This window comes from Amphiura filiformis, chromosome 17, assembly GCF_039555335.1.
Source record: "Amphiura filiformis chromosome 17, Afil_fr2py, whole genome shotgun sequence".
NCBI classification, from domain to species: Eukaryota; Metazoa; Echinodermata; class Ophiuroidea; order Amphilepidida; family Amphiuridae; genus Amphiura; species Amphiura filiformis.
Window position 1 is genome coordinate 17,877,066 of NC_092644.1, and position 104,019 is coordinate 17,981,084.

At 37.3% G+C, this 104,019-nt stretch overlaps 2 protein-coding genes across 2 annotated transcripts; both read left to right on the forward strand.

Annotated features, from left to right (window-relative positions):
- Positions 1-14,879: 14,879 nt before the first annotated feature.
- LOC140137398 (tyrosine-protein kinase ABL1-like) lies at positions 14,880-92,074 on the forward strand. The gene is made up of 9 exons (XM_072159041.1): positions 14,880-15,909; positions 56,025-56,210; positions 63,534-63,832; positions 85,977-86,249; positions 87,561-87,645; positions 88,493-88,670; positions 89,915-90,099; positions 90,889-91,233; positions 91,437-92,074. The coding sequence occupies exons 1-9, from the start codon at positions 15,444-15,446 to the stop codon at positions 92,072-92,074; spliced, it is 2,655 nt and encodes an 884-aa protein (XP_072015142.1). The 5' UTR covers positions 14,880-15,443.
- Positions 92,075-92,136: 62 nt separating this feature from the next.
- LOC140137399 (uncharacterized) lies at positions 92,137-93,285 on the forward strand. The gene has a single exon (XM_072159042.1). It carries the CDS (start codon positions 92,137-92,139, stop codon positions 92,806-92,808), a length of 672 nt encoding a protein of 223 aa, XP_072015143.1. The 3' UTR covers positions 92,809-93,285.
- The last annotated feature ends 10,734 nt before the right edge of the window (positions 93,286-104,019 follow it).

Below are 104,019 nucleotides of genomic sequence, written 5' to 3' on the forward strand. Positions count from 1 at the left end.
CTATTGATTGCTTCTTCCTAAAGCTTTCAGATCAATGGTATTTAAGTTTTTACTTCAAAATAATTACGTCTGAACCTAGCTCAGAATGGAATATTGCAGTTGAAATCCATGCCCCCCTCCCCTGTGGAAGACATGGCCTTAATCTCCCACACAGGGTTGGGGTTAGATTTCAAATGGAGTCATCCATTCAGGTAACCCCATCTGCATTCCTTGTGTGGGAGATTAAGGTCATGTCTTCCATAGGGGTGAATGGCTTTCAACTGGAATAGCCCTATGACTGCCATCACACCAAGGTTTAGGATTAGGGTAAGGAACAGTAGCATAGTCAGCATTTTTTTTTCAGAGGGAGTGAAGGGGAGAGGGCAAGGGGGGAGGCAAATTGACTTCCACGGCTCATATGTGGGTGGCTAGCTCCATCTAATGGGCAGAAATCAACCAGAATTGCACTTTGATTCTTTGTAGCCCGGCAAATGCCTTGATTTTGGGCTTAAGTAGTGTAAAATTGCAAATTGGACTTCACCCTAGGGTTTAGCTAAAATAGTGTTAAATGTTTTTGCTTGCTTTGCCTGCAATTGTCCCAGAAAAACTAACTTTTAACTTTGCACATTGTGACAACTGACCCTGATTTGTCGCTGCATATAAAGGAACGTTACTTGAAAAATTGAATGTTGATTTTGCTTAAACAACAAGACTGCTTTATCTTGTAATCTTAATCTCATTGTGGTGTATCATGGTCTATAAATGCAGCATCTAGAACTGATGACAGTTACGAAGTTATCGAAATGAAAATATTATTGTAGAAATGAAGATCATCCATGAGAAAGCCATGTTTTGTCTTGAACTCATGCTTGTGAACATGTGAACTATCAAAACAAACACTTCCCAATTGCAAGTTGGTATGCCAAATTATCGATTCGATATCGTTGTTGTGTCGTTCTATATCGGAAACAAAGTTAGCTGAGCAAATTAGCAGAATACCACTAGTTTCATTGATAAAAAAAGTGTTTACAATCAACAAATATTTTGTTTACTTCTATTGTTTACATTGAGGTAACAGAATGCAGGCCAATGTCACAGTCAAGGTCACATAAGTACGTCATACATGGTCAACACGTCATCCAGTAAAACTTTTTTTGTTAAAATAGGCAAACTATCATAAAAGAATCACAAACCATAACAAAGTCAACTCAAACATTTTGACATAAATGTTGATATTTGTTGCCATAGAAACGACTTCAGGATGCCTTTAATTGCTCTGAAGGTGGGAGAGAAGCAGAGCCCCTCCTTAAAGTGCAGCTGAGTGAAGCCAGAGAAGGGAGTTCTGCACGTATAGAATTCCCTGTAGTTTGAAGTAGAACGTTCCATGGTTTAGAGCACTTCCAGTCTGCGACTTAATCAGTTTGTTTGTTGGTAGTGTGGTGGAAGAGAGTTTGTTTCCCACCATAATAATATAAACTTTTAGTTTCAGTTTTAGCAACAAGTTTATCAACATAAAAATATGGAATATTAGTACGAGTGAGGGAGATAATGTCATGTGGAATCTAGCTGATACAAAGTGTGTGTGGAATGGAAATAAATAAAAGCTTATGTTACCGAGGATCTATTTACACAATCATGTGGCGATGACAAGAATGAAAAGGATGTGTGTTATTCTGTGTTGTTATTGCTAAGTGAAGTTAGGACACTGTGTTTGTCTTGAGGAGATTATATCGGGACGAACTTGCGACAACGAACGTCACATCTTTTAACTGGGGGATATATATATATATATATATTTATATTATATACGTTGAGAGTGGATAAAATTATCATCTGGATCAATCAGTTCTGGCACGATTAGCGTCGCTAATTTTACGTGTCATTTGGAATTAAAATGCCGGAGAAAATTGAATGTCTGCAGGTTCCTGTACGGGATAACACTAAGCTGATCCGGAAAGAGTACGCAAATCGAAGGCTTGGGTGTATATTTGCAGGTATGTGTCAAGTGATTAAGAGGAGTAATGAGGGTAGTGATGATGGTATCAACTATGTAGGAATGGCAGGTGGGTTATTTCTTGTTTGGTAGGGGATTTGTATCAAGCTTTTCAATTTTTAATTGTTCTTGGTAATTTATTTCATAAAAAATGTGACATCAGAAAGTTATTAGGATGCTCTTCAAAAGTAGTTAAAAATGTTTTGAAGAAAATGTTCATTACAGAATAATTAATCAGGCATGAGAATTTTCAGTTTTAAAACTGAATTTATTTTTTTTCAAGTCAAAATTTCCGCAATTTTATTCAATTTCAGCCATCTTTTGGTACTTTTTGCCCAATTTCACACACATTTTCTGTTTTTTTCCCAGTTTTTTTAGGAAAGTGCAATTTCATGCCTGAATTACTCAAGTACATGTAGGTGGGCAAAGGTGGCTTTATTTAAAATCATTTTTTTAAAATAAATTTTTGACGGATTTCTTTTAGAATATGCCACCACATATGTTTGTTCATTTGCGGTAGAAAAGTACAGAATAGAGCAGTGTGCATTGCACACCCCCATTAGACACACCCCCTCACATACACAAATAGATGTCACACATGAACTAAGAAACTCTGATTATACCATCTCAAACTTTGAGAGGGTGTTACATGTAGCATAATTCTCACATGGCAAAAAATTTATCAGATTCTTTTAGAATTTCGGAGATTTTGGATCAGCGAATGACTTGAAGTATTGCGAGTATAGCTTAATTTGTAAAAATAGGGTAGTGGGGATGCTAGAAAGGGTTAGATAAAGCTACAATAAGTGTAACTCTATAAATTGGTTGTGAAGGTTGGAGATAGCATCTCTGAATTGCGGCTCTGTGGTTTCTTTTTAGTATCAGAATAGTTCCTTTCGAAAGAATTGAAGTAATATGATGTGGTTTCCTCTGGAAGGAAATATTGTGATTTTTTAAAAGTAAGGAAACATTTTTAGTTCATAGACACATTGTGGCTGGCAAAATGAGCGTCACATGTTTAATGTGTGTGTGGCACATACCCCCACTTATAAAGACTGAAGTCTTAGCAACTTTTTCCTATCCAACTGGGGACCTTGCACACCTGGACCTAAGGCCTAAAAAAAGGTTTGTATTGCCATTAAAGCTCCAAAGTCAGGGTCAGTCAGACAGGAATTAAAAAAAAAGAGCAATGTGCAATTTTTTTAGGTCTAAACTTCAAACTAATTTACCTTATTATGCATTATTAAATTAATTGATTGCAAGAATTGAAGATGCTGGTAGGAAGAGGAAACACTGGACGTTTTCTATTGCGGGGTGTCTTCTGTTACTCCGCTATTTTTGGATGAGTGCCCTTATTTGCAGGTATTTATAAACACATACAAATACACCCCCACACAAACGCATTGACCACATAACATTGGTTTTGAGTGAATTCTTGACCAGAGCAGGAAATAGTTATGCCAGCTAGCCAAATTTGATCAGCAGCATCAACAACAACAATAACAACAAACAATAACAATAAACAACAAAACAGCTCAACAAGAAAGGTTGTGGTGTCTGTCACCCCTTGACAATGACTGGCTGACACGTGACGTCTACATGGCCTTGGCAATCTTATCTTACCGGTCAATGTGCAATAAGCGAGCTGTTGTCAGCATAATCATAGTTACAAAATGACCAATGATGACCGATCATAGCAAATGACAGATCATTTAATAGCAAATGACCAATCTGTGTTGTTTACCTTCCTGTTCTTGCGATTTCCTCTTTTCCTTTTAAAACAATTGGGCTATTCCACTTGAAACCCATACACCCCTGTGGAAAACTTGACCTTAATCTTTCAAATTCACACCCTCTGAGTGGGAGATTAAGATCATGTCATCCATAGGGGTATGGATTTCAACTGGAATAACCCATTCTTGCCAGCGCTCGCACATATGCACAGGGTTGCCAAAAGAGTTCAGCTCGAATCGCGGGTCAAATAATCGAAAAGTCGCCCAATTTTTCTCTTTACCATTGGTTTCTATGGGACAGGAAACTATCGGAAGTCGCTGGAGCCAATGTTGAAAAGTCGCCCAAATTTTTTCTTAAGTTTTGGTTTCTATGGAACAGGAAATTGTCAAAAGTCACAGGGAAAATCTTCAAAAGTGCCCAATTGGGCTACCAAATCGCGGGTTTGGCAACCCTGCATATGCAAGGTACTCGGTAGCTAGGACCTTAGATTAACCCTGACCCATTTTATTTTATTTAACGGACACAAGACAAGGACGTAGAGAACTATTCTTGGCTCAATATGTGACGTAGTGATATCCTATTTTGATCAATTTGACTACTTTGAATTACCTCCATGTGAGGGTATAAGATAACTTGCGTGGCAAATCAAGTCTGTCATATTTTTGGCTTTTCTTTTTTAATAGGCAAATGTTTTCTGTCATTCTGAAAAATATGGAAAGGGTCAATAAAAATGTGGAAAATGTGTGTTGTAGGTATTTGGGGAGAGTTATTTTTTATGTTATCTTATACAACATGTACTATACTCTGAGGGGTTGTTTAGGCATTTGTCACTCAAAACATTTATGTTGCTATTACAGCCTGTTTCTACTGAGCAAACTATTGCGGGCCAATTTTCGGTGATGCAAGGAATACACGGTAATGGCCCCAGCAGAAACATATCGGGTGAAGGTGAATGCGCGGTGATGCAAGTGAATCCGTCAAATATCTTTTAACGTTAAAAAGTGAGCTGTTGTAAACTGCTTATCCACAAAAATAGCCTGTTACGTAAAATTTCAAAGTTTTAGGGGCCTGAGCTTTTAAGGTGGTTAATACTCAAAAGTGGTGAATATGCCGTAACGTTTGCAGTAGAAACAGTTCGGGGGACAATTTTGCGGGTGATACCGGAAGTTAGCCTACTACAATACAGTGCGAGCATTCATGATCTGCCCTTGAAGGTCATGAAAACTATTTTCTGGACTTCCACCTTCCCCATTAAATATGTGGGTAGTGAATTGGTATCCTGCATTTACAAGGCAGTAGAAACGACCCGATGAAGGTGAGAGGATTAAAATGCGGGTGGAGGGGAAAGCGCGACAATGCAAGGTATAAACTCACTCTTAGGGAAGGGGTGCTATGGTACTAATATCTTACAACAGCAACACAGACATAGCTGGGAAAGCCCTATACCCCCAACATGTGTTTCCCACTAAGCATGAGTCACTGCAACAGTCTCTTTAATATATTTCACACATATTGTTGCTATAATACCGTATGTATACGTCATACTCATTGACGACGAATATGTTTTGTGGTCTGGTTGCTTGTCCGTAATATAAATCATACTTCAAAATAGCATTTATGGATTAATTAAGAAGCTGTGTGCTCTGACTCAAACAAATGTGCTGTGTTTGCAGGCACGGAGATGGTATTTATAAACAGTACTTCCGGCAACAACAAGCTGTTTGAATATATAATAGGCCTACAAGTATTATTTCTGTGTTTCCCTGTATAGTCCAATCCCAATCCTTTTCCTTTCTTCCTACAGTCTATTATGAAAAATATGCCACTCCACCCTCCTCCCAAAAAAACAACAGAGAGAAGATTTCATTAAAAGTGCAAAATGCCATTTTATCAGAAAAGTGCAACATAAAATTAGGTTCTTTTATTTTTTCTGATTTTTTTTCTCTCTCTGCTGAGTAGAATTTTTGTGTTATATGTTAACAGGAACTGGAAGGTTTTTGATTTAAAGGGAAGTAGTTAATCTTTATGGACACTTATTGAAAATGTATTTAATTAAATGTGTGATTTTGTATCATTGCATCTATGCATGCAGAACAAACATCGCCCATGTTAGACAAAGAATTCGCCAACAGGTTGTATTTCTGGGAAGCGGTCAAATACCCCATCAATTGTTTGCATTTACATAATAATGCTAATGGATATGAGCATTCCTCGTCAGTATTCATTAACTACATTAACAATTAATTAATCATGAGATATTACAGCAGAGACAATGCAATAGGCAGTGATGAGGCCTCTTGATTAACAGCTGCTAGTATCAGTGGTCAGTATTGGTCAGTATGGTCAAGGTATCGAAATGGCCTTTGGTTTGAAGAGTAAGTGGAAATATTTCAAAGGTAAGCGATATCATGGTGGTCAGCCATTTTTTGTTCAACCATTTTAGTACAAGGAGAGGATGTTTCACTACAACTAAAATATGACAATATTCAAAATTTGTTGACCATAATATATTGGCTCATTTCAAGTTCAGTAGATGTCAGTGCATTTTTGCAGTTGCGCCACAAGTGTGCCGACAAACTCCGGGACAAACTGCCCTGGTATGCGTGCGTGTACGCTCAGTGTGATTTCTTAATGCGCACAATTTGATACTACGACCAGCGAAATACGCTTAAATATTATCACATCCAGGCGGCGAGTGGCATGATGGTCGGAGAGAGCCGGCAAAACCGCTCGGCTGTATGGCATTTTCCATATACTCAGTTTTGTGGGGTTCATTATCAAACCCCAACAGTTTTAGGTTGTAGTTATATTATTTATTAACATAGGCCTATTTGTTTGTGTTATTTCAGGCATTTTAAAATTTCAGAATAATTCCATTCAATTACACGGTTGACGATGGAAATTTACTGAATTTAGAGAATGCACGGCGCATACCACCTGGTCACATCTGAACTTGAGGTGAATCAAATTATAAATGGATGAACTTCTAACTTGTCATGTTCCATGTTGAGCCAGTATTGTGATTATGATATTGTTCTCGGTTTAATACACGTCCATCACTCTGTTGATGGAGCAGTAATGGCATCTGCGGGAATGATTTGTTATCTTTTGTGGCTCATCTCTTTCCAATGATCTTTTTTTTTTTTTTTTTGTCATTATGTTTTTTTATTAAAGAAAAAAAAAAATAAAAAATAATCATAGAGAATTACAACAACAGCTGCAAAAGTATTAAAAAATACATATTATAAGATACTGCAGCATGCACATATAAACTAGAGCGATAACCGCACCATAGCTGAACCATGTGGCTTTGGCAGTATATTGTGGTAGGTCTATAGCACTGTCATCATTGCATTTAAATTTCAGTTCAATTGAAGCATTTTGAAAACTTGACATTTGACCCCTTTATTGCCCCTTAATGACCTTAAATGAATTTTAAAATGTTTTAAACATGTTTAGAATGTCATAAGGATCATTGAGTTTAAATTTCAGCTCAATTGGAGCATTTGGGAAAACTTGACCTTTGACCCCTTTATGACCCCTTAATGACCTTAAATGAATTTTAAAATATTTTTAAATGTTTACAATGTCATAAGGATCATTGCATTTAAATTTCAGATCAATTGGAGCATTTTGAAAACCTTGACCTTTGACCCCTTTATTTCCCTTAATGACCTTAAATAACTTTTTTAATGTTTTAAACATGTTTAGAATGTCTTAAGGATCATTGCATTTAAATTTGAGCTCAATCGGAGCATTTTCGGTTAAAATGACCTTTTTTGACCCCTGTGACCTCAGGATGACCTCTGATGTTTGGAAATATTTTTATTATATTCTTTATGTTTTCCTCTTTCATACGACACCACTCATGGGGTCATACCTTCGTGGCATTTAGAGATATGTCCATTTCAGACCAAATGGTTAGTCAGTAAGCTAGTAAGTAAGCTAGTAACATTCACACATATAGGCTGATACCATTTCATGGTTCAGCAAAAATAGATACAGAGTCTACAAGTAACAATATCATGAATATGGCATAACACTACATGTATAACAAAGTACATGTACCGGTACATTAAAATTCAAAGCACCACTTTTTAAAATGGTTACCTAATTTACCCTTTTTGTAAGCAATGTCATATTCCACTTTACGTTTCATCAAAAGGAAGTTTTTCAAAGCAGTAAAATTTGGGTTCACTTCCTGAAATCTACATCTGTAAATGTAGTATTTACTGCATAATATTAAAAAGGAAAGAAATTTGTCATTGGCAATACCAAACATAAGATCAAAACTATTAAATTGAATATCCAAATGAAGTTTGTCATTTATCAGGTTAAATAAATCATTGGTTCAAGTGATGGTCTGTGGCTAAGGATGAGAAGTGAGAGTGTCTATTGCCTATTTGGATATCTGCTAGAGTATCTGCATTATCAAGAAGGTTTTGGATTCACTGCGTTTGCATGGTTTGCTTCGTGACAAACTACATGGATGAATTGTTGTTAAACGGTGATGAACAACAGCGAAACATGATTGAATCCCTGTAAAGTCTGACCACAGACCTTCAAGAATCTGTGATTCCAGCAACTATGCTGAATCCAAATAGGGTACAATTTAGGGTCCAATTGCCATCATAGTCTCAATTCTACAATCATTTCTCAAATTTGACCTGAAGATTCAGAAAATGAAGAACTTTACAATCTTAAGAGATTTGAGTTGTTAGCATAGCCAGCCTTTTAGTGTGGGACGTGGGTGTGTGTGGGGAGGGGGGAAAAGCTAATGACTTTTCGTCCCCATCGTCAAGTTTTCATCCTGTTTTTAGTCATTTTAATGACATTTTACTCTTCGCCGTCACCATTTTATCCCTGACAATTTTCTGTTGGTCCCCCTGGCTACACCACTGATTTGATGAGTTTCAGTTCAGTTCAGTTTATTTCATCCATTCAAAATACATGTTAACATAATACAGAATAATATTTTCTTTTATAAAATAGTGTGGAACATTTTAAATTATATGACAAAAGTATGAGGAACAGAGGATGAGGATGCCACCAAACGCACAGCGTGATGTTGTGGCACCCTATACGTAATTTTACAATAAGCAAAACAAAATTTAATACATTAGGAAAAAAAAAACTAACAAAGACAAACAAGCCTTGTAAGTTTTAGGGTAGGGGTAGAGCATTTCCCAGTATTTAGATCAGGAGTTAACGCCTGGCACTTTTGTCAATTTTGTGTCTAAAAAAGGAGCACTGACATATTTTGGGTGAATTACTGTTCCTCTTCCTTCTTTGAAAACCATGAAAATGTTACACATTGACATAGAATATAGAATTATTTTTAAAAGCTAACAATATATAGCTTTGCTTGAATAGTGAATGCTCCATATTGTTCCGAGATGCATTCAGTTTACGTGCAATATTATTTCTCCCTGTCCTGTCCCCGAAATTAAAAACTTGCCATTAAACTTGGCGATGCCCAGGGTTTCCTGGCAAGCGTCAAAATGAGCAGGATTTGGCTCATATCAGAGGATACAGTGAAATCAAAGTAATTCTGTTATCATCATGATCATGTTATGTAATCCGGACTGGTGACTTTAAACACATACGCTTGTGTTAGCGGTTTTGAGACCTCGCCACCATAATGCAATGTGAAAATGTATTGTTGCAGCATGGAGAGGGGGCTTTCCAAATGTGGGGCTTTTAGGGGGAGCTGGCAGGTTTGAAATTTGGGAGTATGCAACCACTTGTCAAACTTTAAGCTTGATAGTAATGCCTAGATTTTGGTTTCTTTACCCACAATGCAATGTTTTCATGCAAAGTATATGCATATATGAGCCAAAAATGGTCTCATATCCAGAGGTGCAGTTCAGTGACTACAGTCAACATTCATTGCTCAACATTTGACCTCAAGTTGTTGTGTATGAGTTTTTGTACCCAATATATTCAGAGGTCATTTTATTGGTGTACAAGTATATTGGGGTTAATGAACTGTGTCCTGGAAGTTGTGATGTTGGAGGTCCTTATGATACAGTTTGTATCTAGCATAGGCCTATGTGTACATGTCTAAAACAAACATCCCAAAATTCTATAGATCAGTGAAGAATATCTTTCTAACTATGAAATGATTATAAAAACAAACAAAAAAACACAACAAAATAAAAAAGAATTCATTGAGAAAATTTTTTGGCAACGGCTCCTCAGTCGGGACTTGATCAAAGTACATGGAGGGAAATCCCATTCATCCTGTATGTAGCTACATATAGGTCCCTTTCTAATAATACAGGGCTCTTGACGTAGGTTTCAAATTAGCCCCTGTCCAGATCTGAGAAGTACTACTAACAGACAACAATCAGCGCTAATTTAGATAAGGGGCTAGTTACCATGCACAACCCTCAGCCCACGTCATTCCTCCCGGCGTTCACAAAATTGATATTTTGTGTGGCATTTTTATGTGTTTGTGAGCTTTGTAGGCTTGATTTGTAATGGAGATAGGGGTGTGTGTCCTAATATGGGATTTTGGTGTTACAGGGAGTGTGTCAAAACAGTGCAATTATGGGGAGGGGGTCTTTTGGGGTGTGACAAAATAGTGGAATTGAAGTCGGGCATAATATGCCCTAGTCAGGAAGTAAGGTGCGAAAACATTGTATAACTATGCTACTATTAAGCATACATTGTCTGAAGAACTTAAAGGTGTGTTGGAATAGTCAATGGTCATTCAACCCCCCCCCCCCCAATAAAAATGAAAAATTGCACCTTGAAGATTTGAATGGACATGCACTTTCAAAAATTGCTTAACCCTAACACTGAACCCTGCTTTTTGATATCGGAAGTCAAAGAAGATACGAAAAAGTCAAGAAGAAGAAGAATTTTTGACTTGGCACCCCCGGGATTCGAACCTTTGACCCCCTGCATGCCAACCACACGATCATGGACCGGTAGCTACACGGGTTATTGCTGGCCGGCCAGCAATTCCGTGAGCATATAACACTTAGGGTGATTGCGTCATCGCAGACCCTGGGATTCATGCATGCGCAGAATTTTTCATCATGGTATTTTGTGGTATTTTCGGGTGTTACTGTTAGGGTTAACATAGGCTCTAATCTGGAAAAATACATCTTAATTAACCCTTTCACTGAACCCTGCCTTTTGATATCGGAAGTCAAAGAAGATACAAAAAAGTAAAGAAGAAGAATTTTTGACTTGGCACCCCCGGGATTCGAACCTTTGACCCCCCGCATGCCAACCACACGATCACGGACCGGTAGCTACACAGGTTATTGCTGCCCGGCCAATTCCGTGAGCATAGAACACTAAGGGTGATTGCGTCATCGCAGACCCTGGGATTCATGCATGCGCAGAATTTTTCATTGTGGTATTTTGTGGTATTTTCGGTGTTAGGGTTAATGTATTGAGGTTCTTGTGACTTCTTGAGAAATGTGTTGGTTTATGAAGATACTTCGTTTCGATACTCTTTACATCACACCTAAAAAATTACAAAATTGTTATTGATATTTGAATTCTTCGTCAAACCTGCTTCAATATAACCATGTCACAGTTTTCGCCCAAAAATCATTACTATTCACAGGATAACAAGACATTAGCCAACTATTCTAACTGGCACGAAGTAATAATTTTGCCTCACTGCAGCCAAAATTTTTGAAATGGTCCCATAATTTTGGGGAAAAGTTGTAAAAACTACAACAATTTGTGTTAAATTTGGCCGAAAGTTTTGACATTTTGGTATATCGATGGGTCTAAATTTCGTGCAAAATTGGTATATTGATGGGTCCACTTTCAAATTCTCTGTGGCACACCTACCCCCCCCATTATGGGCAGGACTAGTTCTATGATGGACCTTTATACAGTATGGTAGTCCAGAGTCCACAAAAACATTTTAATTAAGCATGTCTAAATATGGTTAGGTTCATGATTATTTGTTTACATTTAATTGGGGCGCTCTATTGTTTTTGTGTACTTTCTGTGTGGGGTGCTTATCAGTAGCCAATGACATTATTCAATCAAAGATTAATTCTGTTATCTTGTACCTGTATTTGAATAAAACTGTAATCTATTCATATGTGACATTGTGCATGTAATTCAATTTTGTGAATAGATCCTCCCAAGAGACCAATTTTGACAAATTAAAAGAGTTTTGAGAAAACATTTTTGACTTGGGTGTGCTATTAGTACTTCAGTTGAAACTGATCCATGCTTTGGGCTCTACGCTGGGCTCTGAACAGTGCAATCAGGGAGCCACAACACGTTCTGTATCATAATCATATACATTTTTATGAAAAATCAACATTGATGTCCATTTTCTCATCATATTCTCAGTCAAAACCAAAACACCAAAACAATATGCAAAACAAAACTTCTGATGCATCAGATTATATCTATCCAGTTTTTTCTGAAGGGCTAAGGCTTATCATTCCCCATTTGTGGAAATCAACAATGTCTATTCTAGTTAGCTGAGCTCCCTTTTCAGTTTCCTTTCCTTCCCCTTTATCCCATCAGACAAAACATTAATATTAGTGGTTGGTTAAGGAATCCTGATGTTCAAATTTCTTAGGGCCTATAACAGGCTTATTTGATGCAGTATGATCTCCTGAGCATTTTGACACCATTTTCATCCAAATCGGCCAAAAAATGAGTTGGTGTCGGCCAAAACAAGTATTTGGACAGGGGGGGGGGGTCTGAAAATCAATATTGTTGACAATAATCATTATTATATGCCTAATTATGTTAAAGTTGGTGCTGATTTGTATGTAATTGATGTCTAGAATTCTATTTATGAAAGTTGCATAAAAATTGGAGTTGCCGTTTTCTTAAAATGGCTGTTTTACGTCCAAATATGGATGTGAGGGCGCTTTGCATGAAACATCACCCTTTTAGGCTGTTTAACCTACCCCTATTAATATCCCAAGTACAGCAAGAAGGTAACATTATTTTGTGACTGGCAAAGTTCTACAGCCAGCCCTCCGCACACTGTGGGCTAGACCCATAAGCCAATCATTTCCAGCAGGAAAGGGATAAGTGGGTCAAAATGAAGCGAATCAATTTGAAAATTAGAATTTTCCTGGTAGTGACTTGGTTCTTTCCGTTGGAACGTCCCCTTCTCTGGGTTGGTTGGGATCCGGGGATTGGGGGAAGGAAGGCGGTGAGGTGCCTACACTCAATGTGAAGCCTATACATGTAGTTGTATTGTATTATAATATTTTGAAATTCAATGTGGTTTCATAATCCCTGGTATGTTGAATTTCAAGACTCAAAAGCAGGGGGATTACCAGATTTTTGAAATTGTGGGCACTGGGTGGGGAGGGTGGGGGAAGCATTACATGACGTGGCGAAATGTGAACTTTCTGACCTTCAATGTAAAGAGTAAACAACTTCAGTGTGGTTTGTGTAGGTTGAATGTCAAAAGTAGGGGGATTACCAGATTTTTTGAACTTGTGGGTAGGGATAGGATGGAGGGGAATGCATTGCATGATGTGGCGAAATGTGATCCTTCTGACCTTGTATGTAAAGAGTAAACAAATATACCAGTTCATAGGGAGGGATGGGGGGCTTTAATTCTGGTTTGGTTCCTATGCTTGTAAATGACTAGTCAGTATTTATAAGCCTGCAAGTAGTTGGGAAACTTCGAGAAACACTTTCTTTTTTCCTTTTTTTCCAGGAAATAAGGGAGAGAAAACAGATTTTCAAATGCAGATATTTGAGGAAAAGAGGAGACACAACATTTTAGAGTGAATACAAGGAAAAGCAAAATTTCTTGTTGACAAACTTTTGAATTCCCCCTTCCTCCATGTTTTAATGTTGGTACCTACAATTGGTTTGGAAATAGAAAATGGATAGTGACCCTTTTATGATGGTTTATGCACCAATAGTGTGGTGACAATGGGTGACGAAAACAAAAAATGACAGTAAGAAAGAGATTGGTTTCTCTGATATCTTTTCTGTGGCTTTCACCTTGATTTTGATATCCCTGATAGGATTTCTGCTGTATGTACAGAAAATCTTATACCCTTTCTTACTTTTGGTGGTTCAATTGAGCACGGAATTTGATATTTTAGATTATAAACATGGTGACCTAATAATTTTGAAGTATAGGACTACATAGTTTGAAATAGTTTGTATTTTTTCCAAGACTGAAAAAAGTAAGTTTCTTACTTACACAAATGTATGGCTCTGCACTGCAGTGTTATCATCACCCCATGAAGCTGACATAGTGTGAAATAGTTATAGCACCCTCTATTTATGTTTCCAATGCATTGCTTGAATGATGATAGAGTGTTTGGCCTTCTGTCTTACAAAAATGAAGATGAATGTTGCCAAACTTGAAGAAAATGCTCTGATATTGTGTTGATTGAATTAATTGGAGCATGGTCAGATAATGCTGTTCCTTTATATTATAATTGATAGTTCAGAAATTGAAAACAATGTAGGTCCTTCTACTGCTACAATTGACAATTTTTTGCTTTGGGATACATGGGGGAAAAGTAAATTGTAAATAATAAACTTTAATGTTGAGCATGTGGGTTATTATTAATAAGGTAAGGCCAACAAAAATTATTGTTTTGGTTCTCATCTCCTCTCCTCAACTTCTGGAATTTGTTAAGATTTTTTTTAAATAGATTTTTAAACAAAGAACCAAAACACATTTTATACAGTCTAAGGCCTGAGACATTTTCATGAGTGTTAATAATAGCATTAAATAGTTCTGACTGTTCAAGTGATTAATTTTGTTGTTTTGAAATCGGGCTCACATGAGTTTCTTGTTTTATGAAATTCATGCTCATGTGATTTCCTGTCAAAGCAAAATTCACATTTGTACTTTTGAGTGACCAATATCTATTTACAAGACCAGTGACCAATATTATTAGTTATCAATTGATCGGTAAATTACCTAATCAATTACTATTTGCCTACTTCCCACCTATGTGTGACATCAGGACACTTCTTTGCAAACCTCATTATCTGATAAATTATCATAAACAACTTCCAATCCCCGCCCACAAGTGATGACATCACAGAGGATTGTGCACTCAATTGGGTGTCCATGGAGGCGGAGCTAATGAATGACAAAGGTGCCTTGGAAACCGGCAGCCAGCTGGAGGTCAGGACAAGGGTCAAACATCCTGCACACACATGCGTCAGACAAAGGGTACACAGTCAGTCACAACAACACAAGTGCTGCAGAAGTGCTTCAGCTGATTGCATTGCATTGCATTGTGTGGATAGCTCACTTCTCAGCTCCGATCCTGTATTCATATGTGTTGTTGGCAGAAAAAGTGTGTTTAAAGTGATCATGTGCAACAACAAGAGCCAGCTCGGCTGCAAGATTTATTAGTCACAGTGGGCTGGTAATGTTTCAATTCTCTGTGCTCCAATGCCTTTCAAAAGGGTGTTTGCAGTCATCGAAAAGCATTAGATAGGTTATCGTCCTGCTTATTTGTGTTTATTTGGATACACCGGAGGTGAAAAACAGGAAGTAACTCAACTTTTTTTCTTGGTTTTGCAAGGATATATACCTGCACCGTGGAATGATATATATAAAATACTTGAAGCATATCCTGCGTAGGAGATGGTGACAGAGGATCTATCTACCCACTTTGACAGCGAGCATCATGCATGTTGTGGTATGATAACATTGCATGCAACTTTGGATGTTTAGCAGTGTGATAGAGCTGCTATATAGTCCAAAAGCTTGCTAGATGTGTGTGTTTTTAATGGAAAGACTATGAAACAATCCGGAATCTCCGGTTCATCAGTGTGGCAATTACGGTGTGATAATAGTAGCGGTGGGAAACACCAACATCAACATCAGCAGCAGCAGCAACAGTTCATATTGAAAAGCCCCGGGCAAGCGACTTGCCCGAAATCGTTTGAGATGCCGTCTGGACCTGCAATGACCAGGCCCCATCTGATGACCGGGGCGATGATGCCCCCGCCCCATTTGACTGGGGCAATCCCCTCGTCGCACCATGGAGCTTTTGTAAATATCGTCTTGAAGCCTGCCGCCGCTATGACAACAAACAATGCAAGGCCTGATGTGATACCAGTATCAAGTCCGAGCCATCATAGTGGTGGTAGTAGCGGAAGTGGTAGCAGTAATAGTGGGGGACATAGTGGGGGATCAAGTGGAGGCGGTGGTGGTAGGAGGATAATGTGTGATTTGTGCAGGGAAGAGAGGAAAAGACGAAAAGGTGAGTAAGGTCAAAGAACTTGAGTTCAATTTTGGTGACCTAGCTATGTCCAAGCAAAGAAAAGAGTTAACAAGTTTAACTTGTTACTTTTCCTTTCATGTTTTGTGATGCTATTTTTAGAAACATTCAATGTTTTTTATGTAGCTAGGTCTGTCTACATGTAAAGTTTTTAAAAAATTGTGTTTTAGGAACAGAAAGTCTATTTCGCTGGGATATCGTGATTATCGCATAGCCTACATGTAGTCTATGGGCAAGATTATTTTGAATTGAAAAAAGAAGAAAATAATTTTTAAATCTTTACGGAAAACTTTTGCTAGCTTGAATATGTTGCAAAACATTAACCTTTTAAGAGAATCGTTGTTTAATCACATGGTTTTACACAAGCTAGCAGCAATCATGCTGTTCTAAAGAAGGTATCAAATTGTCTGATTTTTAAGTATGTGGAACCTTTTATTAATAGTATACTTGATTCATTGAAAATCATGAGCAGCTAAATTTAGATTATTCTAAATATAGTGTTTACTTGTGAAAATAAGACTATTAAGAGACTGGGGACAGACATGTTGGATGGGTGCGTAGGTCATAGGGTCAAGAAAACAGTATGCAGTGGCAGATGTGTACAAATGGTGCAAAGGAGCTATTCCATTTAAAATCCACACTACCCCTGTGGAAGATTTTGGAAGTATCTTCCACAGAGGGAGTATGTTATATGTAATCATGGTAATTACCGGTAATCAGGGTTAACCAATTTGAAATCCATACTCCCCATGTATTTATGGCTTTGCTTATATCTTACAACTGGAGTGAGTATTTCAAATGGAAGTTACCAAATTGTGTATTCTATTCAAAATTGATACTCCCTCTGTGGAAGACATTTGATAATTCTTCCACAGGGGTAGTGTGGATTTGAAATGGAATAGCCCAATTAATATGGTTTTGAACACGGGTGTTGAATTTTGAAATAAGAAAATAGTCTTTGTATAGGCCCATCTGATGAGAAATAATCAAGAGTGAAGTACAGAGAGGTGATTGTTTGTCCAGTCAAATTTTAAATGTTCAGGATCATTGGTTTTGGCTACTGTATAAGTGGTAATTTTCGCGAGGGTTTTATTTTCGTGAATTTCGCGATTAGAGCTCCAACCGCTGAAAATAACACCTCGCGAATGTATGCAATAATGTATTACAAGTATAGGGAAGGACTGGGCAATCGCGAAAATAACTTTCGCGAAAATGTGTCTCTCGCTCCAAATCGCGAAAATAACTGTACACGAAAATTACCACTTATACAGTATATTCTGTAACAAATTTATGATTTTGAATTTTGACATTAGAAAATAGTCATTTGGGATATCTGACAAAAATTCAAATGATAATTTATGTTTTTACAAATGTGGAATTTTGTTTGTCCCCTCAAATATGTTGAGGGTCATTGGTTTGGGCTAATTTTCTGATTTCCTGCAATGTAATCAGATTGATTTCATGCTAGAAGTGTACTTAACATGCTTTGCCTATAACTCAAAGTGGGTCCAAAGTTGGTTTGAATAGGACAGATCAACAAAATAAATAGGGCTTTGAAATAAATAAATGAGACATGCTTGCCCAGCCCTAAAGTTCAATAGGGTTTTGACATAAAGGTACATCCTTGGCTTGTGTAAATCAATTTGAAGAATTGTAAAAGGATTATAATATTTATAGGACCTAATAACCAAATCTGGATTAAAATGTGTTTTATCATCAGGATTTTCTCTGTTACTTTGGAATTTTGTATTGCAATTTTGTTTTTTTGTGTGTTAAAAGATTTGTAGAGCAAATAAAGATTTAGTTTCTTACAAATGTTACAATTGGTAAAGAAGTTTGCATAGAATGAATGATGGTAATAATATGACTATATTAGGATTTAGCATGTTTAGTCATGGTTTAGCATAGCAGCTGACCAAGTCAACAGTCAGCTGACAAAAAGTGTGTTTTAATACAATCCACTTCATCACATGAGAAGAAACACTATGGACCACAATAGCCTCATTCCAATGGCATAGTTTGATAACCTCAATTACACAATCATAGTGCAAAATTTGACCTCGAGTTGCAGAGTATGAGTTTTTGTACTCAAATTTTCAAAGGCCATTCAATGAATGTACAAATGTATTAGGGTTAAAGAACTGTGCCCTGATAGATGAGCATGTTGTAGCTCCTAGTGTCTGAGCAAAAATGCTGTCATATCCAACGGCACAGTTCATGAACCCTCATTCTAAACCATAGCTCACAAGTTGACCTCATGGGGTTAAAGATGAGATCTTGATCCCCATTACATTCAAATATCATTATATGAGTGTGCATGCATATGTGGATTAAAGAACTGTGTACGGAAGATGAGTTTGATGAAGACAAGAGAGCTGTAACCCATCTGTCCATTAGATTTAAGTTGTCAAAATTCTTCCGCAAAAATGGTCTGATCTGATGGTGGACAAAAAAAAGTATGATATTTATTTTTGCCTTAAAAATTGATCTAAACGGTGCCTGGAGGGTGAAAGATCAGCCCATTGTTTAATTTATTCCCCATCATAGGGATTTCCTATCCTGATCCTTCTCTGCTGTAATCTACCCTGTCTGATGACCACATCTGGTAGACATACAATGTAGGTCCCTTTCTCCTCTCCTCTCCTCTCCTCTGGTAGACAATCATACCATACTGCATCTTTTATTTAATACCAGCTTCAGCAAATCAACCCTGCGTCCTACTTTTAAACTTGGTGCTAAATAGGTGATCTGCTCAGTGTTTTGTTTTCGTAGGCGGTTTACATTACATTTCCTAAACATCATGTCGTATGGCCAAGTTTTTGCTACCATGCATTGCTTGTCAGAAGTCACCCAGTAATGACATCAGCATCAGGGTATCGTTCCTCAGGGTTGTACCGATGTTAAAGGCCTATCGGATTGCTACAAGAATTTAAGCCGCGAGCACCTTATTACAAGATCCCGAATAGCGATAGCTACTTTTAAACCTGAGCATGTAGTGACTAGATAAGATAGTTGTCATCGTTTAGGAATTGCAGTACGTCATCTTTCATTAGGCTTTTGAAAGATGGAAGGAGATGAAAATAGGATGACAGGGTGAGTTTTTGAGTTGTGATGAGAGGTTGCTCTCGTTGTGTTATGTAACAACTTCGGAATGTGTTGTTACTGACCCTACTTGACATAATTTTGAATGCGAAAAATTAAAAAAATAATTTCCAGACTTTTTAAAATGTTTAGTAACATTAAAACCGAAACTTCATGTAAGATCAACTGGTACTAGTACTAGTTAACTAGTATTATCTGTTCTAGTTTCAATGACACCTCTGCCACTACCAAAGAAGTATAGTGGTTTGATGAGACAGGTGCACTGTTCAATTCTTAGCAAATCAGGGCTTGCTCCATTATTTTACATAGTTGTAGAATTTATCAGAATTCGCCAGCAAAGTGTTACGTGTAATCAAATAATGTCAACTGGATCACGCTTTTGAGTTCTGCACCACGATCGATATGATCGCAACACAAAGTCTATGGCATGTACTAACAATTCCAAAAGGTGCGTGATCCAGTTACCAAGGAGTTATGTAATCACTTCTCTGGTGAATAGTTCTGTTGATGAACATTGTATATTGGAACACAACCTAAACTTGTTCAAGGCATGGTGATGTGATTGTCGCTTTAAACCTTTGCTTGTGCACCTTTTTTTTTTAAAAGACTTACAAATTAATGAAATAAGAGTCGTCTAAAACTTCTCAAAAGCAGACAAGTAGCGAAGTAGATTGAGCAGTACCATCCTTCACCAGGTGCAAGGTAGAAAATCGACTCCGACAACAAAATGTAACATATTACATGTGAAGGGTGCGACCTAGTTGTCAGGAGTTTGTAATGGCTTCAGATTCATGTCTTGACAGTGTTGATTAGTACTACAACTATCAAGTCTGGTTGAGTCTATCATGAAAACAGAAGGAGATGCATGTTTAAGGTTGGTGTAGTAAATCTTTTTGGATTGCAGATGGCACAATGTATAGCATCAACCATATACCTATACAGTATCCTGTGCATCAATACAGAGCATGAGAGGAAAAGGCACTGCGTAAACGTTTGCTAGGTTTTCATTTTCGAGCCTGTTGTGGTCATTTTCAGAATCCTAACGTAAAAAGTTTAAAATTTTAAATTAGTGGAAGTCAAAACAAGGGAAAACTTCAAAATTTATAAAGTGCAAACAAATTTAGTGACAAGATGACCACTTTATGTTTCGTGTCTGCATAAATTTGCATATTATTTTACATTGTATGTGACATGGCAAAATTGATGAAGTTCTGTCACAATTTTACATGTTTAAAGGGACAATCAGGTTTAATGAAAGAAAAAAAAAATGTCAAACCACTCCACCAAAATAAAATCGGTTGATTTGACCATTATTACTAAATGCTTTTTTTGTCATGCTTTATATATTACAAATAAGAACCTAGGCCCCTTAAGGTTTCTACTGGGGCCCTTCTTTTCTGCAAGTATTAATGACTATCCCAAGCTTTGCCTGCTCATTATTGTTTTGGTACTATGATGTTATTAACTTGATGATCAAATTTGACATGGCCTCACTTGCAAAAGACATCCTATAGGCCCCCTATGCATAACTTGACAACCATTTTGTAATTTTAGGTTTTCCAAAGCTCATTTTGATAGTCTGGGGGTGATCAGCGGATATATCCTTTTCCCATAACATGAAATAACCAAAACAGCACTATTTCAAAGGTATAGATTGACATTCTTGACAGATTACCTGTACCCTTCCCACTCAATGGTTACCCTTCAATACTATTGACACAAAGACACTTTGTATTTGCTCACTTGTCCAGACTGAAAGATGATATGACATTGAACTTGCCAACCCTTGAGACTCATGATTGCTCCACACAAATCATTTAAATGTTTATTTGCTCAAGTTGGCAAATAATGATGTGTGTAGTGAACTTGAAATATCAATGGATGGAAGGATATAAATTATTCAGACTGTCCAATGAAGCTGTGAATATGTTTTATTTTGATATGAATTAGGAACAATTATTTTTGGGTGTGAATTGCAACCACATAGTCCGAGATCAATTTTCTTTGGATTGAAGCGCATTTCAGAGAAACACAATATACCGTAGGTCTACTGAACTTGTATCCAAGAAGTTAAAGCAAGCAAAATGGACGAAATCTTTGAATGGTTTTTAAAACTAGTGTTGTTTGGTAGGCTTGAGAGTTGAGTCCTATGCTTTTTGACTTCCAGGATGCTAATAATTTGACACAGGATGACATTGCATTATTTTATGGACCCGCCAGGTGGGCAGGGGGAACCAGCGACGGGGAGGGGAGCAATAGTGGGAGAAGCAATTTGTGCGGGCTGTAGCAAGGTTAACAAATGTGAAACGGTTAAAAATCACAATATGTATTATACACCAAAATTGGAATAAAGCAATAAAGAAAAACATAAAATTTGTCAGAAAGTACAGCGGTTGTGGCCTCTCCAGCCATGCCAACTGAATTTTTAGCACACATGCATAGTATGCATATCATAGGGCACCTCCTGTGCTCCTATCACATGATTCAACAATTTAACATTTAAAATTTGGGTCCTTATCGTTGAAAAAAAAAAAAAAAAAGAGGAAGATTTTGTATAAATAGGTAATAAAGTTAATTTAGGATCAGGAAATTTGTAGCTCCTGATTTTATGTGAGATTGATTACATGCTCATCTGTAATTTGCATTAATTTTCAAAGACTCCGAGATTCAGTTTAATATTGCATACAGCTTCATTAATTAATAACATTGTAAGCTTTTTTTTTAAATAGGAGGGAAAAAGAGTTGGGAAGAAAGAACTATAAAAATTATGTTAAAAAAGTGAAAATCGGAAGTAGTAGTGCCTCTCCGATGGCACCAATCATGATGATAGCAAGTTTGATCATGTAGTGTTGAATTCTACTTGATCGCTACTTGACTCGAAAATGTCATTGCATTCTTGCATTAAAGAAATCATTACGATCTGAATGAAGCAAGCAATTAATTTGTTCTGCATCATCTCAAACAAATTCAGCTGCAAAGGTTATATTTGTACGCCAGCCAGCAGTGGCACGCACACGACATAAACCCCCCTATAATAACAACATCAATTATGATCCGAAAAATAGGTGTTAAATAGGGTGCAATTATGGTAAGCATTATTGTTAAACCAGCCAATTTTACTGCTGAGTTTTCGGTCATTGATCCGAGGTTAAGTAAGCACAATTTTGCCGCCAATAAAGCGATCAGAAAAGGTGGCAACCACACTCTAAATAGTAGATATTGAGGGGATAACTGCGGCATAAAGCAATTTATATTCAATTTTATGCTGCACCACTAAATAATTTGTATTCAGATTGCTCAGCGACTCGCGAACGAGGGATACTTTAGATGTTTTTCTTCGTTTACACCACAATATATCAAAAATATTGCCAGGCTCATTATGATATTTTGGCACACACAAATTGCTCCAACACTAAGGTATAAATATATTTGTTTGGTGTAATGGATGAAAAATATGAGGGTAAATTACATTTTTTTATTGTCTTGTTCCTTAAAGGGGCATTTCGTGATCCATAGCCTCATCCCCCCACTTTTCTCAAAAAAAGTTGAGATTTTTATATCACTGGAAACCTCTGGCTACATAATGTTTAGGTACAAAATATTTCTTGCAGATTAATTCGTTTTGCAAAGATATCGTGAAATTTGAATTTCGTTCTGGTGCACCAGAACGAAATTACAACGCATTGTCTATGGAGCAGTGTAATACACATAATCATGCATAACTCGCAAACGCAAAATCGGAATCAACTGAAATTTTGGGAATAGGCTTTTTTCGTGGATATGTACTGAAAATGTCATAAAAAGAGGATGCTAGGATCACGAAATACTCCTTTAAATGAAATAAAAAAGTTATAAAACAGTTTTTGCTATTGGACACTTCAGTGAAGAAAGTACATGTAGCCAAAATTTCTTTAGTGTGTACAAAATTGAAGTCTGGTGGAAAGAATATCCCCTCTCCCTGATGAAATTGAAAAAAAAAAAAAAAAAATTACTGTGTCAGCATATTTTTGTGATGGTTGGGTTATTGTAAACAAACATGTCTGTTATACAGTGTACATGTATGCTTAATCAGAGTCGTTGTCGTCGGATTTCGCGAGCCTGAAAACGACAACAGATGTTGTGTTGCGTAGTAATTCTCTTAAAGTCGTTGCCTCGCTTGCCTTGCCCACCTCCAGGCTTCATTCATCCTTCAAGCCCCATTACTTTCTGGTGCATTAATGAAATCAAAATAGAAGTTTGTTTGCAAAGCTATGCTTAGAGATAATCTGTGGCAAGGCAGGGAGTTGGGAAGATGAACTGAAAACGTCACGAGGCGGATGTAACTCCGGTGTCAATTTATTACCAAGCATAGAAATCCCAGAACTTGGCATCTTATTAAAAGCAACAAAATCCAGTTTATAAGATGCTTGTAAGTTAACTGAGCTTTATTGTATCCTATTGTTTAACCTATTATTTGCTGTAACAGATGATGAGTTGGACATTTTGCAAAATTAATGAAAGTTTTTTTATACATGTAGTGTCGAAACTTGAATTCATGAAACGTGAATTCATATCAACACGATCAAGTATAAAAATGTTATCCATCCAATCTTTATGGGAGTAAGATTGTGGCACAAATCTGCAGCCATCTAATTTAGAGCAGAAGACAGAGAGAGATGGTAAAGAGAGCCCAGCTAACCCAACCCCTGAAAAGATAATATTACAGTTAACCCTCAAACTGGGTGAGATTCAGCCGTTTGGATCAAGTTATGGTACATTACACTTTGTGTTACTCCGTTGACGATTGCTAACTTAACGAATCGGATGCTAAGCCTTTAAGTAAAAGTGTGACACGTCCACAGTCTGGTGTGGTGTCAGACATGCCATCTGCTGCACGGTTTCTCTTATGATGCTCATATAGCTAAAATGGTTGCATTACCAATGACACAGTTCATAAAACCTCTATTGGACAATCATATCACAGAATTTGACCTCCTGTTTGAGTATGAGACTTTGTCACCAAAACCTTAGTGCTATGCATCATGCATGCTAACCATAGGCTTCAATATAAAAAGTTCTAAATTTTGAAATATTTTCTAGGCTTGCTTGTTCTCATTTTACTGCATTTTCATGCTCATTCCAAATATGGTCATGAAAATTCTGCAATTTTTGAATTTTTTATTTAACTTGTCGTCTGCAGTTGACACCCATGTGGAGAGTTAAAAATGACATTTTATGAATTGAAGGACTTTGTCCTGGGAGATGAGCATGTTTAAGATCCCAGTATCTGAAGTCTTAAAACCTCAATCTCCAGTGGCCTCGTGTCACCTCAACCTCAACCTCTAGGGGCCACAGTTAACACATCTTTGAGAAACATTCACTCTCAACTTGTAAGAATGTTGTTTGTGTAAGTCACTTTGACTAAATCTCAAGCTTCTAAAGGCTGTGACTTGATCATATTTGGATAACGTACTTGCAAAGAACATCCGTAATACATACAGACAAAAGCTTTTAAAGTGCAGAGACATATGGGACTTTGCACACCTAAAAGTGATAGGTGCTATAACCTGTATCTCTAGGGGTTGCAGTTCACACTACCAATCCGCCATATTGGTGAATTTGTTCAAGACAATAAGTGTCATTTTGGATCACATGTAAGACACACCTAAGGTCATTGTCAATATGACAATAGACACTAGGATCCACAACATGCTCATCTATCAGGGCACATTTCTTTAACCCCAATACAGTTGCATATTCATTGAATGACCTTTGGAAATTTGGGTACACAAACTCATACTCCGCAACTTGAGGTCAAATTTTGCTCTCTGATTGTTTAATCGAGGTTATTGAACTATGGCATTGGGATGAGGCCATTGTGGTCCATAGTGAGAGGTTTTGATTACATGAGGAGGTGAGGACGTGTACATACTGATTCCGTGGAACAAAGCACAATCGAAGAAAGAGAAAGCCCCTTGTAAATCTTGCTACCAGGACTTACAGAAAAAATTTGTCACATGGATTTTATGTGATTAAAAGATCATTAATTGAGTGCCCTATTGTCAAGTGCACATAGAGGCATAAATGGCTAGAGGCAATGACAGAGCTTATGATCAAATTTAGAGCAAAGAAACAGTGAAAACGGACCAAAAGGTGGTGTTGTTTTGCAAACAAGATGATCGGTTTGCAACCTTTTTGTTGAAGAGTTGATACTTTAGTTTAGTGCATTCATTAGCAATGACACTTTGTGCATTTTCGAAAAATTTGCTTCTTAGAAAAAATATTGCAAATCTTGTGTAATGAGCAAGTTTATTTATTTGAAATGACAGGTATCGTGAGGTGCTTTGGAGGTTATCATTTTCCTTAGTTGTCTCAATAATGAGCCAAGATAGTCTCATTATATGACACAGTTCATTAAGCCCCATTTGCCAATCGTAGCTCCAAATTTGACCCCAACTGGTAAAGGACGAGGTTTTTGTACCCATCCCATGCGAAGGTCATCTTTATAACATGCAAACATCGTGGGTTAATCAACTTTGTTCTGACAGATGAGGTTTTGGTGATAGTTTTCATTGTAAATCAGGGCAGAGGGTGAAGGCATGCATCTACATCGTCTTGCAGCGCCATTATGTAAATTATCCGTAAATAAAAGCGAGACAAGCTAAGATATTAAAATTGGATCTGATAAATGTCATTAAGTCGAGGATGAATCGAGCAGAAATTATTTCCAGAGACCTTGTTTAATGTTTATAGATGAATAACAAAATGAACTCATTTTCAAATTAAAAAGCAGGAAAATTTGTAAAGTACGATAGCAAATTCAATGTTTCTCACATAATATTGAAAGGAGCTTCAGGAAAAATATAAACTTTACAATCACAGAAAGTGCAGTTCTGTACTCTGTACAATTTTACAAAATAGAACTTTGACCTAATATGGTTTGGGTATCAAATCTCATCCCTCAAATCTTGAGGTCAATCAGTATTGGATACACTGTAGAATGGAGATTTCTGAACTACGTCAGTGGCATTGAGAGTAAATTGAAAGCAAAAAGGTGAAATTGGATTCCAGAAGGAGATCTACCTGTGCCTTTGAGGGTGAATGAATGACAGCTCGTTGTCGACATAATTAGATTATTTCAATTTACCTAAGGAATCAAATTATTCCTAGGTTCACCTCATGAATAAATAAGACAAATCAATGAATTGGATAACTACAAGCAAATAATAGTGAAAGCTTTAACTCTCTTCAAACGGATGTCGACCGCAGACAACAAGTTCCAATTTTTTCAGAATGTTTTTTTTCAAAAAATTTCAGAATTGTAAATTATCATGACCATATTTGGAATCAGCATGAAAAATGTATTAAAATGAGTACAAACAAGCCTAGTATTGGTTCAGTGGTTCCTAAGGTAGTTCTTGATATTTTGCAAAAATATTTCAAACCCTGGACTTTTTATGTTGAAGCCTATGGCCAGCACGCAGAGCATTAAACTTTAGAGAGAGAGTATTCCACATTTGAGGGTGTATTTGCGCTGCTTGTAGGCTAAGAAAACACCAGGAAACCCCATTGAAACTTGTGCATTGATATTTAGAGTGGAGGATGTTACAAGTGCCCTGTTTTTCAAATTAGCAACATGTTTTCTGTGTGTTTTAGGGGGAGGTTAGGGAAACAAGTATTGTGAAAACCTACTTGTTCCAGAAATTACTTCAAATTTATATAAAGAGTTTGTTGATCAGGTCTGTGTTCCTGGTACATAAGGTGTGTACTATAGTGTGTGGCAGAAAATATTTGGACAACAGCGAATTGATACCAGCTTTGCATGCAAAGATTAGGGATTCTGTGAAACATTTGAAAGCTTACGTAGAAAAGACAATTTATCATGAAGACAAGCCTGAGATTGAGATGCCTTGCATTGCTTTATCCTGTGCCATTTCCTGTCTGTGAAGTAAAAATACAATGTCTGCTTTGTTATTGGGTTTTGGCCTCTTGTAGTAAAGTTGTTCGCAATCTCAATCTCAGATGGTTAACATGGTTAACTTATTTTAGAGCTGAGGGTTTGAAAATTCCTGAATTTGAAAAGTGGCAATAGCCTTCCTCATTGGGCCTATAATGTATACATGTGTTGTTCGTTATACATTGTATACAACATTTACTATGTAGGCCAATACATCACAGTATCCTTCCTGGATTTCCTGTCTTATTTTGAGAATTCTACACCAGGAATTTCTTGGTGGTTTAATTCTTAGAACTATGACAAACAATTAGGCCCTAACTAACAATTTGATGACTATATTACATGCATGCAGTATTAATTGATTACAATATTTTAAAAATCCCATGGGTAAATTGCTGAAAAATGGCCTGTGCTCCCGCCATCAGTCCCAGTGCCCCCCCCCCAATCATGGTTTGTGTCCCTACCCCCCTCCCCCAATACAATGACCCATGCTACACCACTGACCTGTTGCATCTTTTTTCTAGCCAAGACAAAATTAACAACACCAAATGTGGGAACCACGTCATCACTTTATCACATAGTTTTTCCCTGTACAAAAATAAACACTCGGATCTTGACAATATATATTGCATTTTTTCATTTCCGTTATCCGGTTCCATATACTCAGCTATTTGTCATCGGTATTTATGACTTGCTGAGCTGTGCCTTATGTCTTCCTTCATGTAGTCTTGATTGATTTTTCCTGTCCTGTGCTCGAACACCTTGCTTGATCTGTTGATTGCCAGTGTAATGCTTTATTTTGTTTTCTTATAGTAATCGTAGTTGTTGACAATATGATGTGATGTATATAGTGACGATGGACTGGCTTTAGCCTCATTCACAGATTTGTCATTGTCACAGGTACTTAGTGATCACAAGCATGGATTGTAAAAGAGAGTGATGAGTGAACTTTCAAATAATAAACTATTTTGTATCATTTATTTGGACTTTCACACGTATCATAATTTTCAAAATAAAATAAAATATGTACCATAAGTTCATTAAAATAACCAATAGTTCGAAAATATCAGCCTTCCAATGCTCTATAGAGCAAAAGAAACATCTAAACCCCTATGTGCCATTTTTCATCTGAATATTTCCTCATTTTAGGAAATTCTGTTCAGATTCATGCTATTTAATTGTTTTTATTCAAAAACATTTTGAAAATGTTCATCAAATGGCAGGTATCTCCTGCATTGTACATTCTGTGAATATTGAATGTGACAGGTCATTGACCTATTACCTCGGTTCCTGCACTATGGACCACAATGGCCTCATCCCAATGGCATCGTTCAATAACCTCAATTAAACAATCATAGTGAAAAATTTGACCTCAAGTTGCGGAGTATGAGTTTTTGTACCCAAATTTTCAAAGGTCATTCAATGAATGAACAAATGTATTGGGGTTAGAGAACTGTGCCCTGATAATAGTGATAGATGAACATGTTGTGGATCCTAGTGCTGGTTCTACCAATTTGCCGCCAAACCCTCCCACTGTCAGGAGGATGCCAAATTAGTAACACTGCTTTAACATGAAGAGAGAGAACCCTTGGTTTGTGTTACTTCTCAAGTCATGCCAATTCACATGCTTTTGTCAGATACACGCCCACATTAAACCACAAAAAATCCTGGAAAAATTTGTTTCAATTGACAGAGAACATAATTTTGGTTAAAACTTTTATTGGTAGTTCAAAAGGGTGTGTCTGGGGTAAATGATTTTGGTTTAAACTTTTTAGGAAGGTCAAAATTTTGTCAAATTTTGAGAAACCTTGCAAGATCATATGAATGGAATGCTGTGCAAAGGAAAAAAATAATTGTGTAACTTTGTGTAACATTGTAAACAAGACCTGAGGTGATCCCCATTGAGGTGTCTTTATTGTCATACTATTTGTGGTTAATAACATTGTTATGAACTCTGGCAGAATTTCAACAAATATAGCATCAGGGTGAGTCTACAAAATCAACTTTCTGAGAAGTATAAGTGCACTTTTTGTCCCTCTTATTTTCCAAAGTTCATATTTAGGGCATATCAAACAACATGGGCCTACATATTTGCAATAGACCCAGATGAATCCTCATAATTTGGTCAAATGGGGGAGAGATTACCGGAAATCATCAAATCTTCAGTGGTATAAATGAGAGCTATCAATCGATCTTTGATTGGGCTATGTTTCCCATATATACTATAACCTGAATACCACTTCCAAAGGGATTTTTGACCAGCGATTTATGTTTAATCCACCAATATGTAATGCGCTGGGTGTCTAAAACTTTCTGGCGGACTTGAATCATTTGAATGAGATTTCTTTTTCGTGCAAATATCAAATTTTAGAAAAATATTAATTTTGTCCATTAATTTGATTGATTTACTTGTCATTTTGACAAATTCAGTGGTCCTCTACAAAAAGTATTCTGGTGCAATGAAGGTCGATGCTTGGTGCAAAATATGTGTAATTTTCTATAGAATTCGATGCATCCAATTTTGGCACCAATGCATCAAATAATGGTACCAATGTGGCAACACTAGTATAATTGGGACATGACTAGATAACTATTATTAATATCCCTACATTGTATGTCTATATTTTGTTGGTTTGATCAATATGGAACCTGTCAAGACAAATTGAAATCAGATGGATGTCCTCAATCCCAGGTCATGACCATTAGGTCCACACCCTGAGGCTCCCCTCCCTGCCAATTCAGGTGAGTTGGATTGGGAAACTCCCAAGGGCATGATCTAAAAATATCTGTGGGATTATTCAGTAGTGGTGTGTGATGCCTGAGTGGATGGTCACTTGGCCAGAAATAGGTCACTATGGATGTCCACTTTCTTGGCCAATCTATGGCTTCACCAAGCTTGTGTGAATATGCTGTTGGTGTGTGCTGTAGAAGTCTGCATATAAAACTTGAAAATTATGGAAAGAATTTTGTGTTATTGTCATACCAAATAAAATTATACATGCAAAGATTATTACCACTTTAAAAACATTATGATACATGAAGGTGCACTTTCTACACATTGACCAGGATTGGGGGAAGGCAGCCAACATTCAACATTCAACATCCTAGATTTGCAATACTATTGAATTATCATATTAGGGACCATTCAAAATTTATGCCATAGGGAGTGTGAGTTTTAAGGGGGAATTTTTTTTGGGGGGGTGGGGTGGTCTTGAGGGGGAAATCTGAATTATTTACTTGAACCATGAGGGGGAATGTTCAGTTTTAAATGGAGAAAAGGAAAAACAAGGGGCTATCCAAAAATATTGAGTGGATGCGAGTGTTTGAAAACACTGAAGGATTTCACACTGAACCGTAATGGCAATGTCCAAATCCAATGAGCTCCATTCATCAGGTCATAAATAGCTAAATAAATAAATAGCTAAATGTTATCCTCAAATTCTGGTAGTTGAGTTTTTGTAGCCAACAAATCCAAAGTTCATTCTGTCAGTATACAAATATATAGAAATCAACAAACTGTGGACTGATGAATGAGTTTATTTGAGATCATACATTTTGTAGTGTTTTCATAATTTGTATAGAGACATATTTCTTCACCTAAGGATAGCAGCTTTGAAAGTGACTCTACTTTGCGTCCTAGTTTCTTGAGATGTTCTCTTTTGTACATCCATTATTTTGTGGAAACACTTCGGGTTAAGTATACACAAAAATAGATTGTTGTCAAGAGGGAAAAACAAGACTGAGATGCTTTGAGCTATTCCAGTTGAAATCCTTCACCCCCTATGGAAGACATGTCCTTAATCCCATATGGGGGGGGGGTATAGATTTTAAATGGAGTCACCCATTTAGGTAACCCCATTTGAAATTTGCACTCCCTGTTTGGAAGATTAAGGTTATGTCTTCCATAGGGGGGTATGGATTTCAACTTGAATAGCCCATTTGGGGCTTTACCAACACTGTTTCAGGGGGAGTATGAGGGAAAGGCTAAGGCATGACAAAGAGCTTGATAATTGAAGCCACTCACACAGATATGATCAATGCAGAAATGTATTCCAGTCAAGGCACAATATTGATGGTTCACAGATGATAAATTTTTTTCGGCGGGTTTTTCTCATCAAAATGTTGCTGTATAAACAAAGCAAAACTCCAGACTAAATGTCACAGACAGACAATATGGTTGCTTGTGAATTCAAGAAAGTATAGCCTCATTTCAAGTGGCATGGTTTGATAAACGCACATTGAACAACCATAGCTCAAAATTTGACCTCGGTTTCTAGAGGATGAGTTTTATGTACCAAGAAGTTCAAAGGTTAGTCTATGATTGTACAAGCGTATTGGGGTAAAAGAACTGCTTCCTGAGAGATGAGTTTGTTGAGATCATTGCGATAAGGGGGCTATGTTATGATATACGTGATAAGACTTGTACATTTCTTTCTTTATATTAAATAATTTGGTGAACATTTTGATACATATGGTTTGCACATCCATAACTGTCGCACTGTCTGTTTGTGTGCCATGAGCACTTTCTAGTGTATGCATGCAGTAGACATTTATAGGATTATTGGTACATTAATATTATTATTAATGGTAAATTTAATAGCATTTCTTCTCAATGATATTGTTGATAAATTAAACTGCTCATTTAGTAACAGAGGAATTCCTATCGTTTGAGTAATACGAAATGCCGCTTGATTTTGCGCATGTTACAACAATAATCTGTGATCCCCAAAGGTCCGAAAGATATTGTGTTTCATCTCTGATAGGATATACAATTTCAGTTGATTAGTCGGGCGCTGCATCCGAGTCCAGACTAAACAATAACCCGCGAGTGTTTTACATCTCGACCAGCCGACTGTCCAGCGCTGCCATATGTTGCCGAATTCCACAGGTGTAACACTGTCAAAGACATGGAGACCCCTGCAGATGTAATTATGCCCACTGCCAACTTAATTGTTATTATTACCTCAAGAGAGCGGTGTTCGTTAATACGATTAAAAATCTAGAACATGATAACATTGCGAAATTAGGATGGGAGTCGTGTTTTGAGAGCAGCGGAGTTGGTTGGTTGTTATTGGATGCATGTGTGATGGAAATTAAAGGTTGTTTTTTTATTGCCGATGATTGTAATTGATTGTTAATTTGATTTTGTTTACATTGGTACCGTACATTTTGCTTTTGATGACCATTATTCAGGTTATCGCAGAAAGCATTTAATGGACCATTAAATGCTTTCTGCGATAACCTGTCATTTAAAGATGAAAAATTAAAACAAGTCTTGGAAAAACTGTGTTGTGCATTTGGATTATGCTTTTTTTAGCGCTTGATTACTGTCGAGACAATGTGTAAAAAGAAAATCGGCAAAACTTTGAAGCATCTGTCTGGAGAGGCAAATTTGTAATCACTCATGAATGCCAATAAATATTTGAGACCTAGATGTGGATTTGTATAGTATTGGTTTCAAATATCAAAAGTTTATCAAAATCTATCAATATTTTAGTGAGTCAGTTGGCCTGATTAGTGATTGTCAACTGGGGGTGAAATTGGGTTGACAAATGGTGATCAGAATAAGCCAAAATCATCAGCTCAATAATTTTCATACATTGAAAAGATACACTCAAAAGATGATCCTAATTTGCGGATTATTTAGGTTTTGTACCCAAAACATTCACTCAGCGGTATAAATGATGTACAAGTTAGTAAATATATAAGTGAGTAAAAATTCTCTTGGTTTTGACAAGGAAAATGGAAATATGTATAAAGTAAAATAATGCGTCTTTAAGGGGGTACTACACCCCTTGCCAATTTTGTGCCTATTTTTGCATTTTTCTCAAAAATCATAGTGCATTGGTGACAAGTAAGATATACATTATAGGGGCAAGGACTACAACTACTGCACTGAAAATTCAGTAACTCAGGGCAAGTAGTTATTGATTTATTGATCAAATATTGGTTTTCCCTCATTTTTGACTGTAACTCCACAACTGTCGTCTGTGCTGAAATAAAATTTCCAGTGCAGTAGTTGTAGTCCTTGCTCCTATAATATACATGTACATATCTTACTTGTCACCAATGCTCTATAATTTTTGTGAAAAATGCAAAAATAGGCACAAAATTGGGCAGGGGTGTAGTACCCCCTTAAAGATTAGTATAATGTGTTTAATCATTGAGAGAAATATGGAATTTGGTCTTTATGCATGCATACTCTATATAAATGGTAATTTGTCAATGAATTGCATTGACAAACTGGTGTCAAGCGTTACAATGCTGATATTCTTTGTCAGTACAAAACTCCCTGGTTGGAATATATCGTAGCTTAACCTTTTGTTAATCTTATTGTGCAACTAAAGCTTAAAAATAAATTTATTCAAATAGCGCTTGCCGTCAATTATATCATAGTACACAGGGACAAAGGTTAAAACTTGCCTCTGTTTGCGTACTATTTAGACAGGTGTTACCTTACATGTAGGTAGATATTGCACAAAAATCAAAATGTGGCAATCGTGTAGAAAAATAATCTTGACTTTTCTGCTGGAGTCCAACACCTAGTGTCAACAATTTAGAGTAGAAGTGGCTCAGTGCCTCTGATTGCGATGCCTTCGAATGAAGAAAATAATTCTTAGGCAAAATTGGATGAAAATGGTCAAAAAAAAGCCCTAAAATCTAAAATGTCACTGTGACCAACATCTGCCGGGGGTAAGGCAAGGGGCCCAAGATGCTCCAGAGGGGAAGGGGTAGCTGCTCCCTGGCTAACCTACTAAATTTCTGTTGTTCATGTAGGACAAGCAGAGTTTTGGATTTATACAAATCACCATTTTGAAGCAACTTGCTCCAAATATGTAGGAAGGGGATACCACTTGTACGTCCAAAACAAGATCAATCAGAACCCTTGTCAGTTTGAAAACCTGTTAGAGTTTAAAACCCTAACCCTAACTCTAACCCTTACCCAAACCCTTACTCTAACCCTAACAGGTTTTAGGACTGACAGGACTTCGGATTGACGGTGTTTAGGACTGACGGGAGAACCCTGTAGGAATTAGAAGTAAAGGTTTTTGAACTGGGGTTATTGACCAATTATGAGGCATCTTTGTTGCTACTGGTTTCAGTGATATGAGGTGTGGCAATTACTTGTGGCAGCTCTAACAGAGATAGGCGATCAGATTGCTGGGTGAATGACGTAGATGACTGTGACTTGGAAGTTTTGTAAAAAGAGATGGTGTGTCGTGGTAGTCTTTGTAATTCATTGGTAATCACAATGATTGGTACCCATCAGGTTCCAATGATGGACATGACTCGTATCAAAATGCAAAATTGAATCCACCTAATTGGTAGATAATTTTATGATAAGTTGTGGTTATTGCAAGTGGATCTAGTTTTGCTTACTGAAGAAAACTGGTGTTTTTTTTATAGCCATCAGATACTGATGGGTACCAGCAGTTATTGACTGCTATTATTTTGTAGTGTTTCAAACACTTTAATCATAATATAAGATTTTTACCACTTATTTGTTGAACTGGTAATTTTTTTAACATTTCTGTCTTTATTGTATAGTATAAAATATAAATGTGTGCGATTATTGTATATAGCATTGTCGATTCTAAAACTTAATGTGCAATATTTTTTCGTCAGCTTTTTCAGCTGCTTAATGTGAAAGGAAGGTTAATTTTCAAGCTAATTGCAATGCCTATAATTAATTTTTAATTTGCCCATCATTTAAATTACAAATGAGGAAAAAGATGAGGGGAAAATATAATTTACGTCTAAATCAACATTGGCTTTTGATATAGATAATAAGCAATTAGTTTTTCAATTTCCTGAAATGATGAATTAATTTCAAGTGGTAACATATTTTGTAAAATAATTTGTAGGCAATATGTGCAAATTAGCCTTGTGCATTGTTGTTAATTGTAGCACATTCGTAATGATTCATTTCAATTCTATTCAGCATGGTTTCATTGCGCTATTCCATTTAAAATCTATCTCCCCTGTGGAAAATTTTGGAAATATCTTCCACAGGGGGAGTGTGAACTTCAAATGGACTAACCAATTCTATTTGAAACTCACCCTCCCTCGATGGAAGTTTCAGGTTGAATCTGTCTCAGAGGCTGTATGAAATTCAACAGAGCTGTGTGTTCATTCCATTTGAAATTCATACTCCCCCTGTTGAAGATATTTCCAAACAAAATCTTCCACAGGGTAGTGTGATTTTTAAATGGAATAGCTCATTCATTTCTTGTATAGATAGAATACCATTATCATTATCAATGAGGAAACAAGTAGAGGGCACAGCTGATGCACAGTTGTACCAAATTAAGAGAGACAAATTAATTGTTAGCAGACACAGAACAAAAGGAGGATGGAAAGCGAACAATGATCATTAAATTTGCAGTACTGTGTCAAGTTTCAACACGTCCGATCTATTGGTCATTTGACATCACGGCCAAGTCACTGACCTCACCAGGCAACTTAAATTTATTCAAATTTGACTGTGGTTTAACACGGTTTAATACTGACCACAGGGAAGTTTCTTTTGTATTTTTAGTCTTATTATATCAACTCAAATTAAAAGTTGAGTCCGAAGACGTTAAACACGACCCGTGGCGTAATTTTTCCTATGCATATATGGTAATATTTAATCAGTAGAAATTAATTGACCCACCATAATGCAAGAATCTTGAATATTACAATCTCTAGGACACAGTTCTTTAAACCCCAATATGCTTATACACTCAAATAATGACCTTTGAATATGTTGGGTACAAAAACTCATCCCCACAACTTAAGGTCATATCTTGATATTTGCTTGTTCAATGAGGTTCATTGACTTATGCCATTGGGTGTGAGAATATTATGGCATATAGTGTAACCGGCCCAAAAGTAGGACACTTGAGGGTTTGCGACCGATTTAAAGAAAAAAGGGAGACGTCTTTCTGCAGACAAAGGAGATTTTGCGGAATTAAGTCTTATCCAATTGGAATTGCACAAGATTTAGGGAGATAAATTCTGAATGCAGAACAGCAGAATGCAATATGGTTCACTAAAAGCTTTCTAGCGCCCGATTGTATCAGAAAAGTGGGTAATCTAGATCATATTTTCGTGATACATATTCCTTATTGGGTATAATTGGGTTTATGACTCAATCTGATCTTCGGACAGGACTGATGGTTTCTTTATTAAAAGTTTGTGATGATAGTAATAATTAGCTGCAATGAAGTTTCCTTTTAGTGGTTTACAGCCAGAGAAGATATCTTACCCTACCCATAATCCTTTGCAATATAATGCATCACCTCATTACATCAAGCATACACTGCCTTTACATTTGTACAAGTTCCTTTTGTTTCCATGTTGAGAATAGACATGGGTCGATAGTAACAAAATTAACATTTTGCAACTTGCAAGATCTGGGTGTGCTCTCACTGCTCTGTTCATTGAGGTACATTTCGTCACTATCGACCTATGTTGCACTAGGTAGCAAATCAGAATTGGAAATGAGAGCAATGCATTATGGGAAGTGTAAAATATCTTCTCTGGGTTACAGCTGTGTGGCAGTTTCTGCACCATGGTTTTCCTTTATAGTTTAAATTTATTAAATTTGTGTGTTGTTTGGTTTAATATTGGCGATAATAACATCATTCAAGTTTGGCAAATTAATAATGACACTGTAAGTGTTTTAAAACATACATATCTAAACAAAGTAGATGCAAATATTAAACACTGATTTTTAAAAGGAGGTGTATTTCATGTCGTCCATTATTAGGGAAACGGTAGATTTGTACCCAAAAATAGTTATGATTTACATTGTCATTACATGTGTAGGCTATTCCATTTAAAATCCACACTACCCCTGTGGAAGATTGTGGAAGTAGCTTCCACACAGGGAGTATGTTTTTCAAATGTAATTGGTCAGGGTTAATCATTTTGAAACCCATATACTCCCCCTGTATTATGGCTTTATATGTATATATCTTCCACAACTGGAGTGATTATTTCAAATGGAAGTTACCCAATTGTCTATTCTATTCAAAACTTATACTCCCTCTGTGGAAGACTTCAGCCAAATCTTCCACAGGGGTAGTGTTGATTTCAAATGGAAAAGCTTGTGATGTAATTTTTGGCAGTTACCGATGAGCATTACTAAGCCTTGATAACATCATGCCGCATAACACAAGTGACGTCAAAACTGTCCGTTATCCTTTGCTTCCAGACGTAGCAAAAACAAAACAAAACATAAAGGCGGTATGTTATTTTCAGTTCCTTCCTTACTTAATGCAAAATGGCAGATTTTGATATAAAATTGGATTGGTTGAACCCATATTTATTGGTCAAGCTATGAGTTTTAAAATATTGGACGAGGCGCAGTCAAGTCCAATATTTTACAACTCATAGCAAGATCAATAAATATTGGCCGTACAGCATCCAATTTTATCGTTATTATGTGTTGGATCCAATATTTTCACACACTTGGATCCATCAAAACATAATAATAATGTTTGAAGCTGGATATTTATTCTCACTTTTAGATTCATTGGATTCCAGTATTATTACTGCACAATTTACGAGGAGAGAGAAAGTGTAATATTATTCGCATTGCACAATATATGCGCACAAGATATGAAGCTGTGATTCTCACTTTTAAACTCATTGATTTTGAAAAATCATATTGATAATTATTTGAAGGAAATTGGGATTCCAATATTATTACTGCACAATTTATGAGGAAGGAGAAAGTGCAATATTATTCTCGATGTACAATTTACGAGGTGGAGAAAGTGATATTAAAATTGATATGCAATTCATAACGTCGCTTCCTTTATCCACGAGCGGCACATTAAATTGATGGAACTATATATATGTCAGAACTTGCGTCACTCAAATGAACCATTGTGATTACCATAACTAATATTGTGTAGACACAGGTACGTTCAGGGACGATTGGGGTATATTCCAATTGAAATCCTTACACCCCCTATGGAAGACATAACCTTAATCTTCAACACAGGGAGTGTGAATTTCAAATAGAGTTACCCTGAATAAGCAACTCCATTTGAAATCTACACTCCCTGTGTGGAAAATTAAGGTCATGTCTTCCATAGGGGGTGTACGGAAATAAACTGGAATAACCCATTGACTTGGATGAAGGAGAGTGACACTAGGATCCACAACATGTTCATATATCAGGGCACAGTTCTTAAACCCCAATAGATTTGTAATGTACATTCAATGAATGACCTTTTGAAAATTTGGGTACAAAAACTCATACTCTGCAACTTGAGGTCAAAATTTGCACTATGATTATGTAAATGAGGTTATTGGACTATGCCATTTGGGATGAGGCCATTGTGGTCCATAGTGAATTACAGTGGGGTTGTTCAATAAATAAAGATCTCACTGAAGAACACTAGCTGTGCTTAAAGTGCTGCAACCTAAATACAAGGAATACTAGGTCAGTCAGTGTACGGAGTTCTCAAGTCAGAAGCTTAAGCCGCTTCACTTGACATATCCTACATTGCAATCGAATGTAAATTTTGTTCGCTGCTCTGCTCGGTTAAATGAAGAATGTGCCACCTCTTATTAAACTACTCCCTATAGAGAAGAGGTGGGATGAACAGAGGTTATTCAGTGCTCCGATTTTCTTGTTCAATTCAAGACGAGAGATGGCATGGTCTCCGGCGATAAATACTCCAAATGCACAAATGTGCATTTTTTTTTCAATTCAAAGGGGTACATTACAGATACTGAACTTGATGTAACTAGGGCTGTCTGCAGTACCTGAAAGTGGTATACTTGGTGTTTAAGGAGGTACTACACCCCTGCCCAATTTTGTGTCTATTTTTGCATTTTTCTCAAAAATTATACCGTATTGGTAACAAGTAAGATATGTATATTATAGGGGCAAGGACTACAACTTATGCACTGGAAATTTTCTTTTAACACAGACAACAGTTGTGGAGTTATAGTCAAAAATGAGGGAAAACCAATATTTGATCAATAAATCAATAACTACTTGCCTTGAGTTACTGAATTTTCAGTGCAGTTGTTGTAGTCCTTGCCCCTATAATATACATATCTTACTTGTCACCAATGCGCTATAATTTTTGAGAAAAATGCAAAAATAGGCACAGAATTGGACAGGGGTGTAGTACCCCCTTAAGCGAGTTTGAATGAGTAAGGCAAAAAAGGGTTTTTTTCTTTGCAAACATTTTGTGTGAGCAAACCAACTGCCATAATTGATTATAAATAATGTATCTGATTTGAACAAATATCTAATAATTCTGAAGTGGATGAAAGAGGGGGGATTGGTGACATTAAATTAGAAAAGTACTTTTGAAGTATTTTGAAGTAATGAATGCACACGTCAAGTGAGTAAGGGAACATGTCACAATTCATCCAGAGAAACATACTTGAATGCACCAAATTGGAGTAACATATCGGGGATTAGTGACAAAAGCACTATCTGCAAAAGCTGCCGTATTAGACATTTGACAAATTCTGCATCCTCTATGGTACACAAACTAAAATTAGAACATCCTGCAGCTATTGGAGTAACATGTTGAGAGATAAGTGCCAGAAGGCCCTATCTGCAATAGCTGCCATATTAGACATTTAACAAATTCTGCATCCTCTATGGTACACAAACTAAAATTAGAGCATCTAGCAGCTATTGGAGTAACATGTCGAGAGATAAGTGCCAGAAGGCCCTATCTGCAATAGCTGCCCTATAGACATTTGATAAATTCTGCATTGTATACTGTACGCAGTCTTAAAATATGATACATGGCAGCTATTACAGGTAGGGCTTTCTTGCTCCAAACTCTTGACATAGCTCGTTACTGTTCAAGTGTACTACTTGGTTGATTACTTCGATAAGTAACAGATTTTACCTTTGAAATGCTAGGTTTATTCCCGGCAAAGAAAATGAAAAATTCATTTTTTTTGCTTACGTTATATCACAGGAAATTTTAAACGACTACAATTTCACCCTTCTGGCAGGAGATTTACATGTATCCTCTAGTGTAAACATATATAATTAATGATACAATTTGTTAGATGTTTAATTTGTTCACTAAACAGCAACCCAGGGAAACGGTAAACCTTTAAGATAAATATATTTATATCAAAAAAATTTACTCGCAATTCAACTTGCATAATTGTTTCAAGTTACAGCTCTCCTTGTAATTCAACGTAGAAACGGATGTTAGGCAAAATCGTAAGTAACAAATGAGCCACGTGCATCTTTAATTGATTCCCCTCCCGGTAAAGTTCACGACAGACGTAGGTAGGTTGTAGGAGATATTCCATCATTACGATTCGGTTCATCTCCCTAATTAATTACCCCCGTGTTTTGTATACAATATCATACTGAGTTGAACATATATCATTTTCATACAGTAACGTTACGATGGGGAATATAAGTAAAAGCAGTAGACATGTAGATCAGCATGAAGAATGGGTCGGCACTTCACTTGTTTCAAATTCTCGTTCCCCTTCCTCTATGCCTCGAAGGCTAACTTATTTCCATATTGAGAGAGAAATAGAGAGAGAGAGAGTGTGTGTAAGCAATAAATGGCACAAAGATGTTTGTGCAAATGTGTGTGTGTTTGTGAATTATTCAGTAATGGCTCTGCTGTGGTTCGGAAGGATGCGGCCTACCATTTGCAATCAATTTGGTTGAATTTTATTTACAAGTCGTGAATAAAATTTGAAGTCTTTTGTATGCAGCATGGCATTTAAGCTTCACTTTGTGTTGTATTGGCTTTCTCCTTTTGCAGTTGAACTGATATTGAGATTCTATTTACATGTAAGATGGCCTGTTTTTTTCCACACAATGTTTAAACGCTTGTTGTCGGCCATTTGGCTGATTATTTCTTGTATGTCTCAATAGATGACACTCTTCAAATAAATGATCTAGTCAATTTGACCTGATATCTAGTGAATAAAATCTTAACAATAAAAAGTGATTCAAATTAGATCAAATTTTATACAATTCCGTATTTGGGGTCAAATTTTAATAGAAAATTGTGTGAGATATTGTAGAAATCAGTCAAATGGACTAGACCATTGTGAGCCCGGGATTGTGAGAGTGTACATGTATTTTCGACCATATTTGGCATACAATACATGTACCACTTGTGTGAAAGCTTTCCATCCAGCTCGTATAATACTTTCAGGTCTGTTACTTTCGTTCTTTTAAATCGGGGTAACACTTAAGTCCCTTCCACTCAAGCTTAAATCCTTGAAATGAGAAAGACCCTTTTCATCAGTCACTCACAGACTGACATTTATACAGAATATAGGTGAAAGGATAGTGCAAATGCCTTTTTATTTTGTAAAAAAATGTTGAAAAAAAAAGTCACGTATGGCCTACATTCTTTACTGATGTGTAAAATTGTTGGTCGCCAATCTAGTGGTTGTTGTCTATTTAAATAAAAGACGGAGTGTGAAAAAATCAATCTAGGTATGATAACACTGACTCACAGGCGCTAAATCGGTGTCCGTTTTTTTTACGGGGATAAAATATATATCGAAAGGCGTGTTTTACAGCCCCTGGACAAATTAATGACATTGAAAAGACAGTTCTTTCTATTTTGGTAGGGTTTAGAGTCAGTGAGCCGAGCTCTGATGCGGCTATTCATCTGAACTAAGGCGCCAACTACTGGAGTCACAAATAATGGCTTCTTGGCTCCAAGGCACTGGATTTCAGCAACTTGTTCTTGAAAATATAATAACAGAATAGGGAACCAATACGCTATACTTTTGCATTGCATCAATAGACGATTAATAGAGTTGATGCTTTTTAAATAGGTATTCTCTCATTTCCCGTTCTGCGACAAAAAGATGGAGAAACCATTGTTTGATATTTTATGCCAGACTTTTATTGTTAGCTATAGTCCTGTGTTTGTGTGTGCGTGTTGAGAGTTGTAACTCATGCCATAGCTGAAGGCATTTTGAAACAGTTGTATGTTTATATATCACTGAATCTTGTATTTCTTATTTCGCCACAATTTTGAGTGTCATTAATTCGTTAATTGTGGCTCAATGAATCGGTTTTCTTGAAATCAAGCATGATTAATCAGAATAAGAGATGGCTAAGTCGTAGAAAGGTCAGTGATGAGTGCTAAAGGCTGTGGGATCGTGGAAAAGATAGTTCATCCAGGCAGGCATCATTTCAGTTTCCTGGAAGGTAGAGAATGCATGGTCACAGGCTCCAGGGACGATACTTCATAACATCATTATTTGAACATCAGATTGCATGACAGAGGACCAGATGGATGTGATGATATACATGTTTATTTGTAAACACACTACATGTGTATGTACATGTACATGTAATCCAAGAAAGATGCTTGTTGTCTCTTGCAAATGTCAGTCGTCTTACGTAGAAAACAATATTGCATGTTAATGTGAAAAGTTTGAGTTGGCTCTAATTGCAACACGTTTACAACTTTTACATGTCGTAATAATTTGGAAGTACAATTGACAAGGGCATTAACTTGATATTATGCAATGCCATTTGTAAAGTGCTTCATTAACCAGAAGTGAGGATTTTTTTGGAGTTGATTATTTTAAGCATATTTTGTGTGATTAGCAAGAAATAACAGATAAAGCTTTGCTGTTGGCAAATGGACTAAACTTGACCCGCAGGTGTGCTGAAAGTGGCTATCTGCCAAGCTTTATGAGGAAACTTGACAAATCTATTTATAAAAGAAACGAAAGAAACCAAAAGCAATATATGAAAGTGCCCTGTTTACAGATCATACCATCTCCTGGACACCCCCTTATCCCCTACTTCCACCCACCCACCCCGCCATACCCCACCCCACAAGATCCATAAGGTGTACCCCTAGACCTACATTCCCAGGTCTCCTTTTGCTTTTAAACTTATTGAATTGTGTTACTCAAATGAGTTTCAAGGAATTAAGCAAGAGGAGCCATTTATTATTAGGTCCAAATGTTTCCTTCCTCAATAACCTGCATGAACTGTATTTTCCAAGAAACAATAAGGCCCTTCTGTTTTGGATCATGTAAACTTGTCTGAAATGTGGGCTGCTTTCCAAGTTGTCATGGGTTCTTGTAAAACTCAAGTCATGGGCGGTAGTGTGTGATACCTTCCTGGTGCTGGTCCGCTTGGACTTCCTCTGAATTTGAGGGCATCTGGATCTGAGAGGACAAAGACAGTGCTAGTGCATGGTTTCCATGAAGTCTAGAATCAGGAGTATGTTCCATCTACAGTGATTCTGCTTTTACCTAAATCCATGAAGGCTTTGTTCTTTGCTTGGAATTCCTGCCACTGATCAGAGACCAGAAGGCCAACAAGTTGCAGGTTGAATATACTTTAACGGACACTACCTGTTTTGACAGATTTCATTATCAAGTTAATAATATACTTTGTTAAGAGTTGACAATGTTACAATGTTCTGATTAATGTTGCAACAAAAGTTACGGGAACTCATGAGATAAGTTTGCAGACAACATAATCGATGTTCAAGGCTAAACTTATGTAACGCTTATTGCTTGTGATCGTGACTAGGCATCACTCTAATTATGACTTGTCATAAAGTGTATTGTTTCTTGCATATACTCTTCATTGTCCCCTATTACAATGTTTAATACTTCTGTAAAACAGAAGCATCACAGTTCAACAGACACTCTCCGATATTGACCAATGGCATGGGAACACATGATAGCTATTGCATCCCAGGTAAAATCCCATATTAGAATATATTCTTGCAAAATTTTGCTTGTTTTTCAAAGATATTACACTGCTAAGAGCACCAAATATCTTCATACGAGTTTGCCATTCTAAGCTTAGTCTAACAGAAAAACTACCAGGAAATGTAACATTTAGTCGTCCTTTGTGCACTGAGAAATTGCATTGTCCAAGTCAGTGTAGCAGTAATTGATCATGACCGTGAACTCCATTGACATTGATCTTCCAATTAATTAAAATTAATTAAATTAATTGATCTGTACATCATGATTCATACTTTGAAATTATAATGGGGTAACTAGGTCAGAAAGCTGGAATCGGTGAAGAATATAAATGATGATGATGTTTACTTTTCTGTAAATAATACTGTTGCTGTATTGATATTTTGTTTGTTTCTTTGTTGAAACAGTCTCTCCATTTTGAAACACACTTGGGTCCTGATCATGGGACTAGGCTCAAGCATTAATGCTTCAAGCAATAATGCTCAAGCCAGGCTTTAAAAAAAGCAATAAGCATGCTGGCATATAGGGAAACAAAAGAGAACAGAACAAATCATGTGAACACTTTTGATACAGTTTTTTCTTAATCCAAAAAGTTATAAAATGCAGAGCGCTACTTGTGTCTTCAGTCACTGTATTCAACACAATTGGCCATAATAACCTCATAATGAATTGAAATAACAGATTTTGCGATATAATGAGGCCAATATGAGTTTTATTGTTGTGCTAAAATTAGTTTATTGTTGAACATACAATGTACAACCTTTATTACTACCGACTGATATTCCAAGGCATACATGCAGAAGTGTCCGTTATGATTAGTTTAAATAGCCTCGTTTCTTCTCATTACAAATCCTACAATGTATATCATGATGCTGAACATTACAATATATCATGCATCATCAAGTTGTAAGCGCATCTTTATAATGTCCCAACATTAGCTAGATGGATCATGATCGTTTCCCCGCTTGATTCGATTAACCGACATAATCCATTACGTGTCTTCAACCATGTGTGATGAGATATATATGACACATACATTTGTCACACAGCAACACCAGAGAACCCCCAGGGCACGATCAACGGACAAGATACCAGGGTCAGAGGTCGCATCCCCTGCCTTCGCCTCGCAGGTCTTTGCGCAGTGAGCAGTATGTGGTACAGATACATGCGTAGCCCGTGGGTTCATCCGTGTCAGCACATGTCACAGACAGATCACTGGTATGCATGTGATGAAGCGATCGTTTATAAAGAGTGACCGTCGCAAATTCACTGAATAGTTGCAGTATCAAGTGCGGATTGTGTACATGTATACATTGTGTTTGTACACTTTGTGCAAATTCTTGAAAACATTGACTGTTGTGATTGCAAACTTTGCCGCCCGCCACATGCGGTGCACATTTGATCTATTTTTAGTACGGCAAAGTGGACATTCTTTACAAGATATAATAATATCATACCCTTAATAAAGTAATAGGTTAACCTACTTCTGGAAATATTGGAATGAATTTGATGCGATCGCTTTGTGATGTGATGGGATAATGTTTGCGTGCAATAAGGCAACAAAAAAAATTGTTTGTTTGTCCATGTCCGACCGACCGTGTACCCTGGTCCCGACCGTGTCTTTTTTTCTTTTTTTGATTTTTGATTTTTTTTTTTTTTTGGCATCGATGGGACATCGTATAAAACAGTGGTTAGTATAAATTTAAAGAAAGAAAATGTAAAGAAAATGAACAGTATAACATGCAGAACCATCTCAAGAGTTAAACCAGTAAAGTGCTGTATGTTTTGACTTATTTACCAGTCTTCAAATTGTCAGTTTCAAGTGCAATATCTGTAAAAAAAAATATTAAAAAAATCCGACCTACCGACCCAACTGTTTCATAAGCCTCTATGGACAAACAAACAATTTTTTTTTTGCCTAACTGTTACTCTTTTGTCCGATTCCAAGGTGATGATAGTAGTGATGACGATGACTAAAACCTGTGAACAAAGAAATTAGGTGAGCAGTTGAAGACATCTGCTGTGTCTTGATGGAAGAATTAAAAAAAAGATTTGCCATAAATTAGGCCAATAAGTTTGTTTTTTTTTTGCAGAGCTTGAGTGAACACACTAATGAGGTATTGCATGCAAAAATGATTATGAGAGATTATATTTGTGTATTCATGTTATTATGGATGATTTGTATGTAAATTTTGGCTGAGAATGATGATTTGAAAAGCCCCTATGGGATTAGCTGTATTGCAACATTAATGTAAATTTGTGATATTTGCGCAACTATTGGAAATTGCTTTGTTTGGTTCAGATGTACTATTAGTAGGTGAAAAAACAATTGCGTGCTAACTGATCACAAGAGGTTTTGTGCATTTTAAGTATTTATGGATGATATTAGTATGTAAATTGTTTGAAGACAATGATGTTTTTAAAAGCCCCTGTAGGATAAGGCCAAAAAAAAATTGTTTGTTTGTCCCGACCGTGTCTTTTTTTTTTTTTTAATTTGCGTTGAATGTGCTAGTAAAACAGTGGTTAGTATAAAGTTAAAGAAAGAAAATGTAAAGAAAATGAACAGTATAACATGCAGAACCATCTCAAGAGTTCAACCAGTAAAGTGCTGTGTGTTTTGACTTATTTACCAGTCTTCAAATTGTCAGTTTCAAGTGCAATATCTGTAAAAAACTGTTTCATAAGCCTCTATGGGCAAACAAACCTTTTTTTTTTTTTTTTTGCCTAAGCTCATATTGCAGCATTAGCGCAACATTAGCAGCGTAAATTTGTGGTATCGGAAACACTATGGACACTTGAAAATCGCTTTGTTCCGTTTAGATATTAGTAGGTGAAATAGGAATAGCGATGACAAACGGCAACACATTTGGTCCCTGCAGCAACTTGTCTATGATCAAATTCTTGCCATTCACAATCGTTAATTGGCTAAATTAGTAGAAAGGGATATGGCAGGTTCATTTTAGTCACCGACTTAACAAGTTTTTGTTACGTATCAAAGGTTGTGGCTTCCCTTTTGTATCTATGTATTAATTTGTGTAAATCCTTCGCAGGTGTGCAGATAAACTTTGGATATATTTTTCATTCATTGGATGATTAAGTGATACATATTAGTCAAGTAGCTTTTGGCATTGCAAGTATAAAGAAATTGAACAGAAAATGATTATGAATAGTTGTATGGTAATGACTAGTAAATAGATAGACAGAACAACCCAATGTCAAAAGAATTCGTCCATTAGCTGGTAATCTATTTAACCCAATATTGCTTAGTACACTGTATAAAGAACCACCATACAAATTATCTGCTCCGATTGAACGGCACGCGCGAGTATGCTAAGTTCACGTCCCTGGACCATTGTCCGACGACATTGGTGCCACACGAAGCGAAACCCAGCCAAGATGCAGTCAATAAGATGGGTTTGGATTCACTGTTGTACAAGCTTTACAAGCATCAAGACTTGTGTCTCCAGCCGGCTCATCGGTCTGACCACACAGTTATTCCAATAGCTCTAGTGTTTGATTGGTGTCGTTAGTTGTTCCTGTGTCTTCTCTCTTTTTTTCCTGATTAATTACTGGGTGTCATCTGTAAATCTGATTATGTTGACATCAGAACGGCTCCTACCAATTTGTCACTTCACTGATTTCTCGCTCCCACCTCTCAAGGTCTCGCTATTTCAATATTTTATTTTGCTTTGTAGTACAATAACGGAGGAAGCGGTTCCATTACTCGCATTCAATATATCTGCTAGAATAGGTAATGTAAATAGGCTTTTGCCCTCTAGGTACTAGTTATTATACCCATAGGGTGATGTCAGAATAAATTTGGATATAAACAAGTGAACTTGGGTGTTAATGGCTCGTTATGAAGTAGAATGGTTGACATAAAATAAGTGTTTCAGTGAATTCAGCATGCATGCCTTTGTTCCAAGGTATTGGTAATCAAGTAATGAAGCGTGGAGGGGATCTACAATGATGATTTGGGCTCTTTATTATTAATGGCACAGTTGTAGGGTTTAATTGAATTGGGGCCTAATGATATGTCGATTGTTCTTAAGTACTGCGTGTATGGAATTACAGAAGAGATGCTAGACTGTGAAATAGGATTTGGAGCAGGATGCATTTTTGTACTTGTCAGTTTTTGATGATGTTGAGTTATTACGATGGATGGAACGGATGAACCAGCTAGTAAAAAGCTATTTGTTTGCATATTTGTGACATTTTGTGTGTTTTTATGCTAGACCTGGTTGTATTATTATTTTATACCGCACCCCCCTTTACAACTGACGGGACCTCAAGTGGATGAGGTAAATTAACAAGTCTTTTAAAACATTTAAGGTAAAAAAGGCCCTTTGGTTAGGCAAAACAAACTTGTTTTTTGTCCCTGCTTGGCCAATAATTACCCACAGTTGACCCACACTGCTCACAAGGGTGTGGGGTGGGGTGGGTCTATGTATGTGGATGTGTATAAGCGTTAAAACAGTGCAAATGATAAAAGGAAATTTTGTTTTCAAAGAAAAAGAATAGCAAATTGAATCTAAAATTGGTTAAGAGGCCAATGATCACAAAGAGACCATTCTAGATATTCTATCTATCTATAGATGTGAATTTCAACTTGTTCTATCTTTAGTTATAGACCTGCTATGCTTGTGGCAAAGTGTTTCATGAAATTTATATATCTTGAGATGCAGTCGCCTAAGAAAATATGTTTGCTGCGTGTTGGCTCGTGCTTTGCGCTTGCCAATCGCGTGTTACAGCAGACTCGAGTCCATCCCAGACCAGGAGTCACAGGGGTTGTTTTTGGAGGGGGTGGTCAACCATTCTAATTTAAACTTCCTCTTACAACCACAATTCAGAAGAAATCAGTTGTAAAATTGAGCTCAAAGTTTTTGTGGTTCTTTTAATGATGATGTAATCACAGGGACAATTAATCGGAAACAAAAGGGAAACAATAAAGACCTACTGCTGTTAAAATAATTTGAGGGTATTATCGGCTATATTGTTACAATTTTATACAGTATCACATCTACCACATTGTATACAATAGACAGGCACCTGTCCTGCGAGGTCGCGACAAATTTTTATTAAAAGAACCCGCCCCTTCAATTGATGATAAAAAGAGGAAACAAAACTGGCGACAAATAAAGCTTATTTTTGGATTATTTATAAACTACACACAGCTGTTATTGAGTGGCTCCAATTTTTCCCTTTTTAAATTTAAAGAAAAATAATTGATGTAAAGAAAATTCAAAATATTGAATAGCATTAGCAAAGACATGTTTCTAGACTTATTCTAGTGAGAGTAGGAGACACAAAAATTGCAACTTAAGTAAACCATACACTGATTTGAGCAGACAGCCCCTATGATTGAATCCGAAATCGAAGCAGAGTAGCGGTAGTGTTGCGTGTTGATTATGAATTGCTATTGTGTTACATGGGCTAACATATCGGATACTCGAAGTTTCACTATGGACCACAGTGGCCTCATCCCAATGGTATAGTTCAATAACCTCAATTAAACAATCATAGTGCAAAATTTGACCTCAAGTTGGAGAGTATGAGTTTTTGTACCCACATTTTCAGAGGTCATTCAATGAATATACAAATGTATTGGGGTTCAAGAACTGTACCCTGATAGATGAGCATGTTGTGGATCCTAGTGTTTCTATTGGTTTTAATTGTACGGTGGAAGTAGCTCATTGTCCATTCATTAAAATCTGGTTATGCTCTTTCCCTTCTTGACAAAGCAACATTTTAAAATTCATCTTAGATTAAAGTGAGTCTGCTTTAATAATTTAAGCAAGATTTCATAATGAAGATTACACATGCTTGATGTTTTCTGTATCTTTATGATCCCAAGTGGCATCATTTCTAATGGCAGAGTTCAGTATATCCATGTAACAATAATAGCTTATAAGTTGACATCATCATGTGGAGTATGAGTTTTTCTACCCAACACATCAAAAGGTCATTCTGTGAATGTACAAGTATATTGAAGTTCAAAAACTTTGTCCTTTTGGATGAGCATGTTGTGGACCGTTATGATGGAAGGAAGCAAGGGTTTGATCAATTAGTGGTGCATCCCTAAAGAACTACTACATGTATGTTGCAATGTTGCTGGACCTAATTTGATTCCGAAACTTTGGTGCTCAATAATCAGGGAAGAACTTACTTGGCATCTCAGCTTTTTTGATACCAACACTCATATCTCATACTAGATTTTTGCTCAATTGCTATTAAAAGTGATTTTGCAACATCAGGTAGAACCTTATGTGCGGCTCAATATTGGTCCTATAGCCCTAACATGCTGTTTTGGAAAACTTTGGGTCGCTTGCCCTCTGTCCAGGGTGGTTAGGATCTTGTTCCCCAGGCTTGTTATACCTTTCTTACATCAAAACTTCTCGTCAGCATCACACTGCATAAAAATGACAAGATAGAACTTTACAAGTTTTGCAATAGATGGTGGACAGATGTGGCTCTCTTTTCTGGGAGATGCTATAGTCGTAGCAATTAAGGGCCTAAGTATTGTATAGATCCATCAGTTTATAATGGTACTATTGGACTAGGCATCAATTAATCTTAGCAATGTGAATGAGTGAACGAGTGACTGAAGAGAATTTTTCCCTCCGCATACAACCAGTAGCTGCCAGCATGGCATTAAAACAAGAATTCCCCTCACGTCATACTTGGTATAATTGTCGGGGGGCATTGTGCAACGGTAAATCATGACAAGCATAAATTGTCGCAGTGCGGCCGGCCGACCAACTCTAATAGCGAAAGGTTTATAAAAGTGCAAGGACAATAAGAGTAAAATGTGTCTGAGGAATTGGTGGCGAGAGGATTTGTACGCATACATATCTAGGTTCTTTTTTTCATGCATCATTTTACTTTACATTAGCTAAGCTGGTCCGTGCGGAATTGAGAGAGGCGAATGGGGAGTAACAAGTGACTCGGAACTAATATTGGAGTGGGACGGTTTGCAAATTGTGTTTGTGTCTTTGCAAATTGTATTTGTGTGCCATGTTTCTAATTACATTTTGGAGCCATGTTTAATGTCATGTTTGTAATTTCTGGTTCTGTTTGGGAATTGTTTTGTCCATTTGTCAGGCCTTAACAAATGTTAGTTAGAATAATATTCAAAAGTGGATTTTTACACTAGAAAGAACCTTTTCATGAATATTTTCTCAGGTTTGAATAATTGATGGCACATTTTGATTTCTTCCAGAAGAGTAGACCGTTTTGCCTGTATCCCTCCAGTCTTCATTCAGACATTCGAATTAAAGTTGATAATTTATTTTGAATGTTCTAAAGAATCTCTCTGAAATTCCCAAATAATGTTATTTTTCAGGTTTTGCTAGCTTCTGTCAGATAAATGCCAGTTTGTGCTCACTTGTTTCGGGTGAAAATGCAAAAATAAAATCCTTGCAAATTTTTTTGTGCAATATGAGTCGGTAAATGAAAGAAGAAAATATCATGATTCCTCTCTTTCAAGAAGATATCTTCCCCTTCCCAGAATTCTTTGCAACATGATGCATCACCTCATTACATGGCACTCCTTTTACTTTGTATTTGCAAGGTCTGAATGTGCTCTGTTCATTGAGGTACTTCTTGTCACTGAAGACTAATGTTGCACAAGATAGCAAATCGAAGTATAGAAAATTGAATAGGAAGAAATGCATTGTGGGAATTATAATATATCTGCTCAGCCTCTCTTTCATGTAATGTAAACCTATTTACTTTGGTTTGTACTTGAGTTTGCAAATCACTATTGTGTGAAAATTTCCCAAATTCAGACATTCACTGTTGATTCCAAACTTTTGAAAACACAAAATTGATGCAAATTGCAGGAGTTCAAAGGAAATCTGTGCCTTTTACTAAATTTGTGAAATGAGACACTGCACAAATAGTATTACACAGTATCCTGCACCAACTTTCCCACAACTCTAGCAAAACACTCCAGAAGAATCGAGAATCGATTTGAACAGAGAGCGTCCCTGTTTCCACGTGCCCTTTTAATATTTGTCGTCTGACCAGGCGATTGTCTCCGCTGCTACAAAGTAACTATTTCATGAATGCTGACACGTGTCTCCTGGCTGTGTAGGTCTATTATTACAGTCAATATTTTCCAACGAGAAATATTTATTTACCAGTGTTACCTTGTCGTGCGACTTGAAGCCTTCCGAAATGAAAACAACATATTCTTGTAATAGTCGTGGTGTGTACACACACAGTGTGAAATTCAAGCTAACTTTGGAATAGTTAAGACAGCAATATTTAACTTAAATTTGTATACTAAATCAGGTGTGCTATCTTAATGTTACTAATATGCACTGCTAGTATTAAATCGTGCATAGAATTTGTTAAGTGTAACATGTTTACTTGTCCCTGGGTCTTTTCCTAAGTGACTGGCTTACAAACTTTTAATATATCAGATTTTCACTCTCCTGTTTTTCAAACTAGGAACTGTTGCAAATTGTGGCAGCTTTTGGTTCAAATTTCAATTGATTTTTGATCCACTGTGGGAATCTTAAATCCCAACTAATAAACACCCAATGCAAAATTAAGTAAACAAAAACACACAGAAATTGTATCTACATGTATCGGTAAAATTTTATTAACACAGTGTTTATTTTAATATCTTCATTTAATAGATTGGGATTGGGTCGTCATGGTGGTTTATTCTAAGGCACACACACTCCATGATTCATAAGTTATATTTACATCACTGAAATAAGAAGCATGACTGCCTCCCTCCCCGAGGCTGGTCGCTTTACAATACCACATTCAGTTTTAACAATAGCAATAACCAAGATCTTTGTGTCTGGGTTAAAACCACTCATAAGCGGACAACAACATGTCTGTCGTGAATTTCAAATTGTTCAAATGAAATGTTTCTCTTTTGTGAAGGGGCACAATTGAATGGTGTGGTTTCAGGCTTTGTTTAGGAGGTGGCAGGATTGAATTTGAATCAATTCTATGTTGCAAAGTCAAGTTGTTTTTCTTTGAATGAGAAAACTTTATAAAGAATTAAAGAAAGCATATTTTGTAATTGATCATAGTTTGGTCTGGAATAATTCCAGTATACCCTTCGCTGTACCAGAATAAAGTACATTATCACAAGGAATGTGGAGGGTATTCCGGAGTCAGGCCCTCGTTTGTATGAGCCAAATAGTCACAAAATCACTGTTTTGTTGGGGAGAGGACCAGATAGCCTAAAAAAAGCCACAGATGCATTTTATGTGTAACTCTCTCCACGCAGGTGTCGACTGCAGACGACAAGTTCAATTTTTTTTTTGAAAATTCAAAAATTTCAAAATTGTAAATGTTCATGACCATATTTGGAATCAACATGAAAAATGCATTAAAATGAGTGCAAAGAAGCCTAGTATTGGTTCAGTGGTTCTTTTAAGATATTAAAATATCTTAGAACTTTTTATGTTGAAGTCTATGGCTAGCATGCAGAGCAGTAATATATTATAGTGCAATTACATAAGATTGTTATGCTTTACAGCCGAAATAGCTGCTGCTTTTGAAGCCTATTTCAAAGAGGAAGTCCTGCCAGAGCCGTTCTTCTGGGGTGATCCAAACCTGCCTGGTTATCAAATTAAGCAGTGAAAAGGTACTAGTAATCTCTGAAATTTATAAGCTAATTGATGTTTTAATGTTATTGCATTAATTAGCACCTGTGAAATTCAGAGATAACCTTGTCACAGATTAATTTGATAACCAGGCAGGTTTGGATCACCCCAGAAGAACTGCTCTGGTGGGGCTTCCTCTTAAACCAAGTCTTAGTTTTATCAAGTCTAATGTCTTTATTAGAACTTGTGTGCAATATTGATTCCTCGTCATGATTTGTTAAAATACTCAACAGAGTCCCGGGTAGAGAGGTTCATCAGGTACAGGTAGGCGCTGACTACCAGGGCTAACATAAATACCTGTTGAGGGTGACTGAGAAAGTGAGATTGCTTTTGAGCGCAGAGAGTCATTGACTATTAATTAAAGTGCTCTTCAAATTGAACAGGCGATTCCATTTATAAATAAGAAATTTCAAATGTGATTCCTTTCTAGTAAATAGGGTAAGTATTTTTATGGCGCCAAACCTCGCTGGTGTAACTCTGATGGGTTTTATACATCAATATTGAAGAGCCCCTTGTAGATAAACTAGGGCATGGCAATTGCAGCAACTTAACTTTACATGAGCTATAATCGATATTATTCAGTCGGTAAAACAAAACCTATGTTTTTTTCGTCTTTGTTTGGGCCTCATACATCAATTCGTACAGCTCTCGCAAGTGCTGTAGGATTGATTCGAGCGAGAAAATGGCGGCGAAAACTTGTCGTCCTTGCCAGAACAAGTTTCACTAGAATCCAATACATCACTGTCTCATCTCCCAGTGCATGGTTCCGCCACCCTAATATCATGTATGTAGTTTATAGAATGACCTTTTTGATTTGGGGTATCAGAACTCGTACACCTATAGTATGAGGTCAAATTGTAGAATAAGTGTTGGAAAGTGTAGATTATTGAACTTTGTTAAAAGATATGAGGCTGTTTTGGTGCAAAGTGTTTGTACCTGAAGCTTTCACTTTTTCGATCACTGCCTAGCTGTATAAACAACAAGCGACTCCTATACCTGGGCTGCATGGCTTATTTGACTTACTGCAAATGTGAGCTTTAACCTTTGGACAACTTTTTACTCAAAAACACTTGATCTGTAGATGATTTTCTTCTCTCCAGTTTTTTTTCGTTACAAAATATCCTTTTTCCCACGTACAGTTTTGTTGATTTCTTCGTTTGCAAACAAAATTGTTTCAAAAAGAAAAGAAAGAACAAGCATTTCAGAAGCCAATGACCTGCTTTTTCAACCAGATTTAGTGGTTCCACCAACAATCAATAAAAACAAAGAGAGAGAGAAAAAAAAAAGCGATTTGGAAAATTGTGTCTTTTCCAGGAGGCACGAGCCTTAAGTGCTCGGAGCCAGGATTTACCCTGTAAGGATACATGGTTGCGACACCGAAAAAGGTGTTACTGATAAATATCTGGATTAAAACAGTGAGCGAGGCATGCATTTTGTGGAGAATCACCTGTTTGGGGGCTTTTATATCGCTTTACTGCATAGTTTCATGGTGTAGTAGGAGGGCGACTTGATTCTCGTGTTATTGCCCCGTGTTCTACTGTTACCAATTTCAATAGGCTACTTAACCGAGATTAATTTGACACTTTTGTGTCCTTTCTTTTATCTTAATCCCGGCTTGTAGAGCAACAATCGTTTCTTTTCTCAAGTGCGTAACGAAACAAAACGGAGAGTATTAAGTAGGATTTGTGAGATGTGTTAACAATAAACGACTTGTGTTTAGATGTTTAGATAAATGGGAACATGCAGGTGAAACAAGTATTTAAGTGTAGCAAACAATACAGGTCGGTGGTTTCTTATAAAACTTTGGTGTTGTCCGGCAAGGTTCTTATAAAACTTTGGCAAGGTTTTATTCAAATACACTGATTTGTCTGGACAATAGCAGGACATTGACTTCACAGGCGGCTGACCTTTTTACATGGATTTTGCGTTAATTCTGTACACGTCCCGACAGAATGAGTTGTAATGCTAATGCAGAAAATCCTCTATTTAATAAAATTTTATACATACTGTAGATTATAATCATCTTTGGTTTCATGCACGCTGGAGTCCTTATAATAAGTCGCCTATTGTGTTACTCTTATTAATAAATTGATGTAAGAAGCATGTAGATTACGTTTAAACATGCGCCACCCATTGTATTCGGGAATCAGGAGTCGCGTGGTAATGAATCTCATTTGATGTAACAATAAGCGTTCATGGATTATGATGAAAAGTGAACACATTATGGGATTCAGAAGTCGCACAATAATCAATCATGTGGCTTGGTTAATGAACTTGAATTTGATGTCGGAATCTTATGTAGATTAGGGGAGTTTAATAGGGATACTTATCGGGGCGTTTAAGCGTAGCTGTGGTTGGGTGGATTTAAAGATCAATCATGGTGGAGGATGATGAAAGGTCGTAATAAGACCAAGTGACAAGTTGATACACATTGTTGATGTATGATGGAGAGGTTTTCATAATGATAATAGAGATGAATCTTTGGTAGACAGCAAAAATGACACACTTCACAAATGCTGCAAAATGTGACCGTCCACCACAAACCAACCAAATGAGTTGTGATTTTTTTTAAAGTGTAGACAAGTATTCTTTTAATGTAATTGTTCCAGACTTCATTCATTTCACATTCTACAGATCTACACTCAAGCTGTGTCATTTATAGATGATTTTAAGACTAAATTTATTCATTTTTTTTTCCACTTTTTTTCTTGTCATTACAGAGAATTTTCCCGAGAATATCCAAGCCAGACCGCTGCCCAACACACCTGCAAACCAAGGGCATACAGACATCAGCAGATGGAACTCTGACGAGGATGTTAGCACGGAAGAATTCTCCGACCCCGAACTATTTGTGGTGCTATATGATTTCAGCGGGAGCGGGGAGAATCAGTTAAATGTTAGAAAAGGTATGCAAGATAAACAGTGGTTAACATAAATGAGCTATTCCAGTTGAAATCCATACACCCCCTATTGGAAGACATGGCCGTAATCGTCCGCACAGGGAGTGTGGATTTTAAATGGAGTCGCCCATATACGGTAACCCTATTTGAAATTCACACTCCCTGTGTGGAAGATTAAGGTCTTGTCTTCCACAGGGGTGTATGGAGTTCTAAAGGAATAGCCAAATGGTATAGAAAGAGAAGTTTGAACAAGTTGTCAACATATTTTGATCAAGAAACAGAAAATGAGAAAAGCAATCTTCGTTACCTCAATAACTTGAATAGTTCTTGGCACACCTATATTATTCATAATTATAAAGTAGCTTTTGTTCCTGTAGTTTTTCACTGTCTTATTGACTAAAGTGTTTCCAGAACACAATATAACTCAGAATTTGCTTTATTGTAAACTGCATTGTATTACAAGCAGGTAAGTCATTATCAAAATGATGTCATTTTTCATGTAATCAATTTCCAATTAAGAATGTATGTAGCTATTTATTCACTTTCTGCAGTAATGTCGTATGAGTAATATCTACATGTTTAATTGGAATTGCGAGTGATATGGTTAACTACGGCTCTTGTTGAGTAGAATTTACACTGTTGAAAATCGTCAAATCTCAAGATCTAATGTCAACAAGTTGTCGTCAAAGCAATAGATCAATAAAGTCAAAATATTGAGTTCAGAGACCATCTTATACATCATTTATTTACACCAAAATATTACCAGACATCCCATATATACAGCAACAGAATATTGGGTTTGTAATGGAAAGATAATTTGCACCACTTGCAAATGAAAATAAAAGACTGATGCAGTTATTTCATGGTAAATAATGGTGATGTTAAGCTTATCTCTAATATTTTTAATGACTAGCGTTTTGTCGACAATTGCTTCGACAATCAGGAAAATTACTTTGTCGACAATATTGTTGACAACAGCCTAGTCGACAACAGTCCTGAGAAGCATACTGGAGTCAAGGAACTGTGTCTTAGAGATTGTAATATATAGTATCCTAATGGAAGCAAACCAAGAAATAGCAGCAGCGAGGAAACAAGTCGTCTGCTTAGTGGCAGAAGTGGGTTAGTGAAATAGCTGCCATGTGTAGCTCTGCTATGTGAATAGATGAGTACAAATATACTGTGTGTAAATTGCCAAAAGATCATAGGGCAGCACTTACCCACTTCTGGCACTGAGCAGTCGAAGTCACCAAAAGTGCACCAACCTGCTACAAATAAATGTAAAGGGGACTATTATTAGGGAAGCTTTGAACATATTATGGGATAATCAAATCCTCTACATTATGAAATTTTTTGGGTAATAAGATTTTGACACAAAAAGATGTAGGATTTTCCACAGATCATTTGCCAAAGCTGCTTTTCAGAATAGGGTGTTGACTATGGACCACAATAGCCTCATCCCAATGGCATAGTTCAATAACCTCAATTGCATAATCATAGTGCAAAATTTGACCTTGATTTGCAGAGTATGAGTTTTTGTACCCAGATTTTCAAAGGTCATTCAATGAATGTGTAATGTATTGGGGTTACTGTGCCCCTGATAGATGAGCATGTTGTGGATCCTAGTGGTTGACTTAAATCTTAGTTGCACTTTTTGATGAAATCAACTGAAGTCATGAAACAGTGGTTGATGAAAAGAAGGCTTAGAAATGATATGTTTTTAACTAAAGGTAACTAAAAATAGTATGATGGTGATGAATTCTATTGTCTTTTTCTTCCTCTTCATTTATTTCATGGAATTTTTGTTTGACTTGAAACCTAGCAAATTCTCATTAGTTTTTTGCATATATTTCAAAGGGGTAGATGCAGGGTTTCATGATTGGAAGTGAGCAAATGTTGCCATCCGGTTCTTGTCAGATATTTAGAACAGTATAAGCGTAATTAGCAGTACATGTAGATCAAAGTAAACATGGTAAAAAAAAACTAGCATAGGTTGGAGGAGAAACCAAAAAAAAAGAAGGAAGGAAGAAGTGTAAATGAATGAATGAATGAATCGAGTGAATGAATGAAAAATTTGCAACAATTGAATGAATGCTAATGTTACAATGCTCATTGATATTTCCTCAGCACTAAAACTTCAGTAGTTCAATTATTTTCCAATATAGACTCATATTGGGACCCCAACATGTTACAGTTCTGCTGGGGCTGTGCCGTAGGCAGGTCGGGTGAAAATGATACCCTTTCCTTGCATAATTAGTTACCCCTTGGATAAATGGGTGTCTGTTAAAAATATAGAACAGAGGTCTTTTAAACGCCTGTTTGGGCTGTTTCTCAAAATGGATTTACAGGGCACATGCAACTCTTGACTTGATTTTAATACATACAGGTCTGTTACTACCACTATGGACCACAATGGCCTCATCCCAATGGCATAGTTCAATAACCTCAATTAAACAATCATAGTGAAAAATTTGACCTCAAGTTGCAGAGTATGAGTTTTTGTACCCAAATTTTCAAAAGGTCATTCAATGAATGTACAAATGTATTGGGGTTAATGAATTGTGCCCTGATAGATGAGCATGTTGTGGATCCTAGTGTATCAAGTTATTATACAAGCCCTGATGATACATGTAGGGATAATTATACTAAGCCATTACCTGTCGTATAGTAACATGTGTTAAGGAGGGTTTTCACATTGAGTTTGACTCATCACCGATAACCATGGCAACAAAAACGCCTGGCAAATACTGTTGCACATCATAATTGTGTTTAAGAATGGTGTCTGCTTTATGGAACGGCTCCATCTGAATTCAATTTGCGAACTGGACCGGTGAGCGCATCTCTGGAGAAAAAAACAAGCGTGGACTAGTTTAGTATGATGATACGTGACATGTTACTTACTCATTGTTTCATGTAATTTTATCGTCGTCATCGTGGCGATGCGTTTTCCCAGGGGCATAATATAATGTTCCATTTGTACAAAAGTTAAGCTGTTTAAATTAATTTGTTAAATTAAAACAAACATTATGCTAGATAAATGTTAATATTGCTGTCACCAAGTAGTAAATATTTGGCTTTGTGATATTAATTTTTTGAAATGAGTTAAATAAATGTTATTGTATTTTGGTTAAAACATAGTCTTTCATGCCCCCTTCCGAAAACAAAATGAATTTGAACTAATTTAATCATGCACGGCTGCATCCATTTTTAAACAAAATCATTTGAGATACAACTTGTGAGTCAAATATTTGAAATTGTACTTAAATTTAGAACAGAAAATGCTAAGTTATCAAATGTGACCCATCTGATCCACTCGGGCCAAAGTCGGAAATGTCGAAAAGTGAGTTACTACCATTACTAACTTGCTCAGTACCTGCACTTACTGATGTTGAATCCCTCTCTCTTGAATAATTGGTTGCAAAGTTATTTGAACCTTTTACACAGTGTATGTCCATTTTCTTAAGTTTTTTTTAATTCGCCAGCGAAGTGTTACGTGTAATCCGATTATCATTATGTCAACTGGATCACACTTTTGAGTTCTGCAACCTGATCGAAAAGATCACAACACATAGATCATTACCCTCAATAAAGAAAGAATAAATAATAGTCTATGACATGTACTACCAATTCCAAAAGGTTTGTGATCCAGTTATCAGGGAGTTACGTAACCACTTCGCTAATCTCGGTTTCATTATTGCCGACTTTAGCCGGATTGGATCAAATCTGGTCACAAATGGGCTATTCCATTTAAAATCCACACTACCCCTGTGGAAGATTTTGGAAATATCTTCCACAGGGGGAGTATGTTTTTCAAATGTAATTGGTTAAGGTTAATCGTTTTGAAACCCATACTCCCCCTGTATTATGGTTTTACCTATATCTTCCACAACTGGAGTGAGTATTACAAGTGGAAGTTACCCAATTGTCAATTCTATTCAAAATTGATACTCCCTCTGTGGAAGAATTTAGCCAAATCTTCCACAGGGGTAGTGCTGATTTTAAATGGAATAGCCCAATGTTTATTACGTTCTATATCAGTCACATAAGTAAAACTTGCAAAACGAATATGTGTGATCAAATGCTGAGGATGTATCATAAGTTCATAGCAGGGTATGCCCAGATTTGCGGTTTAAGAATTTCTAAATTGGAACTTGCTACTCATCGTAGGCCTATTACTAGTAGTACCCAAGGTTGGAACCACACCTTGATTATGTCATAAGGTGTATACATGAAAGTTGTATAATATTAGATCATGTGAGTAAGTGGGTGAAAAAGTTGGGCAGATGCAGGCGGCGGATGACATGATCGCGCCCGGCAACTCGTGAAACCGCCCGGCCGTATGGCATTTTCCATATACTCGGTTAGTTTTGTGGGGTTCATTATCGAACTAACGGTTTTAACTTGTATTTATATTATTTATTAACATAGGCCTATTTGTTTGTGATATTTCAAGCGTTTTAAAATTTCAAAATAATCCCATTCAATTACACGGTTGACGATGAAAATTTACTGAATTTAGGGACTGCACGTCATACACCACCTGGGCAGATGATTCACTGGAGTGTTTTATGGGACACTTGTTGTGTCAATCTAATGTACATACCTCGTGTTTGGTATTTACGTAGCCGCGTATTTGGGCTGTTTCAGTTGAAATCCATACTACACGTGTGGAAGATTTTGGAAGTATTTTCTACAAGTGGAGTATGTTTTTCAAATGCAATTGGTCAGGGCTAATCATTTTGAAACCTATACTCCCCTGTATGACTTTACCTGTATTTTCCACAACTGGAGTGAGTATTTCAAATGTAAGTTACCCAACTGTCTATTCTATTTGGAAGTCATACTCCCTCTGTGGAAGACTTTAGCTAAAACTCTTCCACAGGGGTAAGTGTGGATTTTAAATGGAAACAGGGGAGTGTAGATTTTGTGTTGTCATGTTGTTTGTCCAAAGTGGACTTTACTCCCAAAAGTGGTCATTTTGGGTCTTTTGAATATTCTCACTCAAGAAAATGGACCTTCTATAAATATAAATTGTTTCAATTCAGGACTTTTTTAGTGTATTTTATAGATGAATCTTTTGGTGGTCTGTGTGGTTCATCGCACCTAGCACCAACCCAGTGCTATCTGATACCCTCTGAGATGGCCAACTAGCTCAACTGAAATCGTACCCTACTAAATTGTTTTCTGCTGAAGTACCACACCATGATCATATTACCCAAGTCCCTGTTTCTAAGTGGAAAGAGATTATATAATGTATGTCACTTTGTCCACCCAACATGTAATCAATTATTTCCTGCGAAAGAAAACTGACACGGTTCCAAGAGACAAAATTGGATCAATCAAAATTCAATCGGGCAACCAGCTCAAATTGAAGAAAGAAAAAAAGACAATTGTTTTACCTCTGGAATTATGTCGTAGCAATGAATGCGATGTTGATTGAAGAAAAAAAAACAGGTTTTGTTGCCGCACATGCTATGACTGAGCCACAATGACCTCATTTCCAGGAAGCAGTGTTCAGTAACCTCCATTCTACAATTATATAGCACAAAGGTGACCACAAGTTGTGGGGATGAGTTTTTGTACCCAACATATTCAGAGGGCATGTTATGAGTGTGCAAGTGTGTATGGGGTTATGGAACCATGCCCTGGTAGATTGGATTGATCACGATTCCAGTAGCAGATGCAGTGATTTGATATGTGGCTACTGCTATATGAAGTGTTAAGAATACAATATCTTAAATTGCTCATCATCCTGAAAACGTTGTCACTGCCAAGATGTCACTGCACTAAGTTAAATTTGCTCAAGATTGATGCTTGTCACGGTGTGCAAGGATGTTCACAATGATATTCACCAGGCATGGACAAAATCTGGAATCCAAGAAGCTCTGGGGAAATTTCAGGATTTGGAGGGAAATTTTTGCTACATAAGAAATTATGGAAAATGTGGTATCTTGAGTGAAATTTGGCTAAAATCTGCCCAAGAAAACAAATTTCCAACCTGGTAAGATGATCCATCAAATGATCAATTTCATCGCAATCTTGCTACCAAAACAAGGTTTCCATGCAAAAACTGAAGTTTCTCACTTTTTTCCCACTTTTGTTCCACTTTACATGTTTACGCAAGGTGCCAGAAGGAGTACTGCTTGCTAAATTGAAGTACATGCACTAACAACATGCAATTTGGAAGTTGAACTTCGCTTTGAGAAAACCATGCAAAGAGTCTATAGGATTTTTCTCATGAGCCTATATTTTGTTTTTTGTTTGCAATAAGGATTATGATGTCAATTTAAAGAATTCTTGTGATGATTGTCGGATATCCTCATCAATTAAATGCAAATTGCAAAGGTCAGGAAGATGAAGAAGCCAACATCGTCTCCTCCTCTCTATTTCATCAGGCTGTTCCAGTTGAAATCGATACACCCCCTGTGGAAGAAGTGACCTTAATCTCACACACGGGGGGGGGGGGTGTAGATTTCAAATGGAGTCACCCATTTAGGTAGCCCCATTTGAAATTCACACTCCTGTGTGGAAGATTCAGGGGGTGTTTGGATTTCAACTTGAATAGCCCATTTATTTCTGGACATCTCATCAAATCTAGCCACTGATTTCTTTCCGTGCCCCTACTGTGTAACAATCTAATTATTATCCGGCTAGTTCATCCTGTAATTTACTAATGAGATTTCTGGCATAGCTCACTAATATAATATTTCTTGAAGGAAAAATGAATATTATTCAAATTTGATTTAGTGGGAAGGAAGTAAATTGTGATTTTGTACTTAAGATATTAAAATTATTTTTAGGTTATTTGAAAATACAACCAAAACTTGTTCGGAGGCAAAAACAGAATAATTTGTGTAGCAGGTACTATCAGTAATCGTCACCCTGCAACGATAATTGCCCAAGTCATTTTTTGTAATTTTGTGAACAAAGTACAAAATATGGTTAAGCGTGTAATCACCCTAATTATATCTGATTATTCCCTTTAATTTGTCTCATTATCATTCGTTCTTGTGCAAAGATTGGCGAATAAATATATTTAAATGCATGCTTGAACCATATTTTGTACTTTATACTCAAAATTACAAGAAATGACTGAGGCAATTATCATATCAGACTTACGTAATGAAGAATGGGCTTCTAATTGGATTCTAATTGGAAGACCAAATTAACAAAATGCTGAAATTATTCAATCATTTTATGTGTAGATTTTGTGTTCTGTACATAATATTACCCTTAAAATGTTACAGTTGTTTTGAATTAAACTGTACTATTATGTTTGTAAATAATCGAAATGTTGTTTCTTTCTACTTCTTGTTTTTCCTACAACTACAGGGGAATATGTAAGAATATTAGGGTACAACAAAAATGGCGAATGGTGCGAAGCGAAAAAAGTGAAGAATAACAAGACGGGATGGGTGCCTTCAAGTTATGTCACGCCGTTCAACAGCCTAGAGAAACACTCGTGGTACCACGGGCCCATCTCGCGCAATGCAGCCGAGTACCTACTTAGCAGCGGCATAGACGGCAGCTTCCTTGTACGCGACAGCGAGAGCAGTCCTGGGCAACTGTCAATATCGTTAAGATTTGATGGTAGAGTGTATCACTACAGGATCAGTTCTTCCGATCAAAAGGTATTATTTATAGTTAGAGGATCTCAGAAAATGCAAAGTTGAGATATGTCGGAGTGTGAGTGCAAGAACATCAATAGCTGCTTCATGTATAAATGCATTGCTTTGTGCCTATATTTGAAGGTGTTTATTGTGATAATGCAGATGGCAGCTATTGCTTGCCTTTGCATATTAGGCTATTCCAGTTAAAATCCATACACCCTCTATGGAAGACCTTAATCTCAAACGCAGGGAGTGTAGATTTCAAATGGAGTCACCCATTCAGGTAACCCCATATGAAATTCATACTCCCTGTGTGGAAGATTAAGATCATGTCTTTCTCAGGGGGTGTATGGATTTCAACTGGAATAGCCCATTAGATGTTCTTGCACTTACAGACAATGTGTCTTGAGTATGAAGAGAAGAATGAAGAAAAGTTGCAATTTTTTCCCCCAAACTTTGGCTGAGGCAGACCACAGATGGCCAGCTTACACTTGAGTGGTTCAGGGATTAAAACCGATAAAATATTCAAAAATTTAACAAAATTGGTTTAAGTCAAGTACACAGTTTTGGCAACATCTTCCTAAGTTTTCTTTTCTTGATCAAGTTGAGATGATTTCATCTGTAATGATGAAATTACTGGCTTGGGAGACACTTTATGCTGTAGTAACCTCCCAACGCATGTCATCTTGTTTAGCTAAACGTTGAAGATGTAGATAGATTTGCGTTTGCAAATGATGCGAAGGTTTTGGATAAGACGTGAAGTGTTTTATCACGGTTGTCAGCATATTAGATTAGGGTGTGATATAAGGAAGTAGCGAAGAGCCTGTGACTAGACCCGAGGTAATATTTGTCTGTGAAGACGGGTATGTTAGAAGTGAAAAAAAAGGGCTTCGTTGGCCCCTTTGTACAGGGAGAAAAGTATTTATGAAAGAATCATGTTGCTGGCCTAATTCTGTGTTATGCTTGGTCCAGTTATAATATAGTTGGTCCAGTTATAATATAGTCAACATTGATCATGGCAATTACAAAATGTCCATCACTGATAAGGCACGTTTTAGTTCAACAAGTGAATCTGTATAAATCGGTGTGCATTACAGCTTTACAGGATTGCAGTAACCGTACACTATGGACCACAATGACCTCATCCCAATGGCATAGTTCACCAACCTCAATTAAACAATCATAGTGCAAAATTTGACCTTAAGTTGCAGAGTATGAGTTTTTGTACCCAAATTCTCAAAGGTCATTCAATGAATGTGCAAATGTATTGGGGTTAAAGAACTGTGCCTTGATAGATGAGCATGTTGTGGAGCCTAGTGATACACTAAAACATCAATCAGCAAGGGCGACTTTCACCTCAATGTCTTCATTACTGGACAATACTGATGTGCATTCATTCAGTCCCAATACAAAATCCTCCTGGCTCAATTTAATGGACTCGGAGGCGAAGAGGGTGAAAGCATTAAGCAATGGGAATAAATAAAAAGCGCAAAGTAAACTTGAAAACATTTCAGCACTTGACCACATTTTATACCCTTGTCATTCTTGTTTTTCGAATCGGGATGAAGATGTGTTCTGATTTAATTCTACTCCTCCTCTTCCATCCTCATGAAAGTTAATTCGGAATTAGGTCAGTATGAACTCGTTTGACCTTTTTCTGTCTTGTGACAACAACACTCCAGTGGATGTATGTATGTATGTTCCTCTGCGAGATGTCAGTCCACACGCTGTTCACTGGAGTTGACATCCCAGGGCATTAATACAGGGGACTAATAACATTAACTACTTGCCTATGGAGGTTATGGGAGGGATGGGATGAAATTAAAGTTCTTGAAACATAAAGATCTGTTTCAATTATCTTGCTTTAATTGTGAGGGATTTCAGGATGATTATTGGCAGTTTCAGTAAAAGTGGGTTTGTCTTTGAATTTGTCAGTTTGCTGGATTCAATGCTTTGATAGATTATATTGATGATTCTTTAGATATTTAATTCTCACCCCACGGGTGTCAATTGCAGACAACAAGTTTAAATTTGTTTTAATTCAAAAATTTCAGAATTGTTCATGTTCATGACCATATTCGGAATCGGCATGAAAAATGCATTAAAATGAATACAAACAAGCCTTGTATTGGTTCAGTGGTTCTTAAGATAGCTCTTAATTTTTTGAGAAAATATCTGAAAACGTGGACTTTTTATGTTGAAGCCTATGGCTAGCACACAGAGTATTAATAAAGGTAGTAGTAGTACTCAGTCAAACTTCAGGATTGTCACATTGTCATAGTCACATCTCAGTTGAATATTCTGAATGGTTTACTAGGTAGTGTAGTGCCATACTATGTATGCACAATAGTGACCTAGTTCTCCTGCTAGAGTATCAAAAGGTTTTCATATAAAATCATGGCAAAGAATTTTGGCCAAGTTACTAATTGCATCAACACTTCATTAAATCACTCATTACCAGTGGCCTGGTCAGTGACCTCTGGTATTCTAATGTGCAATTTGCATCCCAGGGTGTCGGCTCATGTATGCCCTATCCAATCTTAGGTAAGAATTGTTATACCAGCACACCAGGTCATCCAGATCCCAGATAGAAATCGCTGGCATTGTAAACATGCAAAGACATTGATACAAATTTCTGGTTCCTAAAACACAATACAGTATGTTTTCCAGCGTTGACTGCCATCAATCTTGTGACTAGCAAGCCTGGTCTTGGTCTTGGTCAGGCAGGCGTGGGCTATAGGCCTATACTATAAGCTGGTATTTTTCTTCAAATTTCTTCACAAATTTAGCTGAAATCAACCCTTTTGCCACAATTTATATGTCCCTCATAAGGATTATTATTGGCAAAAATTGCACTATATTTGAATGATTTGTAAATTTTTACATATTCGGACTAGCATAAATGCATAAATAAACATATTTGTGATCCTTAAGATGGGCAAATTGGAAGTTCTTGTGAAAAAAACTAACATTGGTTACTCACAATATACTTGTCCATACTCTTGCACCACTATGCACAAATCAATTCTTTTGTGCAATAAGATCTTGTCAAATTTCACTGCACAATGTGCAACCCCAATTCCATGAATCAGGTCAGCCTGAATTGCATCCACAAGAGAGATGTGCAGGAAGGGGTTAATACATTGTATTGCCATTGACATGGATCAGGTGACTTGTGTCAATAGCTGCCAAGATGAAGACGTCTATCAAGCCAGGCTGTGACCAGGTGCACCTCTAGAGGAGGATTGATGCTGCATGCATCCTGCATCGCTATGCCTGGTTGCAAACTTGGCATCGTCAAGAAATCAAAATGCTATGATGATGTTATCATCACTGATCATCAAGACTTGTCACTATCCTCAAGGTACACAGTTTAAGGAGTATATGTATATATGCGATATTATGCCCCGATTTTTGCGTCTTAAGATTCTATCGGGGCCAGGCTGGTGTCACCTAAGAGATTTGATGGTACACGCATCCTGCATGCCTGGTTGCAAACTTGGCATATCAAGAAATCAATGACGCCAAGCTAGGAAAGAGCGGTGATGATGTTATCATCAGGACTTATCCCTGTCCCAATGGTAAACAGTTTAAGAGTCTTGTGTATATTCTGTGAGTGAATGCACTGATTTTGCATCTTCTAGATAAGTAAGACCCATCTTTAGTATCTGAGGTCAAATTCAAATTAACGATTTTTGAATAGGCCCCTACACGCTTTGCAAATGGAAAGTGTTATTTATTTTGGTTCATTTTGATCTATTTTTTCATCTCTAGTACCTGGGGTCAAAGTCAAATTAATGATTTAGTGAATAGGCCCTTATACTATAGGCTTAGCACATGGAAAGTGAGATTTTGGTTCATTTTGTTCTATTGTTCATGTCTGTTAGTACCTCGTCTATACTAATCAGACAGGAAGAATTACACTATTGTTGAACCAACTTGATTTGGTTTTAAGCATAAGACATATTTATTTCACTTGTTGACTCTATGCTGGGGTAAGCGAGAGTGTTGGAATGGGATAGGGAGGTTTGTGTTGTGTACTTGAACTTAACCCTTGATCTTGAATTTATGTAACATCTGTTTTATATATATATCCAAATTGGGTCCAAGATTGAGATCAAAATGTCAAGCAATTAACAGACATCACCAAGCAATTAATAATAGACATCACAACACTCCCCTCCCTCATAATGAGAGCCGTGCTCTCATGTATTAAGGATTTCAAGCACGCGCAAGCAGTTCACATAAAGCAGTTCTCACGCATAAGTTGTTCACGCAAAAGTTTTCAGTTCAAAACTCCATCCAGTCGAAGATCTTCCATAGAATGTACAAAGTTCACACTTGTGTCCATAGATCGGTCTTCGTCCATCTTCACACATATAGTGCAAGTAGTATCAAAGTAGCAATAGCAAATTATAATAACGCGCATTAGCGGCAGCAGGGATCGCAAGCAACTAGTAAGCAAAATTGTGTTTCACTGACTTTCAGGGAATTTAACATTTTTGACAAACATTAGAATCACCTATAGCCAAATAAAACAATCATAAATCACAAAACAAAATCAGTAGTCAAAAGTATTCATACACAAGTTCAGCTCTCATACAACACATAGTCAAATCACACCTTACACTCTAGAGAGAGCATCAGCATTTTGATTTTGAACCCCCTTTCTGTATATGATTTCAAAGGAATATGGTTGAAGAGAAAGACTCCAGCGTTCGAGTCTACCATTGCTGGATTTGTTTTTCTGTAACCACTGGAGTGCTTTATTGTCAGTTTCTACTCTGAAATGAGTACCCAAGAGATAAACATTCCATTTTTTCAGTGCACATAGTATCGCATAAGACATTCCTTTTCGTTTGTACTGTAGTTCTGCTCTCTGAGTCCAATCGTCTACTATAATACGCCACCGGATGCTCTTGCCCTTGGTCATCTAGCTGTGCTAGAATTCCAGCTATCCCTGTGTTTGATGCATCGGTTTGCACTATGAATTGCCTGGAGAAATCAGGACTATTCAGTATGGGTTCCTTAGTGAGTGCATCCTTCAGAGTGTCAAATGCTACCTCACACTCGGTTCCAGGTAACCACATTCGGCAGATCTTTCTTCAAAAGCCTGTATAACGGATCAGCTACATCTGAATACTTTGGAATATATGTTCTGTAATACCCAGTCAACCCAAGGAAACCCTTGATATCCTTCTTTGTTATAGGTCGGGATATTCACGAACATCTTCTATCTTCTCAGCACTTGGACAGGTTGAACCTCCACCAATCCTATGTCCTAGGAAAGTTACTTGCTGACCAAACAGAGAACACTTCTTGGGTTTAGCAGTTAAACCAGCATTCTTAAGCTTCTTCAGCACTTCCTCCAGATTTTCAAGGTGTTCTGTCCATGATTTTGAGAAAATCACTATGTCATCTACATAAGCCTTTGCAAAGGTTTGACAACCTTCTAGTACTATGTCTACCAGCCTCTGAAAGGTACTGGTACTGTTCTGCATACCAAAAGGCATGACACAGTATTGAAAGTGACCGAAAGGGGTCACAAAGGCACTCTTCATCTTTGCATCTTCATCCAATGGTACTTGGTAGAACCCTCGCGTCAAATCTATAGTGGAGATATATTTTGCAGAGCCTACCTCATCAATGATGTCATCGATTCTGGGGGTCGGATAAGGGTCAAATACTGAGGACTGATTAAGGCGTCGAAAATCTGTTACCATCCTCGAAGTACCATCCTTCTTATCCACTAGAAAGAGCGGGGACGGATATGGACTGTTTGATCTTTCTACCATCCCGGCTTCTAATAGCTTGTTCACTTCCTCCTTCATAGTTTCAAGTTTAGCCCGAGGCACTCTGTAGGGCCTCTGCCTTACGGGAACATTATTTGTTGTCACCACTGAATGTTTCAACAAGGATGTACGGCCAGGTACATCCGAGAAGACTTGCTTGTATTTGCTGAGTAGATTTGTCGCCTCTTCCGTCTGTTGTGAGGTCAAATCTTCAGCTAGGTGTACATCTTGCCAGGTCTGCGTTTGCAGATGGCTAAGATCACTGTCACTCGCAGGAGTGAAATCATCTTCTGCCTCTATCATCAAGCACTCTTGCTCACGTGTGTGATACGGGGCCAGAAGATCTATATGATATGTTCTAGGGCGCTTCCTTTGGCCCATATTGATCAAGTAGTTTGTTGGAGAAGTGGACCTTATGATGCGAAATGGCCCCTGCCATGCCTTCTCAAGCTTATTAGCTGAGGTAGGCAGGAGAAGTAGTACTAATTGACCTTTCTCAAAGACAACTGGTTTTGTCTTCTTGTCATACTGCTTCTTCATGACTTCCTGGGCACGTGTCATATTTTCTCTGACCAACTGTGTAGTGGTCTCCATCTTCTCTCTCATGTCTAGTAGATACTCTACTACAGTTTTACCTGCGGAAGAGGGAGATGTCCATTCTTCCTTTAGCACCTGCAGAGGACCCCGGACTTGGCGTCCATACAGAAGTTCAAAGGGAGTCCTCCCTGTAGACTTCTGGGGTGTCTCTCTATATGCAAACAGAACATGTGGGAGGTATTCATCCCATTGTTCTATTTTCCCTTGCATCACTGTACGCCACATAATTTTGAGAGCTCTGTTGAATCTCTCAAGCAGTCCGTTGGTTTGCTGATGGTAGGGTGCAGCAACCAACTGAGCGGATCCCAAGGAGCTTACACAGCTCCTTTAACAAGGCTGACAAGAAATTTGTACCTTGATCTGAGAGTATCTCTTGTGGGATCCCAACTCTGCTGAACAGAGTCCATAGCTCACGAGCTACTGTCTTTGCCTTGGCATTAGGTATTGGAATGGCTTCCGGATAGCGTGTAGCATAGTCGCATTACCACCAGCACAAAACGCTTTCTACTCTTGGTCAGAGGGAGAGGTCCTACTATGTCAATAGCGACTCTCTTGAAAGGCTCATCAATAATAGGCAAAGGGCAAAGTGGAGCCTTGTCTTGGCTTATACTTTTCACCATTTGGCACACATGACACGTTTGCAGTAGTTTGCTACGCGCGCAAAGATGCCTGGCCAGTAGAAACTAGCCAACAGCCTGTCTTTGGTCCGTTCTACACCTTGATGTCCCGACATGGGAATGTCATGTGCCAACTTAAGCAACAAACTGCGGTACTTCTCTGGTACCACTATTTGCTTCTCAACAGTATGTGGAGACTTTGTTGAACTCCACTTCCGATAGAGAATGCCATCTTGCCAGTAACAACAGACTCGATGCTGCTCTATCTCATCAATGGGTACTACCCTGTCTCTGATTCCAGCTAGTGTAATGTCTTCTAACTGCAATTTCTTCAACTCATTGGGTTGAAAATCAGCCCATATTGGATCATCCGAGGTCTCTTCTACCGTCTCAGATTGTGATCCTTTCTCCTCAGACTTCATGTCTGGCGAAGTTAATGAAACTTCTTTCAAGCTTTCTGTTGCTTCTTTCTCTTCCCTTTTCTCTTCTTTTGCTTTTGATCTGGTGGTGATGAGTACTTCTAATCCTGCCTTTTCAAAGACATCCATACCTAGTACAACATTCTTGGGTGAATTACTCTTCACTGCAGCCTTAACCCACCCAGTGAAGTATTCACAATCTAACCACACCCTTGCCACTGGCAAAGTTACTCTACCTATCAATCCCTTGAGTTTGACAGGTTTCTTCTGATATTGATAAGGTTCAACGAACTTCTTATCAACTACTGTTTGGTCACAGGCTGTGTCTAACTTGACCTTCACATTTTGCCCATTTACTGTCCCTTGGACTACTTTGTCAACCTTGTCTATTACAAAAACTTCTGTTAAGTAGGCACTTTTCTCTCTCCTCTTTGGACATTGGGATGATATGTGACCCAGTTCTTGGCAAGAATAGCATCGCCTTTCAGCAGTACTATTGAGTTTACCCCCTGTTGTACCTTTTCCTCTACCTGCTGGATTATATGAACTTGGATTGGACCTGCTTTGCCCTGAACTAGTTGTACCCTTATATTCTGATCTATCCGTCCCATGAGTTTTCTTAGCTAGATTATCATACCATTTCCTTCCACCCATATTCTCAATATGTTTGTCAGCAAACTCAGCCAACTTACTAGCTTGGTTGTTAATCTCTGAACTTTTATCTTTTAGGTAAAGCCGCAGGTCCCTGGGAACTTTGGTCAGAACTTGGTCCATGACAATCAACTCCCTAATTGCCTTACCATCATCTAGTTTAACCCCACTTTGCTGTATCCACTTTTCACTGATTTGTTGCAATTCAGTTACCCATTCCTTAACTGACTGGTCTTGGCCCTTTTCCTTGCTACGAAATTTACGTCGGTAAGTTTCTGCATTTAGCTCATATGCATCGAGAACTGACTGTTTGAGCTTATCATAGTCAGTTATGTGCTCCTTACTTAATCTTCTATAGGCAAGCTTTGCCTTACCAGTGAGCTCAGGTACAAGATATAGACACCAGCTTTTCTTGGGCCAATTATTCATTATAGCAACCTTCTCAAAACACTCCAGATATACATCAATCTCATCTTTCTCATCATCATGTTTGGGAACCTTAACTTTTGTTTTGGTAGGCTTTTCTAACGATTGGCTATCCTTGTCTTGACCGTTATTTTTATCATGATCTAGTTTTGCTTCTGATTGTGACTGTTTGATTTTCAATTCCTCAATTGCTCTGATCTGTTCTAATTCCTTAATCTTAAATTCATGGTCCCTTTCTATCCTATCTGCTGATTGTTTCATTTCATGTTCTCTCAATGCTATCTCCCTCTCTCTCAATTTCCACTCGTTCCTTTCTTTCTCTCTCTGAAATTCAATCTCACTCATTCTCATCTCATATTTTTGTTCTTCTGATAATGAAAATTCCACTTCAGATTCATCATGCCCATGCTCACTATGACCATCAGTACTTGTGCTCTCTTCTTGATTTATAGCACTGGGATCACTGTTTTCTTTATCTTGATCCGACATGATGATCCTTTGGCAATTAATTAATATTATTGATAGATACTAATTAATATTTATTTTTTTTTTTTGTTGTTGAAATTTTGAGCAAAGAAATTTAAATCGAAAAGGGGAGTCTGAAACACAATTTAGCTTTTAGTTACTCACCAGCTGCAATTTTATATTCCATGAAAAGTTTTTGTTCAAGCGTACTGGTAATCAACACATCGTTATAGAGTATCCAGCCAGATGCAATTCATAATGTTCTGATAGTTCAAAACCAAACACTGTCATCAGATAGTGGGTGTTCAAATCCTGTTACTTTCCTTTCAAGCGCGAGGATGTTAATTTTGTTATCCTTGTCTCTAATTCACAAACAGCGAAGTAGACAACAGACCTGTCAAAATTGTTCCAGTTATCCAGACACTAAAGTATCAGAAGGATGTTCCTAGTCCAGAATAAAGTGATTCAAGCATCACAAATAGAGGATTACCAAACAGAATCTTGAAGTATTTCCATGTGCTTCTTAGTGCTTTTGTCCATGTGTCTAGTTTGACACCAAGATTTTCAAAGCAAACCAGTTCAAGCTCAGCTCACGATCATGTGAAATGAAAACTTTGTTCTGGGACTGATTATTCAGAATAATGATCAGCAATCTCATAATCATATATGCGAATCAATATTCCTTTGAAGCTATCTGCAATGAGAATGTCATGATACAGCTCCTGGTAATTAAATGATGTTGACACAGTCATTTATATCTAACAGCAGGGTCCTTTGTGTTGAAGACTGGGGTTCAAGAATGGAAAGATGAAGATCATCCAAGATCTAAGCTGCCTATCCATATAATTGAACAATAAGAACACAAATTTGGCTGTAGAGTAGAGTATGCAGATGCACCTTAGCTAATTACCAGAGTTATCACCAGCAGTAGTATACACGTTATCAACAATCATTTCGATGGCATTTAAATGTTAGATCCCATTCGCTGGTCACCATGTTAGTACCTCGTCTATACTAATCAGACAGGAAGAATTACACTATTGTTGAACCAACTTGATTTGGTTTTAAGCATAAGACATATTTATTTCACTTGTTGACTCTATGCTGGGGTAAGCGAGAGTGTTGGAATGGGATAGGGAGGTTTGTGTTGTGTACTTGAACTTAACCCTTGATCTTGAATTTATGTAACATCTGTTTTATATATATATCCAAATTGGGTCCAAGATTGAGATCAAAATGTCAAGCAATTAACAGACATCACCAAGCAATTAATAATAGACATCACAACAATGTCGAACCAGTCATCATCAACAAGTTTACAAAACATTCAAGAGTTTTTTCTTTCATTTTTTCATCTGACAAATACTTTCAAATTAATAGTACAAATATTCTCAGTATTCGGCATTGGTTGATTAAGTTCTTGAGGTATTCACTGTCATTCCATATCATAAAACAAACAAACAGTGAAAATATTGCACATGTGTTGTAGAAATGATGCAGCATTGCATTAATATGTGTGCCTGCCTCTCAGCTGATCCAAGGAGAGATGGGTTGAAAGCAGAGAAGATATCTTACACTTCCCAGAATCCTTTGCAACATGATACATCACCTCATTACATCAAATGACAAAACATGTTGCTTTGAAGTAGAGAATGAACTAAAAAATAGGCCTATGGGTCGATCGATAGTCATGAAAATAAACATATTTTGCAAGATCTGGATGTGCTCTGTTCATGAGGTACCTTTTGTCCCTATCAACTCATGTTGAACTGGATTGCAGATCAGTACAGAACATTGAAATGGGAGCAATGCATTATGGAGAGTGTAAGTCATCTTCTCTGGGTTGAAAGGTTATGAAGAAATACATGGGAGTCAATAGCATCATGATGTGGTTATCTAGAATTGATGAGAGATGAAATTGATGATGGATTAAGTAATGACATTATGTTGGTGGCAACATGAACATGATTTAATAGCATGCCAGGCTACAGTCATGATAACTGTGTACAAAACATCCCAGATGGGAGGAATATTGTAAATTGCATGGTCATGCTGCAAGAGGTAAAATGGTGGATAGTGTAATATGTTTTCTATCAAATAAGGGGCTGTGCAATAATTATGAGCCCTGGCCTGGGGAGGTAAATTTTTTGGCCAGCCGAAAGAGAGGGCAAGCAAGCGGGGGATATTTAGCACACATTCATGGGTACCTTTTAAATAACATACTTTAAAAAAGGCTTAAGAAAACAGTATGCATACACTTAGGGCCTATATGCAAATTGTCTTGCTTGACACCCTCGCAATATATTTAATAATATAGGCCTATCTAGATCATTTAAGTTTTACAAATTGGGATCCCAAAAATTTGGCATGTGCAAAGGGCCAGCAAAGATTTTGTTCAAAGAGTCTCAAATTGTACTTGTGAGTTGTATCTAGGGCCTATTAATTTATGGTACATAGCACCTAGAACTTTTGTTTTGATTTTGATAAATCTACAAGGCATGATTTACAATCGCTCCTTGATCAGACTACCTTCTTGTAACCAATCTGAGAAGAATTCAGGATACTTCTTTGGGACAAAGAATTCTCTGTAATCTCATCACCAGAAGACATTATTCATAATTTGGATACATTTCATACACATCAAAACTTTGTAAATGAAGATGTGAGGACTAATTGCCACAGAGTTTATAAATGCTAAGTTCATAGTTACCATGTGATATATGTACATTTGGAGTTGTAAATGAGAGTGTTAAAAGTTTTGGGGGCATTGGTCCCTTGCGATTTCCTGGTATAGGTCATTGGCTCTGGGTCTGGTATCTCTTTCTGATGGTTATAAGCCCCAGGAATTTGTTGTAAGATTTTATGTTGCATTGGGTAGCTAGCTGCTGGCTATTTTGCAAACGGCATAATGAAGAAAGAGTTTATTGAGATTGATGAAGATATCAGTCTTTTGACAGGGAGCTATGAAAAAAAAATGAAGGGAAAACTGGCCAATTTCTTTTTAAGATTTGTGAGATTAATGGCTACGATGATCTGTTGAATTTATGCAACTGTCTTTTCTTTGTTCCACATCTGTTATGAATTACGATCGTATTTGTTGATTTTTGCAGTGTTGTGTCTGTCTGGGACATCTTCAAGCTATGTTTTATTCAAATTCACCAGTCCGGGCTATTAATCTTTGTCATGTCTTGTTGTAATAGTTTAATATGAAACTAAATGCCATGCCACTTTAAATTGTATGGATAGGATTCAGTGATATAATCTGATTATTGCGTTGCTGCGTGCTTCTCATAAATATACCCAATGCGTCAATACTATTCCTCAGTGACCTCTGGGGACTGTCTGATATGTTATATTCCATGGCATCTGAAAATGAATACCAAGGACAAAGCCGATGATGACACTGCTGCCTTAATAACCGCACCAATTGGGCTACTTTTAAATGATAATATTGATAATCACTGTGGACCACAATGGCCTCATCCCAATGGCATAGTTCAATAACCTCAATTAAACAATCTTAGTGCAAAATTTGACCTCAAGTTTCAGAGTATGAGCTTTTGTACTCAAATTTTCAAAGGTCAATCAATTAATGTACAAATGTATTGGGGGTTAAAGAACTGTGCCTTGATAGATAAGCATGTTGTGGATTCTAGTGAATAGTAATGGCATTTTAGAATGTGGCGAACACCAAAATCCACCTTAACTGTAATGCACCAAGGGCTTTTTTGGTGACTAGGGATAGAAGGAAGGAATAGAGAGAGAAAACACACAAAGAAGATGGTTGTTTTGCTCGGGATTCAAACCAGAGACCCCTCATGTGCCAAGTACTAGGTTGGTGATCACGAGCCGTGGGTCTTTCGCTGGCCTGGCCAACGAGAGTATGCATACATGCACAGTGCATACAACGTGTTGTATTTTTAGTAGGCCTCCCTACCTGAAAACAAAAATGGTAGCAAACTTCGAACAACATTGTGCAACAGAGCTAGGCATGTTGTAATAATTTTGAATAACTTATTTTAGAATAGTTAAAGATATATGAACGAGTGCATTGAATTGTGAACAATTAAATGGCCTGCCACGCCTAAAAAAAGTCGCAGCACCTTTGCTAAATTGAGCTACTTTTCCAAGTATCCAGGTGTGTCAACTTTCTGCTTTCCAAAGCAGAAAGTTCACAGTTCCTTTCCCTTTAATTTGCAGATTTTGGCAGCCGATCCAGTCTGCAAAATGTTTTATGAACCTTCTCAAGCATTAATTTGTAGAGCTACGTTATTGGAAATTATTGATTGGTCACTGTCATCCGCCCCAATTGGGTGTTTTCTTCACTAGAATTAATAAAAGCACCCAAAAATGAGAATTTTGTGTGCCTTTTCATTTGACTGGTAATTGGGCTCATTGAGCGCCACCTTGATGTGGTGCTTGCCGCACTTTGGGCCTGAAAAGTTGGCAACACTGGCTGATGGATGATGCATGGGCCACACATTTTGAAGATGTGAATTGGGGTTAATGGCCCAATCTGACTTATTGCCACAGTTAAAAGCTTGTCATGTTTTTTATAGGTCTGGCATTTTTTCTTCCCAGAGTGCTCACTGGAGTCTTGATTGCCAGAGATAGATTTTGATGTCAAGATAAAATGGGACAAGCAGTTGTTTCTAAAGTTTTGTGGTGTATGAAAAATCTAGTCACTGTATTACCAGGGATATGAGACTGTCTCATATCCCTGGTATTTGCATGGTGCTTTGGAATGCTTGTTCTGTGAATATGGCTCATATAGTCATTGAGTATTAAAGGCACTTTAATAATCTTGATTACCCCTCTCCACCCAGGTGTATAAATGGGTACTGACATCCTTAAATGCTGGGATGGTAACAAACTTGCTGTGGAGGAGGTGCCCCACAGCATCGTTTCATGGTGGAGTCTGACCTAATCGCTAACAAAAGTGAGATGGGTACTTTATCCTGGCAAAAATACAGGTTTGGTTTCTTTACCTAGTTATCCAAACGATTACATTTCAAGCTGTTTCAGCACATCAGATCAAAGCTTCCATTTGGCACCCCATTCCCTTTTTAAAGGAATTTTTATTTATAGTTCATTTGGCAAGCTTGCCATCCAGAAATCACTTTAAAAGAGCCACTGACTAATTTAGATGTCAAAAAAATGTCACTCTCTACTCCGGTTTTCTCTGTCTCCCCCTCTCCCTATCTCTCAAATGGTGTATCTCTCACTCTCATCTTTGTTCTGGGTTTAAAGTTACAGATGTTGAAAAAGTCTGGTCTACTGGGTACAATTGTGTATCATCATAATTGCACAAATTTAAGTAATGGGAAAAACATTTAACAGCTTTTAAATTTCCATTACAAATGCAGGGGAAGCTACCAACTTGGGCAGACAGAAATTGATTATTCCTGGTGCAGAGTGCATGTGCATTGAGTGCTCTAACTATGAACCAAAACAGCCTCACTTCCATTGGCAGAATTCGTTGACCTCCATCCAACAACCGTAGCTCAAAATTGACCTCAAGTTGCGGAGTATGAGTTTTTGTACCCAGATCTATTCAAAGGTCATTCGGTGAATGAGGAACATATTGGAGTTAAGGAACTGTGTCTGATAGATGAGCTTGTATGAGATCCTACACTAGGTACCACAATGGCCTCATCCCAACGGCATAGTTCAATAACCTCAATTACACAATCATAGTGCAAAATTTGACCTCAAGTTGCAGAGTATGAGTTTTAGTACCCAAATTTTCAAAGGTCATACAATGAGTGTACAAATGTATTGGGGTTAAAGAACTGTGCCCTGATAGATGAGCATGTTGTGCTACACATACTGATGTGCTTGGAGAGCTTGGGGCGAAACATGAACCTGTTTTAATGATACCAAAGTGTTCTAGGCAAGCAATTGTCATTGTGGCACATTATTCATGTTGCTTCTCAAGCAGGTCGTACGAAGTGGGTAGTGATGTCATCATGCATGACTATGTGTTTTTGTGTAGTCATTAATGCTCAGTATGCTAGCCATGCGTGCTAGCCTGCCATAGGCTTCAACATAAAAGTCCCGAAGTTTTGAGATATTTTCTCAAAATATCAAGAACCACTGAACCAATACTAGGCTTGTTTGTACTCATTTTAATGCATTTTTATATGCTGATTCCAAATATGGTCATGAAAAGTTACAATTCTGAAATTTTTGAATTAAAAAATTTTGAAACTTGCCGTCTGCAATCAACACCCTGGTTGCGAGAGTTAAAATCGCTAACATGCTCATGTATCAAGGCACAGCTCTTTAAACCCTATAGACTTGTACACTCGTAGAATGGCTTGTAGTTACACTGGGTACACAAACTCATAGTCCACAGCTTGAGGTCATCATTTGAGATATGATGATTGCATAGAGGTTTCTGAACTATTTCTTTGGAAATGAGGCTATTTTGGGTCATAGTGAATTGAGTTTCCAGTGAAAGTATATTGTTGCAAGGAAGAATAGATTACATTGTGAAGGACTACTCTTTGTATACCAATTGTGGAACCTTTTAATTTGTCCTGAAGTATTAGTGTTGAAAATTCAAATTAGCAACACTAATTGCCTGATTTACAATAAAAATGGTACCGGTACTCATAGAACCTATATAGTGGTGGCACATTGGATTTTTTTTCCAGGGGTTTGGGAGGCGGAATCAGAAAATTACCATAATTGTTTGCCCCCCTCCCCCGACATGTAAATCTAATTTTCTGTGATCTTGTTCTGCCTCGTTAACTTGGAGAGGACTTTCATTTAAAAAAAAATATTCTTTGAATACACAAAACTGAATTTAAAGAAGATTACGGAGTGACCTTTGTGATTGAACAGGACTCTCCTCTCTAATCAAGAACTACCACAGCTCACTCATCTTAGTTTTATTTCTTTGCAAGTTTTCCCACCTATCCCCTAATCCCCCCTCCCTCGTAATCGCTTGGAACTAAAAATAGATGGCTGCATGAGAAAATCAAATAAGCATGGTTTGTACAGAGATGTCATTAGCTCTGTAGTAAGGTAGCATTAAACATTATCCATTCCATTGCAATATACAGGAAAGAAATCTGCTAGCGACACTTTGAAATCTGTCATGGATGAGAAAGCGGAAATGGGAGGCTGACGGGGCGGGAGTTGTTGTAGATGAGAGGCCCACGAGTCAATATATCAAGTAGCACACAAGAGAGCAAATAATCCATTTCTATGTGTATTTACTTTGACATGCATATAGGGTAACATCCCCGCAACGGTCTTCCGATTTGATTTGGTGCATTCTGTTGTGACCTCGCGAACCGTAAAACGATTGTTGCGAGAGGAAGAATAAAGCGGAAAGTAGAGGGCCCCAGAATGTCTGCTCTTTTGGAAAACTATTGAGAAATTTATCGACACATTAGGTGCCAAGAGCATTTCTCTTTCTTTTTTGGCTGCTCCTTCAAAGCGGCATGTTGCATAATGCATGACTGAGGAGTCGTTGCATGCAGCAACTACAATTTGCCAGGCTCTCCGGGGATCGTGTAACAATAGAAGCGGTTTACCCCTCGTTGGATGTAAGATTGCAAGTCAAAATTGGACTGATTAGTGTAAAATGAGCAAGGGGAGGGTATCGAGAGAGTATGGCTGGCAGATTTCATATTACCACTTGAGTTTTTCAATTTTAAAGAATATAAGCTTGATAGCTCTTTTTATAACTTGACTACATGAGAATAGCATGTATGAGCAATTGAAAAAAAAATCATCTTTGCATGTACCAAGTGTGAATTTCAAATTCCATTTTGGTTTGAAGACATGGAGTACAACTCGACTGAATACACTATTTCCATGTGCATATTAAAGTTGCATCTCCTCACCAGATGCATTTAAAAATGAGACTTTAATAGAATTTTCAAGAGCATAATGTAAACCGTGAGTGCATTCTCTACATCCAACCTAATATTGATTATGCGGTCCTTGGGAGCGAAATAATACCTGAAAATCCAGATATTTTGAGGAATCTACTCAAAACTTCTCATCAGACTTGAGTTTAGGCCCCGAACAATCGATTTTGAGTTTCCCGTCACATAATTTTTGAAAACAAGTGAGGTAACTTTTTCATTATTCATTATTCATTATTTTCGTGACTTTCATTATATGACAAAATGCGAGTGTAAAACATGTTGTTAGCTGTTGTTATTTACCGCTCACTCACTCAAAGGATGTTTAACCAAAGATATAAACTTGCAAAGAGGCTGCAAGGTCAAAATTGATACCAATTCAGTCCTTCGTTTTAAAGAAATCATTGGAGCTCAATTAATTGCTCTCCTGGAATTGTTCAGGAGCGCAACTTTGAGCACTTAAAATTACACTCCTGGTAGAACCGAGGAGCTCAATTTGTGCTCCCAATTGAACATGAAGGCAGATCGATCTGCGTCCATATCCCATGCATTTGTTGTATGTGGACGCAGACAAAACTTCAAATTTAATCATTAGTTGAAGATGAAAATTAGAAATTTCCATTCTTAATTCTTATCAATATTTTTTAATAATAAAAGCCCCAAAATTTTGACCAACCTGCTAAGAATTGAAGTAAATTCTGCAATATTTGTAAATACAACGTCAGGAAATCTTGCACTTTGTGTATGCTTTCCGTAACGATGGTTTGATGGGGAAATCCCAGCCAGTCCCAGCCGGCGACCGTTGATGAAATCACACTTTGTTTTGTGTATTACAGGCGTATGCGTGGCGGCCTGACAACATGAGGTTAATGTTTATTTACTTATTTATCACAACCTGAAAATATCCAGTTTTTAATGTTTTAACTTTATTTCATCATAAATAATCCACGTTTCATTTATTAATATTATTGTTACGTTGTGTAAAAGCAATTTTAAAGGCAAAATCGAAATGATAATTTTTTTTTTATTATTGTGGCACCACGTGTTTTAGCGCGGACCCCGGAAGTACAAAAATTTGCTAGAAATTGGCCGAGTTTTCGCATGTTTTTGCACCTGTTTCTGACCATGTTTTGGACCAAAACTGACACAGAAATGAAACCATATATCGTAGCGACTGGAGATGGAATATTAGGTCGAAAATGTACTTAATTTAATTGAACAATTGGCATTTGATGTGTTCGGTTCGCCAGAGCCGAGCAGCCATTCTTGAAAAAAATATTTTTGTTCGACCGCATATTTCGTGCAACAGTGTCACAATAGAGCAGAGTTGAAATATATAAATTTTGCCATTTTTGTACAATCAAATTAATGTAAAACGATACCAAGTACTATTTTAAAATATATGATTGATATTTATGAAAAGAAATCCAAAAATAACAGAATCAATATATTTTTTTTTAATTCGCACAAACATCACTATTCATTGTGCGATTTCGCGAACAGCACTGTAGAATCATTGATCTGCATGACAGCATTAATCTGTCAGTCCAGTATATGATACGCACGTGGAAAAGGACAGCGACGTCCAGGCGACGTCAACATATTTACAAAGTGTTGCGAACCGGGCCTACAGGATCTAGGCTATCACTATCAGATGCCAATCAACCGGCCGCAATGAGTTTACTGCCGGTAGCGAAATCGATGTTTTGAATTTGATTTTTCCACTAAAAATGCACGGATTTCATCGGTTTTTTTTTTTTTTTTTTTTTAAGTTTTTTTTTTTTTTTCGAAAATCGCAATAATGAATTCAAGTGCGGGCCCAAAAATGAAGTGCGGGCGGGCGACGGGAAACTCAAAATCGACTTTGCCAGGCCTTATGAAAGGGGTACACAGATTGAGGTTAAAGGTCACACAAGGGTCAGTGTGTCATTCTGTCATTGATTCCATTCAGCTGATAGTACCAGCAATTCCATAAGAATGTCATAAATTTAGGAAATGGATTATAGTCCCAAGAAAAGGATGCCGAAAATCCTACTTAGATCATATTTCAGAATTTCAATTTTTTTTTCTGCAAGCCACTCTTTTGCACCATTTGCCTACCTAATAGAGCCTCAGCCGAGTCTGTAATAGAAGCATGAATTATGCAGTGTCACGGCCTCGCACATACCGCATCAAAACATCCATGTGACGATTCATATGGCGCATTGTTTTATAGCAATAGTGGAGTTACATATGTGTGCATGCGTTTGTACTTTGTTCCTGAGGAAAGGGGGAGTGCGAGATGTGAACGATGAGTGGTTTGAAGGGGCTATTGATTCTCGTCTGCTGTAAAATGTTTTGTGATGTGTGCAGCTGGAGGGCTGACATGATGGTGGATATATTGTTTCATGAGTTTTTCATCGCCATTTTTTCGTTCTTGATTTCAAACTTCAGGATGCTGTGAAGGAGAGTGGGAGGAAGATATATTTGCAGGACATGTCCCAAAACACCAGAAATTTGAGCTTCTCAAGAGTGCAAACATTTTTGTACATTTCGTTTTATGTTGAGGCATATAAACAATTATCTGCTGACAAGTGATCACCTAATTAAATAGCGATTAATCTCCACGCCGAGTCCATGATATGATAGCAGGGATATGCGCAGGCAGAGCTTTCCAAATGCACTTTCAATAGGTTATTCCATTTAAAATCCACACTACCCCTGTTGAAGATTTTGGAAATATCTCTGACAGAGGAAGTATGAATTTCAAATGGAATTTGCACATTAGCAGCTCCATTTGAAACTCACTCTCCCTCAGGGGAAGATTGAGGTTGAATCTTTCTTACAGGGTGTATGAAATTCAAATGGAGCTGCCTAATGTGTGCTCATTCCATTTGAAATTCATACTCCCCCTGTGGCAGGTATTTCCAAAATCTTCCACATGGGTAGTGTGGAATTGAAATGAAATAGCCCAATTATATTATCTACGATTTGTATTTTATCCCAGCCATAACATTGATCACTATCTCTAAATTTCCAAGTATAAAAACATTGCCAACTATAAAAAAATTATTAAATAGTTCTATAAAAAGGTTTTTACCCTAGCAAGTACTAAATTTATGTTGAGTTTTTCCAGACATTTGGCTGGCATATCCATTGCTAGAAGTCCAGTTCCTGTTTCAGGCTAAAGGAAACAAGCACACAGCAGTTTATTTCTGCAGTTGTTGGCATACTTTGCGTTAATGATTCCATATAAGGATAAAAAAATAAAATCGTTATTGGGAACTTGCTTTTGTGATTCAAATTTTGCTGCATTTTGTGTGTGTGTTGACTTGATTGGTATATGGTTCAATACAACATCTATTTTTGGTATCAAAGTGAAACACAGAAATGTGCAGGTAGATTCTGGATGAGGATACACTGTGTTGTGTAGTCACTTCAGGAGTGATAAATTTTATAGATTAGATGGTCTATGGTTAGATACTACAGTTGTTCATGAAATGACATAGCATGACATTACGGTCGATCCTTCATGTAATTATTTCGTGTAAGCTAATCCTAACTCTAACCCTAATCCTAACCCTAAGCCTAATCCTAATCATAACCCTGATCCTAACCCTAATCTTAAACTAACCCTAACCCTAACATTACAGACCGAATTGTGCCAACAACGAAATCTTTGTATACATTATACCTCCCGTTAGCAGAACTACTAGTAGCTCTCAAACATGCAATCACGACCCCGAACACCTCTCCTGATGTACTGAATCTTATAAAAAGTTTAATAGATTTATGACATGCCCACACAGGGGGTGCAGATTTCAAATGAAATCACCCATTCAAGTAACTCGATTTGAAATTCACACTCCCTGTGTAAGTGTGTAGATGAGTAAGGTCATGCAATACATAAGGGGTGTTTATGATTTCAACTGAAATCCCCAGTACGATCTAAAACATGCCAATCTACGAGGACACAGTCCTTGACATCAATACAACTGTACTGACCTTTTAAACATGTTGGGTACAAAAACTCATACCCCCACAACCTGAGGTCAACATTGAAGCTATGGCAGTTATCGAACTATGTAATCAGAGATGAGAGCATTGTGGCTCATACAATGCTTCCCCCCTTCCTTTTCTTGGTAAATGTTAACCCCGGATGTTAACCCACCAAGACATTCATTATTACATTACACCAGCAATTGACACGATGGCACCAGTAGTTTATCTTGTTCAGACTTCTTAATTACTTCATCACATCCTCCCTCCCTCCCTCCTCCAGATTCTTCTTCTTACCAACACAAACTCGGCGACGTAACTTGATTCCATTTCAGCTGTCAGTTTGACAAATATATTTTGTTCTTTGGCGTGACATGCATCTCTCTCCCTACATTTTCGCTGATAGTCAAGAAGGGTGAAGGAGTATTGTATTTCCTGACTGAGGGCATAATTGGCAGACAAAATAAAGACGTATTGAGATTTTGTTTTCTCACCATCTATTTATTTCTATTAATAGCCTCCTCTGGAATGACTAAGTTTGCAAACATTCATTTACGAGTATGTTGAGAGAACAGCTTCTGGTGATATGTGGGTATGAGGGGATTTGCAAGTTTGGGAATCAGAAACTTTAGCATTTTGCCTCAAGTTTTGTTATTTATAGATTGGAGATACCCTGGGTAGAAAAGTTTTCAGACAGTGCTAATAATAATATAATATCAATATAGTAATTGAAGCTAACATGCAGCTCTAGAAACCCACCCTATATCAGTGTGAGAAGGAAAAAGGTTGAGGCCCTAGTTACACTCCATATTGAGGCTGCCCAGGAGGCTGCCATATAATTTTAACCCAAAGAAGTTGTCAGACTTCAAGAGTTGGACTCCACCATATTTGTGTGCTGCTCATGGAAAGGGAAAACAGTACCTTATTATTTTGCCATGTTCTTGGGCAATTTGATCTTATGTGTATGTTTAGGATATGTGAGCTATTTGTTGATGTTAGCGCAACTTGTCTATGTGCAAACCTCTGCAACAATGGTTTTATGATACTTATTATCATCAGTCAGTTTTGGGTCTTAGCCACAAAATTTTGGTTCCCATGATTGACAGACCAGTATGGCATTTTGCCCCCATAGTGTTACACAGGGTTATAATACAAAGTCCAAGATCTCCTAGTTAAACATTTGTTTCAAACAGATTTTTAAGACTTGATGGAAAGTTACATTGTGATGAAGTTCTGGTCATTTTATGGAGGCCGAGAGCTCGAGATCACTGTTACTTTGCAAATAAGTAGTCATCATAGCTAATTTCTTGTATTTGTTTGTTTTCCATCATTTCTAGGTTTACGTCACAACAGAGAGTAGGTTCAACAGCGTGGCAGAGCTCGTCCACCATCACTGCAAAGATGCAGACGGACTCATCACGACGCTGCGCTATCCCGCGGCCAAAATGAACAAACCGACCATCTACGGAGTGTCACCGACGCCGGACGAGTGGGAGATAGAAAGAACGGACATTTCGATGAAGAACAAACTGGGAGGGGGACAATACGGGGAAGTATACGAGGCGATATGGAAAAAACATAACAAGGTGGTGGCTGTGAAAACATTAAGGGTGAGTAGAGGACATTAAGATGGAAACAATAGGCTATTCCATTTTAAGTTCACACTACCCCTGTGGAAGATTTTGGAAATATTTTCTACAGGGGAAGCATGAATTTCAAATGGAATGAACACATACGGCAGCTCCATTAGAATTTCACACACCCTCTGAGAAAGACTCAACCTGAATCTTCAACAGAGGGAGGGTGAGTTTCAAATAGAGTTGGTTAATGTGCTAATTCCTTTTGAAATTCATACTCCCCCAATGGAAGATATTTCCAAAATCTTCCATAGGGGTAGTGTGAACTTTAAATGGAATTGCCCAATTGAAGACATGAAGTACAAAATGCTGAAAAGTGAAACAATTGCTCACTTAAAGGAGCAATTTGTGATTTTAGCTTTATCATTTTGGGTTATAGTTCAATGGATTTCACAAACATTACAAGTTTTTGCAGACATTAAAAAGGACCTTGCAAAAGATTAAAGCCTCATAAACTTGGGTCCAGGAAGGGGTCTTAGGTTTCTGTTGCTATAAACATCTTTTTATGAGGAAGTGGGGGATAGTGTCATGGATCAACAAAATGCCCCTTTAGGATTGTGTAGCTTGCTGCTTCCATCCCACCAATTGCATAAGTCATCACATAATGATCCATGCAAGAATGTGTGACAAAGTTATTGAGCAGAAGAAACTGCAATCATATTTGACATGATCTGATGCAAAAAAGGTTTTTAAAAAACTTGTGAAATTGAGATGGAGGCAAAAAGGGGGAGCATAAAAGAAAAACTTCCTTTGCCTCCTTGGATCAGATCTTGTCACACATTCTATAGGGTAGAGATGACTAAGTGCAGACAGCAGAGCGTGGGTGACAAGAACATTATATCAAATCAATGGGAAAGGCACATTACAAGGACAAGAGTTGTGGGGTAACATATAGGGGAGCAGACTCGCAGAGGACATTTGACAGAGGTAGCACTGTAAATGTTTTGCAGATTAAGCTTACTGCTAACTGTCCAGCATGTATTATTTTGCACAAGGTCCTATGCACATGCTTAAAATTGACCTTGCAAAAGATAATAGCCTCTAAAACTTGGGGTCCAGGAAGGGGTCTGTAGGCTCTTACTACATGAGAAGTGGAATTGTGGGGGTCCATCTGGTGAACTTTGAGGCAGTACCCCAAGTGCAGGTTAGTACCACCATGATGACATGCAGTAAGAAGTATGTATAAAAAGAGGTACTTCTGTCAATGTATGAAATGTTCTTTCTTACGAGGATAAAAAGGGATTTGTTATTAAAGATATTTGACCAATTTGTTAATTTTTGCAGGAAGAGAACATGAAAGTGGAAGAATTCCTAAGTGAAGCAGGCGTTATGAAATCAATCAAACATCCCAACCTAGTCCAATTATTAGGTAAGTTGTGTGTTCTGTACAAAAAATATTTTGTATCTGTCACAGAGTGGTCATGTCATGGATGGCTCAAAGACATGTAAGAAAACTGCATCTGGATAATCCAAGGCTCAGCGCCACAAAGACCTATGTCCTTTAGATGCTATGCATTCGTGTAAAGCTTAGAAGTTTAAAGATGAAACTATTACTTTTCAAGTGCACTAAATTGGATTTATGTCTTTTTGCTTTTGATTATTGGTTAATGGAAATTGATCTTTATGCTGCTGAGCCCTTTGCTATCTATATACAATGGGCTATTCCATTTAAAGTCCACATTACCCCTGTAGAAGATTTGCAAAATATATTCCACAGGGGAGTATGAATTTTAAATAGAATGAACACATTAGGCAGCTCCATTTGAATTCCATACACCCTCTGAGAGAGATTCAACCTGAATCTTCCACAGAGGGAGGGTGAGTTTCAAATAGAACTGAAAATGTATTAATTCCATTTGAAATTCATACTCCCCTTGTGGAAGATATTTCCAAAATCTTCCACAGGGGTAGTGTGGATTTTAAATGGAATAACCCAATTGTCCACTCAGCAGCTAGTGGACACATGTCTTTGTGTCACGGACCCATTGTAAGTCCAGTACTTAGCAAATGTTCAGGCTATTAGAAATACTAGTGGGCTAGTTATGAAATACAGGATTTGGACCAATTGAATGAGTTGAGAATGAGCCGTGATCTCTGTGAAATCATTCTTTGCCATGGCCTTATACTGATATTGGTGAAGCAGGGATTAAACCATTGTCACTATTATGGAATCACTCTCTATAACCATATTTCAATGCCTTCTTCTTTTCCATCAGGTGTGTGCACTAGAGAGCCACCATTCTACATAGTAACTGAATTCATGCCTTACGGCAATCTACTAGAATACCTACGAGAGAACGATGAGAACAGCGTACAAGCTGTAACGTTACTGTACATGGCAACTCAAATAGCTTCCGCTATGAGCTACTTAGAAAACAAGAATTTTATCCATAGGTAAGTCTGAGCGTGTCTGTACATACTCACTGAGTATTACTCACTCACTGAGTATTACTCACTCACTGAGTATTACTCACTCACTGAGTATTACTCACTCACTGAGTATTACTCACTCACTGAGTATTACTCACTGAGTATTACTCACTCACTGAGTATTACTCACTTGAGTATTATTCACTCACTGAGTATTACTCACTACTCACTGATTATTACTCACTACTCACTCACTGAGTATTACTCACTACTCACTGAGTATTACTCACTCACTGAGTATTACTCTCTACTCACTCACTGAGTATTACTCACTACTCACTGAGTATTACTCACTCACTGAGTATTACTCACTCACTGAGTATTACTCACTCACTGAGTATACTCACTCACTGAGTATTACTTTGAGTATTACTCACTCACTGAGTATTACTCAGGGTAAAAAAAACTTTGATTAGATCATGTAAAATAAATTTTTTGATTTTCATTTCTAACAACTTTGGTTTGTGCTGTCTCATGTTAAACCAAGTTCAACTTAATAAGAGCATTTGACACTGGGCATACTAGTGACTTTTCCCGATACAACAACTAGAAGCATTAGATGTGGGTGTCAAAAAATAGGCTACACTAGTAGCGAATGCTTACAGTTTGTCTAGTAGAACATGGCCCCATCCATTAACCTTTGTTATCTCATACACACTGTCTCAAAGTCATGGTCCGTCTACCATCTTTCTCTTTATCTTAAATAACTAAAGTGTGTTCGGAGTGCATATGCCCCATTTGTGTAAGATCCATGCATTTTTTGTTGTAGGTCACATTCCACCTTATACTGAACGTAGTAATTATATGATATGGCCCTTATTGTCATGTCTGATATTAATTTAGTTGTGAGCCGTAGTGACTCGAGGCCAAAATCACATTTTCCCAGTTCTCACACGAATGCACAGCAATAACACACTGTTTGATTAAGTTAACAAAATTTGAATCTGTAATGAAAAGTATTATATGATTGATAATGGATCATTCACATACAAAATGAATACAAAATTTTTGATGCACTCAATCATCCAGATGATTGATGCATATCCTTATTCATTTGTACACTTAATTTATATATATCCTTTTTGCGTATAAAATCCTTGCATAGATAACAATTTCCAAAATGGTGCTGCTTTCACCAATCACTCAGCAAATACCCTCCTTCCTTAACACCTTGCACTCATCTCTCTTTCTCTCCATCCATTCAACAGAGATTTAGCCGCCAGAAATTGCCTACTAGGAGAGAACCACCTGGTCAAGGTGGCCGATTTCGGTCTGGCCAGGATAGTACCAGGAGAAATCTACACGGCCCAGGCCGGTGCCAAATTCCCCATCAAATGGACGGCACCGGAGAGCCTCGCCTACAACAAGTTTTCCAACAAGTCTGATGTATGGGGTGAGTAGAAGGAACGAAGAGAACGAACTAAAAGTTCAATGGGTCCTTTCGTGGGGGGGGGGGGGTGTCAAAAAGTCTGATTACGCTTGTAAAAAAACTAGGTAGTTAAAATAGTGTTCGAAGTTGATCTTTTGGGATGGAGTTTTCAACATTTCACACTTTCGTTTCAGGGAGGGAGGGGGTCAGCTTTCTTACGAAAGCACATCAAACCTTTGATTTGTTTCCAAAGATAAAACTAAGGTAAAATTATTGGACATTTTGTACCAGTCAATGGTGCATCCTATGGTTTCAAAATGATTATTTTGCTGGTCACAAATGGTTATTATGATAAATAATAATATTTGATTTGGAAAGGAATAAAATGAGGGCTCAATGCAACACCTGAGCTCCATTAGCTCCCGTGGGTAATGCACAATTACATTTATACACAACATTATACAGGGGGCAGCTAATAGAGGAGACAAGGCAGTGTAGCAGTGAGCCCTCAAAAAGTACCTAAGAATTGTCTTTTATAACTCTCTCCACGCTGGTGTCGACTGCAGACGACAAGTTTTTGAAAAAAATTCAAAATTCAAAAATTTTAGAATTGTAAATTTTCATGATCATGTTTGGAATCAGAATGAAAAATGCATAAAATTGAGTACAAACAAGCCCAGTATCAGTTCAGTGGGTCTTAGATAGCTCTGGATATTTTGAGAAAATATCTGAAAACTTCTGGCTTTTTATGTTGAAACCTATGACCAGCACGCAAAGCATTAATGTTGTATTACAATTCCTTCTTGTTTACAGCATTTGGCATTCTATTATGGGAAATTGCAACCTATGGCAGTTCACCGTACCCAGGCGTAGAGCTACAACATGTCTACGAGAAACTGGAGCGAGGTTACCGTATGGAACGACCAGAAGGATGCCCTCTAGACGTCTACAACCTCATGCTCAAGTGTTGGGATTGGAAGCCCGACGAGAGACCAGACTTTCTCGAGATCCACGACATGATGAATAACATGTTCAAGAATTCCAACATCGACGAGGAGGTGGAGAAGTCGTTGAAGAGGAGGAAGGAGCCACCTAGTCTGCCGGCAAAGCAGAGGAGCATCAGAAGAGCTGCCGGTGGCGGCGGAGACGGTGATCATGGTAAGGAACGCTGCCCTCCCTCCAAAGTAAAACTGCACACAGTATCTACTTAAATCAGTAGATTTTAAGTTTCACATCACAAAGTACTAGTAAAAGATGTATTTGCACTCACTCCTGTCCTAAAAACTTTTGTGTATTTTCTTGCTAAATGTAGTTGTGTTACAAAGCATTTTACCTAAAATGGTGTTGTTTGTTTTTTCCAGTTCCGTCAAGACGAGGTGGACACCATGAAGAGTCCCCAGAATCCAACAAGAAGAGGATGTTCCCCAAGATACCATTCCATGGCCGTGGCAAGAAAGACAAAGAGGAGAGAAGGAGAAGCTCCAACGTGGATGACGACAACAAAATACCAGCAGCAATGATTCATGACGGCGGCGATAGAACGCGGAAAGGATCTCCGCAGCATAGACGCGAAAACGGTGGTGCACAAATCAAAATGGACTCAGTTAATCAAGAATTGAATTCTTGCTTGAATAACGCCCAAGATGTAAGAATAGCAAACGCCACACCGGAATCTTACCCAACGGGGACGGCAACGCGGAAGGCGCTCAAACCCCCCAAAACGCGGAGAAATAAGAAAGCAAGGGAGCGAGAGAGAAAGCCAAGTGAAAACGATGATGATGACGGCGGACAACAATTTCCAATTCCTCGATCAAATTCCAGTCCTACCATGGATCGCAAGCCGTTTATTCCAATAGACAAGCCTGATATTTCGACTGATGGGCACGACCAGCAGACAACGATAGGCAGGCAAATTCTAAGACCGCCCCCAAGAGTTGACAGAGTGCATGTTGCACATGCGGAACGAAAGCTCTTGAGGTTGGCAGCAAGGACCAGTTAACAAAAACGGCTTCGCTGCCGCAAAGAAATGATCCCGATTCCATCTCGCAACGCAGTTTCAGTATGGAAGACGTAGATAGTGGTAGGGACAGACCGATGACGCCGAAAGGCTATCGCGAAAAGACAAGAACAATTCAAAGGCCGAAAATTCCTCCACCAGCTCCACCCCCAACAACTCATGATTCCTCACCGACAAGTCCGACACTTGTAGCAGCCAACAAACCAGCATTCACACTTCCCAAACCATTACCGCACGGAGGAGCCAAACCACCAATCACGAGCCCTAAACCAGTCATCGCAAGCCTCAAACCGGACTTTCCAAGTCACAAGCCACTCCCACCGGCAAAGCCGTCAACGTTAGACACACGACGGGGCTCCATGAGGCGACAAGTGGCGATAGATGGGGAAAATGTCGGGCTGGTAACTAAAGACTCGCTATTGCAATTAGCTGCTGCCTTTGAAGCGTCGTCAAGAACTGTGTTGCACCAGAGAGATTACTCACGGTGCAATGATCTATGTGTAGATGCCGAAGTGTTCTACAACTCGTGTAGGAAATACGTTGATTCGGTGTCGGTGCGCGTCAAATTCTCGTTGCGAGAGCATCTAACAGGACTTGAGAGGGACGTAGAAACGCTAAAGATCAAATGTGGCTCGGGATCACACGAGCAGCTCGAGGCGATCATTGGCGATCTACAGGCAAAACTAAATGACATCAAGGCTGTGATCCAGCGATAATAAACGTGTCAATTTTGTTGTTTTTTGCCATATATATGTACTGTTATATGAAGATTATACTGGAATTTCAATTACTTGATAGGAGGGGGGAGAGATATGTCGTTATGAATTCGCTTTTGCCAAGTTTAGTTTTTGGGTTTTCTGGAAGTGTTCATCAGTAAATGTGTTTTGTTTATTTGTCTTTTTAATGTGCCAATTGATGAAATAACTTAAGGTGGCGATTTTGTTGTTTCAAACTATCTTCACTGACTTGCAATCAAAGCAATTACAATTCTTAGTAGAGGCTTTCCGAACTTGCTAATGCTCGCACTGTTTATAGCGTGAGTAGTACCATGCCATGTCAGGGTCAGGCAGTACGATTATGCTTGTTCAGAGAATGTGATGCTGTTTAAATATGGCTGTGAGCTTAGTTTATACAACAAAATACCTTATTCGATACTTTATAACAGGTAGAAGGTACGTATCAAGACCTATTTAACTGTTATAAAGTCTTGAAAAACCAGCCTTGATTATATAACATTGATATATATTTGTTTTACCCCTCAAACAAATAAGTACACAACTATAAATTGAAATAAGTTCCACTTTGAACTATCAAACTTAAAAAGATTTTAGAGTCAAAATAACATAAAGCAGATAAGCCTTGATCACTTCTTCAACTGCAGTGTTTGATTATTTGTACAAAAAATGGGACAAGTGCCAACAAAATTGTTCGAGTTCCAAATCAAATTCATATCCCCTGATCTGGAATTACTCCTATCCCAGTACCGGAAAGTAGCACTTCAATTAGTCCCAGCACAGATATTAAAAACTGCCAAACTACAGCACTATTGTCAAATCAGAACTTGAAAAATATTAACCACAAACTGCTTTTTTTTCTTTATAATTTATGTTTCTTTTGTTTTAAATATGTAAGGGCAACATGGTTTTGTTATGCATTCATAACTCAGTGTATTTTGCAACTTAACAACTTTTCTATATTATGTGTTTTGAAATAAATTACTATTAAAGAGGCTTAACTGATTGAAATTTGCACTAATGTGGTACATATTGTATTATGTATAAGGCAAAAAAAAAGATTGTTTGCTTGTCCTCCACCGACCAACCCTAATCTGGAAAAAAGTTTGTTTTTTTTACTGTAAATGAATACCAACATTAATTTTGGAAATTCCAGAAAAAGTTTTTTTTTTCTTTCAACATCATGACATCCTGAAAAGTTTTTTTATTTCTATACACTTCTAAACTGTTTTAAAAACATGAATGAAGGGGTATGCAGAAGAGAAATATCCCAATTCACAACTATTTGGGTTATTTATGAAGCTAATTAAAAGCATACAGTCATGTTTTAGCTATGACCTTAAAAAAAATATTTAAAAAAAATCCCGACCAACCGACCCAATTTTGAAAAAGTTGTGGGGGACAAGCAAATTATCTTTTTTGGGGGCCTAACCTATTGGCAGGCATTCCGAGCAGGAATATGATTCTTCCTTTATATTCATGTCCTTTTAAAATGAGCCATGAGTGCCATGTGAAACAACCACCCCTGTAGAAGAAAATGGTACGGTCCAAAAGCAGAACGTTGGTTGCATTGGTGTATTTACAAAACAGGGGCTTGTGGACGGTCCATTTCTTTCTGCAGGGGTGGTTGTGTATTGTAATTTGTATTAAATCGCCTTTTTTTAAATAATCATTGTGTAATGCTCCTAAGGTTAATTGTGTAATGATGTTATTTAGGTTTTTGAGGTATATAAGGTGAAAAAATGCCATTTTGAGTAATTGAGTGTGTACAGTTTGGAAGCTTTAAAACTCCTTGTTTACTAGAAACAAATGTGTATCCACAAACTGGGTAGGTCCTGATGATAAGCTTACACTGGGTTTCAGAGAAGAACGGCAGTCCCTTGCTCAGATTGATAATAATAATGTTAATGAGCGACATATGCTTTAAGAGTGCTGATCTGCGCCGGCCCACAATTTGACGCACAATCAGCCAATCAGATTATCGGTCTGTTGCTATGATTGTCAGACGATTGATTCAGCCAATCAGAACCCCACTTCCATATTTACGCGCTGCACGCTCTCAAAATGTAAACAAGTGCCATTCTTCTCTGACAAAAACTGTAATATATTCATCTCATCAAAATTATTACGATTGACTAAACTGAACTGGACAGTCAATTTATTGGATACCTGATAGATCATTGACCCATAACCAATGATTCTTTGTACCTTGATAGTAACCACATCACTTGAAATCCATACACCCCCTATGGAAGACATGATCTTAATCTTCAACAAAGGGGGTGTGAATATCAAATTCAGTTACCTGAATCGGTGAATCCATTTAATATCTACATTCGCTATGTCATGTCTTCCATAGGGGGTGTATGGATTTCAATCAGAATAGCCCTTTTGGTTCAGAGGTCTACTCCTTAGGGTCAATGGTTGTCATTTCACAGGTTCATTATTCTAAAGGTTCTAATGTTGGGGAAATGAACTTTGGGAATGATGACTGACTCTGATGGTAGATCTTACTGTTTTCAAAATTAATGAACTGCCAAATAATGAGCTTTGGGAATAACTTTATAATTACACATTTTCATAATTAAAAAAAGGAGTCTTGGTTCATTCATGGAATGGTTCTTTTAAAGAGTAAATGTACGGTGTAGGATGCTAAAAAAGGTGCTCATTGATGTCAAGTTAAACCCATGAGAACTACCTGCTGATTGGCCAAAAAGAAGTTTTTATTATCAATTGGACCAATCAGCAACATTGTTAGAATAATATCACCCCACAAAAAAATTGGGGTGAATTATTTGCAAACCTTCATTCTGATTGGTGATTAAACTAAAGATATCATGTAATTGACCAATCAGAGGCAATGTTAGATCGGCAGGTAGTGCTCAGGGGGTTAACACTGGTTTTATATGTTTCTTGTTTTTAGTATGTTTACTGTGAAGAGTGCAACTCTGTTATATACCTTGGGGAAAATGTGTTGATTCACATTCAATAAAGTTCACATAGTATAATGTATAACCGCACTTTAATGGATTAAAAAAAAGAATTGATATATAATATGTAATATTAATTGCACCCAAATCTAAAGACCACTAAAACAAAATGTACAATTATTCTATTTATACAGAAATTGTTAATTCGAAAAGTTGCTTTTGAGGAAAATTCTCCCAATGAAAAATCAGTATGTACACTTTTTTTGATATTGAAAAACAAATTGTATCTTTCGCACGTAAAAAGCACAATTGTCACCTTTAGGACAACAGATTTGACAAGATTGAATCGTTTGTCCATCCTTAATTATAATAATTGCGTATCTGGTTTTAATGAAATGGTCGGGAAATGTTTCACTGAAATTGCACAACAAAGATGGAATGCAGATGAAGTGAGTAAAGAAGTTGGGTTAAATTGTTAATCATAATACCTTTTTGGATATGTGCACCATCTAATATTGCTGGATGTGTGCATGTTACAGACTATAACTATCAGCTGTTTGTCTTAGCAGCCAATCAGCAATGTGCTATTATACAATTTTCTGGTAAAAATACACTCCATTCTTCCATTGTAAAGACTTGTGTATAGTTCCAATGTTTTGTGCGTGTTTTCTGTTGGTATTGTGACAAAAACAGCTGCCATTTTCAGATGACTGGCTAAACATTGGCAAGACGAGCAACGTCTCAATGCTAATATTCTGCAGTAGAAACTCACAGCAGAGTACTGAAAATAGGACTATTCCATCAAGAATCCACACTACCCCTGTGGAAGATTTTGGAAATATTTTTCACAGGGGGAGTATGATTTTCAAATAGAATTAACACATAAGAATTAACACATAACACATTTGAATTTCATACACCCTCTGAGAAAGATTCAAACTAAATCTTTCACTGATTTGTGAAGTTTCAAATAGAGCCTCTAATATGTTAATTCCATTTGAAATTCATACGCCACCTGTGGAAGTTATTTCCAAAATCTTCCACAGAGGTAATGTAGATTTTAAATGAAACAGTCCATTTGAAGCGCAGAACAGAAAAAAAGCAGTATTTGTCATGAACGAAAATATTTGCATGAAAACTTTGGACTAGACAACGGCCTCATTTCTTTTAATGCTTTAAATTGGTACTACTTGGTTCGGATGCAAAACTGTCATTACCATGATATTTGGCTGTTCCAGTTGAAACCCGCACTGCCCCTGGGGAAGATTTTGGAAATATGTTCCACAGGGGGAGTATGTTTTTCAAATGTAATTGGTCAGGGTTAATCATTTTGAAACCCATATTACCCCTGTATTATGGCTGTACTTATATCTTCCACAACTGGAGTGAGTATTTCAAATAGAAGTTATCCAACTGTCTATTTATTTTGAAACTCATACTCCCTCTGTGGAAGACTTCAGTTAAATCTTCCACAGGGGTAGTGTGGATTTAAAATGGAATAGCCTGTTTGGCCAAACTTTGTAAGCGTATGATGAGGGTAGTGATGATCATTTGTAAGCAGTCGGTGAGGTTTTAGTTCCCATGGTAACATGTTACCATAGCAACCTGTGTGTTGCCATAACAACCCAAAACCATGGCGTCCCGTTAGAGTGGCTATTTTGGCTCTATAAGACAATCTAGTATCCCTGGTTTATTATGTATTTTGTATGTAGACTCTTTATGTTGTTGTAAACAACGTTATATATAGAAGAAAAAAATGTCAAATATTACTCAAATGCCTTTACTTTTTTGTTTTTTTGTTTCTCTACCCAGTGCATATATTTTCTTTTCGTACATGTAGGTGTGTATATATATAATATTATTTTTTGGTTTTGTTTCATTTTATGTGCTAAGTGCAATCAAGATTTTCGTAATGTACGAAGTCAGTGAACACTGAGTGAACAATAGTCTTTTGTGGCCATGGTTTCTGGATGCCGCGGTTACTCGCATAACTCACTCTTAATACCATTGATGATGCTCACTAAATTGTATATAGTTCCATCTTTGACAAAATGTATCACAAATATATGATGGCACATGATTATGACTAAATCTAGCTGTGATTCCACTTTATTCCCATTGAGGTTGAACCAAAGAGTACCGACTCTGCCATGTGTTGTGTGTCCCTCACGGAGGGCAGATAGTTTATCTCCGGATAATTTTGCTATGTGTTCGGCAAACTTTGACTCATAGTGTATTGTTTGCGTTCTGCGTGTAATGCAGTATACACTACTCCCCAGTGTTCGATTTACCTGGATTAGCGTAGCAAAATGCTACTCACAATTTTGGAATTGCTACTCAAATCTGAAGGTGAGTAGCATTTTTTACACATAAAAATATACTGAAAATCGATCACTGGCCACTGACTTGAACTGAAAATGGAACATTCAGGATTAGCATGTTGCAAAATGCTACTCACAATTTTGGAATTGCTACTCAAATCTGAAAGTGAGTAGCATTCTTTGCTACACAAAAAAATATACGAAAATCGATCACTGCTACTCCCTATTCCAGAAAAATACAGCACTAATTTTTTGGAATTAAAAAAATATTATCCTGTTTTGCCAAATGAAACATAGCTAAATCCTAATCCTTAAGTTAGTCCTAACTTGCAATAAAAGTCAAATTTTAATTTTTTTGCAATTTGAGGTAAAATGGTCCAAAAACATGCAATTTTGCATGTTTTCTTACAATTGCAGTGACAAAATTGTAAGACTTGGCGCAAGTCTAAGCATTCAAAATCTTGAGTATAGGCTAAGAGTTAGCTCATAATTTTAATATTTTATGTTTTTTGTGCTAATTGGTTATGAAAAAGATTGGAAAATGTGTTTTCCAAAAATTAGAATGCATAACTTGAAATTAGTCTTTGTTCAAGTCTTGGGGCCTGATTGTCACAGAATACGAAAAAGGTCGAAAAACACCCTAAAAATGCATGTTTTTGGCCCTTATTTCCAAAAATTGACCAAATATTAAAATTTGACTTTCATTGCCAGTTAGGACTAACTAAAGGATTAAGCTATGTTTCGTTTGGCAAATAATATATTTTTAATCCAAAAAAATTAGTTCTGTATTTTTCTGGAATGGGGAGTAATCGTTGTCATGTGCACAAATTTTTGTAACACTCAATCTTAAAGACACAAATTATCGTTAGATTTTGGACTCTTATCAAAAAATGCCAGAGGTACACTATTTGCCCCCATGAGTGACTAACCATATTTACCATAGTGTTACACACAGCCCATTTTGAGTTGGTACTCTTTGGGTATAATCTCTATGTTTGTTCCTCATGTAATACTATGCATTTGTACTCAGTTCAATTTTCTTTATGCTGTTTATTTCTTACTCAGTTCCACATTCTTCAACTGTTTTTATTTTGTGTGAGGACTTTGTTGCATCTAAACTTTACACAATGGTGTGTGTGTGTGTGTTCAGTGTGCATCACATAATTCCAGTGTAATAGCGGGCCTGTTAATATTTAGATATACGGGGTGTTCCAGAATGATTTATACTCATCCGTTTGTCAGTTCCCAATATATGTCGACTGCTCAGTGCCAGAAGTGGGTAAGTGCAATAGCTGCCATGTGTAGTTGTCATGTGTACATGAGTACAATATACTGTGTGTACAGTGCCAAATGTTCACAGGGTATCTATTGCACTTACCCACTTCTGGCACTGAGCAGTTGTAACATTGTTTAGTTTTTTACTTGATCATCAACAGGATGAAGGTTACTATATGTTTTCATTGATTTGAGAAGACAGTCCATCCAGCTCTGAACTGAAGTTGCGAAAATAATACATTGATTTTCACAGATACTGGCATTTACATTTGAAAACGTTGTGGCATTTTCCGGTATTAACCATTTTGGGACACCCTGTAGTGGGGAAAAATTGATAACAGTCCTCAAAACTAAAAAACTAAAAAGTGTCATGATTTGAGAAATAGGCCTATGCCATAAACAGACATTCAACTTTTTTTTCCCAATACTGTTACCAGAGTTATATTTATTTTTGTCTATATGGTAACCAAATTACTCTCTGCATTTTTGGTGGTTTGATGTGTTTTAGGTATAAATAACCCTTTAAAATTGTATTTTTAATTTTCATTTTTACTGATTTCAATATAATTATACTATGTATACCTTGCAACTGTATGAATTAATTGGAAACTTTGGGATCAACTTATGCAATGATTATTTGCACTTTATTTTCGATAGTGCATTTTGTTTTCTTTGGGGGAATTTACGGGACAAGAAGTTATGTATTTTCAGTGTTCAGATTAAACTAGGTAGCACAAATTTTTTTTTTAAATTGCATACTTTGAGTTTAAGCTGTGCCTCTTGATTGGTTGGCCGATAGTCGAGCACAGTATACTATTAAACCTCTACAAGTCAGCAAATGGGGTATTCTGGAAGATATAACCTTAATCGTCCACACAGGGAGTGTGAATATCAAGTGAGGTTACCTGAAATGGTGACTTCATTTGAAATCTACACCTCCTGTGTGGGAGAGTAAAGTCACATCTTCCCTAGGGGGTGTAAAGATTTCAACTGGAATAGCCCAACGCTGATGTGAAGTATGTACACTGTGCAAAAGGACTCTGCTTCCTACTTAAGTAGATTTTCTTGGCTCTTTTGCTCAAATTTGCACATTTGAAACTTGGGAGTAGGCCAGACGATGATAAAAATTAAAAACAAGAAGATAATTCATGCTGGCTACTGTGTATGAAATCCTACCATTAAGGTAGATATACTACCTGCCTAAAATATCGGAACGATGCATGGCATGTTATAGGCCTACTGTATTAACGATATACAATATGTGATGCGATCAAGCTAAATCAGTCGGAACTCGGAAATTTTGATTTTGAGATATAGCCAAACAAAGAAAGTTTTTCCTTTTGTTTCCTCTTGTTTTTGGAAACTCTTAAATTGCTAACTCATATCTTTGGAACTGGTTGTTCAATTTCAATGGGATTTTCTGCAAAATCCAGCTTTGTAAATGCTTTTACTATCCTATAGGAAACTGAAAATTTGTTATGGCCGAGTTCCGACTGATTTTGCTTGATCGCATCACATATGTATAATGGTCAATGGAGTGTGAAGACAGCTGCACCTGTGTCATTCATACTGAGAACAATGTGGGCTTGGCCGAGATTGATTCCATATGCCAAGGCACGATACTAGAACTTGAACAAACTTCTTGTACACCTATATACTGAACAGCGCATCGTTCACTTATTTTAGGCGGGAAGATATAAACATCAACAAGAAGGCAGGCTATAACTTCTTGAATCCACTTCACTCCAGCAAATTATTATGATAATTAACAATATTAAGTTTGATTGTTGATATAGTATTCTAAAAGGTCTTTCATATAAAACGTCTTGCAATAAGTTGGTTATGGGGTGACTTAACTTTAAACCTGGATTGGATTAGGAATTAGCATCATGGTACTTAAGAATCTGTAGGCCCTAGTGTATTTCTTTACAGGTTTATAAAAGGATATTATCAGTGGCGTAACCAGGAGGGGGGGGGAGACTGCCTGCTCGGAAAAATATGTTGGGGTAAAATCAGTGCAGAAGAGACGAAAAAGTATGTCAAATCAGCCCATTTTGGATCCTGATCCTCCATCTTGGGACCTGTTTCTCAAAGTCTTACAATCGATCAAGTCAAAATTAAGATCGCTCCTAAGTCTTCGTTAAACGGACCCAGGCTGGTTACGTGCTCGGACACTGAAGTAAATTACCTAATGTTCAGTGTTTGGTGCTGTGCGTCGAGCGTATGCGAGCATGAATGCAGGAGTGATAAACAGACATGTTGATAGGCTGGTCAACAGTCATGAAAACAAGATTGTTGACCTGTTGATCATCGAGCGTGTATGAGGGATGGAGACTTCTCTTCTACATGCTCGATGATCACCATCGTGTAACCGAAACTCTAATTAGTTAGGAAATTTACTTCATAGAAAATGGTGGTTCATGTGTTTTACTCTCAAAGAGGACAAAACTTGGATCCCAAGGAGGTCAGTGACCCCTCTATACACTTTTGACAGTTGAGAACCAGAAAGCCTTAACTCCCAATGATTTTCATTGTGAGTTACTGCTTTCTGGTTCTCAACCCTTGATTTGCGGAAATTTCAATTGTATGCATATTGAGTACTGATACTCGTACCCAAAACAGGAAAGTCAAATTCAAAATTACACAAGTGAATGGGTGTCGCTAGACTTTAGCGTAAGAAATGAAAACAGTGTAGCACCGCTTGCTTGTTTTTATTTATTTTATAAACACACTGTTATTAAATGTTAGCTTATTTAGTTCTTTCTGAATTTGGGTTTTAAAAATTCTGGCAAAAGTTGACAGTATTATGAAGAGAGAGAGAGAGATAGAATGTCTTTATGTTGTATGACCTATGACCTTTATATACTGATATTAAATAAATTACTATCATGTAACATGTAACATAGCTTTGCAACAAAGCAGAAAGTTTACAAACTTTTTGTTTTTGTTATAAAATGGCTGGACAAGTAAAATTCTCAATAAAATATGTGAGAAATATTACAAATATATTGGTGTCTTACTGCAGATTTCTTATATAAAGTTGAGTTTGTTTTCTTCACAACGGGTCTGTTACTGTATAGACAAATCCAATTTTACGCATTCCTACACCTCAATAGCGGCCGTAGCTGGGTCCCTGTCGGCTCAATCTCACCTAAAATGTGAAATGATGCGGCCTTGGAGGGTATTTTAAACTGCATTCTATCACCCATTTTGCACGTAGACAAAAGAATGATGACAAAAGAATGTTTACAACACAAAAGAATCTAAGATCGATTTTTAAGCGGCTTTAATCCACCCAATTGGGCAATCACAACACCAGTTTGGTGTAGCGGGGACCCAGTAATGGCCGACCAAATCCTGACCATGACTTGGCTCGTTGGATTCGTCTATATAAAACGTAATTGCTGTGTTCCCGAGATACATGTTCTAACTAAACAAAAAATATTTTTATTTAGCGGCGGTGCTAAATGGGTCATTCCATTTGAAATCTCTACAGTGAAAGACATGCCCTTTATTTTCCACACAGGGAGTGTAAATTTCAAAGATGAGGTTGTAACCTGGTTATATGTCAATTGATTCAGGTAATTTACCCTGCGATTGGTTAAAGGCCAACGTAATTCCAGTTGGTAAATACATGGAGTTTGTCTTTGATAGTTGGAAGTTTACTGGGACTATTTTGTACCACCTAGCCCTTAGTAAGATTTCACAGTAAAAAAACATCCCCAAGCATTACACAGTAAAAATTTTTTAACTTTTTTATATTTCTCCATAGGACTATACCTTAAAAATATGGAACACTCAGGGGGGGGGGGGCACTCAAGTTTCATAGTGTACACATTGACTGCTCAGTGCCAGAAATGGGTAAGTGCAATAGCTTCCATGTGTAGCTGCCATTTGTAGATGAGTAAAATATATTGTGTGTAAATTACCAAATGTTCACAGGGCAGCTATTGCATTTACCCACTTCTGGCACTGAGCAGTGCGATACCCTAAACAGGATTTGTCTTTTTGAGCAAAAATCACCCCTAAAAAGAAATTTATTTTTGCAAAACACATTATACCCCCTAAAGAGGATTGTACCTGAAAGATACCACTAAACAGGATTTTAAAGGTACTACAGGTTCTTTGATTACATATTCTTGTTTATAATTTTCTAATATTTATGTTTGGATGATGAAAACACAAACTAACCACTATACAATAATAAAATGGAAATAAAACAAAGTAACAAACTTCAGTTTAATTTCAAAATTCATTTACAACAATTTATTTCAAGTATGTAGTAGAATCAAACTGTGTGTATATGGTTTTACACACACTCGTCATAAATACATATTTTGAACAAAATTAGCTATAATTTAGGAATTTCAAGTATATAATGTAGTACTAGTAGAATCAAACTGTGTGTATATGGTTTTACACACACTCGTCATGAATACATATTTTGAACTAAATTATTATTTAGGAATTTCACCTGGCTGGAATTTCCTTTATGTAAAAACTTCAATGCAAAAAGTCAAGTTTTATAATAGTTTCGAAATTCATTTACAACAATTTATTTCAAGTATATGTAATAGAATCAAATTTTGAACAAAATTATTATTTAGGAATTTCACCTGGAATTTCCTTTATGTAAAAAACATCCAAGTCAAAAAGTCTTAGGGTCA

Bases quoted from the DNA above. Each gene is read 5' to 3' on its own strand.
- LOC140137398 (XM_072159041.1), top strand. From the start codon at position 15,444: ATGAAACAATCCGGAATCTCCGGTTCATCAGTGTGGCAATTACGGTGT. The intron at 86,250-87,560 runs GTGAGTAGAGGA...TAATTTTTGCAG, and splicing joins TGGCTGTGAAAACATTAAGG to GAAGAGAACATGAAAGTGGA. The intron at 88,671-89,914 runs GTAAGTCTGAGC...TCCATTCAACAG, and splicing joins AACAAGAATTTTATCCATAG to AGATTTAGCCGCCAGAAATT.
- LOC140137399 (XM_072159042.1), top strand. From the start codon at position 92,137: ATGGAAGACGTAGATAGTGGTAGGGACAGACCGATGACGCCGAAAGGC.